Source organism: Schistocerca cancellata, chromosome 6, assembly GCF_023864275.1.
Source record: "Schistocerca cancellata isolate TAMUIC-IGC-003103 chromosome 6, iqSchCanc2.1, whole genome shotgun sequence".
NCBI lineage: Eukaryota > Metazoa > Arthropoda > Insecta > Orthoptera > Acrididae > Schistocerca > Schistocerca cancellata.
Window position 1 is genome coordinate 62,361,586 of NC_064631.1, and position 144,179 is coordinate 62,505,764.

Genomic DNA, 144,179 nt, shown 5'->3' on the forward strand with positions numbered 1-144,179 from the left:
GTAAAGACGCCCTAGTTTTCCTCATCTCGATGTATTAGAACACGAATTTCTGTCGAAAACAGAAATGTTAATACACGAGACTGTTTCGCAGTTGCGAACTCGAACATAAAACAGTTGACTACGTTTGACGATCGCTAGGTTTGAAGCTGCAGGAACACCTCTCATCGGGTGGTTCACAATGGCCGAGCGAACCAGCAGTGTTCCTGCTGCTGTTCCAGACGTGAAGAAGCAGGAGTAATACGTGCACTTGCGTCGGTATGGAAAGGTAAAGAACACGCCCCATGCAGTATTACATGAAGTGCGTAGCTGCAGTAATTACATGTATTAGGAGTTACAGATATACTAAAGTTAGCATCGTTTCGCATACAATAACACTCAGTTCGAGTTGCTTTAGATGTAACGCTGTCTGTGACGTTCAGCGTTGGAAGCAGTGATATTACTTATTACAAGACAAATGCAAAGACGCAGAATTGCGCTTGCTACAGTGGGCCTCTCTGCTTGTGGTGAAAATCGATGTCTTACTTGCATCAGTGTGTCTGGATTGAAAGTGCGTGTGGTAGGTAGTGTGAGTTCATGTTCTTCCCGACCAGCATCCAAATATTTCGTGTTTACTATTGAGTTAACCGCACCAGAGATACAGTAACTCTAAGCACCTCCACAGTTAACACTAATAATTTATTGTGACTCGGCTGTATCGTATTAAAGTCCCGCCACGTTACGGGAATCAAAGCCTTTTTTTCTTGTCATTCTTGTCAGCAGATGATGGGTTTGAGTCTATTATCGTGACGCGAATAATGATTCTTGTTTATAAGCGCAGTGGCATTCAACTTAAGTGTCTTCTTTTCTCAGAATAAATCTCAACACAACACTTTTTTTCACATTGACTTGATATTGGCAACAGCGACAGTTTTGCGACAAAGTTTCCACAGATTTTTGTAGAAGGTGCAATCAATCTGATTTTATATCTGTCAGTATGAATTATTAGCCTGCAGCTTCTATATTCAGTGAGATAGTGAACAACAACTTCTTAGTAGCACATTGTAATTGTTTGTATATTAAATTGTTTTACGGAATGGTAAGCCAAGTAGCGAAAATTTTTGTTGTTGTTCTGGTGTTCCGTATAAAGCTGCTTTGATGCAGCTCTCCATGCTACTCTATCCTGTGCAACTGTCTTTATCTCTGAGTAACTACTGGAACCTGCATTTCTCTGACTCTGCTTAGTGTATTCATCTCTACGATTATTACCCGTCTTGCTTCCCTCCGGTGTTAAATTGGTCTTCTCCCCAATTCTATCCAGTACCTTCTCATTATTTACGTGATCCACCCATCTAATCTTCAGCATTCTTCTGTAGCACCACATTTCAAAACCTCATATTCTCTTCCTGTCTAAACGGTTTATCGTCTATGTTTCACTTCCATACATGGCTACACTCCATGCAAATACTTTCAGAACAGACGTCCTGACACTTAAATTTACACCCGTTGTTAACAAATTTCTCTTCTTCAGGAACAATTTCCTTGCCATTTCCAGTCTACATTTTATATCCTCTCTATCTCGACCATCGTCAGAAATTTGACTGCCCGAATAGAAAAACTTATCTACTACTTTCAGTGTCTCATTTTCTAATGTAATCCCGTCAGCATCACCTGATTTAATTCGACTACATTCCATTATCTTCGTTTTGCTTTTGTTGATGTTTATATTATATCCTCTTTTTAATACACTGTCTATTCCATTTTTGTTCATTCAAAAGAATATTCCTTTTCAGATTGCATAGGCTAGAAACTCACAAACTTTGTGATGCGCCACACAAAATGGTGTCAGTAGACAATCTCGATTAGAAACGTTGACTTCGTTTGAATTTTGAAATACTTTTATAATCAAAACGCAAGAAAATTCAACGAAGATAAGAAGAAATGTCGATTATTGTTAATGGCAGCGTATGACACGTAATTTGATATTATTTGTGTGCTCGCCATTTAATTTGCAACATAGTGAAAGACAGCACGACGACTGAGGTTCCCCCTTGTTGATCGGCCTCCTCACGTGCAGCTCACTTTCAATAAAACACTCCTCTGTCTTTAAATGCGTTGTATTGAGATGTTGCAAAATGACGCGGTTATAAAGGCAGAAGAATTTAATTCATATGTGATTGCGTGCTTCGGTTTTTTGTAATTCTGGTTCGTACAATAATTCGAGTAAAGAGAAGCCGCATACTAGACGTTTGGCTTTGCAAACCGTTTTTGAATACTCGAGCGCAATTAACACATTGCATAGTTTTGTCGTCCTGTTGCATTTTTTTATACCTTGGACACTAATACATAATTTTCAGCTCTGCTGGGAGAGAAATAAAATATGTAGCGTCACTCCAGAAAATCCTTTTCCGTGATATTATTTAGTAAACTTAAAGGAGGTAGGGACATAACTAGATATATGACTAATAATCATTCGATTTAATTGCTTTATACATAATTTACGGAATAATCTTAAAAGTTTTTCTTAGCACATCGGTGCAAGCACGCTCTATCTTGTTCGTATTAATGATGGAACTTGATGAAATACATTTTATAATAATTACTGAACTGAACGTTGACAAAAATTTTGATGTGAGTTTTACAATACGTTGACTACTAATGAGAAAATACCGTCGCTTTTGATGTAGCATAATACTCCACACTCATTGCATTCTGCGTCTCTGTTCCAGGTCGTAAGTACTTCTGCCGAATGTAGCTCCATTCCACCGACATGCCCTGTACGGAAACTATCGTCATGATTTACGAAATATAGCTGAAGAAATTCCTTAGTACAACCACGCAAGCTAGTGTTCTTTCTTTTTCCACATTCACAACATCACATATCGTTTTGTCCTAATATCACTAAATTGGAGTGATTGCAGTGTTGCATATCGATCAAATGTTTTGCCGAGCGTCTTACAAATATTTACTGCTATTAATAAAATTCCGTGTCTTGCAGTTTAGCGTAATGCCCATTACTCATTGCATTCCATATTTCTGTTACAGGTGATGAGTGCTGATGCAGAGTGCAGGGCTGTTCCACCTCTACGACCTGTACGGGAGCAAGACGTGGAGGTCTTGTTCAAATACCGTGAGTACCTTTTTGTGTGCTGAGGGTACAAGTAGTAAGGATTCAAGTAGTGTAACGGTTTTGATGAAGTGGCTTTGTTACAGAGGTTGCGTTTGATATCAGCAACTTGTTTCCATATCCCATCAGCGTCTGCTATAATAAACACGAAATGAATGTAGCATTACAACGTCTCTGTTACTGTGTTGTAGTTTGCTTCATACGTAACATGATCTGGGGATTCTGTAATATTTGCTAAGGATGATCGGTTCTGCTAGTCTTACAGCAAAAAGCACTCTGCCGATCATTTGTATTAGGAGTGATGCCGGGAAAGGTCAAGTTTAAGGTTATGAATTTTTTACTGGTTATCGTCTCTTCATTAGCCTGATAGCTAAGTAGCAAGGACAGATTCCATGAATTGCGTCTGCCAGTGAGTGAACTCTCTCCCAATGGAACTTTAACTAAATCCATGTGGCAGTAACAGAGTTACAGAAAACGCTGAGGAAAGCTTCATAGCTCTCCGGTTTAGAACCACCGTAGTGTGAGTCATATTTCCACTAAATACTGTACTGGTAATGGGCATAACACAGCCCTCTGTGGTGGTCATCACTGGTGTTTCGTACTTCTTAAACACTAGATTAGTTCATAATTATTTATCACATCAAATAAATTTCTGTTTACAGAGGGTGCTAACTTCATTATTATTTGTCCGCTAACAGTGTCGACAACGTTGGGTTGCAGTAAGTACTATAAGATGTATTCAGCTTTTCTGACATGCAAGAGCAGTAATGATAAGTATTATAGCTGGCTATGTACATACTGCAATTATGACACATTATTAGTCTGTGGCAGTGGATGTCAGTGAGTTCTGCAGATAGATGTTGTTTAGAGTGATGGTGTACTTTTATTTTACAGGCCACTGCTACCGACACGATGTGCAGTCCGAGCCGTCCCCGAGACCCGCGCTCACGTACGTAGTATCACACGTGGCAGCAGGTAAGGTGCAAGAGAGGCAAGGCACAGGCGAAACAGCCCGACAGCAGCCGCCGCAGCAGCACCGCGATGTGGTTGAGGCAGAGGGAGGCGAAGAGGAGGAGGAGGTGAGGGAGGCCGAGACCAGCCGCGGCCTGCTGCGGCGGCTGCTGGCCTGCTGCCTCTGCATTAGGCTGCCACGAGGCCGCAAGTCCAGGAGGACCAGCAGGTGAGTCCGGCCTGACGTGCCGTGTGTTCAGAATTTTTCAGCGTGGATCTTATCATGTAGCGCAGCTGAATTCGTGAATAATCTGTAATTACTGTCTCACACAGTGACTTCTAGGATTGGAGGGAGTGGCATGTTTGGGCTTATCCAAATTTATTGTCTGAAGCTGTGTGCTGGGATTTTAGTATTAGTTCTCACGCTTTAGAATTCTGATTGTATGGAAATTGCTCAATCAAGTTCAAAGAATGCCCGTGAAGAATGTCCAATTCCAAATTGTAGCAGTAACTCAAGGATCAACGAGTTGGGTTATTTATGTCAGATATCATATATGTGTTTTAAACAAATTAATCGTAACTATATAACAGTTTTACATGGCTGCTACATGCGTAATTCCTTGTATGAATAATTTGTGTAAAACGATTTTAAATTTATGAATAAATAAAACTAGAAATATTTAATTTATTTCAGAGTTCATCCTGAAGAGGCGCTGACACCTGACACTCTTGCTAAAGAAGTGAGCACTGCCAACAAAATCCCGGTATGTATTGAAAGAAACATGTACAGAACTTACAAAATCTTTGTAAAGACATGTAAGATGCTACTACTTGTCCATTAGCCATTTCATTAGTTCGATTAATCGTGAGTGAGTAATGATAGAGAATACTTGGCATCATTTCTGACCTGAAGGAAAATTGTAATATATGGTTAATTGTACTCATCACAACAGAAGACTAGCGAAGCTTAATTTAAATAAGACTAGCAGTAAACAGTAACTCAGTCTGTCTATGCAGTGTCATCTATGAGTCACGATGTAACCTTGGCTCTACCTGTAAAAGAAACGATATTCTGTGATTAAGGAAATGGTACAAAGAGAAAATTTGAAATTACCATCTTTTTATACTTTTCATTCTCTAGCACAGAGAGTAGTGTGGATAGTTTGAGGTAGGTCCTACAGTCCAGATCTTGTCAGTCAAATGGCAGCTGACTTAGTAGTGAATCAGATGGTTCGCCATCTGGAACTGTTTAGGGAGGGTTTTAACACGGTAATTTGCTTTGAAATTAAGGTCAGTTTTTCGACATACTTGCTTGGAACTGGAGAATAGGAATACTTTTTAATTTATTTCTAGCACATATGACATTGTCTTAGAAAAAAATTGTGGTAGTTTGGATAGTTAGTTTTGTAACTAATTAACTTCTGATCATCTTACTTTGAGCTGTGTACTTGTAACACTCGTCATGAAGGTCACCGACTCTGTCCTGCTACACAGGCACAGGAATATGCCCTTGATATTTTTAGCTGGGACATGTCCCTCGCCAATGAAAATTAAAATGGCTACAATTCCCTGCTTCTGTCCACTGTCTTCAGAGATTTGTTTTGGTTGTTAGCTGTTGCAATTACCTCTACGTTATTCCAAAACACGAAGCCCGCTGGGTATCACATAGGTCAAATCCTACCTGCATTAGCTGTTGGCTGGTAACATTCAAATTGGTGAGTTCTCATATGTCAACCAGAAATGCTCTATTTTTAGAACAGAATGACGTAAGTTCAGATGTTGCTATTTCCTGCACATAATGACGGACTGGGATGTTACACACCATGATACAATCTGAAAAATTCCTATCTTTATTCCTCTATGTTGTACGTTCATACACTCACAACAGTCATCAAATGATAATGAGTGAAGCGTAATCAACATAAAATTTCGCAAGTGTCAGGCCTTTCTCGTTTTACCTGACGCGTTGATACACACATTGTAGATGAATATACGTTTAGATTAGTTACCGATGGAAGAAGATGGGTTAAAATAAACATTCAACATTTCAGATATTAGCAATCAGAAGCATAGATGCTGAAGTGTTGTATAACAAACAAAGTACATAACATTATCACCAAGCAGTGAACAAATTGTACTTATCGGCAATGTCTTAATTGGAGAATAATATACAGTCTACAGGATGATTCCATAATGATGCTACAAATTCTCGGGATTAATAGAAAAGGGTAAATGTATCACCGTGAGGTAGGGGGCCATGTCCAGTAAACGAGCGAGTCGAAAGTTATAAGCGAAAATTATTCTCGTGTCCCTGACAGTCGCCTTTCTGCAGCATGCTCTTCGTTGTCTGTACTTGGGAAGAAAGTAGAATCGATAAATAAAAAAAAAAGTTCATTAAGTTTGGACTCTAAAGTGCATACCTGAATAGCTATGAGCAGTTGTTAACTTTTACTACTGTGAAACGCATATCCTATATTAAACAACTACTCATAGCTCATTTGGTATGTATTTTAGAGCCCTTGTTTACTGGATATTTTTGTTGTTTTTGTTCAAACTACCTAATCCCAAAATATGAAAAGCAAAGAATTTCCAGTAGAAGTGAACCACTGTCAGAGGTATCAGAACGAATTTCGCTTGCAAATTTAGACTCTTTCATTTCTGGCCGAGAGTCGCATGCGTCGGATTTATATATTTATCCGTTTCCATCACTCTTGAAACATCATCACGGACAAACACCTTGAAAGCTCGCATTCTCTACGCTTTCGTCATTCACACCACCATTTACAACAATGATCTAACACTCAGCATAGAGAGAAATTTCTATTTAAACGGATCTAGCGTTTCGTTAACCCTATACTGACTACAGTGTCTTCATCTGTTGCAGGACGGAAGTGTAGACGAGATGAATAACAGAAGATCGGAAAATCGGTTTTCTTTTGGAATACAAATACTGACAACTGTTTGTTTTTATAGGTATATGTTTCATTGACGGGGAAAGTAATCCTGAATTAATCTAACTGTGTTTTCCCGTTGCAGATAACATACTCGAAGGAGAAGCAAGAGCTGGTGGCTGCGTGGGTGCTGAAGCATTTCGGAAGCCCCCAGGACCGCTGCAGGTGGGTGGAAGGGCTGCACGAAGATGCCGTCAGCCCAGAAACAGCAGAGGTAACGTATTGTGAAAGCTTCAGCTACGCAAGCAGTGGTGAGTAGAACAATAATACAATGTGGTGTTATATCAAAGACTTAATCATTGCGTCACATTCAAATTTTCAACTGAAACTGTTTTATTTGAAGGAGAAAACTAGTCTCCGTAATGGTAGTAAAAACCTTTCAGTTAAACGGTTTAATTATCTGTTGCGAGCCTCATCCTGAATTCCGCTGAGTAACATTTGTGTTGGGCGTAATTTATAATGCATAGCATACAATAACGTAAGCAAATACATATTAGTATACTTCCTCTTATAAACTGTAGCGGTTTATAGATAATGAGTTTAGTAGTGTGAGTTCCATCTTTTAAAAGAGGAAACAGGAAAAAATCTTGAGATGTAATTATCGTAGTCGAGTTACCAGTCCTATAACGCAAGATCGAGAAAGGACGTGAAATAGTGAATACATTGTGATATAAAACAAAACAAAAATCCATGTAACCACTACTTCCTCGTAAATGTCAAACACTTTGCACCAACAGAGGACGAACATCTTAAGTATCTAGATTCCTTGAATCTGTGTCAGATCTGTTGTAAAAATACCGAGGCCGATCTTTTCAACACAGAGCTGTTGACGTTTTAAATGTCACATTAAGTGAAATACTAAAGAAAATTAAAGTAGTTTATTGGCGTTGTTTACATCATAAGGAGAACAGCGATAGACATTGAATTAATATTTTTGCACCATTGACCTAAAAGAAATCATAGCGAACTGTAGCAGCAGACATTGAGTAAGAATACAGAATTGAAACAGTGTACTTGCACTAAATGCGTGCAGTGTAATGTGGACTGCACACCAGAAGAGCTACGGATCTGATCGTAGAGTTTCCACGTGTGGCGAGCTTGTTCGCAAGGCAGGGAGCTGGAACAGACACGAATGCATGTCATATTCTGGACTTACAGATGTTGGTTTGATTCACTGCCCAACCTCAGTGTGGTTTTTAGGCGGTTCTCCACGCTCGTTTAGACGAATGCTGTGCTGGTACCCAGTCTCTCCCTCAACGTATACACAAACAACTGGAATACTAAAACATAAAGTACAGTGAAACTTCCAGGCAGATTAACACTGTGTACCAGACCGAGACTCGAACTCGGGACTTTTGTCTTTTGCGGGCAGGTGCTCTATCATCTCAGCCACCCAAGCATGACTCACGACCTGCCCTGACAGCTTCAATTTCATATCAGCGCGCAGTCCGCTGCAAAGTGAAAATCTCATTTTGGAAACATCCCCGAAGCTGTGGCTAAGCCATGTCCCCACAATATCCTTTCTTCCAAGAGTGATAGTTCTGCAAGGTTCGCAGTGAAGTTTGGAGGATAGGAGACGAGGTACTGGCAGAATTGAAGCTGTGAGGACGGGTCGTGAGTCGTGCTTGCATAGCTCTCATTGTAGAGCACTTTCCCGTGAAAGGCAAAGATCCCGAGTTCGAGTCTCGGTCTGGCACACAGTTTTAATTTGCCAGAAAGTTTCATATCAGCGCACACTCCGCTGCTGAGTGAAGATCTCATTCTATAAACAACAGTGTTTAGAGGATTCACAGACAGGTGGTGAACACAGGTTTCCTCCATTAGGCTTATGGCTGAGGTGGCCAGCTAGAAAGTAAAGATTAAAAGAAAAAAAAAACTGCCAGGTCGTGAGGTCTGTGGACGTCGACCACGCTATAAATGTTCGGAGACAGAGATTATATGTAGCAACCGACGTGAGGATTGGTATAATTTATCTAGTATACCTGGAAAATTAGGCATTACGCACGCTGGTTTAGGACTTAGACCTCTTAACATTTGTTTTTTACTATAAGCGTTTTTTACGGTAACCGTTGAAATCGTATCGTATGTGATTTAATTGTTCAGTAAGAGGAAATGTTTCAGTAAGAAAACAAAGTTGACAAACATACAAATTTTAAAATCGTGATGGCGTAAAGTACATGAACATACAGGTCTTATATTACAGAATGTGCAGTGAGAGTATCAATTATATATAATAGATAGCTACATATTTATCCAAAATTTACGCAAAATGTGTAACTTGCAGTATTTCATAGTATTTCCGAGGGTGCTCAGAGGTATAGAAATGCTCTGAATTTTTTCCGCCATATTTTCCCCAAAAGTTACATAAAGCAGCACTTGCGTATTTGCAAAGACTGAACTAACGCACTAATTAATTACTTCCCAAATCTAAATTACTGTCACATTTCTGGGTAGGAAAGCAGCGGCAAGAATAAACAGATGACTATGCATTTTACAAGGCTCAGCTAGTCTGAGAGTAGAGCGCATGCAGTTTTATCCAGTTTACAATGTAAAATATGCTTCTATATTTCGAGAGTACTGAACCACTGAGGAACTACTCTTCCTCGTATCCACAACTCTCACATCCTGTCAGCACAACATGAAATGCGTGCATCTTTACAAGACACACATAGGCGCTAGAACTTATATGGCACTTGTCGACAAGGGTAAGCAATGTCACCACCATGCCAAATCTCTTCTGATATCGAAGACAGTCAAACATTATAGTGAAGTCATAAAACTAATTATTTTCCACATCTGGGATGCTTCCATGTTTCATTATGTTTATCCACATATAGAATGTCTGCAAAAAACACGCCAGCAGTGGAAAAACTGCAGCGTTGACAACGTGTATCACAAAGTCTAATTTAATTGTCACACTGTTATTACCCACACTTATTTGTCATACGGGTTGGCAAATCATTATTGTGAATCATAAGTATACTATTTCCACGCCAAAAATACATGTCGTTATGAAAAGTAACAGACAGTTCACGTTCTAAGTTAGGCCTACAACATCGAAACTATTCTAACCAAGATAAGTACTATCTGAGTACAAAAAACAATTACGCATTTTTGAATGTATAATTGAGCCAACTCATTGAGGAGTAGCGCCAATTTAGGAAGGGTGAAGATAATAAATAGATCATATTGAAGATTGCGATTATTATAAAAGATTATACCGAGTAGAGGCAATGTCTCAAACACATTTACAGACAGCATTTCCTCTAATCAACACAAACATGTAATGAAAACACCACACATCCACACAACACACACAAACACTGATGTAAGAAGGAAGGTATAAGGTGCTTTACTGTGATATATTACCTAAAATGGAGAACAACTGCTTTGTTTATGCACACGTGTCATAGGTAGGTGACAGAGATGTCAGAAGTATAACTCCAGATCCCTACGACAATTAGCTCAAGATCAAAGTGCATTATTTCTCAAAATATGAAAGATTTCTACAATTACATCTACATCCATACCTCGCAAGCCACCTGACGGTGTGTGGCGGATGGTACCTTGAGTATCTGTATCTGTTCTCCCTTCTATTCCAGTCTCGTATTTTTCGTGGAAAGAAAGATTGTCGGTATGCCTCCGTGTGGGCTCTAATATCTCTGATTTTATCCTCATGGTCTCTTCGCGAGATATACGTAGGAGAGAGCAATATACTGCTTGACTCCTCGGTGAAGGTATGTTCTTGAAACTTCAACAAAAGCCAGTACCGAGCTACTGAGCGTCTCTCTTGCAGAGTCTTCCCTTGGAGTTTATCTGTCATCGCCGTAACGCTTTCGCGATTGCTAAATGATCCTGAAACGAAGCGCGCTGCTCTCCGTTGGATCCTCTCAAACTCTTCTATCAACCCTATCTGGTACGGATCCGGCACCGGTGAGCAGAATTCAAGTAGTGCACTGCCACCCACTTCCTTTGTTTTCGGACTGCATTTCCTTAGGATCCTTCCAATGAATCTCAGTCTGGCATCTGATTTACCGATGATTAATTTTATATCGTCATTCCATTTTAAATCACTCCTAATACCTACTCCCAGATAATTTATGGAATTAACTGCTTCCAGTTGCTGACCTGCTATATTGTAGCTAAATTATGAAGATCTTTCTTTCTATGTATTCGCAGCACCTCACACTTGTCTTCATTGAGATTCTATTGCCATTCCCTGCAGCATGCGTCAATTCGTTGCAGAGCTTTCTGCATTTCAGTACAATTTTTTATTGTTACAACCTCTCGATATACTACAGCATCATCCGCAGAAAGCCTCAGTGAACTTCCGATGTTATCCAAAAGGTCATTTATTGATATTGTGAATAGCAACAGTCCTACGACACACCACTGCGGCACACCTGAAATAACTCTTACTTCGGAAGAGTTCTCTCTATTGAGAATGACTTGCTGCGTTCTGGTGTCTAGGAACTCTTCAATCCAATCACACAATTGGCCTGATAGTCCATATGCTCTTACTTTGTTCATTAAATGACTGTGGGGAACAGTGTCAAACGCCTAGTGGAAGTCAAGAAGCACAGCATCTACCTGGAAACCCGTGTCTGTGGCGCTCAGAGCCTCGTGCACGAATAGCACGAGCTGGGTTTCACACGATCGTATTTTTCGAAACCCATGCTGATTCCTACAGACTAGATTTCTAGTCTCCAGAAAAGGCATTATACTCGAACATAAGACGTGTTCCAAAATTCTACAACTGATCGATGTTAGAGATATAGGTCTATAGGTCTGCTCATCTCTTTGACCTACCTTCTTGAAAACGGGGACGACCTTGCCCTTTTCCAATCTTTTGTAACGTTACGCTCTTCTATAGTCCTACAGTGCACCGCTGCAAGAAGGGGGGCAAGTTCCTTCGCGTACTCTGTGTAAAATCGAACTGGTATCCCATCAGGTCCAGCGGCCTTTCCTCTTTTGAGAGATTTTAATTGTTTTTCTATCCCTCTGTCATCTATTTAGATATCTATCATTTTGTCATATCTGCGACAATCTAGAGAAGGAAGTACAGTGCAGTCTTCCTCTGCGAAACAGCTTTGGAAAAAGACATTTAGTGTTTCGGCCTTTAGTCTGACATTCTCTGTTTCAGTACCATTTTGTCCACAGAGTGTCTGGACATTTTGTTTTGACCCACCTACCGCTTTGACATAAGACCAAAATTTCTTAGGATTTTCTGCCAAGTCAGTACATAGAACTTTACTTTCGAATTCATTGAACGCCTCTCGCATAGCCTTCCTCACACTACATTTCCCTTCGCGTAATTTTTGTTTGACTGCAAGGCTTTGGCTATGTTTATGTTTGCTGTGAAGTTCCCTTTGCTTCCGTAGCAGTTTTCTAACTCTGTTGTTGTACCACGGTGGCTCTTTTCCATGTCTTACGATCTTGCTCGGCACATACTGATGTAATGCATATTGTACGATGGTTTTGAACTTTGTCCACTGATTCTCAACACTATCTGTACTTGAGATAAAACTTTTGTGTTGAGCTGTCAAGTAGTCTGAAATCTGCTTTTTGTCACTTTTGATAAACAGAAAAGTCTTCCTACCTTTTTTAATATTTCTATTTACGGCTGAAATCATCGATGCAGTAACCGCTTTATGATCGCTGATTCCCTGTTCTGAGTTATCTGTTTCCAATAGTTCGGGTCTGTTTTTCACCAGAAGGTCTAATATGTTATCGCCACGAGTCGGTTCTCTGTTTAACTGTTCGAGGTAGTTTTCAGATAATGCACTTAAAAGTATTTCACTGGATTCTTTGTCCCTGCCACGCGTTATAAACGTTTCAGTCTCCCAGTCTAGATCCGGCAAATTAAAATCTCCACCCGGAACTATAGCACGGTCGGGAAATCTACTCGAAATATTTTCCAAGTTTTCCTTCAGGTGTCCTGCCACAACAGCTTCTGAGCCAGAGGGCCCATAGAGACATCCAGTTACCATGTTTGAGCCTGCTTTAACCGTGACCTTCATGCTAATGATTTCACATTTCGTATCTCCGTCAATTTCCTTCGATACTATTGCAATTTTATCGCTATAAACACGCCTCCCTCTTTACTGTCCAGCTGATCTCTGCGGTAAACATTCCAATCTGAGTTCAGAATTTCATTACTGTTTACATCTGGTTTCAGCCGACTTTGCGTCCCTAGTACTATGTGGGCATTGTGACCGTTTATTAATGAGAGTAGTTCTGAGACCTTTCTACAGACGCTCCTGCAGTTTACTATTACCACATAATATTGTCATTCACTGTTGCTTTTTGCGTACTGCTATCTTGTCGCGTCTCAGGAGGCGTCTTTCGGGCCTAGGGAAGGAATTCTCTAACTTAAAACACCCATATGTGTACTCCACACGTACTCCGCTACACTTGTAGCCGCTTCATGCGTGTTGGGCACGCCTGACCTATTCAGAGGGACCCTAAATTTCTCCACCCGATAGCGGAGGTCGAGAAATTTGCACCCCAGATCTCAGCAGAATCGTTTGAGCCTCTGGTTTAAGCCTTCCACTCAGCTCCAAATCAGAGGACCGCGATCGGTTCTGGGAACGATACTACAAATAGTTAGCTTAGATTCCACCCCACGAGCGAGATATTCCGCCTTCACCAACTCCGCCAACCGCCTGTATGAACTGAGGATGACCTGTGAACCCAGACGGCAGGAGTCATTGGAGCCGACATGAGCAACCGCGCCCGGTACACGTGAAGATGTCTCGACAGCAGGGACCGTGGGTGAAGCATGTAACACCTGGGGTGTACCATGCGACGCACCAGACTCCCCACTACCGCTACATTCCGAGGCAGCAGCCTAAAGACGGCTGGCCGTGGCCATCAGCACTTTTAGCTGTTCGCGAACAGTGGCCAGCTCCTCCTGCGTCCGTACACAGCAGTCACACACCCTATCCATCCGAAGAAATCAACAATTTACTGTAGAGAGTTAATCAACTTTTAACAAGACTGCTAATTCACTAAAGGCGGCTGATAGCTGACTATACTGTGGTTACTAGACACTACTTGTTGGAAACAATGAAATTACGCACTAACGGTCTCTGGATCTATGGAACACTATTACTAGTACTCGAAAATTAAAGCTTCCTAAAAGCAGAAAAACACGGAAAAATAGGTGACACGTAAGAAAAACACAGTTAATACTTAAATTTACGTAGCTTGCTACACAGCAGATGTGAAGCAGACGGCAGTTACGACGACACTAAGATTACTGGCACTTCAGCTGACTAAAGTGACTTCGTACACTTTGCAAGAACACTGGATTCAAATTAAATACTTCCACATCTAGAGAGCCTTAGTCCCTCTTACAAACATTTTATGGAGCCATATTTCCGATTTCAAAAGTTTGTTTCATAACTAGCCCCGACTATATCCAGTCATGTGCAATAACTGCCATCGATTTATGTTTCCTAAGACACGTTATCTTCGCCTCTCCTAAAATAGTGCTGAAAAATAGCCTGTTACACCAAGAGTACGCCGAGAATACCTAATTTCTTTCACTGCCTGCCTAGAACTGCATCGTGATATTATAGTTTACATTTTTACACCTAATTTATAAAGTTTACTATGCTATTTTTCTTATAGCACTTCTTATTAGGCATGGAAAGAGTCTACTCCAGAGTTCACTGTCATTTCTTAGGTACCAGTATGATGAATATGTGTGGTAAATAGAGTAATATTTGACTGAAGCATTATTATACTCAACATAAAGACTGTAATTTTTGCATAGCTAGAATGTCTTTTCCAGATGTGTTAAATGTGAAAACAGTGTTGTGATACTTGACAAGTTTGTGGAAATTAATTGGTCTGAGGGGGTTTTCTGTACTGTTAGAATGACTGTGATGTCGACTAGATTTGACATACTAAGAACATTGTTTACTCTCTTCAGCAATAGAAATACTCACAAGGGAACATTCTAAGATGAAACTTCGTGGATACATAAAGTGCAAATAATGGTATTGTTGTTGTCTCGTTTTGAGCCATTTTCACTTTTAAAGGGTATAAACAAACCCAAAAGGTAAAGAGTCATTTTAGGATTAGAGGGAATATCTTCAAAACCACAAAATATAAAAGAAATGTGTTCATATAATTGTTGAAATGTAATTAACATTCTTCAATCCAGTATAATCAATTTTTGTTATAATTTGAAGTTTTGTAAATTACCTTACCACAAGAATACCTTGTTAATACAGCAAAATGAAGGCTTTCGTTACAACATAAAGTACAGAAACTCTCACACCACATCCATCCACACGTAATGAAGCTCGTACCTGAAATGCCATTTTTGAAAATAAGTTGTAAATAATGTACTGTCGAAATATTTGCACGACACCTACTTGAAAAACCAAAACGTCCATTATCATTCTGTTAATTTCTTTTTATTAGCTATGTTTTATGTTTCAAATTCTAATTTTACATTTTAAGTTCAGTTAATTTTTTTTTGTTTTTAGACGACAATTTCACAAACATTTATTTTGTTACTTGAAAATGAAATGTTATGTTAAAAAACCATTACAATAATGACAATATGTAAAGAAATGTATAAAACATAACGTATCGTTACGCGAGAAATGTAACATGAATGAAATTTCTTCACCTGATTCACTGAGCAAGCAGCGAATATTATACAAAATTAAGCAGGAGTGTAAAATTGTGGAAGTCGATCTAGTAGGTATAATGATTTGTACCACGCATATTTCAGTACATTGGCGATCCTTGGTGAATGAAACAGATTATGTGGTAGTGACTGAGCAAGATAATATTGCTTCTCAAGTGGAGATGTACATCATAGTCATTCAGCAGTATTAGATACAGTATGAAAATGTTCTCACAAAGTTGTTCAAACTTCGAAAGCCATCTAAGTCCATCAGCTTTACCCGGCGCATCAAGGTACTGGGATCTCCACATGAGCAAGTTCCATATACTCGAGTGCAGAACTCAAAATTGTTCTTTCATACTTATCACCCCAGGAATCTAACTGTAATACAATATTGTCCCATCCTGCGGAAGAAACCTCTGTCAAATGTGTCGATTTGGTCGGACGGTAGTTTCATCAGATTTCGATGCAGTCACAAGAACATTTAGTGCTTTAAAAGGAGATCCTCAAATTCCCAGTCCAAAGTTCCCTTTAAAACCATGAAAAGGAGGTAAGCCTATAAAGCCTATACTCTGAATCGTGTGATTGCAGTTCTCTTTGTGGCGCGCCTCTGTAGCGTCTCACGAAGAGCATCGCACAAAGAGTCATACAGCGTGTATGCTAACTTATTGATAGTTTCAATAGCGATTGATGAAGCGAAGAAAGGAGTAGAAGCTTGTTCCGTTGGTGATGACATGGGCTTACCAGTCCTGTTGACTGTCCACACACTGTCAGAGAACAAGCTGAAAATCGTGGTACAAAAGAAAGGCAATCAGCATGAAAAAGTATAGACTATTTCTGACGTTCTGCGAGGCATTGGGAATATGAAAGGTGTACTCTTAGCAATATACGTCTTCACAGGATGTAACACTGTATCAACTACCTACAACAAGTGGAAATTGCAAGCCAACATTGCTCTTTGTACGAAACCTCCAGTCTTCAACGATACCAAAGCTGACCCCAGTGCAGTGACTGACGCTGGAAAGAATTTCCTTCTTGCGATATTTGGAGCCAAGAACACCAAAGGTCTAGATTGTTTTGGCTACCAATGTTACTTGCAGGCTACTGCATGCAGCCTATACACTAATTGCTCAAGTTGGCTGCAGCTCCCCACACCAGCAGCTTCCAGACAGCATTCACTTAGAGCCTACCACGAGGTGCAGCAGTGGCGGAACGAGAAGAAGAATCCACACGAGTGGGGATGGAAGAAGACTGGCGAACACCTCAGACCAATTACAACGGTACGTCCTGCAGCTCCCTGGGAATTACTATCCCTCGTAGTGTGCGCTTGCAAACAAGTATGCTCCAGTAACTGAGAGTGCAGAAAGAGGGGTCTAAACTGCATGTGTGGTAATTGTTCAGCCCTAGGATGTGTTCTCAGGGACACTAATATCATACATCAAGATCTAGATGAGGACTCAATACTGATGAAAATTTTTGTGGTGTCACCGCCAGACACCACACTTGCTTGGTGGTAGCCTTTAAATCGGCCGCGGTCCGTTAGTATACGTCGGACCCGCGTGTCGCCACTGTCAGTGATTGCAGACCGAGCGCCGCCACACGGCAGGTCTAGAGAGACTTCCTAGCACTCGCCCCAGTTGTACAGCCGACTTTGCTAGCGATGGTTCACTGACAAATTACGCTCTCATTTGCCGAGACGATAGTTCGCATAGCCTTCAGCTACGTCATTTGCTACGACCTAGCAAGGCGCCATTATCATTTGATATTTATCTTGGGAAGCATGTACCGTCAGACCGATGTTCACCAATTATGGATTAAACTTAAGTATTCCAGAAACTACGTACCTTTCTTTTCTACTATAAAATCCGCGTCCTGTTCCAGACCTCACGCCAGCCTGCGTGAGCTTAAACGCGTGCCTTTCGGCTTCCTCATAGCGGCTTGGCTGTCTTGCCAAGTCACAACAATTTTTACATTCATTTAAGGTCGCATTTAACATTCTACGTTTTTGTTCAGTATTACTGCTGAAAGCAGTTTATGAACTTCAAAAATTTATATAAAATCTGATGCAATATACAGCCAAAATGTCTTATGTTTTGGAGAAAAGTCTCCAAAAGCTGCCGTTTTAAAAATAATAGGAATCAAAATATTATAATTATGTATCATAATTATTATACAGGTAATATTTTTATAATTCAAAATCATTTATGTTGCAAAGGTATTCATTCTTAATGCGACAATGTCCAGAGAAAGTTCAGAATGGGTTTCTCCGTACCACAGGTTTATATGGCCTAGGCCTGTGGAAGCCTCTTTTCCCTTAAAAAGTAGCGCCCCTTGAGAAGGTGGTGAGGTTGTCGTTCCTTCAAGGGCTTATCACTAACATACCACCGGCCACTAAAATCGCAGTTTACTTTTGCTTTTACAAACACAATCATGTATAAAAGAGTATTTTCCTTAGTGATATTGTCGTATTTATTGTGTCATATTTATTCAAAAATTCCAAAAAAATACGAAAAATTTCTATTTTTACACCCTCTGGAACGGTTCATAGGAAGATTATTCACTGAGCCATTTTTGTTCGCAATTTAATGTAGATTATTTTTGTAAATGTTACTTTACGCGCTAAACTGTATAGTTCTCGAAATATTTAATCAAAACTGATAAATCTACTAATTTAACAACATCTGCACCTCCCTTCACCCCAAACCCGACGCTTAAAATGGTGTAACGTTTTACCAAACAATATGTAGACTGTACAGAACAATTTGGACCTGGAGGGAAGCTTTTACTTTGGATGTTGAGGTTTGGGTCTAATAGCACAGTACTATTTCCGCGTACAGCCCTGGGTGTCTGTTAGGCCTACTACGAACTTCTTCATGCAGTAAATACTTTGTAAGTTGCGATATTGTGAGTGGCGACGGGTACCTTGTATATCTCTACTTGCCATTTCCTTCCCATTCAACTTGCAGTTTGTGCGAGAGATAAAAGGGACTCTCTCGTATGCGTGTGTACAAGCCCTCCTTCATCTTGTCTTTATAAGTCTTACGGGAAATGTTCGTTGGTGGCAGTAGAATGGTCTGCAGTCGGTTAGAAAATACTTTTCCCTAAATTTTCTCAGTCGTTCTATTTGAGTTCAAGAAGCACTTCAGTGAATCGAACCTTCCAGTAATAAATCTATCAGCTCGCCTCGAAAATGCTTCGATGTCTTCCTCTAATCCGACCTGTTGCGAATTCCAAACACTTGAGCAATACTGAAGAATGGGTGGCACTAGTGTTCTGTACGCGGTCCCATTTACAAATGAACCACTCTTTCCTAAAATCCTCCCAACAAACCTATTTCGATCGTTAGCCTTCCCTGTTATTGTCCTTCCGTTCTCGTTCCATTTCAGATCTGCAGTGTAGTTCTAGATACTTAATCGACGCGACTATGTCAGGCAGTACACTACTAATGCCGTATTCGAACATTACGGGAAGGTTTTCGTAGTCATCTGGATTTCCTTACATTTTTCTGTATTTAGAGCAAGCTGCCTTTCATGGCACCAACTGGAAATTTTGTCTGTCGTCTTGTACCTTCATACAGTCACTAAACGACGACAGCTTACCGTACACCACAGCATCATCAGCAAACAACCGGAGAATGTTGCCCACACTGTCCGCCAAATCATTTATGTATATAGATAACAAAAGCGGTCCTGTCGCGCTTCCCTCGAGCACTCCAAACGGTGCCCTTGTCTGTGATGAGCACTCGCCGTCGAGGACAACATACTGAGTTCTGTTATTTAAGAAGCCGTCGAGCCATTCTCGCATTCTCTGTATCTTCGAACGTTCTTTAACAGTTTACAGTGGGGCACTGTGTCAAATTGTTTCCGGAAATCTAGGAAAATTGAATCTGTCTGTCACCCCTCATCCATTGCTTGCAGTATATCATGTGAGAAAAGGGCAATATCAGCTTCTCATTTGCTATGCTTTCTAAATTCAAGCACATTTGTGAACAGACGCTCCGTTTCAAGTAATTTTATTATATTCGACTGAGAATACGTTCAAGAATCCTGTAGCAAACGGATGTTAAGGATACTTATTTGTAATTTTATGGGTCCGTTCTTTCACCCTTCTTGTATAAAGGAGTGACCTCCGTTTGTTTCCAGTCGCTTAGGACTTTGCGCTGGGTGAGAAATTCGAGATGAATGCATGTTAAGCAAGGGGCAAATGCCGTAGGAACTCTCTGTAAAATCTAACTGGGACTCCTTTCAGACCTTGTAATTTCTTTGTTTTCAACCCTTTGGAATGCTTCTGTACATCAGTGAAGCCTATTACTCGGTCCTCCATACGGAAACTTCTGCGACGGTCTGACGACGATATGTTTGTACCATCCTCCTGGGTGAATTATTTTTTAAAAGCTACGTTTAAAACTTAGGCTTTCCTTTCGTTGACTTACGTGGCAACGTTGCCACTCTAGACTCGTTACCAAGTGAATGGGTAGAAGTCTTAGCCCCGTCTAGAGATTTTACGTGGGACTAGAATTTCCTCGGGTTCTCGGGAAGATCTTTCGCTAGGTGATGGTGGTAGTTGTATGTTTCGCGCATCGGTCTTCTTATAGATGCACGATTTTACTATCTGTCACCATTTGCGCGTTCTGTTTTGAAGCGATAGTGCAACAGCCTCTGTTTTATCAACAATTTTAGAATGAAACCGTTCCGCGTTTCTTCTGCCCTTAATCCAGTCGGCAGGTACTTGCCATGGCGCGATTTACAATCAGTTTAACATTTGCCCATAATTTCTCTACGTCTTGATAAACGTCACAGCCTATTAAATACAGCCACGAGACACTCTGTTGCGAAAGTTGTTAACATTTGACAGCTACAGCGACACTAGTGCTCCAAGCGGTGAGAAAGCAGACAAGTCACGTGCGTCTTGAGGATAGTGTTGCTATTTGATTATTTTCTACTCGATTAACGAAACGGTTGTTATAATTGTGCGTTCCTTGCGTTAGTAAATTACCTAAAGATATGAATTATCGTGAAACTCATGTGAAACCAGACGAATTACGTTAATTCAATAACATAATCCGGCTGGTTTGGCCGAGCGGTTCGAGGCGCTTCAGTCTGGAACCACGCGACCGATACGGTTGCAGGTTCGACTCCTGCCTCGGGAATGGCTGTGTGTGATGTCCTTAGGTTAGTTAGGTTTAAGTAGTTCTAAGTTCTAGGGGACTGATGACCTCTGATGTTAAGTCCCATAGTGCTCAGAGCCATTTAACCCAATAACATAAGCTACAACTTATTCGTGAAGATATAATTTCAAGTACGTACATATTTGCAGCTTACTCCGCTAAAAGCAAGGGAATGTAAACGTGTATTTCCAGCGTGTGAAGCCCATATATCTCATGTTGTCTGTTGTTATTATCATAAATACTTTCCTTGACACTTATCAATTTTATGGAGTCAAACGATGCGCCTATTCTTAAACTTTACTCGTCTCTCTAACGCACGATTAATTTTGTAAATCTAGTTCCTTCTGCTTCAAAATCGAACGTGTTGATGTTCCTCGCCGTTTATGGTTCAGATTTAGCAACATGTGTAGAACTGGTTCCTTCTGTATTGGGAAACAGTTCTATAGCTTTTGATGATTTATTATCACGTCTGAGGCGTTTTATCTCAAGCTACAGCTGTGGTGACGTATTTCGTACATTAAGTAATGTAGGTGAAATCATGTTCCAAATTCATTGATTTGGCCTGAAGTGTAGCGGACAAAATTCGACTTTGTAGGATAGACATATAATGTCTTTATGTAAAGGGTCAGATCTTCCGGTATTTGCTAACAGTTTTTTGTTATTAAAGGAAAACATTATTCGGTAAATATCTGTAATGTACTACAGAATCGTAAATAAACAGTTCTGTGATGTACCGTTTCGTACCTTCCAGGGTCCTTAGGAAAATAAAGAATGACAAATGTGGTGTGATTTTGTAGCTGTGGATTTTTATGTTAGTTAACGTTGCCAATTCGATTACCGGCGGGGTCAGGGATTTTCTCTGCCTCGTGGTGACTGGGTGTTGTGTGATCTCCTTAGGTTAGTTAAGTTTAAGTAGTTCTAAGTTCTAGGGGACTGATGACCATAGTGCTCAGAGACATTTGAACCATTTGAAGGTAACCTGGGGGTAATTACCGCTGAGGGAGAAAATGAAATTTTCTGAGGAATGAAAATAAAAAGGGTCAAGAATTTAAATTATTTTAAAAATATTATTTCTATTATTACTACTGAATTGTTCATGACTCTTTGCCGTACCTGTTGTATTGTGTGCGAGTCGACTGAGGTTTTGCAGTGGTTTCGTTTTGCAAGCTGCCTGCCACGCACGTGAACTCAACACGCAAGCGACGAAACAAGCGATTCTGAGCTCAGGCAGAATCCAACACAATAATACAGATGTTAAATTGATAATTATTAATGCTGCTAATTGCCAATACAGGCCAAGTTTCGTTATTCCCAAAATAAAATTTTATTCAGTTCGTATAATTAAAATGTATCCAGCTTACTTTCGAAATTAAAAGAAACGAAGGTATAATGGCACCTCTATTATATCGGAAATAGCGTCATATTGAGACTGCAGTTCAGTGAGCTTGAGTCCTCTGATGGTATTTTTCGTTAAATGGGTCGCTTCATAAAAGCTAGACTGAGGAAAAGTCACTTAAAAATAATTTATTTATTTTCTCTCAATCATTTTTCTGGAGCACTAGCGTAATAAAATGCAAATCACTTCCCAAAGGCTGCTCAACTCACAACAGCGACATGTACTGAATAGCTTCGAGTTTTGATCCCAGTATGACAGAGATCTAACGATAAAAGTCAGTCACAAAGTCACGTAAAAGACTCACAAAGCATCAGCTACGCAGTGCAGAGACGACGCAAACGCGAGTCTCACTCAGAAACAGTGAAAGGAGCGTGACGCTGCAGCAGTGCGCCGCAGAGAGACTTTCGAACGAGACTCGAACCGCCGCTAATGTGTGCTCGCCCCAAAATGCACTACTGACTACCTGCTCTGACATAGTTCTCCAAATTACCGCAAGAGGAGAGAAATATCACAGGGTTGCCACTGTGGCAACTGAAAATCTCCCTCTTTGTTGCTGCATGTAGCGAAAGCTTGCAGAATTTTTTTCCCCAGTACTTGTGTTTTCTGTCAACAAACTGAAAGCAGCCAGTGTCCTGGCCCTCACCTTACGATTTGCGGCATGATGTCTGGGCGTGTAAATGCAGTTCGCTTCCTATTCCGTTCACAGAAATGTGTTCAGTCGTCCCCTTCCGCTTTTGGGACAACCTGTAAGCTTTTATTGAAACTCTCTGACGATGTCCTGTGATTTGCACTGCTTTAAAAGAATCTTTTGAAGTACTCTGCTTTAAGAGGTACTCACAGTGGCTCACTCACACGACCGCTGTCCATGGGAACTCCTGGTGGTAAAGCTCTCGGATTTCTGTCATTAAGAAGTCTTCCCAACGCGTAAAACTCGCAGGTGGCACATCTCGCCACATTCAGCAGCTGGGAGAAACAGGAGCTAAAATGCTATAATTCACTGACCCTGCTCTTCCATTTGTCACTTCGTGACATGTGACAAACTAGTACTGCGACACTATTTAAAAAGATTGTAGTACTAATTACATAGTTTTTTAACGTACTAGCATTGCCCCTGGGCTCAATATGGTGAAGGCTACATCTCCTGAAAGATCAATGTCATTGTCCTCAGCTAGTCCATCCACTGCGCACATACTTTGTGTTTTATACCCTTCATCTATGAGAGTAAAATTGAGACATATGCTTAAAATATGCTTAAATATCTCATGAAAAACCTCCGAGTTGTAGGTAGTTTCGCAATAAACTATAAAAGGCTTCATTATTCACTTGGCAGCAGCTAAACGAATTAACTCAAAACGCAACAGTAACTACGGATATGGCCATTATATTGCTCCAAGGCCTACCCTCTACTGTTATTATTATTATTATTATTATTATTATTATTATTATTACTAAACACCCTCAGCCTGAATTCTGCTAATCGCTTTCATTTCTGAAGTAAAAGAGTGCAGCAATAAAGTGATTTACAAACTATGTATAGTTGATTTTAAATGGGGGTGCAGTATGTGGGTAGAGCCAGGTGCTGCTAGCGAGAGGACTGGTGCAGAGAAACCATGTCTTGTAACAAGTGACTACCCTCAATGCGGGTAGTTAGCTTTCTTCTCTGAGAAGGACTTTAGGTAGCAATCGTGGTGCTCTGGCAGCTGCTCCACCATTCTATTAAAAATGTTCTCAATAGTTTGGGATTTAATGGAACACCTACAAAATCTTCATATTATTTTTTATCAATTTAAAAATAAAACTTTTCAAAGAAAATTTTGTTTCATTCTAAAATTTGGTTAGTTGCTAATGCTGATGGGTACTAGCAGATATGTGATTGCTCTCAAGGGATAATGGTCTCGGAAACCATTGCACTAATTAGACGCTCTGTTGTAAAAACTGTGCTGCAGAGCAGTATAAACGTTAGTATCCCACTCAACTGGTGTCGTATTGAGAGTGTTGCTTACTGCCGCTTAGTGCGTTGCTATCGGTGTGGGTCACAAAAAAGAGACGGAGTCTGTTCCGGCAATGCAATTGTGGGCCGTTAGTATGAATATTTGGGTGCCTTGTTGGCCGTTCCTTCTGAGTCTAAATTAATTACACGTTTTCCTGATAGTGCCCTGTACGTAGCCTACACTGAAGTTACGATTACATGGTGATCAAAGAGCGAGATTTAAATGTCAGTGAGTTCCTTTAAAAGGGCCGCTGACAGAAGTAAATAACTAGCTTACCTGCATTGGTTTGGAGCGTTTACCAGTGATTAAATCAATCATACCATGCAACTGTAAATTACTGTGGATTACGTGATATCTTTCAATCAAGTGTCATTTAAGTTAATATCATCCGAATGAGTTAATCATGCTTGGCACCAAGTTTATTTCGACCATGACTGATTCACTACAACCGTTAGGCTGCCGAACGTTGCATCATTTAGACGGACTGCCATTGTCTCTGTAGAGACGCAGTCGATAAGGTCAAGTTTTTTCATAGCTACAAGGTTTGAAACACTCCCATTTCGTATGGACTCTCGAACTAGATGCTCTAAGTATTTGCGGAAAACTTATTCAAAAGTATTTCATAAGACTTCCTGTCTGTGAAACGACAACGAATCCGTAGGTTCTGCCTGGGTTAATGGTTGTTTTCCTAGCATCTCGTGGAATCCCCATGGAACGGCTTCATCAAGCTGCTGCTACTGTCAGGACGGGTGTACCATCAGGTAGTACCTACACCCACTCATCACAGAGAGCCCAGTTGGTCAGTTCTCACGAAAAGTCTCAGAATCATAGTAACTGGACATTAGTGTGTCATAACACTTCAACTGTAATCAAGCAAACAGAGGGAACCGTTTCTACGTCCACAAGGCACTTGAAAATATTGTTGGGTCTCTAAAAAGTGTCAAACAACATTGCAATGGAACACTTTTAGTTGAAATTACTAATTCAACCAAAATATCTAAGTTCCTAAGATGTAAGTGCTTAGGTGACTACCCAATCGAGTCTGAGTTGCATAATATTCTTAATTTTAGTAAGGGCGTGGTTACCTGCTCCTATCAAATGGTGGTGAACCCTGCAGAGTTACGTGAAGAATGGAAAAATATGGGCGTCACGGAAATGCAGAACTATGGCAAATTGGAAAAAATCGGCAACATTCAATCTAACGTTCAGTACTCCGGAATTACCTGAACAAATCCTTGCAGGTTATATCCGTCTTAGGGTTCGCCTGTTTTTTTCTAACCTAATATGATGCTACAAATGTCACGGTTTGTACATACCACTATGGGATGTACTTGGAGGGCTATGTGTGGCAGTTGTGGAGGCTCAGCTCAGGAATCAGGCAATTCTTATATACTTCGAAATGTATAAACTGCTCTGGGGATAACCCAGTCTGGTGCAGTAAGTGTGAGGTTACAACGAGGAAAGGAAAATTCATTGCTACTGCTTTTGCATCAGCCCTTAAGTGTGATGTCTCCACACAAACTCAGACCACAGATTCAATTAGGAACACATGCACTTGACAGTGTACCTGTGGGGGGGAAAGCTCCACTTGAAACTGAAGTCGTTCGGAATCCATTAGCAATGGGCTTACCACCTAAGCCACGTACCACTACCCAACATCAGAAGCCAACTAAACTGTCCCCGCAACTCAGGCAACCATCTCCTCCCATCAGTAAAGAAAAACGCCTTTCAAAAAGTACTTCCAAGTACAAGAAAGCGGTAGTTAAACCTTCAGATCGTCGAGCTCTCTCCCTCTCTGATGGGACTATGCTCTTGAGGATATGGACTTCCAGTGAGAAGAACCAGAGAGCAGGGAACCGGCTAACGTTCTCCCTAACCTCTGCGGTAAATAACCGCCTCTGGGGGAGAAAGGAAAGAACAACCATCACTAAACACTAGCTTCCCAGGGACGTCTTCCATTCTCCATGTAGGAACTGGAATAAGGTTTGTCTGCAGCTAGAAATACTTCTCCAGGACCTGATGAGATTCATGTCTTTGATCAAATCACAACTGAGTGCATTGAAAATTTTAGTTGCAGTTATTGAATGATTTGAGTAGTGGCTTTTGACGTTGAATTAAGTACTGTCTTTTAAATAGTGAAGGGTTGCTGTCTAACAGGATTTGATATTATGGGCTATAGAGAGTGTTTATGCAACCCCCCCGCCACATCTCTTTTGTGGATACGTGCGTAGCGAGCACAGGTCCCCGAGCTTATGTGGCCCTCCTTCCTTTCCGGGCTGCATACCTTTCTTTTCCGCATCATTCCCTCTCCCCCATCTTCGCCCCTCCTCCCCTCACTTCTGGCTCTTTCCTGCCCTTTCTCCCCCTCTGGGAGTATGGTTTGTGACTACGTCCGGAGACGGACGCTCGTAAATGTACCGCATTCTTCGCCTTCTCTGCTTGTATGTCTTCATCCTTCCTTTGTCCTTCTCTTTTCCTTACCTCTTCTCTTTACCCTTTTCTCCGCTGCGGCGTTTGAGACCTCTCCTCTTTCCTTTCTATTTCTTTGTTTCTCCCTCTCTCTTTCTTCCTCCCTGTACGTGTCTGAAGGCCGACCCACGCATTTTTGTGCGTAGCCGGTGACGGGGTAACGCGTAATTCCCCACCGCGGGTAGACAGGTAGGACACGTACGTACCCCCTGGTAACGGCCAGGCGCAGGGAGGGGTGATTATCCGAGCTGATACCTTCCGAAAGTGCCGATTTGTCCCTCCGTCCGTTTGTCGGGAGGTGTGACCTGAGGTGTGAACAATCACCTAAGGCGGGAGTGCCCTCAGAGAGGGCCCCCACAAGGGAGGAGCGCGCCATCGGAGACGCCAGTAATCATGGGGGATTCTTCCGCAATGGTTTCCTCACCTTGCACTATGTCTGCTCTCAAGCATAAGTTCACTGAGTCTCAGCCACAGACAGTTCTTCCATCGTTGCCACAGTTCCTTGTTGTTTCTCAGTCTGACGAAGGTCACGACCTCTCCACGGTCAACCCTTTCATTATTCAGAAAGGTGTCGACGCAATTGCAGGTCCTGTAAAGTCTTGTTCCCGATTACGGAATGGCACCTTGTTGTTAGAAACAGTCAGTGCCCTCCAGGCACAAAAATTGCTGCGTACTTCACTGCTCCACACCTTCCCTGTCTGGGTTGAAGCGCACCGAACTTTAAATTCCTCGCGTGGAGTAGTTTATACACGCTCCCTCGATGGATTGTCTGACGAAGAAATTCAGCACTACCTGTTTGACCTGGGCGTAACGGCTGTTCATAGAGTTATGAAAAGGGTTGACACGAAAATCATTCCAACCTGCACTGTCTTCTTGACATTTGACAAAGTTCAACTCCCATCGAAAATCAAAGCAGGCTATGAGATAATTTCCGTTCGCCCTTACGTCCCAAACCCTATGCGTTGCTATCGGTGTCAGCGGTCCAATCACACCAGCCAGTCCTGTTCCAATCCGGCCTAATGTGTTACGTGTGGCAAGGATGCCCATGAGGGTGCTTGTACACCTCCTTCCCCTCGCTGCATCAGCTGTATGGGTGACCACGCTGCTTCCTCTCGAGATTGCCCCGTTTTTAAGGACGAAAAGCTCATCCAGGAAATCAGAGTGAAGGAAAAGGTGTCGACCTTTGCTGCTCGAAAATTATTCGCCAGTCGACAGCCCACCGTGCCTCAGACAGGAAAATACAGCACTGTCCTTGCTTCTCCTCGGCCAACAAAGGAGGCGGCCACGCAGACTTGTCACCTCACCTTTAGTGCCACGGTCGTCAGATCGGCCAGCGCAAAGATCGCACATTCAACCTCACCACTTTTGCCTGCCCACTCTATGGCTCACCCTTCATTGGGTTCTGCTAAATCTCGAGCCCAAAAGTCAGACACAAAGACTTCGAAAAAAGTGCTTACTCGTGAAGATATTTTACGTACCCCAACTTCACAACCATCGGTTCCTCCTTCTTCTAAACATATTTCCAAGAAGGCTACAAAGAAACCCAGTTCATCTCCTTCTCCGCCAAGGCATGTCCCATCTACAGCACCACCTGGCGGAAATCGCCCTCGGCCGTCTTCTGTGTCACCGAGGCGCACTGCTGGTGGCCGATCAACCGGCCGATCGCTGGTGGCAGGAGCTGCTCCTGATCAACATATGGATCAGGATCTTCTGCCTTCGGCTGAATGCCATTCCATGCTGTCGGTCACAAGCTCTGAGCAGTCGTTGAGGTGACAGCAACCTTGGTCACATTCCTCAATTTCATGTTCACCCTATGTCCACTATCCACTGGAATATCCGCGGCATTCGATCCAATCGGGATGAATTGTCGATCCTCTTACGATCCTACTCGCCGGTCATCTTTTGTCTTCAGGAAACAAAGCTGTGTCCCCATGATCGCTTTGTTCTTCCTCATTTTCAGTCCATCCGATATGATCTCCCCTTTGTTGAAGGCACTCCAGCCCATGGAGGACTCATGATTCTTCTCCATGATACTCTCCATTATCACCCAATCCCCTTAAACACTTCCTTCCAAGCTGTCGCCGTCCGTCTTTCCCTTTCTGGATACACGTTCTCTCTTTGTACTGTATACATTCCATCGTTCATACTAATGGCACGAGCTGATCTCCTTCACCTTCTTGGTCAGCTTCCACCCCTCTATTTGCTGGTTGGGGACTTCAGTGCCCACCACCCGCTTTGGGGATTTACACATCCTTGTCCACGTGGCTCACTATTGCTAAACGTCTTCCACCAAGCGGATCTAGTTTGCCTCAACACTGGGGTCCACTGCCTCCACGACAAATTTATCTCATTAGGACCTTGCGGTCGGTACTGTTCCACTAGCTCGGCGCTTCGAATGGTTCGCCCTTGATGATACACACTCGAGTGACCACTTTCCATGTGTCCTTAGAATGCAGCCTCAACTGCCATATATGCGCCCGCGACGCTGGAAGTTTGCCCATGTCGATTGGACACTTTTTTCGTCTCTAGCGACATTCGATGACCGTCACTTTCCCAGCGTCGACGATGAGGTCACACATATTACCGACGTTATTCTTACAGCTGCGGAACGTTCAATACCACGCACTTCCGCATTGCCCCGGCGCCCCCCAGTTCCTTGGTGGAACGAGGCGTGCCGTGACGCAATACGTGAGCGGCGACGTGCTCTTCGCGTTTTCCGCCACCATCCTACTTTGGCCAACTGTATCCGCTATAAGCAGTTCCGTGCGCGATGCCGTCGTGTCATCCGCGATAGCAAGAGGGCAAGCTGGAAATTCTTTATTAGCTCATTTAACACCTTCACTCCCTCCTCGGTAGTTTGGAGTCGGCTTCGACGGTTCTCAGGCGCGCCTAGTTTCTCCCCAATCTGTGGGCTCACTGTCGCGCATGATACGTTAGTGGACCCCGTCGCAATTTCTAACTCATTGTGTCAGCACTTTGCTGAGATTTCAAGCTCTTCAAATTACCCGACAGCGTTTCTCCCTAAGAAACGTGCAGTTGAAGTACGACATCTTGCTTTCTCCTCTCAAAATCGCGAAAGCTACAATAGTTTTTTCTCCATGCGGGAACTCCAACATCCACTCTCTTCTTCTCGCTCCTCCGCCCCAGGACCGGATGGGTTACGCTAATTGGGCAGGTCCCCATTACATCCAGATGGCAACTACACAGGTAGCTGGGGCTGTGTGGTGTGAACTGCTCCGTTTTTTAGGTTATGGGTCTCAGCGAAACAGAAATGGGCTTCAGTTTCAAAGGGTGCAGGTTGTAGAGCTACGTACCATCGGTATAACTGTTGTTAATTACGTAGCTGTGTTGGGAACGTACCAGAGCTCCAAGCAATGTTAGAGAGCACTGATGCTCAAATCGTTGTAGGCACTGACAGCTGGCTAAAATTTGAGGTAAGTTCATCCCAAATTTTTGCGAGGAACGTAACGGTGTTCAGAAAGGATGGCCTAAACACAGCTGGCGTGGGCGTGGTTATTGCTGTTGGAAGTAGTTTATCTTGTAGGGAAATTCAAGTAAATAGTTCCCGTGAGTTAGTAAGAGTAGAGGTCATCCTTGACAACCTGAATAAAATAATAACTGAATCCTTTTACCGATCTCCCAACTCGGATTATGCAATTGCAGTAAGGTTCAAAGGAAACTTGGGTCTAATTTCAAATATGTACTCGACTCATGCAGTCGTAATTGATGATGACTTCAATTTACCCTCGATATGTTGGGAAAATACATATTTAAATCCTGAGGTCCGGATAAGAAAATCATCAGAAATTGTGCTGAACTCATTCTCTGAAAGTTATTTTGAGAAATTAGTTCATAAGCCCACCCGAATAGTAAACGGTTGTGAAAACACATTTGAGCTCTTAGTAACAAATCAGCTAACAACGAGCATACAAAGGATACATGTACTAGTGAGCTCGGGATTTCCTTGGAGAGACTGAAAATTGTAATTGGCAAATCCTCCAAAAATAAACGAAATACGCATCGATTGTAAAAAGCAGATAAAAGTTCGCTTGACGCCTTCCTCAGACACAATCTCTGCTCCTTCCAGATTAACAATGTAAGTTTAGACCAGATATGGCTTGAATTCAAAGAAACAGCATCGATAGCAGCTGATACATTTATACTAAATAAACAAACGACGGAGCTTATCCCTCCCATGGTACACAAAACAGGTCGGGACACAATTGCAAAAACAACGAAAAAAGCATGCAAACTTTAAACGAGCGCAAAATCCCCAATATAGCCGATCTCTTGCATAAACTCGAAATTTAGCGCGAACTTCAGTGCGAGATGCTTATAATTTCCACAACGAAACCTTGTGTCGAAACCTGGCAGAAAATGCAAAGAGATTCTGGTCGTATGTAAGGTATGCTAGCGGCAAGAAGCAATCAATGCCTTCTCAGGGCAATAGCAATGGATATACTATCAATGACAGTGCTCCTAAGGCAGAGATACTAAAGAAAACCTTTCGAAATTCCCTCGCCAAGGAAAACAATACCGTCGACCACTGTAGACGAGAGGTTCTAGGCGCTTCAGTCCGGAACCGCGCTGCCGCTACGGTTGAAAGTTCGAATCCTGCCTTGGGCATGGATGTGTGTAATGTCCTTCGGTTAATTAGGTTTAAGTAGTTCTAAATATGGGGACTGACGACCTCATGAACCATTTTTTTGGAAACAATACGTACAAATAACTGTCAGCACATACTCTTCCATCTCTGGGCAGGTAGTGAATGAGCAGAATGTCCTTCCTGTCTCAGAACACCCTTCTTGACCGGCACAATCTGTTTGAATTTCGTTTTCACCGGAGATCCACCGTGATGCCAGTGCGTCTACTGCTGCTTGGTTCCCGGGATCAAGTGAGAAATCCACGTCTTATCGGCCGTGATGATCCTTTGGAGGAACTCGTCGCCATCATCGTGATACCCCTGCAGAAATGTTAGTACCGCTTTGGTTCAAATGGCTCCGAGCACTATGGGACTTAACATCTGTGGTCATCAGTACCCTAGAACTTAGAACTACTTAAACCTAACTAACCTAAGGACATCACACACATCCATGCCCGAGGCAGGATTCGAACCTGCGACTGTAGCAGTCCCGCGGTTCCGGACTTAGCGCCTAGAACCGCTAGACCACCGCGGCCGGCTATTACCGCCTTGGAGCAGCGAATTGTCTGGTCGGGTGACAGCTTTTTTGGCAGCCACCTGACACACAGTTTTTCGAACAGCTGGTGCTTAGTGACAATTTGTTCTCCAGTACGCGCTGCTGCACAAGCTCAACCAGGTGATCATTGATGAGGGACGGTCGCCCACTGCACTCTTAATCGTGGACACTTTGACGACCTTCGGAGAAAAGCCTGTAGACCTGACAAAGCATGATGATGGATTTAGACGAGCGCTGTGCTTTGTGCATTGAGGAACCTTATCACTGACCGAACCTCGCAGGCGGCGGGAGAATGAGTAGGAGACGCCATTCCGGCGCACTGCTGCTGCGGTGCTGGCGCCAGGTGGAACCTGTCTGGCCGACATTTGATTGGCACGTCACAGATGTGCTGCGCATGCGCAATTTTCCCGTGTAAAATGTCTACTTTTAAGGCAACATCGGGAAACTCACTTTCTGGATACGCCATGAAGTATGCTTTAGAAGACATCTACCAATATTTTGAAATTCTCTCCCAAATACCCTCATTTGCCATACAGTCCCGAATGACGTCCTTGTGGCCCCTGAGGCTGTCTCCAATGCCTTCGGCCGCTTTTTCGCAGAGGTTTCGAGCTCCGCTCATTACCACCCTGCCTTCCTCCCCCGCAAACAGGCAGAGGAGGCTAGGCCACCTAACCTCCGCTCCTCGAATTGCGAAAGTTATAATGCCCCATTCACCATGCGGGAACTCGAAAACGCACTTGGCCGATCACGGTCCTCCGCTCCAGGGCCTGATTCTATTCATATTCAGATGCTGAAGAACCTTTCTCCTGCGGGTAAAGGTTTTCTTCTTCGTACATACAATCGCATCTGGATTGAGGGACATGTTCCCGCATGCTGGCGCGAGTCTATTGTTGTCCCGATTCCTAAGCCGGGGAAGGACAAGCACTTGCCTTCCAGTTATCGACCTATCTCGCTTACGAGCTGTGTCTGTAAAGTGATGGAGCGAATGGTTAACTCTCGATTGGTTTGGCTGCTCGAGTCTCGACGCCTACTTACCAATGTACAATGTGGATTTCGTAGGCGCCGCTCTGCTGTTGACCATCTGGTTACCTTGTCGACCTTCATTATGAATAACTTCTTGCGGAAGCGCCCGACCGCGGCTGTGTTCTTTGATTTGGAGAAGGTTTACGACACCTGTTGGAGGGCGGGCATTTTCCGCACTATGCATACATGGGGCCTTCGCGGTCGCCTCCCTCTTTTTATTCGTTCCTTTTTAATGGATCGACAGTTCAGGGTACGTGTGGGTTCTGTCCTGTCCGACACCTTTCGCCAGGAGAATGGGGTGCCACAGGGCTCAGTTTTGAGCGTCGCTCTCTTCGCCATCGCGATCAATCCAATAATGGATTGCCTCCCAGCTGATGTATCAGGCTCCCTTTTCGTGGACGATTTTACCATCTATTGCAGCGCGCAGTGTACACGTGTCCTGGAGCGCTGTCTTCAGCGTTCTCTTGACCGTCTTTCCTCCTGGAGTGTCGCCAATGGCTTTCGTTTTTCTGCCGAGAAGACGGTCTGTATTAACTTCTGGCGCTACAAAGAGTTTCTCCCACCGTCCTTACGACTCGGTCCCGGTGCTCTCCCAATCGTGGAGACAACCAAATTTTTAGGCCTTACATTTGACAGGAAACTTAGCTGGTCTCCACATGTGTCATATTTGGCCGCCCGTTGTACCCGTTCTTTAAATGTCCTCCGTGTTCTCAGTGGTATGTCGTGGGGAGCGGATCGAACCGTCCTACTTCGTCTATATCGGTCGATCGTCCGCTCCAAGCTGGATTATGGGAGCTTCGTATACTCCTCTGCACGGCCATCCATCTTACGCCGCCTCAACTCCATACAACATCGGGGTTTACGACTTGCGATCGGAGCATTTTGTACTAGTCCCGTAGAGAGTCTTCATGCTGACGCTGGCGAATTGCCACTCACCTACCGGCGCGATATACTGCTTTGTCGGTATGCCTGTCGGCTACTGTCAATGCCCGACCATCCGTCTTATCGTTCCTTTTTTGACGACTCTCTCGACCGTCAATACGGGTTGTACGTCTCTGCCCTGCTACCCCCTGGAGTTCGCTTTCGTCGCCTCCTTCAACACCTTAATTTTTCACTCCCTGCAACCTTTCGAGTGGGCGAGAGCCACACGCCACCTTGGCTCCAGGCTCAGGTCCGCGTTCACCTTGACCTCAGCTCGCTCCCAAAAGAGGTTACCCCCGGTTCGGTCTACCACTCCCGTTTTTTGGAACTTCGTTCGAAGTTCATCAATATGACTTTCATTTATACAGATGGCTCTAAGACCAATGACGGGGTCGGGTGTTCTTTTATTGTCGGGGCACAAAGTTTCAAATACCGGCTCCATGGCCATTGTTCGGTCTTCACAGCTGAGCTCTTTGCCCTCTACCAGGCTGTTCTTTACATCTGCCGCCACCGACATTCTGCTTATGTCATCTGCTCCGATTCCCTGAGCGCCATCCAGAGCCTCAGTGATCCGTATCCGGTTCACCCTTTCGTGCGCCGGATCCAACGCTCTCTTCGGCAGCTGGTGGACGTCGGTTCTCCGGTTAGCTTAATGTGGGTCCCTGGCCATGTCGGTATCCCTGGGAACGAAGCTGCAGATGCCGCGGCCAAGGCTGCGGTCCTCCAGCCTCGGACAGCTTCTTGTTGTGTCCCTTCGCCAGATTTTAGCAGGGTTATTTGTCGGCGCATTTTATCGCTGTGGCATGCTGATTGGGCTGCCCTTACAGCCAACAAGCTTCGGGCCTTGAAACCTCTTCCCGTGGCTTGGACGTCCTCCTCACGCCCTTCTCGGCGGGAGGAGGTAGTTTTGGCCCGGTTAAGAATTGGACACTGCCGGTTCAGCCATCGCCATCTGCTGACGGCTGCGCCGGCGCCGTTCTGCCCATGTGGGCACTTGCTGACGGTTCGACACATTTTAATGTCCTGTCCATATTTTAACACACTGCGTCTAGATCTTAACCTGCCAAGTACTTTCGATGCCATTTTAGCGGATGACCCACGAGCAGTTGCTCGTGTTCTTCGTTTTATCAATTTGACAAACCTCTCTCAGGACATTTGATGATGCTGTTTTTTAATCGTATGCCTGTCAGTCTGTCTTTTATCGTGTTTTCCCTTTAAGTTGTTGTTTTAAACTTGTGCCTCGCGGTGCATTCTTAACGTCGTCAGGGCGCTAATAACCATTGAAGTTGTGCGCCCTAAAACCACAAAAAATGCCATACATTACTTCGCCTCAAAACTATTGTGGCGACGCATAGCTTTTAATTTTAACCCCACATTTGTTCGTTCTGGTCGTCATTTATCATCTCGGCTCTAAAATTTATCATTCAGCCTTCTACCATTTCAGTTCCTCCTTTACTCATTGTTGGTTTCCTTCAGATTGGAGATCAGTCTGCAACAAGATCATAAGCGTAATTTGCTCTCAGCACATACAAAATTTATTCCATACCAGTTCATTTTATTTTTACATCTTTACATTACCTGTACGTTTTGCTTATAGCTCTTTATATATTCGTTTTACCTTTTGTACCCTGTCGCACTGTTATTTGTCTGTCTCCATATTCAGTGGCAAACCCAACATTTGTGAACACACCTTCTTCTAATAGGGATGCCCTCGTTTATTTCCACCACTGTTTGAACTCTGTATTACATGGATATCCTCTTTGTTCAGTTTTTTATGAGATTAAGAATTCCTGAAGATACAGTAAAACTGTATACATCTTTCTCTCATTAACTCATAAAAAACTCGTATCATCGTACTGAACTCACGTACATCCATACAAAATCATTCTCAAATTGCAGCGTCTCCCAAGGACTGCTAAAACTCACTTTACAGCGTCTCTACGTATCTGCTGAAACCTAACCCTGCAACGTCCCTTTGAGTATGCAAAAACCTTACTCACTGAGCACCCTGGCTTCTTGCTCAGCACATCATTACATCTGGTGTGCCTACAAAAATTAACCTTCAATATGCATTTCTCCATCAGGGCACCCATGGCCAACGATCTGTCTGATGTTCCTCTTTTTCATGTCTCTCTCCTGCATTATCGCCTTGACTCTTACATATACATCTACATCTACCTCCATACTCCACAAGCCACCTGGCGGTGTGTGGCGGAGGGTACCCTGAGTACCTCTATCGGTTCTCCCTTCTATTCCAGTCTCGTATTGTTCGCGGAAAGAAGGATTGTCGGTATGCTTCTGTGTGGGCTCTAATCTCTCTGATTTTATCCTCATGGTCTCTTCGCGAGATATACGTACGAGGGAGCAATATACTGCTTGACTCCACAGTGAAGGTATGTTCTCGAAACTCCAACAAAAGCCCGTACCGAGCTACTGAGCGTCTCTCCTGCTGAGTCTTCCACTGGAGTTTATCTATCATCTCCGTAACGCTTTCGCGATTACTGAATGATCCTGTAACGAAGCGCGCTGCTCTCCGTTGGATCTTCTCTATCTCTTCTATCAACCCTATCTGGTACGGATCCCACACTACTGAGCAGTATTCAAGCAGTGGGCGAACAAGCGTACTGTAACCTACTTCCTTGGTTTTCGAATTGCATTTCCTTAGGATTCTTCCAATGAATCTCAGTCTGACATCTGCTTTACCGACGATCAACTTTATATGATCATTCCATTTTAAATCACTCCTAATGCGTACTCCCAGATAATTTATGGAATTAACTGCTTCCATTTGCTGACCTGCTATTTTGTAGCTAAATGATAAGGGATCTATCTTTCTATGTATTCGCAGCACATTACGCTTGTCTACATTGAGATTCAATTGTCATTCCCTGCACCATGCGTCAATTCGCTGCAGATCATCCTGCATTTCAGTACAATTTCCCATTGTTACAACCTCTCGATACACCACAGCATCATCTGCAAAAAGCCTCAGTGAACTTCCGATGTTATCCACCAGGTCATTTATGTATATTGTGAATAGCAACGGTCCTATGACACTCCCCTGCGGCACACCTGAAATCACTCTTACTTCGGAAGACTTCTCTCCATTGAGAATGACATGCTGCGTTCTGTTATCTAGGAACTCCTCAATCCAATCACACAATTGGTCTGATAGTCCATATGCTCTTACTTTGTTCATTAAACGACTGTGGGGAACTGTATCGAACGCCTTGCGGAAGTCAAGAAACACGGCATCTACCTGTGAACCCTCTGAGTCTCGTGGACGAGTAGCGCGAGCTGGGTTTCACGCGACTGTCTTTTTCGAAAGCCATGCTGATTCCTACAGAGTAGATTTCTAGTCTCCAGAAAAGTCATTATACTCGAACATAATACGTGTTCCAAAATTCTACTACTGATCCACGTTAGAGATATAGGTCTATAGTTCTGCACATCTGTTCGACGTCCCTTCTTGAAAACGGGCATGACCTATGCCCTTTTCCAATCCTTTGGAACGCTACGCTCTTCTAGAGACCTACGGTACACCGCTGCAAGAAGGGGGGCAAGTTCCTTCGCGTACTCTGTGTAAAATCGAACTGGTATCCCATCAGGTCCAGCGGCCTTTCCTCTTTTGAGCGATTTTAATTGTTTCTCCATCCCTCTGTCGTCTATTTCAATATCTACCATTTTGTCATCTGTGCGACAATCTAGAGAAGGAACTACAGTGCAGTCTTCGTCTGTGAAACAGCTTTGGAAAAAGCCATTTGGTATTTCGGCCTTTAGTCTGTCATCCTCTGTTTCAGTACCATTTTGGTCACAGAGTGTCTGGACATTTTGCTTTGATCCACCTACCGCTTTGACATAAGACCAAAATTTCTTAGGATTTTCTGCCAAGTCAGTACATAGAACTTTACTTTCGAATTCATTGAACGCCTCTTGCATAGCCCTCCTCACACTACATTTCGCTTCGCGTAATTTTTGTTTGACTGCAAGGCTTTGGCTATATTTATGTTTGCTGTGAAGTTCCCTTTGCTTCCGGAGCAGCTTTCTAGCTCGGTTGTTGTACCACGGTGGCTCATTTCCATCTCTTACGATCTTGCTTGGCACGTACTCATCTAACGCATATAGACTGGGAGACTTAAACGTTCATAACGGGTGGCAGGGACAAAGAATCCAGTTGAAATTTTTTTAAGTGCTTTATCTGAAAACTACCTTGAGCAGTTAAACAGAGAACCGACTCGTGGCGATAACATATTACAACTTCTGGTGACAAACAGACCCGAACTATTTGAAACAGTTAACGCAGAACAGGGAATCAGCGATCATAAAGCGGTTACGGCATCGATGATTTCAGCCTTAAATAGAAATATTAAAAAAGGTAGGAAGATTTTCTGTTTAGCAAAAGTGACAAAAAGCAGATTACAGAGTACCTGACGGCTCAACACAAAAGTTTTGTCTCAAGTACAGTTAGTGTTGAGGATCAGTGGACAAAGTTGAAAACCATCGTACAATATGACATACTTTTAGATTAGACTGATTTATCGTGTAAACGAAGTTTAACGAATCCTTTTTAACACTCAAGTGGATGACCTTAAACTTTTAGTTATTTACGGTCAATTGCCAATTTTCGCACAATTCAGATATCTTTCCTAAATCGTTTTGCAATTTGTTTTGAACTTCCGTTGATTTTATTAGCCATCATCTGCTAACAACCTAAGACGGCTCCTCAGATTGTCTCACAGATTGTCTCCTGTCTCTGACAGGAAATCACAAATCCAGTCACATAACAGACGATATTCCATAAGAAAGCAATTCGCTACAAGCCGCTTGTGTGGTACAGTGTCAAAAGCCTTCCGGAAATCTAGAAATATGGAATCGATCTGAAATCCCTTCTCAATAGCACTCAACACCTCATGTGAATAAAGAGCTAATTGTGTTTCAAAGGAACGATGTTTTCTAAACCCATGTTGGCTGTGTGTCAATAGACAGTTTTCTTCGAGGTAATTCATAATGTCTGAACACACTATATGTTCCAAAATCCTGCTGCATATCGACGTTAACGATATAGGCCAGTAATGTAGTTTATAACTCCTACCACCTTTCATGAATATTGGTGTGACCTGAACTTTCCAGTCTTTGGGTACGGATCTTTAGTCGAGCGAATGGTTGTATATGATTGTTAAGTATGGAGCTAATGCGTCAGCTTACTCCGAAAGGAATCTAAACGGTATAGAGTCTGGACTAGAAGACTTGCTTTTATCAAGTGATTTAAGTTGCTTCACTACTCCGAGGATATTTACTTCTACGTTACAAACAGGAAACCGATCTTACCACGGCCTAGCACAACTGCTTCGGTCCAAATATCTCTCCAGAAAGTTCAAGATTCGACTGTACAAAACCCTGATCCACCCTGTTGTTCTATGTGGCTGTGAGACATGGAGTAATCGGAAACAGGAATTCCGCTCCTTGTATTTGAGAGAAAAGTGCTTCGGAAGACCTTCGGTCAGGTTCTGCGTGCAGATACAGGGGAATGGAGGATCAGATACAACCAAGAGCTTGAGGAACTATACCAGCAGCCCAAGATAGCAGGAACTGTCAAAGCCAAACGTATGCAGTGGGCCGGCCATGTGGCCTGGATGGAAGATCACAGATGGCCTCGGAAGCTCCTGGATTTCACACCTACAGGAAAGAGACCGCCAGGGAGGCCCAAGAAGCGTTGGGGGGATGGACTCCATGAAGATTTAATCCAAGTGTCAATAGATGTGAACGGATGGTGGATAGCAGCAATGGACAGAATACAATTGATGAGGAAACTTGTAGATGCGTGCAGTCCACTGGGCCTAGTAGTAGTAGTAGTAGGTACTCATGTTGGCAGCTGTTCTCGATTCGAATTCTTTTGTGAAGGCATTTCGGAACGCTGTGTGTAGTAACTCTATGTCGCTATGGCAACCCTGTGTTCACTAATCGCTGTATCGGATTTGATGCTCGTTATTAACTCAGAATTATTTGTTGCTAAGAGGTAAAGTATGTTTTCACAACCGTTTACTATTCGCGTGGGCTCATGAACTAACTGCTCGAAATAATTTTCAGAGGATGCGTTTGGCACAATTTCGGATGATATTTTATGCACATCTTCGGAATTTCGCCACCATATCGAGGATATATTAAAGTCACCACCAACTGTTACCGCATAAGTCGGGTACGTGTTTGAAATCAAACTCAGGTTTTCTTTGAACCTTTTAGCAACTGAATCATCTAAATTGGTAGGTAGGTAAAGGATACTATTATTATTTTATTCCGGTTGCTAATAATGACCTCTGCTCATACTAACTCAAGGATGTATCTGCTTCAGTTTCACGATTAGTTAAACTACTTCTAACAGCAACAAACACGCCACCGCCAAGCGTGTTTAGCCCATCGTTTCTGAACACCGTTAGGTTCTTCGGAAAAATTTCGGCTGAGTTTATATCCGACTTTAGCAAACTTTCAGTGCCTTTAAAGATTTGAGCATCAGTGCTTTCTATCAGCAATTGGAGCTCTGGTATTTTCCCAACACAGCCCCCAACTACCAATTATCCCACCCTCTATGATTGCCCGGACCTTGCAGACTGAGTGGTTTCAAATTATTAAACAAATTAGTAATAATTAATGACAGTCGTAATAAGCCTAAAAACCACAGTTTTGTTTCAAAATTATGTTTTAACTACCAGATAATTTCATAGTCCGCCTCCCCCTCCCTAAAGCCATGGACCTTGACGTTGGTGGGGTGGCTTGCGTGCCTCAACGATACAGATAGCCGTACCGTAGGTGCAACCATAACGGAGGGGTATCTGTTGAGAGGACAGACGAACGTGTGGTTCCTGAAGAGGGGCAGCAGCATTTTCAGTAGTTGCAGGGGCAACCGTCTGGATAATATACTGATCTGGCCTTGTAACACTATCCAAAATTGCCTTGCTGTTCTGGTACTGCGAACAGCTGAAATCAAGGAGAAACTACAGCCGTAATCTTTCCCGAGGGCATGCAGCTTTACTGTATGACTAAATGATGATGGCGTCCTCTTGGGTAAAATATTCTGGAGGTAAAATAGTCCCCCATTCGGATCTCCGGGCGGGGACTACTCAGGAGGACGTCGTTATCAGGAGAAAGAAAACTGGCGTTCTACGGATCGGAGCGTGGAATGTCAGTTCCATTAAATGGGCAGGTAGGTTAGAAAATTTAAAAAGGGAAATGAATAGGTTAAAGTTAGATATAGTGGGAATTAGTGAATCTCGGTGGCAGGAGGAACAAGACTTTTGGTCAGGTGAATACCGGGTTATAAATACAAAATCAAATAGGGGTAATGTAGGAGTAGGTTTAATAATGAATAAACAATAGGAGTACTGGTAAGCTACTACAAACAGCATAGTGAACGCATTATTGTGGTCAAGATAGACACGAAGCCAACGCCTACTACAGTAGTACAAGTTTATATGCCAACTAGCTCTGCAGATGACGAAGAAATTGATGAAATGTATTATGAGATAAAAGAAATTATTCAGGTAGAGAAGGGGGACGAAAATTTAATAGTCATGGGTGATTGGAATCCAAGAGTAGGAAAAGGGAGAGAAGGAAACATAGTAGGTGAATATGGTTTGGAGCTAAGAAATGAAAGAGGAAGCCGCCTGGTAGAATTTTGCGCAGAGCATAACTTAATCATAGCTAACACTTTGTTTAAGAATCATGAAAGAAGATTGTATACATGGAAGAATCCTGGAGATACTAAAAGGTATCAGATAGATTATATAATGGTAAGACAGAGATTTAGGAACCAGGTTTTAAATTGAAAGACATTTCCAGGGGCAGTAGTGGACTCTGAACACAATCTATTGGTTATGAACTGTAGATTAAACCTGAAGAAACTGCAGAAAGGTGGAAATTTAAGGAGATGTTACCTGGATAAACTGAAAGAACCAGAGGTTGTACAGAATTTCAGGGAGAGCATAAGGAAACAATTGACAGGAATGGGGGAAAGAAATACAGTAGAAGAAGAAAGGGTAGCTATGAGGGATGAAATAGTGAAGGCAGCAGAGGACAAATAGGTAAAAAGACGTGTTCGAGTAGAAACCCTTGGGTAACAGAAGAAATATCGAATTTAATTGATGAAAGGAGAAAATATAAATAAAAATGCAGTAAATTAAGCAGGCAAAAAGGAATACAATCGTCTCAAAAATGATATCGTCAGGAAGTGCAAAATGGCTAAGCATGGATAGCTAGAGGACAAATGTAAACATGTAGAGGCTTATCTCATGATAGATACTGCCTACAGGAAAATTAAAGAGACCTTTGGAGAAAGGAGAACCACTTGCATGAATATCAAGACCTTTGATGGAAACCCAGTTCTAAGCAAAGATGGGAAGGCAGAAAGGTGGAAGGAATATATAAAGGGGTCTATGCAAGGGCGATGTACTTGAGGACAATATTATGGAAATGGAAGAGGATGTAAATGAAGATGAAATGGGAGATACGATACTGCGTGAAGAGTCTGACAGAGCACTGAAAGACCTGACTCGAAACAAGGCCCCGGAGTAGACAACATTCCATTCGAATTACTGACAGCCTTGGGAGAGCCAGTCCTGACGAAACTCTACCATCTGGTGAGCAAAATGTATGAGACAGGCAAAATACCCTCAGACTTCAAGAAGAATATAATAATTCCAATCCCAAAGAACGCAGCTGTTGACAGATTTGGAAATTACCGCACTATCAATTTAATAAGAAACGGCTGCAAAATACTAACACGAATTCATTACAGACAAATGGAAAAACTGGTAGAAGCCGACGTTGGGGAAGATCAGTTTGGATTCCGTAGAAAAATTGGAATAATTGAGGCAATACTGACCCTGCGACTTATCTTAGGAAATAGATTAAGGAAAGGCAAAACTACGTTTCTAGCATTTGTAGACTTAGAGAAAGCTTTTGACACTTTTGATTGGAATACTCTCTTTAAAAATTCTGAAGGTGGCAGGGGTAAAATACAGTTAGCGAAATGCTATTTACAATTTGTACAGAAACCAGATGGCAGTTATAAGAGTCGAGGGGTATGAAAGGGAAGCAGTGGTTGTGAAGGGAGTGAGACAGGGTTGTAGCCTATCTCCGATGTTATTCAATCTGTATATTGAGCAAGCAATAATGGAAACAAAAGAAAAGTTCGGAGTAGGTATTAAAATCCATGGAGAAGAAATAAAAACTTTGAGGTTCGCCGATGACATTGTAATTCTGTCAGAGACAGCAAAGGACTTGGAAGAGCAGTTGAACGGAATGGATAGTGTTTTGAAAGGAGGATATAAACGGTTAAATTATCTGTTGCCAGCCTCATCCTGAATTCCGCAGAGTAATTGTTGTGTAGGGCGTAAATTATAATGCATAGCATGAAATAACGTAAGCAAATACATATTAGTATACTTCCTCTTATAAACTGCAGTTGTTCATAGATAATGAGTTTAGTAGTGTGAGTTCCATCTTTTAAAAGAGGAAACAGGAAAAAATCTTGAAATGTAATTGTCGTAGTCGAGTTACTAGTCCTATAACGCAAGATGGAGAAAGGACGTGAAATAGTGAATACATTGTGATATAAAATAAAAAAAAATCCATGTAACCACTACTTCCTCGTAAATGTCAAACACTTTGCACCAACAGAGGACGAACTTCTTAAGTATCTAGATTCCTTGAATCTGTGTCAGATCTGTTATAACAACACCGTGGCCGATCTTTTCAAACATAGAGCTGTTGACGTTTTAAATGTCACATTAACTGAAATACTAAAGTAAATTAAAGTAGTTTATTAGTGGTGTTTGCATCATAAGAAGAACAGCGATAGATACTGATTTAATATTTTGTATCATTGACCTAAAAGAAATCATAGCGAACTGTAGCAGCAGACATTGAGTAAAAATACCGGATTGAAACAGTGTACTAAATCAACGTGAGTGTAATGTGGACTCCACATCAGCAGAGCTACAGATGTCCTCGTAGAGTTTCCACGTGTGGCGAGCTAGTTCGCAAGGCAGGGAGCTGGACCAGACACGAATGCATGCCATACGTTGGACTTACAGATGTTGGTTTGATTCACTGCCCAGCCTCAGTGTGGTTTTTAGGCGGTTCTCCACGCTCGTTTAGGCGAATGCTATGCTGGTCCCCAGCCTCTACCTCAAAGTATACACAAACAACTGGAATACTAAAACATAAAGTACAGTGAAACTTTCTGGCAGATTAACACTGTGTGCCACACTGAGACTCGAACTCGGGACTTTTGTCTTTTGCGGGCAGGTACTCTATCATCTGAGCGACCCAAGCATGACTCACGACCTGTCCTCACAGCTTCAATTTCATATCAGCGCACAGTCCGCTGCAAAGTGAAAATCTCATTTTGGAAACATCCCTGAAGCTGTGGGAAAGCCATGTCCCCGCAATATCCTTTCTTCCAAGTGCTGCTGCAAGGTTCGCAGTGAAGTGTGGAAGGCAGGAGACGAGGTACTGGCAGAATTGAAGCTGTGAGGACGGGTCGTGAGTCGTGCTTGCATAGTTCACATGGTAGAGCACTTGCCCGTGAAAGGCAAAGATCCCGAGTTCGAGTCTCGGTCTGGTTCACATTTTTAATCTGCCAGAAAGTTTCATATCAGCGCACACTTCGCTGCTGAGTAAATATCTCATTCTATAAATAACAGTGTTTACAGGATTCGCAGACAGGTGGTAAACACAGGTTTCCTCCATTAGACTTAAATTATGGCTGAGGTGGCCAGCCAGAAAGTAAAAATTAAAAATAGAACACTACCAGGTCGTGAGAACTGTGGATATTGACCACGCTATAAATGTTCGGAGACAGAGATTATACGTAGCAACTGACTTGAGGATCGGTATAATTTATTTAGTATACCTTGAAAATTAGGCATTACGCACGCTGGTTTAGGACTTAAACCTCTTAATATTTGTTTCTTACTCTAATCGTTTTTTACGGTAACTTTTAAAATCGTATCGTATCTGAATTAATTGTTCAGTAGGAGGAAATGTTTCAGTAAGAAAACGAAGTTGTCGAGCACACTAATTTTAAAATCGTAATGGCGCAAAGTATATAAAAATACGGGCCTTATATTCCAGAATGTGCAATGAGTGTACTAATTATATATAATAGATAGCTACATATTTATCCAAAATTTACGTAAAATGTGTAACGTGCAGTATTTCATAGTACTTCCAAGGGTGCTCAGAGGTATAGAAATGCTCTGAATTTTTTTTGCCATATTTTCCCCAAACGTTACTTAAAGCAGCTCTTGCGTATTTTCAAAGACTTAACTAACGCACAAATTAATTACTTTCCAAATCTAAATTCCTGTCACATTTCGAAAGTTGGGTAGGAAAGCAGCGGCAAGAGTAAACAGATGACACGCCTCAGCTAGTCTGAGAGTAGAACACATGCAGTTTTATCCAGTTTACGATGTAAAATATGCTTCGATATTTCGAGAGTACTGAACCACTGAGGAAGTATTCTTTCTCGTATCCACAACTCTCACATCCTGTCAGCACAACATGAAATCCATGCATCTTTACAAGACACACATAGGCGCTAGAACTTATATTGCACTTGTCTACAAGAGTAAGCAGTGTCACCACCATGCCAAATCTCTTCTGATACCAAAGACAGTCAAACATTGTAGTGAAGTCATAAAACTAATTATTTTCCACATCTGGGATGCTTCCATGTATCATTATATTTTTTCACATATGACTGCAAAAAACATGCCAGCAGTGCAAGAAGTGCAGTGTTGACAACGTGTAACACATTGTCTAAATTAATTATCACACTGTTATTACCCACATGTATTTGTCATAGGGATTGCCAAATCATTATTGTGAATCATAAGTATACTATTTCCATGCCAAAATACATGTCGTTTATGAAAAGTAACAGACAGTTCACGTTCTAAGTTAGGCCTACAACATCGAAATTATCCTAACCAAGATAAGTACTATTTCAGCACAAAAAACAAATACGCATTTTTGAATGTATAATTGAACCAACTCATTGAGTAATAGCGCCAATTTAGGAAGGATGACGATAATAGATCATATTGCAGATTGCGATTATTATAAAAGATTATACCGAGTCGAGGCGATGTCTCAAAGAAACATATTTACAGACAGCATTTCCTATAATCAACACAAACATGTAATGAAAACACCACACATTCACACAACACACACAAACACTGATGTAAGAAGGAAGGAATAAGGTGCTTTAGTGTGATATATTACCTAAAATGGAGAACAACTGCTTTGTTTATGCACACATGTCATAGGTGGGTGACAGAGATATAACATGACAAAGAAAATCACAGATGTGATATTTCAGAACCAAAATCATCTACAAATTTATTTATAGTTTATCGAGTAGTGAAGCACGGACACACACACACATGGAAGCTGTTCATCGTAAAAGTCTAACTCCAGGTCACTATGACAATTAGCTCAAGATGGAATTGCATTATTTCTCAAAATATGGAAAATTTCTACACCTACATCGACATCCATACCTCGCAAGCCACCTGACGGTGTGTGGCGGAGGCTACTTTGAGTAAGTCTATCGGTTCTCCCCTCTATTCCAGTCTCGTACTGTTCGTGGAAAAAAAGATTGTCGGTCTGTCTCTGTGTGGGCTCTCTGATTTTATCCTCATGGTCTCTTCGCGAGATATACGTAGGAGAGACCAATATACTGCTTGACTCCTCGGTGAAGGTATGATCTCGAAACTTCAACAAAAGCCCGTACCGAGCTACTGAGCGTCTCTCTTGCAGAGTCTTCCATTGGAGTGTATCTAACATCTCCGTAACGCTTTCGAGATTACTAAATAATCCTGAAACGAAGCGCGCTGCTCTCTGTTGGATCTTCTCAATCTCTTCTATCAACCCTATCTGGTACGGATCCCACACTGCTGAGCAGTATTCAATCAGTGGGCGAACAAGTGTACTGTAACCTACTTCCTTTGTTTTCGGACTGCATTTCCTTAGGATTCTTCCAATGAATCTCAGTCTGGCGCCTGCTTTACCGACGATTAATTTTTGTGGTCATTCCATTTTAAATCACTCATAATGCGCACTCCCAGAAAAATTATGGAATTAACTGCTTCCAGTTGCTGACCTGCTATATTGTAGCTAAATGATAAAGGATCTTTCTTTCTATGTATCCGCAGCAACTCACACTTTTCTACATTGAGATTCTATTGCCATTCCCTGCACCATGCGTCAATTCGTTGCAGATCCTCCTGCATTTCAGTACAATTTTCCATTGTTACAACCTCTCGATACACCACAGCATCATCTGCAAAAAGCCTCAGTGAACTTCCGATGTCATCCACCAGGTCATTTATGTATATTGTGAATAGCAACGGTCCTATGACACTCCCCTGCGGCACACCTGAAATTACTCTTACTTCGGAAGACTTCTCTCCATTGAGAATGACATACTGCGTTCTGTTATCTAGGAACTCTTCAATCCAGTCACACAATTGCCCTGATAGTCCATATGCTCTTACTTTGTTCATTAAACGAGTGTAGGGAACTGTATCAAACGCCTTGCGGAAGTCAAGAAACACGGCATCTACCTGGGGACCCGTGTCTATGGCCCTCTGAGTCTCGTGGACGAATAACACGAGCTGGGTTTCACACGATCGTCTTTTTCGAAACCCATGCTGATTCCTACAGAGTAGATTTCTAGTCTACAGAAAAGTCATTATACTCGAACATAAGCCGTGTTCCAAAATTCTACAACTGATCGACATTAGAGATATAGGTCTAAAGTTCTGCACATCTGTTCGACGTCCCTCCTTGAAAACGGAGATGACCTTTGCCCTTTTCCAATCTTTGGGAACGTTATGCTCTTCTATAGACTTACAGTACACCGCTGCAAGAAGGAGGGCAAGTTCCTTCACGTACTCTGTGTAAAATCGAACTGTTATCCCATCAGGTCCAGCGTCCTTTCCTCTTTTGAGAGATTTTAATTGTTTTTCTATCCCTCTGTCACCTATTTCGATATCTACCATTTTGTCATCTGTAGGACGATCTAGAGAAGGAACTGCGTTGCAGTCTTCCTCTGTGAAACAGCGTTGGAAAAAGACATTTGGTATTTCGGCCTTTAGTCTGTCACCCTCTGTTTCAGTACCATTTTCGTCACAGAGTGTCTGGACATTTTGTTTTGATCCACCTACCGCTTGGCATGAGACCAAATTTTTTTAGGATTTTCCGCCAAGTTACTACATAGAACTTTACTTTCGAATTTATTGAACGCCTCTCGCATAGCCCTCCTCACACTACATTTCGCTTAGTGTAATTCTTGTTTGTCTGCTTGGCTTTAGCTATGTTTATGTTTGCTGTGAAGTTGCCTTTGCTTCCGCAGCAGTTTTATAGCGCGGTTTTTGTACCACTGTGGCTCTTTTCCATCTCTTACGATCTTTCTTGGCACATACTCATCTAACGCATATTGTACGATGGTTTTGAACTTTGTCCGCTGATCCTCAACACTATCTGTACTTGAGATAAAATTTTTGTGTTGAGCTGTCAGGTACTCTGAAATCTGCTTTTTGCTTCTCAAGTGGAGATGTGCATCATAGTCATTCAGCAGTATTAGATACAGTATGAAAATGTTCTCACAAAGTTGTTCAAACTTCGAAAGCCATCTAAGTCCAACAGCTTTACCCGACGCATCAACGTAATAGGATCTCTACATGAACAAATTCCATATACTCAAGTGCAGAACTCAAAATTGTTCTTTCATTCTTATCACCCCAGGAATCTAACTATAATACAATATTTTCCCACCTTGTGGAAGAAACCACTGTCAAATGTATCGATTTGGTCGGATTGTAGTTTCATCAGATTTCGATGCAGTCACAAGAACATTTAATGCTTTGAAAGGAGATCCTCAAATACCCAGTCCAAAGTCTCCATTAGTTTCCTTTACAGCAATAAAAAGGAGGTAAGCAATTTGCCAGCTGCAAAGCCTATAAAGCCTATACTCTGAATCGTGTGATTGAAGTTCTCTTTGTGGCGCGCCTCTGTAGCTTCTCACGAAGAGCATCGCACAAAGAGTGAAACAGCGTGTACTGTTAGCGAACTCCAGTCTACTGGGGCGTTGCATTTTAGTACTTACTGGTCAAAGCATTATCCACTGAGAACTGTGGCTGGAACAAGCTCTTCACGACACAAGGATTGTGATTTCAGGGCATGTTTCTGATATTAGTAGCTGTTTCTACACGCTATTATTTGTAGAATATAGAAGTGCTGCATCATGTGGTAACATGTCTTGTTACCACCGCCGGTGCCCAGCCCTTTGCGGCGCCTCTTTTGACTTGCCGCTTCCAACAGACACAGTAGGCAGCGAGCGGCCAGGACTCCACCGAGGTTCGCCAGCCAGCAGCTGCAGACCACGTCACGAGTCTGCCGAGAGCTGCGCTCACCGGCGTCTTCCAATCGCCACCTTCCACTATATAAGCCGCTGCCGTCAACTCTTCAACGTTCTCCTCCGCCACTTGCTACTCCTACAGAATTCTACATCGCCGCATGACAGCCGCACCTCACAATATTGTTCAGGCTCTCTCTGTCTCTCTCGGAATGCGCTTTGCGTCCTCGTGTTGCGGCAGCGGCGGATCTTGGTCGAAAGCACTTCGATACCCCAAACTAAGAATAAAAATTCCACTGAAGTCGTTCTGTCACATATAATCAATAACAAACTAACTTAAGTAGTTCATTGTTTGCGTGGTTAGAATAAGAGCTGAAACAAAAGCATCTAAAATCTGAGTAATGAGTACTGGCTTTTGTGAAAAAAGAAGCATTTGCAGACACTGCATTATCGATAAGTAATCTTTACGTTCATGTTCGCTATGAAATCAGATAATTAGGAACACGTACTCTAATACACCTATATATAAACATTGAGAACGGATATGTGCAATTTGTTTCCGATAATGCAGACTACAATATCTGCACTGTGGGTGGCCATGACACATTTCATGTCGTGGGTGCAACTGCTTGCGTCACACCTAAAACCGCTCTCCAGGCAGAGGACAATGTACCTCGAAAGTATGTTACTGGTCATCATGCTGTTGAAAAAGGAGACCTGTTTGATTTGGAAACTTACAGAACCCCAAGTACATCTGGCGATTGTAAAATTATTGCTGTAAAAATGGCTTCGCCGAAAATGAAACCACTGTCATATGAACATGGCCGAACACTTAATTTGTTTTGGTTGAGTGGTACCTGGTTGGAAGGCCCAGAAGAATGTAAATCTAACTGTAGTGGCTGCATGGAAATGCTGTAAGCGTCGAGAGAGTTCCAAACTTCCCAGTAGTCCCTCTTACATTCATCAACTTGGCTCCTTCACATCCGTCAACAATTTAGACGGGTGTTCTTCAAGCTGCCACAAAAGGGACCAGCAATGGACAAAGAATAACAGTGGATACTTTTGATCAGCCTTTGTAAGCTAAAGCTCGTGAAATAGTAGGTACAGCACATGATGACAGCCTTTTGAAGTCACTTTTCATTCGACAAGGAGGTTCTCACTTGTTAATGTCCTTTCTGTCAGCGATTGGATTCATCATGGCAGGAAATGATTTGGAGGAGTTGTACATTCCTGTTTATGCTAAAAATAGTGTTCAACAAATGAGGAACGTGAAAGCTGACACTAAGGTTATTCATGCTCTCTTCCTGGTCGAAGAGGCACTGATTGCTATAGTTTTGAAAATTATTGAAGCTCTCTTTCGTTGGTTAAAGATTAGCTTAATTTTGTCTATTCAACTTTCAAGCATAGTAAAACATCTTCTGAAGAATTTACGAAGGCAGCTACAGTGAACAGTTTTGTAGAAATTTTGGAAAAACAACTTCAACGTTCAGAAGAATAAGAACGAACAAAAAGACGGTGGATTCACTTCACAGAAATGGTCGACCTTGTTCGAACGCTTATTAGAGCTGAGACGAGTGGGGACTTTCTCCTCCACCTTCACTGTGTACATCAAACGCTCCCCATTTTACATGCTTCTGGTCACTTAAACTACGCTAAATCTGCACACGTTTACCTTTTGATTCGCTGGAAATTCTTAACTCAATGAGCCCAGAAAACGATTTGTTCGTTCATTGTGGTTGCCGGCCGTAGTGGCCGTGCGGTTCTAATCGCTACAGTCTGGAAACGAGCGCCAGCTACGGTGGCAGGTTCGAATCCTGCCTCCGACATGGATGTGTGTGATGTCCTTAGGTTAGTCAGGTTTAAGTATTTCTAAGTACTAGGGGACTGATGACCTCAGAAGTTAAGTCCCATAGTGCTCCGAGCCATTTTACCATTTGCTGAGACAAAATGTTCAGTGCTGTCGCAAGTTCTCAGAGGCCCAGGACTGTGGATGGCCAACACATATTGAGAAGGTTATCTGTAGCTTTGAGTATTTTCTGGAAATACAGCAAGTTTTCTAGATTTTCAGAACCATGTTATTTTCCACTTACAGGAAGCCCTCTCACTCCACTCTCAGGTGATGAAATGTTTTTGCCAGGAGTTCACTCTACGGGAAATGTTATCAGTGTTCGTACATGAGGTAGCTGGACGTCCTAGGGCGACAGCAATGAGATGACAGAAGGCCGTTTTGATACTGATACTCGGCTCTCCATCGTCAACCCTCCACGAATTGTGTCTAAGGGGCTGCTGAATCTACTGACCCCGGCAGTCCATGTTATTCCTCACCATTCAGAATGCTGTCAACGTTTTCTCACTTCTACCAGATAAGCAAAATTCAAATTAGAACTAGGGGTAAAAGAATAGTAAGGTTATATCACTCAATATCTGACAATCATTAGAACTGCTGCTTATTGTGTAACTTAAATATTCTAATCAAATGGGAGTTGCATTATGAATCAGCATACGTTATGTGAGTGTTCTGGAAGAAAGGTACCATAACATCACCCTTTCCTTCCGTTTTTAAATTTATGCCATTGCAGTTGTGCCCAAAACTTGTTAAAGCACCAGTGCATCAAAGACATTTTGGTGCTGTGTGACATTGGAATTATGTGCACAGTTGAATCTGTTGACTATATGCACCCATCAATTTTTCTGGTGTACTGAATCCATACTTTGCATTATTGTCCCACATTATACTCATTTATGTATCTTGAAAATTTCCTTTACAGCTAATTCTCACGTACCTTACATGAAATCATATTCTCTATTCATACATACTGATCATTTGTAGCATGCACTCATTCAATTAATTTCTATTTACTCTTCAGACAATTTCATATTTACTCCATTCCGACTCTCAAAAAACTTATAACATCCAATACCATGACAAACTTTAATACTTCACAATAAGATATAAGAAAAATATACACATCACGAGATGAAACTGGGATTACAGAGTGCATAAAACTGCAAACACAAATCTTCATAAAACACATCACATAATTAAGTGGACGTACAAGGTATTTGTACACAGTATCGAGTAGTAAATCACGAAAACTATGGTTCATTCACACTCAAGGTTAAACCATCGTTCTACATGACAAAATCGATTGTTATTGGGTATGGGTCTAAAGATGTAAGATACATTTTTTTTTTCAAGTTTTGCTTGTTAGTGCATTCAGAATTCAGTTCCCCAGGAAACCCAACTGTCCAATTAAAATTACAATACAATTAACAAATCAGTACAAAAATTACCATTCCTGAAAATCGCCGGCCGAAGTGGCCGTGCGGTTAAAGGCGCTGCAGTCTGGAACCGCAAGACCGCTACGGTCGCAGGTTCGAATTCTGCCTCGGGCATGGATGTTTGTGATGTCCTTAGGTTAGTTAGGTTTAACTAGTTCTAAGTTCTAGGGGACTAATGACCTCAGCAGTTGAGTCCCATAGTGCTCAGAGCCATTTGAACCATTCCTGAAAATCATCACACCATAGAAAAATTTATGTCAGTTCGAGGCACAATTAATGCGTCACATGAGAAGCAGAGTATCACTGTCTGTATATAAGAGGACACAGTCAGGTTTATCATTTCCCATTGGAAGTCTATTCATTTTAAAGTAGCAGATGGAACTCAGTTCGACATAAAGCAACCAGTTTGCGATTCATGAGAATCCACAGCATAGTGATTTTCCTGACTCGGTTGCATATACACATATACTAATCAAAACTCTTTTATTTAAAGCGTAGGTGACCGAGATATGGTTAGATAAATTCAAGTCTTTGACCAGAACACACCTGAGTGCATTGAAATTTTTAGTTGCAGGTGTTGAATGATTTGAGTAGTGTCTTTTGACGTTGAATTAAGTAGTGTCTTTTAATAGTGAAGGGTTGCTGTCCAACAGGATTTGATATAATGGGCTACAGACAGTGTTTATGCAAGGGAAGTGGTTAGAAATCTGTTCTTGCACAGTAACAGTTTGAGTTCATTCGTGTGACATTAGATTTGAATTTTCCTTGCAACAAGAAATATAGTCTTCCATGGCAAAGCGGCAAGACTCCCTGTGGCGACAACAGCAGATCAGAGATCTCCCGGTGGCTTCGTGAGGCTGGCAGACAGTGACCCTTTCCTCTCTAGCGTATTGTAGTCAGCTTAATCTTCTGGCTCATGGATCTCTCTTCTGGTAGTGACTCCAAGTCATATACAGTAACTGCAGCTACAAACTAGAGACACGGCCTGTTGACCCGGTTTAGTTGCATGTGTGTCTCATGCTTGCCCAAGGTTCAACGCCCATACATTTAAACGTACCATTTTATATTTGCATTTTTCTTTTTAGAGCTAAAACCCTCGTGTAATTTTGCGGCCTCAAATTAAGTTTACAGTGAAGTTACAGAGGCACAAATACATACAAATACACAATCCTTCCTTATAACATTTTAATAACTACTCTCGACATATTCAGTCATTACTTAACTTTCACATCATGTTATACTGAGATTCAACATATTCACATTATTGCTCTATCCTTTCCTCAAGTTACATAAAGATCTAATTATATTCAAATTATTACATTTGGTGCTTATAAAATACTTGCAGATTTAATCACCTTTATGTGATTTGTTACTGCTAGGTTTGATAATCACGCGAGTGTTACGGAAATGCTTCAGGAACTCGGGTGGGAGTCTCTGGAGGAAAGGAGGCGTTCTTTTCGTGAAACGATACTGAGGAAATTTAGAGAACCAGCATTTGAGGCTGACGGCAGTACAATTTTACTGCTGCCAGCTTATATTTCGCGGAAACACCACAAAGATAAGATAAGAGAGATTAGGGCTCATACAGAGGCACATAGGTAGTCATTTTTCCCTCTTTCTGTTTGGGAGTGGAATAGGGAGAGAAGATGCTAGTTATAGTACGAGGTTCCGTCCGCCACGCACCGTATGGTGGATTGCGGAGTATGTATGTAGATATGTTTTCATCGTGTTAACAATGTCGGATTTTGTACCAGAAAGTGATGAGCACAAATTTTTTGTTTTCATTTGAAAAAAAGTGCTGCAGAGTCGGATCGAATGCTTGTCGAGGCATATGGTAATGATGCTCTATCAGAACCAACATGCAAAAGATGGTTTCAACGGTTCAGAAATAATGATTTCGATGTAAGAAATGAAGAACGTGGAAGACCACGAAATAAGTTCGAAGACGCCGAATTGCAAGCAATGTTGGATGAAGATGATACTTTGAGTCAGAAGCAAATGGCAGCAATGCTAAATGTTGCACAACAAACAATTTCTGACCGTTTGAAAGCTATGGGAAAGATCATGGGTGCCACATGAATTGAATGAAAGACAGAGATGGAAAACCGAAAAACCATTTGTCAAATTTTGCATCAAAGACGTGAAGGAAAATAAGTTTTGCATCGAATTGTTACTAGTGATGAAAAATGGATTTATTTTAAAAATCCTAAACGGGAAAAATCGTGGGTTATTCCGGGAAACCATCAACATCGACTGCACAACCAGATCGATTCGGCAAGAAGACAATGCTCTGTGTTTGGTGGGATCAGAAAGGTGTGTTGTATCATGAGCTTCTAAAACCCTGTGAACTGTGAATACTAATCGCTGCAGACAACAAATGATCAATTTGAACTATGCATTGATCGAATAAAGACGAGAATGGGCCAGAAAACATGGAAAAGTAATTTTTTACACGACAATGAACCTGCACACAAAGCAAAACTGGTTCAGGATACAATCAAAACACTTGGCTGGGAGCTGCTACCCCACCCGCCGTATTCACCAGACTTGGCCCTTCCGACTACCATTTGTTCTCTCTCATCAATGGGACACGCATTGGCTGAGGAACATTTCGATTCCTACGAAGAACATTGGGTGTCTGATTAGTTTGATTCAAAAGACGAACATTTATATTGGCGTGGTGTCCACAAATTGCCAGAAAGGTGATCAAAATCTATTGGGAGCAATGGTCAGTACTTTGAATAATTTTTTTTACTTTTCAATTCAAACATAGTGTTTCATTTTCACAACAAAAAAAAAAAAAAAACGCTCATTCATTACCGGTACACCTTGTACACTTCTATATGAAGATGGTATATGTTCTTTCTGGTATCTGTTCTCTCTGGCATGTCATATAGATAGGGCTTACCGGCCAATGATTCTCTTAAGCACAGATGCACTCACATTGCTCAAACTCTCACGGGAATCGGTAGACTGACTGCCGCGAGTAACGTGTATAGTAAGCAAGGGCACTACAAATGTAGTGTGTGGAGAGTAAGTTGGAAATGTGGGTCTCACGGGGAGCGTGTCAGAGATAAGTCCCTGCAGTCGCACTATCTACTGTGTCCTTGATGCCTCAGTCGGATACAGCGTCTGCCGTGTAAGTAGGAGATCTCGGGTTCGACTGCCGGTCGGGGCACACATTCTCAGCCGTCCCCGTTGACATTTATCAACCCCTGTAAGCAGCTAATGGACTGAATTTCCATGTAATTTCATTTCCACTCCTACTGCTCTCCTGAACCAACTGCGCAAAATAACTTTCTGACGATGTTTTATACTTACCACAGGCAGTGAGTACATATTTTCGCCAACAAATAGTGAGCACATCCAATTCACCAACAAATTCTGTCATATGGACGGGGTGCCTATTTGTGATGAGACTGAAGTTATCTTTGAATTCTACACTAAGTGTATCATACTAGTCGAGAGTTATAAGAGGAACCAGTTATTAATTTATTCCTGCTGTTACGTGTAACCTCCACCCACATTAACTCACAGGCACTATCTACTTCAACTTTGCTACGGGATAAACTACTGCCAAAAGCGTAAAAGGCGTCGCCTCAATCTGAATTTAATCTAAGCTTCCTAAACACGGTCAGGCCCTTTATTAAAATTTCAGTTGAACTTATCTCCGACTTTAGCCAACTTTCGGTAGTCTACATTCTATTTGAACTTCATCGCTTTCTATTTGTTCTTGGAGGTCTTGTTCTTCCCCAACTCAGCTATGACAGTTCTTCCCCAATGTAGCTTTGACAGCTTACAATTGCTGTGTTGATTGTTGCCATGTCAGATGGTTCAAATTGCTCTTGAGAACTATGGGACTTAACATCTGACGTCATCAGTCCTCTGGACTTAGAACTACTTAAACCTAACTAACCTAAGGACCTCACACTCGTCCATACCCGAGGCAGGATTCGAACCTGCGACCCTAGTAGTCGCACAGTTCCGGACTGAAGCGCCTAGAACTGCTCGGTCACAGCGGCCGGCGTTGCTATGTCTACCGTCCTCCTGTGTTCGTCCTAGTCTTTCGAGAACGTCTAACCTAAAGTCACCCAGTCCATTTCAGACACCCCTCGCTATCCATGTAGCTGCCTCCTGCATGTAGTTGAAACATGGCCTACTAAGTGGACCCCGAAACCCCACCACCTTAGGGCGGCACCACAGAGAGATGGCACTCCATCGACGGCCCAACTGCGAACCGGCTCTGAGGCAGTCGACCCTACTGCCTCTGGGGATTTGTGAACGTTCCCACTTTCAAAATTTTCTCACTTCTGCCAGGGACCCAGAATGCAAATTCGAATTAATAGTAAACGAAGAGTATGGTTGCTTTAGTTAGTTACCGACAGTAAATAGAAGCACTCTTTATTGTAGACCTTGGTATCAATTAAATTTTCCGATCAAATGGTTCTTTTATTATGAATCTGCATTAGTTATGTGACTGTTACCGAAAAAGTTGTCCCGTAACAAGTATGGAAACTGCTCCAGCATGAAGTCAAGCGCCGGCACGCCAGGTGGAAACGTTAGAGCAGAGAGGGCTGTGAAGAGGACGTCAGCCAATTGCAAGTGGAACGACCCCTCTCCAGGACGGCAACCCAACGGCAGCGCCCTCGACATGAAGAGGACGTAAGCGCTGAGCCGGCTGGCCGCGGCCCAGTTGAAGACTGGAATTCTATGACTTCCACAGCGGCATCAAGAATAGGCACTTGTATAGCAGAGGCTTGGGAACTGTATTACTTCTCTTGTATTACAATTTGTACACTACTGGCCACTAAAATTGCTACACCAGGAAGATGACGCGCTACAGACGCAAAATTTAACCGACGGGAAGAAGATGCTGTGCTATGCAAATGATTAGCTTTTCAGAGCATTCACACAAGGTTGGCGCCGGTAGCGACACCTACAACGTGCTGACATGAGGAAAGTTTCCAACCGATTTCTCATACGCAAAGAGCAGTTGACCGTCGTTACCTGGTGGAACGTTGTTGTGATGCCTCGTGTAAGGAGGAGAAATGCGTCCCATCACGTTTCCGACTTTGATAAATGTCGGATTGTAGCCTATCGCGATTGCGGTTTATCGTATCGCGACATTGCTGCTCGCGTTGGTTGAGATCCAATGACTGTTAGCAGAATATGGAATCGGTGGGTTCATGAGGGTAGTACGGTACGCCGTGCTGGATCCCAACGGCCTCGTATTACTAGCAATCGAGATGGCAGGCATCTTATCCGCATGGCTGTAACGGATCGTGCAGCCACGTCTCGATCCCTGAGTCAACAGATGAGGACGTTTGCAAGACAACAACCATCTGCACGAACAATTCGACGATGTTTGCAGCAGCATGGACTATCAGCTCGGAGACCGTGGCTGCGGTTACCCTTGACGCTGCATCACACACAGGAGCGCCTGCGATGGTGTACTCAACGACGAACCTGGGTGCACGAATGGCAAAACGTCATCTTTTTGGTTGAATCGAGGTTCTGTTTACAGCATCATGATGGTCGCATCCGTGTTTGGCGACATCGCGGTGAACGCACATTGAAAGCGTATATTCGTCATCGGCATACTGGCGTATCACCTGACGTGGTGGTATTTGGTGCCGTTGTTTACACGTCTCGATCACCTCTTGTTCGCATTGACGGCAGTTTGAACAGTGCACGTTACATTTCAGATGTATTACGACCGGTGGCTGTACCCTTCATTCGATCCCTGCGAAATCCTACATTTCAGCAGGACAGTGCACGACCGCATGTTGGAGGTCCTCTGCGGGCCTTTCTGGGCACAGAAAATGTTTGACTGCTGTCGTGGCCATCACATTCACCAGATCTCTCACCAATTGAAAACGTCTGGTCAATGGTGGCCGAGCAACTGGCTCGTGACAATACGTGTCGAAGCTGTATGGGCAGCTGTACCTGGACACGCCATCCAAGCTCTGTTTGACTGAATGGCCAGGCGTTTCAAGGCCGTTATTACGGCCAGAGGTCGTTGTTCTAAGTACTGATTTCTCAGGATCTTTGCACCCAAATTGCTTGAAAATGTAATCACATGTCAGTTCTAGTATAATACACTCCTGGAAATTGAAATAAGAACACCGTGAATTCATTGTCCCAGGAAGGGGAAACTTTATTGACACATTCCTGGGGTCAGATACATCACATGATCACACTGACAGAACCACAGGCACATAGACACAGGCAACAGAGCACGCACAATGTCGGCACTAGTACAGTGTATATCCACCTTTCGCAGCAATGCAGGCTGCTATTCTCCCATGGAGACGATCGTAGAGATGCTGGATGTAGTCCTGTGGAACGGCTTGCCATGCCATTTCCACCTGGCGCCTCAGTTGGACCAGCGTTCGTGCTGGACGTGCAGACCGCGTGAGACGACGCTTCATCCAGTCCCAAACATGCTCAATGGGGGACAGATCCGAAGATCTTGCTGGCCAGGGTAGTTGACGTACACCTTCTAGAGCACGTTGGGTGGCACGGGATACATGCGGACGTGCATTGTCCTGTTGGAACAGCAAGTTCCCTTGCCGGTCTAGGAATGGTAGAACGATGGGTTCGATGACGGTTTGGATGTACCGTGCACTATTCAGTGTCCCCTCGACGATCACCAGTGGTGTACGGCCAGTGTAGGAGATCGCTCCCCACACCATGATGCCGGGTGTTGGCCCTGTGTGCCTCGGTCGTATGCAGTCCTGATTGTGGCGCTCACCTACACGGCGCCAAACACGCATATGACCATCATTGGCACCAAGGCAGAAGCGACTCTCATCGCTGAAGACGACACGTCTCCATTCGTCCCTCCATTCACGCCTGTCGCGACACCACTGGAGGCGGGCTGCACGATGTTGGGGCGTGAGCGGAAGACGGCCTAACGGTGTGCGGGACCGTAGCCCAGCTTCATGGAGACGGTTGCGAATGGTCCTCGCCGATACCCCAGGAGCAACAGTGTCCCTAATTTGCTGAGAAGTGGCGGTGCGGTCCCCTACGGCACTGCGTAGGATCCTACGGTCTTGGCGTGCATCCGTGCGTCGCTGCGGTCCGGTCCCTGGTCGACGGGCACGTGCACCTTCCGCCGACCACTGGCGACAACATCGATGTACTGTGGAGACCTCACGCCCCACGTGTTGAGCAATTCGGCGGTACGTCCACCCGGCCTCCCGCATGCCCACTATACGCCCTCGCTCAAAGTCCGTCAACTGCACATACGGTTCACGTCCACGCTGTCGCGGCATGCTACCAGTGTTAAAGACTGCGATGGAGCTCCGTATGCCAAGGCAAACTGGCTGACACTGACGGCGGCGGTGCACAAATGCTGCGCAGCTAGCGCCATTCGACGGCCAACACCGCGGTTCCTGGTGTGTCCGCTGTGCCGTGCGTGTGATCATTGCTTGTACAGCCCTCTCGCAGTGTCCGGAGCAAGTATGGTGGGTCTGACACACCGGTGTCAATGTGTTCTTTTTTCCATTTCCAGGAGTGTATATCTGTCCAATGAATACCCATTTATCATCTGCATTTCTTCATGGTGTAGTAATTTTAATGGCCAGTTATGTATATACTGAAGGGATTTATTGTTTCTCCGTCACCCTTAGCTCGCGACACGCCTGTATCTCACAAAGTTAAGTTTTGCAGTCCCTTCCTTTTGTAATAAACTTCATTAATACTATTTGCTTAAATTATTGTCTAGCGATACGAGAAAGCATACTCGACGAGTAGGCAGGATACAACAGAAAGATTCATTCCTGAAACGCCTCTGTACACACTACAATGAGTGTAATCTTGTCCTGTCATTTCCTATGGAAATAATAAACAGGGGGTTGTAGTATATTCCCAAAATCCTCACTTAGGAAATCGAATATTAAAAACGCAGCTTTCAAGGTATTCTTCTTTACAGTAGCAACGCTGTTGAATAGGCTTTCTGTAGCACAGGTTATCGATTGCTGGACGTATTACAGTCTTTTGTAGGTAAAATTGGGCTACGTGTGCTAGGTGATGCTTTGGACGTGGGGATTCTGTTTTTATTAGGTTTTAGTTTCTGGCGTGGTACAGACGATTCCGTTTTTATTAGGTTTCAGTTTCTGACATGGTACAGACGATTTGCTGTTTCCATCCATTCGGAGCTGGGTTATGCGCCCTGTTGGGGTGCACCTGTTTATTTATCGTGCACTACAAAGTTCACGCAATTTTTATAACTTCTTCAGACAAATGCTACCTTGGTGGATTGTATGTTCTAGACTAAAAAAGTTGCATAGAATTATCAACAGTATGCGTGCCGACAGAGTGTATGTGCTGAGCATCTAACAGATGAACTAAATGCATTGAATGATAGCTCCATTGAACTGTCGCTTTTATGTACAAAGGTATACCACAAAGTCGGTACTAATGTGTAGTTTACAACACGAAGCCCTTAAGCCAACCCAGTCTGTATCAATTCACTCACACAGCGTAAGCAGTTTTTAGTAGCCATTGTAAGTTTTCACCCAGACGTCATACCGAAAATACAAGCGAATTTAATGGTTCTAATGCTCACTCTTACACTTTGCAAGTCAACCTTTCGGACTTGGGAAGTTCTCAGTTACAACTGCACAACATGCTATGTTTGTTTTCCTAAATAAAATCACAGTTTGCAGAGACAAAACCCAGAATGTACGTAATTATCATTTCCGCCTGTACTTGAACCTTTTTTGAGACATCACATTCTCCTAAGTACCACGACGACTCAGAATTAATAAATTAGAATAGAGCTCAGTGTAACAGAGCTCTGTCCCCCCCAATGGAATACCGCCCCCCAGCGCTAAACGACGTGTAACCTCTCTCTTCTGATAAGCGAAATACCGGCTTTTGGTTTTGATCCACGCAACTCGGTGATTTCCCGATTTCTGTCAATGCAATTCCCAAATTATCTTTGACAAAATTAACAAATAATATGTCAGGAAAATTATTAAAAGCAAATTAGCCATATTTTTAAATGTCTCAAGTAGTAAATTACGCTTTAAGTTTCCAGAGTACCATATACTTGCTTCTTTACAATTCGTATTTTACCTCCACTCTCACTACCACACTCAGGTTCCCACACTCATATGCATTTCGTTACTTACATATACGTGGGGCGTTTAGTAAATAAAATAACATCTTCTTCTCTCAGTCAACTGAAAAATGCGGAATTTGTTGTGGGACATAGAAGAATATTCGCGCTTCAGCTCCTACATATTCATGAAGTTGCGACAGGTGGTAGCGGTATATGTAGATTTCAAAATGTCGCGAGCCGCGTGGTCTTGGGCGCCTTGTCACGGTTTGCACGTCAGACCACCGCCCCCCTCCCCACCCCCCCCTCCCGTCGGAGGTTGGAGGTTACAATCCTCCCTCGAGCATAGGTGTGTGTGTTGTCCTTAGCGTAATTTAGTTTAATTTAGATTAAGTAGTGTGTAAGCTTAGGGACCGATGACCTCAGCAGTTTGGTCCTGTAGAACTTAGCACAAATTCCCAACTCAAAAGTCACCTGTGACGGAGGTACATTCGAAGCAGAGAGCTGTCAGTCAGCTTTCTTTGGTAGAAAATCAGAGCGTTGCAGATATCCATAGGCGGTTGCAGAATATCTACGAGGAACTAGCAATGATCCAAAAGCACTGAGACCCGTTGGGCGAGGCGTGTGTCGTCATCGCAACAAGGTCGCGCAAACCTGACCGACCTTCGGCGTGCCGGCCGGCCGCACACAGCTCTGCCACCTGAGCTGTTGGAACGTGAGGACACTCTCACTCGGGCTGACCGAAGGATCACACTCAGCACCTCGCTGCGCAACTGTAAGTCTCTGTTGGCAGTCCTGACGCACTCGCCCACCAGTTGGGGTACTCAAAGGTGGGTGGGCATCAGGTTCCTGGCCGACCAACAGATTTATATAATTTTGCATACTATCTGTGCAGAGTTGCTTGCGCCTTACGAGACTTATCGTGATAATCTTTTGTTGAACATCTTCACAGGCGATGAAACAAGAGTTGATCATTTCGATTGGGAAACAAAGCGGCGGCACTCCATCTCTCCTCCGAAGAAAAAGTTCAAAGGCGCACCCTCATCCAATGAAGCCATGGCGATGCTCTTCTGGGACTCTTAAGGGACTATTCTGTTTGATGTTCTCCCTCATGGAACAACGATCAGCTCTGAAGTGTACTGTGCTACCCCTTGAAAAGATAACAATGGAATGCAGCCTCTTCTCCGCCACAAAGGTGCAAACGAACTTCATTTCCCTGACAACGCGAGGTCCCACATGCGCCCGAGAGGAGCTCACAAGCCTTCATTACACTGTTCTTCCTCACCCATCCTACAGACTGGATCTCGCACCTTCCGACTTCCATCTGTTTGGCCCAATGAAAGATGCACTCCTCGAGAAGCAGTCCGTGGATGATGGGGAGGTTACTGAAGCAGCGAGACGCTGGGCTGCAACGCTCGCCAGTAGAGTGGTACCATGCGGGGCATACAGGTCCTACCATTAATGTGATGTAAGGCTGTCGCATACAAAGGTGACTATGCTGAAAAACAGGCTGAATAACAGGGTTCTGCAGCCAAGAGACTGGAGAATATGATGTACTTGAATCTTAAATAAATCCAACCTCCTTTTACAAAAAAATGTGTTGCATTACTTACTGAATGCTCCTCGTACATTGATTCATATGTCACATTCGTCCCACATTTATTCTCTCACCCCCGCACACACAGAATAAATGTAATTGACATTATTTAAAACAAATATTAACACCAGTAAACGATATTTATTATGTAAAATTAGATGTTTCCCAAAAAAAATGTTTTACTGTGGTATTTAATGGTCAGATGTCCCATCAATTGTCCTCACTGACTTCTGTTCAATAAATATTAACTTCTGAGAAGTTGCTTATTAATATAAGTCCTAAATTCTATGTTTTATGTAATTCTGAATAGTTCAGAAAGCAATTACATGAGAATCAGAAATTCATATTGTCATTATCAATCATCATTTAAACGTTTTCCATGAGGTTTTATCTCATTTCGTCTACGAAAATAACCAAATTTAATTTGTAATACTGAATATACACCCATCAGCCAGAACAGTACGACCACCAACGTGCTATCGATATAAATCCGTCCAGACGATATCAGCGTCACCTGGGAGGAGTCATTGCTCGTCACAAACATGCACGGTGCATGGAGTATCATGAGCGTCTTATCAGTATGTAGAACGAGGAAAGTGCGTGATCTGAGTTTGACCGAGGGCGTATTGTGGTGCCCCAGAAGCTGCGGACAACCATTTCGGAAACTACGCGACTTGGTGAGAGCACGTATAATGTATTAATGTAAGGAGAATAGATGCTGAATGATGAATGAATGCAGCTAGCCGCTAACTTTGTGTAATATCTTGTCTGTATAGACGTGTATCTGTTGCCTTTAAGATCCCTTCACTTTCACACATAAATCTATATAGTAAAGTAAGGGTCTCCCGTTTTGTCTTTAGGCTGATCCGTGATAAGACAGGCGAAAAATTAGACTAATGGAGAATTATTAGTATTTCTCTAATTTTCATTCGCTCTCTCTCTCTCTCTCTCTCCTTTATCTATGTACAGTTTTTGATATAATATTTCATTACGTGAAATCAGCCAAATAGAATCTCTGGTGGAGCCCTTCGTCTTAGTATTCAGCGGCTGGCTTGCTGTAAGAGATCTTTACATTTATTTTTATTGTTAAGCGCTGCATTCAGTTGGGAAAATCAATCGTTTGAACAATTCGTTCCTTTTACGAAAGATTTCGAATTCCAGATGTGTACGAAGCCTTTTTGGACGATTTGACAAAGACTCGGTGATGGCAGGCTCTCTTCGACACAGCTGAAACTTCCCCACTAATTACAGGGCCAACGCGATCATCAATGATTCAGACAAAGAACTCATTCGTTCATTCACTCCAGAATAAAAGGGGTCACAAACCTTATTTATGAAGGAAATTGTATATTCAATCCATCTCCATTACATGTCCAGATCTCTGTTGGTTCCAAGTCTTAATTATTTTCCGTTACAGTTTCTTTCTCTTCAAGCAACCCGCTAGTGGCAAAAATGTTAATAGCTCGCTTTAGCGAGAAGAAAAGCAAATCTGTCTCTTTTAGAAACCCGTCAATCTTTCAACAGATACTTCCGAAGCTGTCCTAGTTACCAGTCTAACAACCATGGAGAATACATGCATGTATCTCTGTTATTCCAAAGAATAAACGTACTAAAAATACTTTGACGTCGACGAGCTGTCGGCGCATATATTACTAGAAAGTCAGATCAGATACTTTTCCAAAGTGAATGAATGTGGATGGTTTGATTGACAATGATTAGTTGGTGCGGGGTAGAGGGTAATTTTCCGTGGGGAGATTACAATGCCCCTCGCAGCGAGCGAAGTTTGTGAGCTTAATTTTGATTTACCGAACACCCTTCGCGAGCTATCTATTAGTGTGGATAACCTGGAAGTGATGATTGTCAGTCCTCCGACTGAAAAAAAACTTTGTTTAAGAAGAAAAGAAATATTGAAAACAGAAGACATGAAGAGACAGGTACCGTGGCTGTATTGCTTTTACGTGCATCAAGGTGTTATGTCTGCTGTGCACAACCAAGGAAGATGATCTTTCATGAAACTGTTATCAGGGTCTACCCATTCGGGAACTTTCTTAAGCAGGGAAACCTTGGAAAACCTCTTAAGCCTAGACCCCCAGCCTGCGGTACATAGAAGATAGGAAAGCCTACAGAAGGGAAAAAAATAATTTTGAAATTGATCTCTAAAGGAAAGATAGGGATCGATTTATATAACGATTTGGAGAAGAGTGATTTGTGCCCCTAGCAAAAAAAAAAAAAAAAAAAAAAAAAAAAAAAAAAAAAAAAAAAAAAAAAAAAAAAAAAAAAAAAATTTACAATAAATAACGTGAGTTTTCGTTTTACAATCTTGTTCCCAGGACAATATCTTGCGGTGCTGAAACTCCCCCGGATCTTTCATGTCCCCGACGTCCACGTTTGTAGTCGGTCTTCTACGCGGCCCACTTTGTAGTCGGTATTCTACGCGGCCCACAATGGGAAGAGTAGAAGGGCAGGGATACTCGAATTCACATGCAACATTCATTCCTAAAGAATTAGCAATCACCGAAAGGGAAACTCTTCCTGTAAAAGAACTGGTTAGGTTGCACCGTCCAAGATTCTCCTTTTTGAAAACAAAATCCTTATGGCTTCATGCATCCTTTTTCTTACGATGTACTGCAAGGAATTTAGCCATTGACTAATGCTGTTGCCGGAAACATCATCATATTTACTCTAGTTTGAATTTTTCTTTTGGACTTTGCATCACCACTTGTGCTTATAAGTCCAAAAATTCTGACACATTTTCTGTCAATGATTTATTCTTCGTAATTTAAAGGATTCATGCAACTTACAGTAGATTTTGGATTCAAATCATCGAATATTGGAAAGTGTGGTTCATTTTATACAAAGACATAATCCATCATTTCCTTGAAAAGTCATATAATTTATCTATACTCAAAAAATTTTTATCCTAAATACATATATTTCTCCGCTTGATTGCTGTAATGTAAAAGTTATTAGCATTGAGGAATGCGGATTCACTTCTTTCATTTATTCTCTGATTCGTCCGGCGTTCATACATGCACATATATGGAAATGGATTTTTCAAACAAATTTCCAAAACAAACAAGACCCATTAAATAACTACTAATTCTATGAATATTACTTTCTTTTAACATTCAACAATAAATCTAGAACTCTTAACGTCTAATTATAACACTTTTTTTTAAAGTTCAACATTAATCAGTTTACCCTCGCGTTTGATGCGAGTCTCTTACAAAGCATATCTGTGTCGTCTATATCGATTCTAACTCTCGCGCCGACGTCAACTGTTTTGCGCGGGAAATTATCTTTGCGGCGTTAACCGTCACTCATGATTCACTGCCTAAACGCATCCCTTCACACGTTTTCGCATCTAAGCGTGCACTTGAAATTATATATGAACATTCACTAGGAACTTCTTTTGATTATGCAGCGTCATTTGCGGGAAACATTTCATTCTTCTTGAAGGTCAGTCAGATCCTTTATACATCTTGATGACATTAGCAATGCTAAAGTTCCATGTTTACCCAAACACAGGTGAAGCCTATCTCCACTATCTTCTTTGCAGCACTCGATAGTAACAGTTAGTCACTATTTCTACAATTTGTGCCACTGATTAATTATTTCAGTTTAAAGTTTTCTCACACTACACACACACAGTTTATTGTTATGTTTTTACGAGCGTTCATCTCTGTCACTCGCAACACCATTCCTCCCTATTTTCTAATCTTCATTAAATTTTTTCAAGTCGTTATGGGAAAATAACCCTTTCATTTTGTTAGATCCCGGGTATGCTAACAGATAAGCTCCAGGATTCGGAATTTGTAGAATGATGTATGGGCCAGTATATAATAACTCCCATTTCTTTATACTCTTCTTTATTAAGGATGATTTGTTATGTCTTTTGACTAGCACCTTCTCTCCAACGTGGTACGCCTGTACCCTCTTGATTAATTTGTCATATTGTTGTTTTCTCTGATCAGCCTTTTGCGTCATATTTATGATGGCTTGTCTTATTTTTTCTTCCCAAGGCATCTCAGTTTCCTGAGTCTTGGGCATATGTTCAGTCCAGAAGTTTTCCTCTTTTGCTTCGAACATCAATTCATGAGGTGTATATCCAGTGGAGGAGTGGGGCATGTTGTTGTATATCTGCTCAAATTCTTCCACATAAACTTGAGCCTTTAACCTCCAGGGAACAGGATAGACAGTTCTACAATACGTTTCGTGCGGCTTAACGTAGAGATGGCATATGTATCCCTTAATAACTCCTGGCCTTTCATCAAACACGTTTTCATACGTTAATAATAATTCATTGAGCTGCTTCTTCTGATCTTCTATAATGCAGTCGGATTCACTTAACTTTTCACACACTAATTGACCGAAATCTTCTTTGACTTGGAACTCATTAATTACGTGCTCTTTCGAATTTTGTGCCGTCCTGATTACTTGCACACTGATCCCACTATTATATTTTCTCGTAAGGCTTTCTTTTTTCAACAACTCCAACTCAATTTCTTGTTTATTAACATTCAACCAAATTTTTCCTGTTTTAAAATCTATTCTGCATCCGTATTGACGTAGGCTGTCGACTCCGATAATGCAATCTACCACCAAATTTTTCACAACAAGGAATGTGCTTAATATTGCTACATTTCCGACTTCTACACTAAGTAGTGACTGCACTTTTACATTAGCCGATCTAGCCCCAACGGCGTCTATTATTCTGCAATTTTGAACTGGAAAAATTGGTACTCGTCTTATATTTCTGATCTTGTTGGATAGAGCCTCCGAAATAACATTTATGGTTGCAGCTGTGTCTAAAACCGCCAATATGGGTACGGTCTCCAAAATGACTTGCACTTCGGCTACTGCCACCTGCTCCTTATCCTCATCTTGTGGTTCTAAGTCCTCGGTCAGTTCATCTGCCAGTAATCGTCCATCATTATAAGTTAGCATGGGTACACATATCCTGTTGCCCCTCAACCAATTGTTGACCGCTCCTCCGGGGCACGAGTGGGTCCTAACAAGTTTGTTGGATTTTGATTTGTCTGCTGGTTGACATCATCCGTCACTTCGGTAATTACCGGTTGATTCGCAGATGTCCGTCCCCACTGATGCTGGTTATTTGAATTAATTCCCCCGGTTGATTCCACTTTCTATTATTGTTATTATTCCAGGCTTGGGGTCTGAAATTCCTTTCGTTCCCCCACACGGGATTGTATCTTTTCCCGTTCCTGTTGTTCCTTGGATAGCCCCTCGCAAGACTATTGCCGGGATTACTATTGAGATTTGGAGGGGTTTCTCCGTTATTTAACGATCTCTGTTCATTCCCTTGCCTACCGTTTGGCGGAGGTTCTATCTCCCTATATTGGAATCTGTTATTACGGGCTTTCTGGTTGTTCTCCTCGATAATATCTATATGGTCTAATGACTCCAAGTCTTTATCGTTGCCGTAAATCAATTGATTCCGGATGCTAGTTGGTAGTCTTGCCTTAAGTATGTTTATTATGTTTGGCAAGGGCATAGGTCTGTCCCAGTATCTTGTTTTATTTATATATTTTTCGAAATACTTTCTAAGGCTTCCTTTCGAAAAGGAAAAAGGCTCTGGGTAGAGCACCTCCTGCCTTAGGCGTTCCTGTACCCCTTCTGACCAGAACTTTGCTAAAAACGCCTTCTCAAAATCGTCATATGTCGAGCAAACAGAAGTCATGTCCGAGGCCCAGATCGCCCCCGAATCTTGTATATATGCTGTAACAAAACTGATCTGCCACTCCGACCAATTTCTGGGTAGCACTCCTCTGAAACTTCGAATAAAAACAATTGGATGGACCCCCCTTTTGTCAGGGTTAAAAATATGGAATTGCCGATGCTTTATCATATTTTCTTCGACATGGCAAAGGCTTTCGTAATCTCCGTTAGATAAGAATTCACGCGAACAACTAGCTTGTGACAATTTAATGTATGAGTTACTTACACAAGTCGGTATCGTGTTCGAATGTGCAGTAACTGGCTCTATAGTCGCTGCCAACTTCTGCTGCTGGCCTGTATTCATTTGTTCTGAGCTTTGTTGAGAAGCGCGCATCGACTCTTCTATCGTTTGTTTCCAATGCTCCAAATCAGTCCCTAACTGCTGTCGCACCTCCTCAAGTCTTTTCGCAAACAAATTCTCTTCCTGTTTGCCAGATAAACTCTGGAATGCTGCCTTAACATTTTGCTCAACGTTTTCACACATTAGCCTTTTGTTTTCTAATGTGATTTCGGATAATTTACCCGTTAATACGTTAATTTGGTGGTCTATAACGTCTTGACGCTCTGTCAGATGTTCAACACTTTCCTTTAGGTTAGTCTGCGTACGTGCCAATTCAGGAAGTTGCGCAATTGCACATGACATGGCGTCTTGCTTTTGTACTAATTGCGGAACCATTTCCACCTGTTCTCGTACAGTATCTATCTTAATAGCCACATACTCCTTCATTTCTACACGTACGCGGTGAGTAGATTCCTCACATTGAGCTTTCACCAATTCTATTTGGGCCGTTAATTTTCGTTCCGTCTCTTCGGCCTGATCTTTTAGTTCCTTGGTCTTCGCCTCTATCCGCTGCTCTAATTCGGAAAAACTGTCTTGTAACTGCTGCTTAATCTCAGTTTTCAGATTTTCCTGCCCTTCCGTAACTGAGGCTAATTTCGCGTTCAAATCATTTTGCCCTTCAGTAACTGAGGCTAATTTCGCGTTAATGTCGGTTTTCAAATTTTCCTGCCCTTCAGTAACTGAGGCTAATTTTGTATTCAAATCATTGTGCCCTTCAGTAACTGAGGCTAATTTCGCGTTAATGTCGGTTTTCATATTATTCATGCTCTCGGTTATCATCTGCATCTGTCTCATGATAATTACCAATGGATCTAATCCATGTTGCGTACTTGCTGTTACATGTCCCTCCGTGTCGACAGGGCGTTCTATTGCGCTATCTGTAGCAATCGGTTCTACAACACTTCTTACTACATCATTATTATCAGTGCTAACAGCTGAAGGCTGTTGCGTGCTGCTATGCTCTGCTTGACTCATCCTAAACATTGCCCTAGTTAAAACCATATAAATGTTCTACTGTCAATCTTCTACTGTCACTATATGTAACTCCGTTCACACAAGAGTACTTCTGTGGCTACTTTCTTCCTGTACTTAAACAAATGAATGCAAATGGGGCAGGTCAATCAAACTACATCTAGCATGAACACAATTAATCAATGTTCACATATCCAATAACACTAAACCTAACAAGCTTTATTACTAAAATTATAGATTTTTCCCTTTCTCTGCGCTCAGCGTGCTGTCTGTCTTTTGTTCTTATTTGTAGATCCAATTAATTTGACTGCGAGTATTTCCTCTCTTTTCCAAGCGTCAGTTAAGTTAGCTCGTCGTAGTTCACATGAAACAGAGAACAAAATTATTTTAGCAACGTCCAAAAACGTGTCCTGCCACGGATTGGCCATTATAATGTATTATGGTAAGGAGAATAGATGCTGAATGATGAATGAATGCAGCTAGCCGCTAACTTTGTGTAATATCTTGTCTGTATAGACGTGTATCTGTAGCCTTTAAGATCCCTTCACTTTCACACATAAATCTATACAGTAAAGTAAGGGTCTCCCGTTTTTCCTTTAGGCTGATCCGTGATAAGACAGGCGAAAAATTAGACTAATGGAGGATTATTAGTATTTCTCTAATTTTCATTCGCTCTCTCTCTCTCTCTCTCTCCTTTATCTATGTACAGTTTTTGATATAATATTTCATTACGTGAAATCAGCCAAATAGAATCTCTGGTGGAGCCCTTCGTCTTAGTATTCAGCGGCTGGCTTGCTGTAAGAGATCTTTACATTTATTATTATTGTTAAGCGCTGCATTCAGTTGGGAAAATCAATCGTTTGAACAATTCGTTCCTTTTACAAAAGATTTCGAATTCCAGATGTGTACGAAGCCTTTTTGGACGATTTGACAAAGACTCGGTGATGGCAGGCTCTCTTCGACACAGCTGAAACTTCCCCACTAATTACAGGGCCAACGCGATCATCAATGATTCAGACAAAGAACTCATTCGTTCATTCACTCCAGTATAAAAGGGGTCACAAACCTTATTTATGAAGGAAATTGTATATTCAATCCATCTCCATTACATGTCCAGATCTCTGTTGGTTCCAAGTCTTAATTATTTTCCGTTACAGTTTCTTTCTCTTCAAGCAACCCGCTAGTGGCAAAAATGTTAATAGCTCGCTTTAGCGAGAAGAAAAGCAAATCTGTCTCTTTTAGAAACCCGTCAATCTTTCAACAGATACTTCCGAAGCTGTCCTAGTTACCAGTCTAACAACCATGGAGAATACATGCATGTATCTCTGTTATTCCAAAGAATAAACGTACTAAAAATACTTTGACGTCGACGAGCTGTCGGTGCATATATTACTAGAAAATCAGATCAGATACTTTTCCAAAGTGAATGAATGTGGATGGTTTGATTGACAATGATTAGTTGGTGCGGGGTAGAGGGTAATTTTCCGTGGGGAGATTACACACGCCAAGTCGTCTGGAGTCAGGCGGCCACCCCTGATTGCAGATGTCGAACGTCGTACGCAGGGCAGACTGGTGAAACAGGACAGGCGGCGATCTGTGGCGAAACTAACGTCAGACTGGAATGCTGGGCACAGACCAAGTGTGTCTGAACACGCAGTGCACCGAGCACTCCTAACAGTGGGCCTCCGAGGCCGACTACCCACGCAGGCGCCAATATGAACACCACGACTGAAATGGGCACATGACCATCGGCACTGGACGTTGGTGCAGTGGCAGAGCGTTGCGTGGTCTGATAGATCCTGATACTGTCTTCACCATGCCGATGGTAGGGCACGAATCGGTCGTCTTTCATTGTAACAGCTCCTTTACATCCGTGCTGTTGGATGGACAAAAGCTGACGACCGCTCCATTACGCTCTGGGGAACATTCACAGGGCCATACAAGGGTCCAGTGGAGCTCATGCAGGGCATTATGGCAGTCACGGTGTGGTTTCACCGCCAGACACCACACATGCTAGGTGGTAGCCTTTAAATCGGCCGCGGTGCGTTAGTATACGTCGGACCCGCGTGTCGCCACTATCAATGATTGCAGACCGAGCGCCGCCACACGGCAGGTCTGAAGAGACTCAGTAGCACTCGCCCCAGTTGTACAGCCAACTTTGCTAGCGATGGTTCACTGTCTACATACGCTGTCATTTGCCGAGACGACAGTTTAGCATAGGCTTCTGCTACGTCATTTGCTACGACCTAGCAAGGCGCCATATTCAGTCACTATTCTGAACAGATAATATTGTGAATCATGTACCGTCAAGAGCGACGTTCATCATAAATGGATTAAAGTTAAGTATCAACTAGCTACGTGCGCTTTCTGAATTTGAATTCCTTGTCATGTTACAGACCTCACGTCAGTATAGTTCTTCCCCCCTCACGCCAGCCTGCGTGAGCTAAAAGACGTGCATTTCGGCCTCCTCTAGTAACACGGTGTTGGCTCTTCAGCCAACAAAACACACGGACTATCGTACACTGGTTGAAGACACCTTATACCCCTTCATGACGATCATGTTTCCCCACGACAGTGGTATTTTTCAGCAAGATAATGCGCCTTGTCAGAATGCCATGGTTGTGACTGTGTAGTTCGAAGAACACAGTGGTGAGTTTCAATCGGCATGCTGCCCCCCCTCCCCCCGAACTTGACAGATGTGAACCCAATCAAACACACAGGTTTGAGACAGAACGTGACGTAAGAGCTCATCGCCCTGTGTGCAGATGTGGTGCCAACTCTCTCCAGCGATCTACCAAGGCCCCATTGCTTCAGTGGCATGACGCGTCACCGCTGTTATCCGTGCCAAAGGTGGACATGCCGGCTATGAGGTAGGTGCTCGTAACGTAGGTGTTAGTGTCTACGATGAACCTTAACTGGTATTCAGAATTAAATTCTGTTATTCAGGGAAATAGATGTTGTTCTATGCTCGCAGTACAGTTGAAAGAATTTGCTAAAACTTACTCAACTATATCACAAATATGTCCCAGTAAAGATCGGAAAAGTAATGAAAAAACCTGCACCTCGGCTAACAGCAGAAACAACACAGCTCATGAAACTCAGATGCTGCACATCGGGCATACGAACTGCGCCACACGCGTGAAAATCGTGTTGCTTACAAACAGAAGCGGAACAGAGTCAGTCAGGCTGTGAGAAATGCAAATCTCGGGCATGCCCATACATTAACCGTCAACAGGAACAGACCAGCTGTCCTCTGTGGACATGGTACAAGCAAAGGTAAGGCTACAGTTGATCCCATTGTCCCATATGAAGAACTGAATCGGTACTGCACATTCCCTACAACCACATCTAAATGACAAACGAAACTGAGACTCGTTGATTATTTCATGTTGGTAAACGACTTTAGCCACGAAAAATTCTATCCAAAGAATGGTATTTGCAATACCCTAAAATTCATCATAAGGATCAGATCGGCATCTACTGAGCACGAAAATGCCAACGTGCCCAGGCTACGTATTCTCACACCACGAGAGTTGAGCACCCACTCCTCGCCACCCAATTCACTCTCCCGGTGCAAAAACACGCATTCTGGATAATACAGTAGCAAATCACTTTCATATCTCGATTCACATAACCCGCTGTTCTCATTCTTTTGACAAATGCCACGTCAGAAATTAATTTGTTCGAAAATGTAAACTTTTATGTTCGAAAAAGGCAAAAGGAATCACATTAACATCATCTTTCCTCCTTGCCATAATCGGCAGTCGTCGATAGGAAGCCTTTCTTTTTGGTCATGGGGAGACCATACTCTCGTACCGTTAATAGTAAGCTTATAATCAATGGGAACAAGTTAATTTCATGGTCTTTCTTAAACAAACGCACTATAATGGCATCCAGTGTGAAAATTATTTGCTCAAAATAACTTCTTCCCATTTCATTACGTAAAAAATAAACAGAAGTGTTGCACTTTCGGAATCCGAAGGCGCTGCCACGGCTGTTCAATGGGTTGTAAAACTACGTGAGCATCTCCATATAACAGGTACGAAGAATTCCTACACGGCGGCTCACTATGTCAATTCAAGGGCGGACTGGCTTAATTGTCGCAAACCTCGGCTGGAAAACGTGGCCAGTTACGCCATACGCCCTAATACCACCATATACGGAGTCACAGGCTAAACTGAGACGTTTCTCGGAGTTTCGTACGAGTGGGGGTTCTTGCACCCATGTATCTGATGAGCACTCAACGTCGAGGGCAACATACCGGGTCCTATAAATTAAGAAGTCTTGTAGTCGCTCACATATCTGTGAACCTATTTCACATGCTTCTACCTTCTTTAACCGCCTGGCAAATGCTTACCGGAAATCTAGGAATGTGAAATGAGCCTGCTGCCCTTCATCCAAAGTTCGCAGTATATTATGTGAGAAAAGGGCAAACAAAATTTCGGACGAGTGATTCTGTCTAAAAACATGCTGATTCGCGGACATAAGATTCTCGGTCTCAAGAGAATATATTACATTTGAATTGAGAAGATTTTGAAAGATACCGCAGCAAACCGATGTTGCGAATGTTGCTGTGTAATTTTGCGGACCCGTTCTTTTGCCCTTCTTACAAACAGGAGTCGCCTGTGCTTTTTTCCAGTTGCTTGGGGCTTTGCGCTGAGGGACAGATTCGCGATCATTGCAAGCTAAGCAAAGGAAAAGTGCCGTAGAGTATTCTTTGAAAAATCCAACTGCAATTTCATCCAGACCTGGTGACTCACTTGCTTTCAACCTTTCCAGTTGTTTCTCTACTCCACGGATGGTTACTACTACGTCGTTTATACGGGTGTCTGTTCGATGGTCAAACTGGTATGTTTGTACGATTCTCCTGCATGAAAGGTTTCTTAAACGTGAAATTTAAAACTTCGGCTCCCGTTTGGTGTCTCCAACTGCCTCACCAGGCTGGTCAAAAAGTGACTGGACGGAAGATTTCTTCGGGTTCTCTGCCAGATCTTTTGCTAAGGTATAACGGTGGTAGTAGTTGTATGTTTTGCGTTTAGGTCTTTTCACAGACGTACGTCTCTCTAGCAATCTTTGCATTCCGTTATTTGTACGTTCTCTTTTGACCCGAGAGTGCAACAGAATTTGCTTCCTCAGCGGTTTCCGAATCTCGTTATTAAAACATTGTAAGGCACTTCTGTCCTTAATGAAGATCACGGCTAAACAGTCTGTTTAAACTTTCCCATAATTTCACTGCCCCCATCTCACTAGAACTGGATGATGTCGATTCCCTGTCTAAGTGAGATGATAACACCTGCTTATCTGCTCCTCCTACCAAAACACTCTCTAGCGTTCTTGACTGATTTATTGACTTTTGTAACCAGAGTCGCTGTAATGACACAAAAACAACCGTCTGCATACTGGCGGTAGTAATTAGGTCCGGCCTATTTGTAGCTGCGAGGTCTGAGTTGTTTCCATTGCATGTGGGCTCTCGAACTAGTTGCTCAAGACAGTTTTCAGAAAACGCGTTCACAATTCTTCTATTGATCTCGGCAGCTAGCGGATAAAACCTTTGCGCAAAATCAGTGGAAGGGCAAACAACTACAAGAACAACGATCTCACATCTAGACCACGTGCACAATGCCTGAATTTCATATTGCCTTGAAGGTGCCGTTTCCTTGCGGGAACTGGATCCTTGGTAGGTCTCTGGAAGGCTTAACGTCAGTGGGAAATATCGTGTGAAAGAGTAATACTTTTTGCTGACATCTTTTATATATCATACATACCCGATGACATGGCAGAAACTGCTACTACAATCGGTAAAAATATTATTTAATTATTCCCAAACTGATTTTATTTTCAATTGTTGACTGGTTTCGACTGCAGTTGTTTATGTTAGGTATACCTGAACTGTGTAAAACACTGTCTCACACGGAAATCCTGATCTGAATGTGGATATGTAATCGAAATCGCTCCCCATATACAAGTAAAAGCGACATGGATTCTTTCAAGATAGACTTTATAACTATTAGTCCTTTATGTTCTATTCTAGACGACAGAACCTGTCATAGCATTGTGGGAACAAGGTATGCACGTGGTTTGCATGATCTGTGAGTCTACATCTACAAAATTACTGTGCAATTCACAGTTAAGTGACTGGCAGAGGTTTCATCGAACCACCTTCAAGCAATTTCTCTACCCCATCTTTCGATGCATTGTCGACGTGGGACAGCGACTGGTCAAATATTTACCGAGGAAATTTGCACGTTTCGAGCAGTTATTTTATTTGACAACTAGTCCCGGCATCTCAATAACGCCACATTCAGGCCCCATACGCACTTCATGTATTGTCAATTCTTCGAAGGAAACACCGGAATAAAGAACTGAGTGTGTCCAGATACCGATAGTATGCTATTATTGATGCATCTGATTGTCTGTACATGAAGTGCATATGGGTCCTGAAGATGGTATTACTGAGATGCCGAAACTTGTTGTCTACATAAAAAACTTCTCAAAACGTGCGGATGTGTGGCGATTTTCCTTCATAAAAATTTCTCTGCTGTTTCACTATCGAACAGCACACGGGAAAAGTGAACACCTAAATCTCTCTGTGCGAGCTCTGATTTCCTTTATTTTATTATGATGGTCATTCCTCCCATGAAGGTGGTCGCCAAAAAAGTATGTTTGATGGTTGAGCAGAAAGGTGGTGATTGAAACCTCTTGAGAAGGACTTGTCGCAACGGAAACCGCCTATTTTTTAATGATTGCCTCTCCAATTCTCATATCACGTCCGTGGCACAGTCCCCCCTATTACGCAATAATACAAAACGAGCCCATCTATTCTAAACTTTTTTGGTGTCCTATGTCGATACTATCTGATGCGGATCCCACACCACGTAGCAGTCCCCCAAAAGAGGTCGCATCAATGTAGTGGGGGGCAGCCTCTTTGGTAGACCTGTTGCATATTCTCAGTGTTCTGCCTATAAATTGTAGTCATTGTTTTGCTTTACCCACAACATTATCTATGTGATCCTTACAAATTTAAGTTATTCGTTACTGTAATAACTAAGTATTTAGTTGAGTTTATGGCCTTTAGATTTCTGTGATTTATCGTGTAACCGAAATTTAGCCGATTTCATATAGTAGTCACGTGGATGAATTCATACGTTTCATGACTTAGATTCATTTGCACCGTAAAGATAACTTGTCTCAATCATTTTTCGGTTCGTTTGATCACCTGATGACATTACATGAAAGTAAATGACAGCATAATGTGCAGACTAAGAGGACCACTCAGAAGTTCTCCTAATCAGCAACAGCAGAGGGTTATAACACTTCATTGGGAAACGCCAGAAATCGCTTCTGTTTTACGCGATGAGTTTACGTCATTTAGTACGGACTGTGACTGTTCTGACAGGAAATCACGAATCGAGTTGCACAACTCAGACGACAGTCCATACGTGTGCAATTTGTTTGGAACTCGTCTGTGAGGTACAGTGTCAAAGCTTTCTGGAAATCTAAAAATATGGAATCAATTTGACAACCCATGTCTACAGCAGTCATTATTCATGAGAATAAAGGGTTAGTCGTGTTTCACAGTAACAATATTTTCTGAATTCGTGTTGGCTGTTTGTCAGTAAACCGCTTTCTTCGAAATAGCTCGTAAAGTTCGAAAACAGTATATATCCTAAAATCCTACTACAAATGACTGTTACCAATATGTTCAAAAATGTTCAAATGTGTGTGAATTCCTAAGTGCCCAAACTGCTGAGGTCATCGGTCCCTATACTTACACACTACTTAAACTAACTTCTACTAAGAACAACACACACACCCATGCCCGAGGGAAGACTCGAGCCTCGGCGGAATGGGCGGCGCAATCCGTGACATGGCGCCCCAAGCCATGCGGTCACTCCGCGCGGCGGATCAGTTAGTAGGACGCATTGTGACACTTCAAGGGATCGTCAGTTTAGTATAGGAGGGACGTGCGGAGAGTAAAAATGCGGAGGGGGACCAAGAGATGAATACAGTACGCGGGTTCAAATGGATGTAGCAGTAGTTGCTCAGAGATGAAGAGGCTTGCACAGGACAGAGTGGCACAGAGAGCTGCATCAAACCAGTCTTCAGACCGAAGGCCTCACCAAAACGCAACACAACGTGTTCCATAGCCGCAGTTTCTGAAAGAAACAGTTGAAAATGGTCCCGCAAACATTTACAATGCTTCGAATGTTACCCAATAAATAATGTTGTCAATTTTGATTAGCATTATAGAATGATATTTTTGGGCTTCTTTATATATTACTTGTAATCATTAATACGTTTCTTGTGTTAAAAATTCATAAATTTCTAATTCTGCAGCGACAATCAAAATGTGTGATCACAAGCTGTTGTACAGCAGTGCTTATCTGTGTATGCCTCTTCTGTGTCCTTTAGGGAGGTCGTATACGCATCCTGACAATTCAAGTGTCAGCCTCTCTTCTGTTCACTTCTGCTAGTAGCCAACTCTGTAAAAAAGAACTGTTTGGGTGTTCGGTCTGTAGCTCTCGATAGCCACACATGGTGCTACTGTATTGTGATCATTTGACCAATCGTTAAAACTGCGATTGAGGATTTCCATCTTGTTCCAGGGCCCGAGGAGGGAGGCAGCATGGAGTCAATTTCTGCATGACGCTGAAAGTACATCCCAAACAGTGTTATCAACATAGCGAATACTAGTGACCCAGTGAATTTATCTTCAAAAAAAAAAGATTCGTGCATTCTCGGCTCTGTAGTTAACTGTAAATTTCCCTTAACCTCATAAAATCTGGTTGGCAACAGAACGGGCTTAATGTATTGGCATAATCTGTCTCCACCACACTGGTCGGGAAAGATGAAGCTCATAGATCGACTAGCAGGCGCTGGACCAAGAACGCCTACCACCTGAGCGGCCAGACACACACCCACACGCAACAGGCCGCCAACGCTCTATCGACAGCAGTTATTTAGGCCGCCGTCGCTGACTGGAGGGCCTCATTTAGTCACTCATTCAATCAGCCACCCGATTTGCCATCTGACAGCTTACTCGCAGAGCGGGTTTAGTTCGTCACAGGCTACGACAGTACAATGCTACCAGAGTAGTGACTATAGTGGGATTGTTACTGATGAGCTTGTGCCAGAGACATGAAGTCTATTCATGTTAAGTAGATATTCCAGTTCACATAAATAAAGAACAGTATTAATCCAAGTGTGCATTCGTGTTTGCATAATGAGGATACTGTCCACCCATAACTGTTCGGCTCCTCCCGCCAGAGGTTCGAGACCTCCCTCGGGCATGGGTGTATGTGTTGTTCTTAGCGTAAGTTAGTTTAAGTAGTGTGTAAGACTAAGGAACGATGACCTCAGCAGTCTGATCCCTTAAGAATTCACACACATTTGAACAGTTTGGCCACCCATAATATCCTCTCCTTCCCTTCTTTGTGGTACAACACTCTGCAATGGCGAATGAGGATAATACTCTGGCGATCGGTGTTTTAGCCTGCAGGGGTGATCGTATTCAAGTGTTACTATTTGGGAATTTGTTGTTGTGTTCTTGCATGTATTCCAAGAGGGGAACCGCAGAACTAATCAAATTTTTCTTTTCATAGGCTTCTGTTGCTTTTCGATGCCCCGGCGCCTCTGCCGCAGACAGCCAATGTGATGGATCTAACACAAGTTTCTCAGTTTCAGAACCAACAAACTGCTACCGTACTGACGACGCTACAATAATTGCTTGCTGCACGATCTGCGTCGGCCGCACAACCACAACCGATCAACCAATCAGACCTCACAAGTGCCACAGACCAGTATACCACCGTTACGGCAATTTAAGGACACAGAGGAGGAACTGATTGAATACCTGACTCAGTTCCAAGAACACTGTCAAGTCCATAGTGTTCAAGAGACTGTAAAGTTATGTCACTTCTTTTCGATTGCAGGGTCTCCAATGTTAGGGCTAATACAAAAACCGTTCCCAACCGCGCATCCCAACGAACTCGTGTATGACTAAAAATGGTTCAAATGGCTATAAGCATTATGCGACTTAACATCTCACGTCATCAGCCCCTAGACTTAGAACTACTTAAACCTAACAAACCTAAGGACACATCCATGCCCGTGGCAGGATTCGAACCTGCGACCGTAGCAGCAGCGCGGTTCCAGACTGAAGGGCCTAGAAGCGCTCGGCCACAGCGGCCGGCCGTGTAAGACTAACTTATCGCTGCATTAACTCAGTACTATGATCAGAAAGTTCAAGTAGCTGCAACTGGATATCAGTCTTTCCGCTTGCAGAAAAAGCCGAAACACACGCACCGCCAGTGGTACACGGAATTTAAGGGCATGTCTAGGAAGTGTAAATTTAAGTGCAGCTTTGGCTACTTTTAAAGTCATTTAATGATACGTGATGCAATAAAATTTTGTCCCAGATAGTAGAATACGGGAACAGATCTTAAAGTATTCTGATCCATCATTTCCCCAATATTGTAAACCTTAGACCAATATGATTCGGATGCTATAGCGGCCGGTAAGTTTGACCAGGCCCCGATTTGTCGAGTCGAGTCTCCCCTTGTCGCGACAGCCCAGAGCAGGCACAACAACGAGCACATAGACAGCCTGGCGGACAGCCACGTAGACACGTAAACAGGCTTATGAAGTCTTGCCCTTGCTGTTGTTTCCGCCATAAGAGATAGGATTGCCCATCACGTAATGCAACGTGTTACAAGTGTGGAAAAAAGGCCATCTTCAAACAGCTTGTTTGCAACTGCACAAAAAGGCCAATTTTGTCCGCTCCTAGAGAAAACAGGCTCGTGCACAGGCAGTGAATGCCGTGTGTTCGAAACCTACAACAATTACATTTTTGTCAAAACCTAAGGTTGTGCTTCCTTCTCGCCTTACAACGATGTTCTCAAAATATATGTCTCGTTACAAATTGGTGACCGTCGTGTGAACTTTCAGTTTGACCCAGGTGCCTCAGTGTATTTGCTAAATCGTGCCACATACCAACAGTTACGCTCACCACGCCTTTATAAAGCTAGCAAGCTCCTCACTGCTTACAACTTACCGAAAGTTGCAGTGCTTGGACATTGCAGTTTGTCTGCCACTACAAATCTCACACGAGGAGAGTGAATTTTACGGTGTTGAAATCAAGAGACAGCGAGAACATTTTCGGATTAGATGCCTTTAATTTGTTTCGACTTAGTATCCAAGACAATGTACTTTCAGTGCCTGCTTTTGAACCAAAAGACAGTGTAGCTAGCTTGCTTAAGGAATTTCCTGAACTATTTTCAGAAGGAATGGGAAAAGTAAATAACTTTGCAGTGAAGGTTGTATTGAGAAACAATGCACAGCCTAAATTTTTCCCACCCAGCCCCATTCGAATTGCTTTAAAAGACAAAGGATCCAGTGAATTGAAAGAATTGCAACAAAATGGCGTAATTGCTCCAATTCCAGCTAGTCAATGGCCAAGTCCTCTCGTTTTGTTGCCCACGCCTTCTGGTCGCATTCGCATTTAAGTCTACAGTCAACCCACAGACAACAGTTACCCATTTCTCGCCTTGAGGAACTAATGAATAGGCTTGGTGCAGGACGTTATTTTTCTAAGACAGGGTTTTGTGATGCCTATTTACAAAATCCATTAGATGAAGAATCACAGAGTGTTTGTTGTAAATACACACTTAGGACTGTTCAGGTATTTGCATTTGTCCTTCAGCAATGCTTCCGCACCCGCCATTTTTCAACGTTACTTGGAACAGCTGACTACAAATGTGTCATTTTGTTCAAACTACTTGACGATATTGTCGTGTCACGTCGTACTCTAGAGGAACACATTGCCAATTTGCGTACCCTCTCGATTTTCTTCAGAAGCTGGACTCAAGTGTGACTTTTTTCAAACCGAACTACAATACTGAGGTCATGTGATAAACAGTCAGGGTGTGCACCCCCTCCAATCTGATTTGCTTGCAATCCGTGGCCTGCCCCTGAAACTCGCAATGTGTCAGACTTCCAGTCAGTACTAGACAAGATGACATACTACATTCCGGTCGTACTGAATGCTGCTCAGATCGCGGCTCCATTGCACCGCATGCGTCGCGAAAATGCACCTTTTGTGTCGCCTAAAGACTGTCAGGACACGTTTCAGAAAGTCAAAAATGCCAAACAGATGTTTGGTGCATTCTGACTCTGCAAAGTCGGCAGTTTTCCAAGTAGACGCTTAGTGTTACGGAATCGCGCTGTGCTTTGGAAGAGGATTGGTGCACAAGACAGAAATATTGCTTTTGCTTTAAACTTGTTACCTCAAGCTCAGTGCAATGATTCTCAAATAGGGGCCCTCACTATTGCGTACGGTGTGACCAAATTCCACCGCAAGTTCTTGTTAGCGACAGGTCAGAAGCCTTTACAGTCCTTGTTTCACCCGTCAAAACCGGTTCCTACACGCACTGCTCAAAAATTCCAACGTTGGGCTTTATTGTTTTTAAGCATCGGTATGAAATTGCGTACAGACACACGGCAAAGCATGGCAGTGTAGAACCCCCCATATCGCCTTCCAATTGGCCCAGATTCTGGTTTTCATGCATCTGCCACATCTTGTTGCCAAATCTATGTGCACGACTCTGAAATGCTGGAATGTTTTTCCTTGCACTACAGAAAAATAGCACATGCCACGGAAGCAGACCCAGCCATGAAGCTTTTGTTGCATTGCGTTCGCTCGTCTTGGCGTCGTTGATTGTACAGTGTCCGGAACTCAGTTGTTCGCTGATATTTTGTACGTCGGCATAACCTTTCAGTACAACAAGGCATGATCTTAGTGCAATCTAATAGTGGACAATCACGTGTTCTCATTCGCAAAGTGTTGCAAAAGGATGTGTTGCGAATGGTACACCAAGGACATTGGTGAATTGTCGCACTAAACAGTCATCGCGCTGTCATTGAACTTGGCAGGGCATGGACGGCCACATAGAAAGGATGATGCCACAGCGTCAGGCATGCCCAGAAAGCCAATCCACCTGACGACAGACATTCGCAGCTTTACCTACAACTCAATCCCCATGGCATGAATGCACATACGCTTTGCAGGATCATTTCGGAACACTCATTGTCTGAGAGTGGTAAATTCACGTAGAAAGTTCCCATTTGTTGTGCCTGTGGCTCCTACCGCATCACGTAGCACCATTCAAGCGTAGTCCTCCATATTTTGCATAGAAGGTTTCCCAGAAGCACATGTGTTGGACAACGGATCACAGTTCACTTCACTTTGAACGGTGTTCTGAACGAAACGACATTCGTCATCTAACAAGTGCTCCATTTCACCCCCAGTCCAATGGAGAAGCAGCCTCATGCTGGCATTTAAACAAGAGAAGGGCAAGCTTAGCACCACCCACACTCGGGAACAGGCGCTGCAACTCTTTCTCGCCTCCTATCGCTCCACCCACGAGACGGATCATCACTGTCAGAACTTCTGCATGTACTTGCTACACCCACTGCAGCTACTGGCACCGCCAATTGTTCGCACGTATCGCTTTGCACCACGCGATCTTGTTATTTTCAGGGATTATGGCAACCGTGGTCGCTGGGAAAGTGGCGTGATACAGGAAAGCATTACATCTTTTATGTACTTCATTGCAGGTCCCGATGGTTTGCAGCGGCGCCAACAGAACCAAAACTGGTGCGTGTCATTTGCCCCACGGTTACGCTGCTTTTCGTCCACCAGATCCGCGGCCTCACCGGACCTCACGGCCTTCGCAGCCGCCTGCATGAGCCGCCAGGGCGCCCCAGGAGGGGCAGATGGACGATGCCTCATCGCTCCCGCCGTCCCCTCTCGCCGACTCAGTGAACGTGGACCAATCGCCGCTGGTGCTGTCCCCGTCATCGCACCAGGACGCCCCCTTAAGGCCTGGACTGGCGCCCTGGCAGCAGCTTTACAGAGGATGTTTCTGTTGCCTCATAAGCCAGAAAACGGGGTGCAGTCGGGGGTACGCCGTGCTACACGGCCGTGGCTCCCAGCCCATCTATGTCCAGCGTCCTGTCTTCCTCGCCGACCCTCCCACTGTTGTCCGTATTTTCTCTACAGGACAACGGTGCAGCATTTTGGGGAAAGGAATGTGCTGGCGTAAGATGAAGTGCGAAGATCGATTAGTAGGTGCTGAATCAAGTGCGTCTACCACACGAGAGGCCAGAGACACACACCCACAAGCAACATGCCGCAAACGCCCTCTACGCCCTCTCGGCAGCATGTATTTAGGCCGCTGCTGCTGACCGGAGGATCGCCCTCACTCAGTCATTCAGTTTGGCGTCTTCAGTTTACTCTGAGAGCGGGTTTAGTTTGCCATAGGCTATGACAATACATAGTGACCAGATTAGTGACTCCAGTGGGACTTTTACTGAAGAACTTGTGCAACAAACATAGACTCTATTCCAATTAAGTAAATGTTCTAATTCATGTAAGTAAATAATCGTGTTAATCCATCTGTGCCCTTGTGTTGTAGAAAGACACCCATTACAATATCCCCTCCCTTGCTTCCTTACGATACAAGACTCTATACATAACACAACCCAGAGTCGTGAAATATGTCAACGTTGCCTGTTGCCGATGCAATAGCGTGGTCAGGGATATACCTTTTGCAGACTTTATGACTTCGACTGCTGTGACATATGCAACGTATGGTAAACCGTTTCCTTAAATGTCCAAAGACCGCTCATCTATCTGTAAACGTGAGTTATATTCCTGATTTATTATTGTAGAAGACATATTTTAAAGTCTGAGGCACTGATCCACATGAGACTTCCTTCTTTCAGTTTCATATGTTGTGCGAGATAAATTGTAGTCGAATTATGTGTTTCTTCTGTGCTGCTCTTTTTGAATCATACAGTATACTTACGCCACAATGAGTGTCTAAATGGGTCAAGAAGTGGAATATTAGTTTGGTTTTCATACTTCATTTCCATTAATATTTCGAATTAATTGTGGTAGATGATATCTTGGAAACTGGCGTTCTGAACGGGGAGCGAAAGGACGGCAGGTAGTCGTGGTGGAGAAATAGATCTGGCGAGTGTGCTCAGTCAGGGATGGGGCACCGCCTGGATTCGCTTAGGCCGCGAAGCTTGGAGTGTAGCAGACAAAATTCCTTGAGTGTAAAAATGTTTACCCTGACGCAAAAAGTTAATTAAGAGCCAGACGAGCCTTTCAGATGCATGCTCTAACTATTATACACTATGGAAATGATAACGTGAAGAAATTATGGCCCTACCTATGAATTCTGAATTTGTGAATTACAAAGGATGAAATGCAGCAAGTCAGCTAGACTTGAATTCGTTGTACTTACCAACATCTCAGTTTAGTTAGTAAGGCATTAGTCATTTAGTAGTACCTGTGCTGCACGGTTAGGTGCATACTAAAACAAGCTATTGACAATAGTTCACTTCTGGTTTCGGTTTGTACATGAAGGCAATTTAAATTGGCCATAATGTAGTTTGTAACAAATGGCAATGAGCCGAGCAGCGATTTCACTGCACCGAATGCGGATACAGCATTTTATGACCCTTAAATCGAGTTCACATTGGTTTGAGGCGGCTTGCAGAGCCCTGCGCCCTGTCCCTTTCTAACAGGCAGACGGTAGCTGCAAGGTGTGGAGAGAGTAGTTTGCGGCCGACGGTCGGTTTATAGGGCCTGTGAGAGGGGGCGCCTTTGGACCGGCAAAAAAGGAAGTTGTGCATGCAGCTGATCAAAACTCAAGAATCTCTTTACTAAGATCAGAGTCAAAATTACGTTATAAATCTAAATCTGTCACTCTGCCATTCATCAGGTGTGGTTCCCTGTCCATTCATTTCATTCAGTTTCAAGATTTGCGTTAGGAGGTCGACCCATATGACATAAATAAAAATTATCTATAGTAATTCAAATTATATAGACAATAAATGTCATCTGCAAAATATCCAGATATTAATCAAGTTCTGGAAATACTGAAACATGTTACAGATGTCATGAACACACATTTATAAACATGGAGCACTTTTATTCACAGTGTGGCATAGAACAACTTGAGTGACATTGAAAAAACATAAAATATCAAACATCGAACACTATCTTTAAATTTAGTCATGTTTGGAAATGCGTGAGCAGTTGGTTTGAACCTAAATCACATTTTGCACACAACAGCATAATGTTTCAACTTACTAAATACTTTGTATTATCACGTAATAGGGGAGAAAGTGTGGCAGATACGATACGCGAGTTGGGATGGAAGTCATTAAAGCAAAGACGTCTTTCGTCGCGGCGAGATCTGTTTACGAAATTTCAGTCACCAACTTTCTCTTCAGAAAGCGAAAACATTTTGTTGAGCCCAACCTACATAGGTAGGAATGATCATCAAAATAAAATAAGAGAAATCAGAGCTCGAACAGAAAGATTTAGGTGTTCGTTTTTCCCGCGCGCTGTTCGGGAGTGGAATGGTAGGGAGGTAGTATGATTGTGGTTCGATGAACCCTCTGCCAAGCACTTAAATGTAAATTGCGGAGTAGTCTTGTAGATGTAGATTTAGGTACACACTGGCTAATGGGTAAAAATCACCAACATGAGAAAAAGTCCGTTGCATTATGACAATGAAGACTCTTTCTGTTATGAATTCTCAAAGTTAAAGTATGTTTTGGTACAGCGTCAGCATTACTACTTCTTAGTAGGGATGGAAAAAATCGACCGATTAAAACCAATATCGGTATTTTAGTTCTGGGGAACAGGTGTTTTTCGGTATTTCTTTGGTCTGACTTATAGCATGGTATTTTTTTCATTTTTTAGTAATATCCGGTAAAAAACGGCATTTCAGTTTGCCATACCAGCAGTGTTAAAATTGTTAGTTTTTACTATAATGATAGAGTAATGTTTATTCATAAAATTGCGACTGCTTTGAAATGTTTTATTATTATAGAAATTCGCAAAAGCAAAGCAGTATTTTAATAACGACGCCTATAGTTAGAAACTAAGAACAAAGAGATGACATAAAAATAGGTGCAGCATTGCAGAGAAAATAACGCACCCATTGCCATGTGGCAAGGCCTATTAGATGGCCCGTGTGTACATGCGGTATGATACCACCTGTGGAAAGGAAATGCTTCACGAAGTGCCGTAGCAATGATGTACATGCCCTTAATTTTGAGATTGCTACAGGTTGAAAAATTGACACCATCCAAAACTGACGATGCTTTCTTACTTTCGCTTTTCTTGTCAATGTGCCTGTCCGCTTCGCCTTCCCAATCTTTGCCGGTGACAACGCGACCAATATATGTGGCAGCCTCAACCGCGATATCGATCATGATTGGATAGTCCTTCACCTCGATTAGAAATTATCGACTGAAGATCGATTATTTCAGAAGCCTGTTATTTTGAGGTTTTAATACTCAGGTTAAACTGGACGCAAAAAGAACTGGTGTAACTGAAAACCATTTGTTTCAGGGAGGAGCGACATCCCTTGTCCTGAGGGTTCCCATAGAGCACAGGAATGTCTCTGACTCACTGGCGAAGGTGGTCTGCCTGCTCCAGCTGGGTGACCCTGACGATAGCCGCCACCAGCTGGCTGGGCGCCTGCCCCTCGTCTCCTCTACAGCATCAGCGTCCTCACCTCCCCACCTTGTGTCATTCTGAACAGTCCTCAAGACCAGACTCAGTACACTGATCCACTACAGTATCAAATATAAGCTAATGCATGTCTCCAAGAAAATGTCTTCGCAAATATGGAGTGACTGTGTTATTGTTGTTGTTGTGGTCTTCAGTCTCAGACTGGTTTGACGCAGCTCCCCACGCTACTCTATCCTGTGCAAGCTGCTTCATCCCCCAGTACGTACTGCAGCCTACATCCTTCTGAATCTGCTTAGTGTATTCATCTCTTGGTCTCCCTCTACGATTTTTACTCTCCACGCTTCCTTCCAATACTAAATTGGTGATCCCTTGATGCCTCAGAACATGTCCTACCAACCGTCCGTTCTTCTAGTCAAGTTGTGCCACAAACTCCTCCCGAATTCTCTTCAATCCCTCCTCATCAGTTACGTGATCAGCATTCTTCTTTAGCACCACATTTCGAAAGCTTCTATTCTCTTCTTGTCCAAACTATTTATCGTCCATGTTTCAGTTCCATACATGGCTACACTCTATAGAAATACTCTCAGAAACGACTTCCTGACACTTAAATCTGTACTCTATGCTAACAAATTTCTCTTCTTCAGACACTCTTTCCTTGCCATTGCCACCCTACATTTTATATCCTTTCTACTTCGACCAGCATCAGTTATTTTGCTCCCCAAGTAGCAAAACACCTTTACTACTTTAAGTGTCTAATTCCCTAATCTAATTCCCTCAGCATCATCCGACTTAATTCGACTACATTCCATTACCCTCGTTTTGCTTTTGTTGATGTTCATCTTATGTCCCCCTTTCAAAACACTCTCCATTCCGTTCAAGGAGTGACTGTAACAGCAGTAAATGAAAACAATGACCATGCCTTTACATACAAGAGTAATGGTAAGCAATACAAAATCTAGGGAATTCCTTACAAAGTCAGAAATTACATAATTTTCACAAATATCTTTCTTATTAGTGACTTTATAATTGAATGTCAGCACTGCTGATGGCATCATGCTGGTTTATCATTGTTGAACCTTGGGTTTAATGGATTGTTAATTAGTATTAGTCCACATTCTACTCATGCCATCCCTTAACTGTTAATTTGCAAGCATATTAATTCTCGTTGTTCATGTAGATCAAGCAAACAGAGAATGATCAGTTACACAAATTGAATTTCTGGTATGCAAACTGAGGTTTCATTTTCTTGGATGGTATCCTCCTATGTATCTAACCATCACTTTTCATATTTCTTTGCCACAATATCTTCTGCAGTATGGCCTCATGCGCTGTAGGGTTTACATGAAGACAAAATTCGCACAACACATAAAAAAATATCCTAACATAAATTATACACCAATTTGTTCTACACATTTAAAAATACTCCCTGTGAAGCCAAGCTGAGATGCTCATAAAGTTACCTTGTACTCCTTATGAAATACGTACCTGTATATGTATAATTTATACTTTTCCTGTCCTTCCTAATTGAAAATGAAACCCAGCATTCTCTATAATCTGTGTCTATCATAACTCTACTTTTTTTAATCATTCTTTATTCACCATGCTTCCTCTCTGACATGTATGCTCTTTAAAATGCAACAAAAACAACTTTAGTAACCAGTACTTGCTACATCTCAACACATGTCATTGCTCAAGGTGGGGTCATTGCGGTTGGAGAACATCTGAGTGTACCACAGCACTCCAGTCATGTATGTATTTCGTGTTGCTTTTATTAGTGTAAACTTGTTTATAGTGGGACAGTAACCTTTCCCAAATCTCCTCTTGCCTTCCCAGGTTCACCTGCTTTTTGTATCTTTCATTTCGTCTGTTCTAAGAAAAGCTTGTGTGATTGATGCGATAGCAGTAAGTGGGCACGTCGGATGCACTCTGGGTAAAAATTATGAACATACTTTTGTGAAGCCAGGGAAAATTAACAAGAGGGATCTGTAGCTAATTCAGTCAAGAAAGGCCTCCAAATATAAATGGATAAATAAGCTTAAAAATTTTCACTCAAAATCCTATGCTCAACAAGTTTATTTTACCAGACATGAATATGTAGTCAAGCATATCATTTGGAATTCTATGACTAAAAGTGGCACACAGCTTCATTGTTGTTTCCTCTGTAGCTAACACTTTCATTTCCCTGACATATTTGTGACATAGGTAGGACAATTTGTTAAGATATTGTACATATGTACAACAACACCACCATTCAATTGTGTGATTCACTTATAGAAGTGGCAAAAAACAAATTAACTGACAGAAATATCTGGTTACTGGGATGTAACAGTTATTGTAATACCTACTCCTCTGATACTAGCAGTTATTTTAATAATTGCCAATGGTGCATCACGCCATTTGTTTACTGAGTATCATATAGTGCTTTCACCTCATCTGAGATCTGGCCACAAATGGGAGGGGCAGACCATCTAGACGGTGTTCTACAGCTCATGGAAATAACTCTGCGACTATGCACCATCTGTTTAAAGAAGTGTGTACTACGTTTCTGTGTGCTCTCACCACTGTTGGCAGAAATGGGCTGGCGTTAGGATGGCGGCTGACGGGAGCTGCTGTAATGGCATTTGACACGTATAGTCATTCCCATCAGCTACTGTGCTGTGTGTCAGCTTAGTTTGGACTCGTGGTACAAACAGAGTAACTTCAAGGAATTCGTTCCACTATCGATACATCCATCAGACGTTGATGTCTTTCCCTGGATAATATTATATTTGCTAACAGTTCTTGTTCTCTATAAGTTAATGGGCTACCACTACAGGTAAGCAAGAGGTTGGTAACTATGTTCCAGATAATAGTTAAAGGTCATAGAGGTTGGTGATATTTCCAGAGAGCATGGTTATTGTAGTGAACAACTATTTTCGTACTGCTGTACGGAAATGATGTTCGGCCAGATATCATAATGTTACTTAAAATCCGTCTTGATTGCAATCAAGACGGATTTGTTGACTGTTCAGAAACTCTATTTTCTGAGTCGGGCGTGGGGGGGGGGGGGGGAGGGGTCAATGAAACGATCCAATTAATAGTTTAGTCCGATTGTCAAGTACAACGTCTACCCATACTATTTCTTGATTGCAATCAAGACGGATTTTAAGTAACATTATAAAATCACTGAATGCTGTTATCCCATAAGACATTATGTCTGTTTTTGCAAAGGCCAGATATCACACAGCTGTGCAGTAATCTCCTGTCGATAGCACTCATTACTTCATGAGTATAAAGAGCTAATTGTGTTTCACAATAATGATTTTTTCTGGATCAGTGATGACTATGTGTCAATAAACCGTTTTCTTCGAGGTAATTCATAATGGTCGAACACAGTATATCTTCCAAAACCATACTGCAAATCGACGTTAATGATATGGTCCTGTAATTCAGCGGATAACTCATATTTCCCTTTTTGGGTATTGGTGTGACTTGAGCAATTTTCCAGTCATTAGGTGCCGATCTTTCTGTGAGCGAGTGGTTGTATATAATTGCTAAATATGGAGCTATTTTATCAGCATACTCTGAGAGGAACCTGACTGGTATACAGTCTGGACCGGAGGCCTTGCCTTTATTAAGTGATTTAAGCGGCTTTGCTACGCCGAGGATATCTACATCTGTGTTTCTCACCTTGGTAGTTGTTCCTAGTTGGCAGTCAGGAATATTTACTTTCTCTTCTTTGGTGAAGGAGTTTCGGGAAACCGTGTTTAATAACTGTGCGTTGGTGGCACTGTCGTCAGTGACTTCACCGTTGTTATTGCGCAGTGAAGGTATTGATTGCGTCTTGCCTCTGGTGTGCTTTATGTATTACCAGAAGCTCTTTGGGCCTTTGCCAGATTCCGAGACAGAGTTTCTTTGTGCCTAATATTATAAGCATCTCCCATTGAAGTACACACTGTATTTCGAACTTCTGCAAATTTTTTTCCAATCTTGGGGATTTCGCGTTCTTTTAAATTTGGCATGCTCTTTTCGTTTCAATAGCGATCTCACCCATTTTGTGTACCAGTGGGGATCAGAACCATCACTTGTTAATTTATGTGGTATATATCTCTCATTTGCTGTCGATACTATCTCTTTGATACCATTCCACAGCTTTTCTACCCTTACATGATCAGAATGGGAGGGGAGACTGTCTCTTACAAAGGTGTTAAGAGAAATTTTATCAGCTTTTTTAAATAGATGTACTTTGCTTTTCTCTTTTATGGTTGAAGATGTTATCGTATTTAGCCTAGCAGTAACTGCCTTGTGGTCGCTAAACCCTGTATTGGTTACAATTCTAACTGTCTGTCCATGATTATTTGTTGCTAAGACGTCAAGTATGCTTTCACAAGCATTTACGCTTCGAGTGGGCTCATGTATTAATTGTTCAAAATAATTTTCTGAGAAAGCATTGAGTACTATTTCAGATGACGTTTTATGCCTACCGCCGTCTTTAAATGTATATTTCCTCTAGCATGTCGAGGGTAAATTGATGTCAGTACCATCTAGAATTGTATGATTGGGGTACCTGTTTGAAATGAGACTCAAGTCTTCTTTGAACTGTTCAGAAACTCTATTTTCTCAGTCGGGCGTGGGGGGGGTCAATAAAACGATCCAATTAATAGTTTAGTCAGATAGTCAAGTACAATGTCTACCCGTACTATTTCTCAGGAACTATCTACTTCATTTTCGATACAAGGCGAACTACCTCTGACAGCAATAATTACTCCTCTACCAACTGCATTTAATCTATCCTTTCTGAACACTGTTAGGTCCTTTGAAACAAATTCGTCTGAACGTATTTCCGGCCTTAGCCAGCATTCGGTTCCTATAACTATTTGAGCTTCAGTGCTTTCTATTAGGGCTTGGAGCCCTGGTTCTTTCCCAACACAGCTATGACAATTTACAACTACAATACACCAATCGTTTCTACAACTACCTTATTGTGTTTTACCTGCTCCCTCTTAGATGGACGCCCTTTCTGTGGTTTCATGGGACCCTCTAACCTAAAAAACCACCCAGTCCCATCCACACAGCACCTGCTTCCCGTGTAGCCGCTTCCAGTGTGTAGTGGACTCCTGACCTATTAAGCAGAACCTGGAAACCCACTCCGATCTCGCAGGTCATGGTGTCTGCAGCCCATATGCCCACAGAACCGCCTCAGCCTCTGATTCAGACCCTCCAATCGGCTCTACACCAAAGGCCCACAGTCGTTTCTATCGACGATGCAGTAGATTGTGAGCTCCGTCTTAATCTCAGAAGCAAGGCTGGCAGTGTTTACCATTTCAGCTAGCTGCCCAAAACCAAAGAGAATCTCCTCCAATCCAAAGCGACACACGTCATAGGTACCGACATAAGCACCCTTTCCACATCCGGAATTCTCCCCCACAATGCACAAGGAGTGCACACTGGCTTCCTTCCCCTCCTTGCCAGCCATTATGTGTTTAACTTTGGAGCTTCCAACTACCAGCAAACCCACCCTTTGTGAATGCCCAGATCTTGCAGGCTGAGAAGCTTCCTCTGGAACAGGGTCGACGACTGCATCTGGCTCAGAGGCTTTGTCAGCCACAGATATCACCCGAAACGTGTCTGTCAAACCAACTGAGGAGACCCCATGATCGGCCCATCGGAAAGTCTTTCTCTGCCTGCCACACTTTGAAATTATCTCCCACTTGACCACGGGTGAGGGGTCAACCTCAGTGCAGGCAGTACTTGGGGAAGCCACAGCAGTGGAACGATCAGGGCACACGTGGGACATGCTCGATGTCTCTCCAATCCCCGCATCTGGCCCCCACAGTGATGACCCTTGGCAGCTGTCTGACGGAAGCCAACAACGCCTGGAGCTGTGAGCGATGGGTCACCAGCTCAGCTCACATCCTTTCCACTACTGAAGTTGGTCCCGTTCGAAGCTCGTAAAAATATGTAACAATCGAACGGTGTATTCGGCTTATTACCAGCGGGAACTCGAGGTGATCTCTCACTGACGGTCTAACCGATACTGAGCTGTTCTAACCAAAACAAACAAAAGCCTGTACGATATGGGGGTCTATACAAGGGTCGATAACAACTGTGGTACTGTACACTACACTGTTATTTGAATAACAGGTTGTGGCTAGTAATTACTCGAAGGCTTTCATTACCTGTACCAATGTGTATGAAAGAAGGTTTTGTGATAACATTAAAATGGGTCTAATTTATCATCTTTACAATGTTCACTTTCATATTTGTGACTACAAATATAGCCTGCTGTGCGAAATGGCCTTTTGAACATGTCAAACTGCTAAACTGCTTTATATGATGTTAAACTAAAACTCATATGACAGACATACTAGTGGATTCCCCACATGTTGTCAATGACACATACTTTCACTTCAGTTACACCGCTACAAAGAGTTATGAGGCATTCTTAGTATCCCTTGGCAGTGGACCAAATAGATCGACTACAGCGACCTTGTTTAGCTTTGAAGGCATGATAGGAAACATTGGACCACAATGAGATACTGGTAGCAGCTTTACCCTTCTAACAAGATTGACAGAAGCTCTGGGTTACAGATTCCCTTCCCTATTTTAACAAAGAAGCATGTAATACAAAGATGGTAATAAATCAACCATATACTAATCGCCAATATCCTTAATCATAAAGAAAATGTTACTTTTAACAATGTAGTATTGCCAAATCACAGTAATGAAACGATCCATCCACTTCAATTTCACTTCCTTCCAGGAAGGATCCTTGTCCCATGCCTTACCAATACTAGCAAGTGGCCATGAAAAAAAATTTCAAAAAGAAATTTCTACAAATAAAAGAAAACTAATCTATTCTCATTATGATTGGTATAACTTTCATAATTCAAACCTAGAGACTAACCCCAGACAACATTGGCAATAACATTTTCTTTTTACAAGAATTTTAGGAACAGTGAAATCAAATCAGTTGTAGGACACACCTGCTTTAACCCATCAAAAATTATAATGCTCTGTTGTGTATGGATACTTGGCCGCTTCATCGACCAGACAACAACGAAACTGACAAATTCTCTTGTGACACAATCTTCCCGTTCAATAATTGAATAGTGACATTGACATATTGCGAGCATTCAGCTCCCAAAGCAGTAGTTTCAAAAAAATGGTTCAAATGGCTCTGAGCACTATGGGACTTAACATCTATGGTCATCAGTCCCCTAGAACTTACAACTACTTAAACCTAAGTAACCTAAAGACAGCACACAACACCCAGTCATCACGAGGCAGAGAAAATCCCTGGTCCTGCACGGAATCGAACCCGGGAACCTGGGCGCGGGAAGCGAGAACGCTACCGCACGACCACGAGCTGCGGAGAGCAATAGTTTGATGACACATAAAATCATCAACTTCAAATTCTTCAAACAGGTCTGCAGTAAGACCAGTTGTACAATTGTTCAACAAGAGAGAAAAATCCTTACTCAAATCAAGTTATGTTAGGAGAGGAGCCTCAACAAGAACCTGTTTCACAGCACTGAATTCAGTTTGCACCTAGACACCCGAACTCCAAGGAGCATTTTTACCCGTATGTGCGCTAACACATGGAGTAGCTAAAGTATTCAAGTTCATAAAGCGTTTACAACAATTTGGCCAAACAATAACTGACAGATCAAACCTGCACAATTTTTCAGTTGTTATGATGCGTTCCCAACCAGTCAGTTTTAGGAAGATCCCTGTCGCCACACTAAACAATAACCACTTCAAAGAGAAAATTTAGACCATAAAAGCTTGGCTGGAGTAATTACAGTGAATCAGTTACTTCTAAACGTAGATGTGTCACGCGAGCGCTGTGCACCGAATATCACACACTGTACTGTGCTATGACGCTGCACACATGAGACAAAGTCGACTATCAAACTTAAAGATGCATTGTCAGTGGGCAGAGAAAAAATTAAATGCAGTAGATCAATTAGCCAGTCCCAGGTATTTTTCAGCTTCTAAGATATAACAAAGATACGTTGTTACACTCTTTCTTAAATCTTTCTAACCTCTAATGGACGTAGCTGAACTACAATAAATCCGAACTGCAATTTGTCAGATTGATGACGAGAGGCATTACGTAAAGATGACGTATATTTTGGACATGGCAGATGCAACCCCATCTGCCAATAGCATATCTCATGTCAGTGGACGATAGAACTTTGATTCTTTTCTTTGGGACAACTAACAACTGATTATTGTAAGAACTAACATTAGGTTCAATGACAAGCTGCTGTAATATCTTTTCTATTTCTGCCTCTATCCTGTGTGTATAAACCTATGGTGAAGGGTAGGATTTTTCAATGAACTTGATATGCTCCTCTCATACAAACTGATAAGGAAACATGTAATCACATCTGGGTACTCTGAAAATATTTATGAATGTCGCTGTAATAAATTAAATAAATCCCTTTTGCCGCTTTCTCTGCCTGATCAACACAACGAACTTACTACTGCATTTCTAAAAAGGTATAAACATGTCTTTGGTAATAAAACTAAAAAAATTACATGATCACAACTGTCACTTTAAACTGGCTACCGATCAAATGAAAATACTCATTTACTGAGAAACTTAGCTTTATTAATACCGATGCATTTTCATAGCGCGCATTATCAAGGATGGGGCGCGGGGCGTACATAATGCCCATCCTAAAACATAATGAAAAAAATATAAAATTCGTTATTTATTTTTGTCCTATATCAACAACATAGTTTACGAAGACATAATGATTGTAAGTAGAGACCGCAACCTGATAATGTCTCAGCATACTCTTACCAACAGCAACACACCTAGAGTAATGAGTAATACCAACGGGACGTCGGAGTACTTTACGTCCAAGAAAAAAAATATTTATAGAAACGCAAATTTTAATTTTACTGACGACTTGCTAGTTAAAGAGATTTTGATGTGTAAGTGAAGTCCTGAACCTGGAAATACTGAGTACAGCACTCATCAGGGAAGTAACTTCTACACTTAACGCTTAAATTTTTGTGTTAACTTTAAGTGAAGAATTAAAATATGGGATCTGGGAGAATAATTCGTTAAAAACCGTTAATATTCTTTCAAAATTTTTAAATATTGTGTAAATGACTAAATAACAATATTTCTAAATGGTGAGCATAAAGTGCCCCCGCCCCTATCTAACCTTGGTATTGCGAGAGTTAAGACAACGATTTGAGTTCTTTTCGCTAAATGCACATTCGACTAATACCAGCTTTATTGCTGAACCATTATTGGTTAATATAACTTTACCGCAATAGAATTTTATCAGTCAGCCGCTGTGGCCGAGCGGTCGCAGTTTCGAATCCTGCCTCGGGCATGGATGTGTGTGATTTCCTTAGGTTAGTTAGGTTTAAGTAGTTCTAAGTCTAGGGCACTGATGACCTCAGGTGTTAAATCCCATAGTGCTTAGAGATATTTGAACCATTTTGAAACAGCTAAATTTTGACACACGCTGAAAGAAGGCCGCAGCTCAGACGTACCGGTGAGCTGACAGTTGTTTTAATGACGTCACGTTCGCACCAAAGAGTCAACACAGTTCTGCCCCGTGCCACCGTGGACGCGCCACAAGATGGGGAGGGTGACACACCCCCTCTTACCCAAATTTCACCCCGTCTATTGATGAGTCTGCGATAGACGTCAGAACCGGGACACCCAGAGCTGCAATCACGCGGTTTGCTGACGGGTGGCCGGGAAAATATTTCAGACGTCCCTACGCTGAGAATCGACACAAAATGGTCTCAGGGTGTGTCCTAAAGGCGTCGATGAAACCAACCCTTCGTTTTGTGCCCTACCAGGGTGATTTGATGTGATAGTGTGCAACATTACTATCCTCTCACTGCCATTATTGACGGATCATTTTGGAAACTGCTTCGGAAAAGAAATACACTGTTAGATGGCTATTATGTCTCGGTGAGTCTGTCAGACCATAGGCAAAGGAGACAGCTACCCTTTTGGTCCAGATGGACTGGCCACTAAGGTAAATGCGTTTCGGAACACCACTGGCCGTGTGATTATAGAGTATGTACTCGTAACACTCGTAGAGTGTTTGTTCCTAACAATCACTCAAAGCTTTTTTATTTAGTAGAGGACGAGCGTAATACCTTAGCTATTGTTTTAGCCCCAGATAATTGTTTCGCAGTGGTCCATCACACTCAACAGCACACACAGCGCGGAATACCACGAAACAGGGATGAGTACGAGCTCAAGACACAGTGACAGAATATTCCTGCAGTGGACTATATATATCATGATTCAGGATGTAGGATATTTATGCTTTTACTAAACTCTCTCCCAAGAGTACAGTTTAAAGAATACAACTGTGTAGTCCTATGAGCCAGTAGCTGCTGTTTATTCACAGAAAAAATCGATAAGTAGTTTATTTATCATCTCTCTGAACGTAATGATTATTACAAATTTAGTAGTATAAATTTAACCACTCAACAGCCGTCTATCTTTTGTGAACCATTCCAACACGCACTTCACTTCAAGTTTGCTGCTCTTTCCACTCGGAAGGAAAAAAAAAATAGAGAATTACTATTTCTCAGTTAATACCAGAATGTAATCACTCGAGGATACTTCAACAGCCACTTTTAATAGTTACAAATTATTGTAGATACTTGGGATTTATGCTGATAGCGCTGCAGTGTCCTCAGGCGGTGAAACAAAAAGTACATTTGTTTTTTATGCTCATAAAAGGGCAATAGGATCTCCCTATCCAGTGGGTGTCGTATATTACAGAAAAATAAATATATTTTCATCCACCAATGTGTTAACGTAACTTTCCGCTTAATTATTCACGTAGTTTATTTCGATAGATAATCAGAGTTTTCGTGGACACACCACACTAGTGTTTGCTACAGCTCGAATTTTAGTAATAATTAAATGGAACGACTGCTTTTGCTGCCTTATGAGTCATAAGTAGAAATAATTATCTTGAAGTTGTACGCTATCCCTCCTCTCACAAGAATATCTTAAATTTTTTTCTGTGTTTAACTTCAATTTATTTCTTTGAATGAAACATATACGCCATCTTAGAGCAGAGATGTTCCTTGTATCCAACACAGTGTTAACAACACCAGCGACAACCTCAGTGATTACTGCTACGGGCTTTCTCCTCACACATCTAAGATAACTAAAAATGTATCTTTCCTGTTGTTCCTTTCTTTAAAAAATATTAATATTACTTTCTTTTGGTTATTACTTCAGATTATTTATTATATCTAAGGCATCTGCTTTCATTATTGATAGTTAGTGTTTCTGTCGTCGTGGCTCTACGATAAAATAATCTTCTAGAACTCTATTCCGAACGACAGTACCAAATAGCTATCACGTTGCTGACGTTCATGAATATCATTAGTCGCGGGTGAAGGTTATTAGACAGATTTCGAAAAAAATTTAAAAATCTCAGTTTCGTGTTGTTATAGAAAGAATATTAGCTATATTTTGCAATAACTCTTTCTTCCATAGCTACATACCAACATTTCACAATAATACTACATTGCCATATTGTGACGTTCCAGTCTTTAATGGGGTCATTTTAGGGTTAAAGTGTGAGTAGGTAGGGATCCAAAATTCTGGTTTAGAACACGGGTTTGTTTTATTTTCAATAAATAGCCATTGCTTTACTAATCTAAAGCGAGGAAACTGCGTGTTGCGTGACGAAGGATTGTGACGAGTGTTCTCTTACTTCTCCATACAGAATCCCATTTAAAAAAATAAAACACCTCTTAGTCGAGGTATCATCAATCACTGTTCTTTCGTCTTCTAAAACTGAACAGGGCTGACCCCCCCCCCCCCCAAGAAAAAAAACCTTCAATTAAATCTGTGCAGCATTTCGATGGCTTCCACATAAGAAACTTCCAAGAATTCCATCCATAAAACAGCCGTGGATCACCTTTTGTGTCCCCACCAGACCAGTCATCTAATCCGCCTACAATCTTGAGTTTAGCAACGAATTGGTAATCAACCAGTTTCCCTCAACAGTAAACCAGTGAACGGATAAACGGACAACCTGCCCTCATACAGTTGTTTAAGCTTGGGAACCAAGGACTTTTACGTTGAAATTGGCCACTACGTTATCTCTCCAGCATACACTGCGTTTCGCGAAACGCTAACATCGGTCAAGAACCGCAGTTTTTACCAATATTATCATCCGAAATATTTCATGAACAACCACATACGTAGAACCTTCACCAATGTCGTTCTTAACCTCGAAGTGTTAATTCACAGCACCAGAGGCTAGTTACCAAACGCTTTTGTAAGTCTGTCTCTGGCGCTACAATTATTTTCTTTGATACCGTTTTAATGACTTTTCTTTAATTTACATACCTCAAACAGCTGTAGCTATACATGCGCCGAGCATAGACTTTCTGCCTTTCCTTGAGCTCTAATTTCCGCCTCGGGATCTCGAATTTGAAGGCTGCCCTTATTACGATCTAAACCGAAGTAGATCCATTTACTCGACTAAAGAACATACAATTTGCATTTGCTCGGCAGTGTGGTTGAGCGGCGATTCGTAGCAACTACGGCTCCCGACATCAAGAAATTCCCTGCCGCCCGAGCAAAAACTGCCCTGCCAAAACTGTAGTAGGGCCCGTCCAAACACCCAGTCCACTAGTTGCAATCATTTTACAACTTATCGAACAACACGTTGTACTCTACCACAACCACTAGTTTACATCTACCACAAACTTCACTCTTTCTTAATACTTCTGACAATGCAGAGGCTGTCTGCCTTCTGACTGAATTTTTTTTTAATTTTTCTTCTTTCCTTTCTTTAGTTTTCGTTCATTCCCACTTCTTCATATACATCTACAGGTTAGATGTTCTCATCATATCGTAATAATCTTACCGCTGTTATAGTTCTGTTCTTCGCTACTTCATTTAGCAATATAAATTCAGTTCTGATGATAACCTTTCTACTCCATCCACATTCATACGTACATTCTTACCACAACGCAAGGTACAAATCCTTCTCTACACCGTCTGTCCCACAAAATTATGTTTTCCACTACTTTTAGCAACATTAGCCACAAAGTACTTCTTAATATGGTGAACATTACGTTTCCCTACTTCCTTATCATTATTAACTTCTTTCAGCACTACTGCCGTAGCGTCAGGAATACTTTTAACAATAATTGGTAGAAACGCTTTTTCATATTATTATTTAATTTCTTGCTTTTATAATGTCCTCTTCACAGCACTAAATCTCCTATCCTGTAAGGGTTTACTTTCCCTTCTCTTCCAGATCTTCTTTGTCTGTTTTCAGCACTCTTCTTTAAATTACACACTTAATTACTTTATATCTAAAGCTAGGTGTTACAGGTGGATACTTAATCCTGTCAAAAAGACGATACATGTGTATCTTGCCTCCTGTTATCTCTCTGGGCGCCACTACAACATGTAGTGTCGCAGAATAGTAAAGAGTTGGAAACGTGGAATATTGTCAAAGTTTCGTTGCCTATGCCGAGAGCCAGAGGCAGTAGGTTAGCCAAGAAGTAAGAGGATTGCACATATATCGGAATGTGTCGTAACACAGGGGCAATGGCTTGGGTACACACAACAGTCGAGAGAGAATTGCTTAGCACGTCGGTTTGTGTAAGACGGAAACTTTCGTAGAGTGCAAGACAGAGGTATAGCGTCAGCTGTATTGCATTTCACAACTTCGTGTAAGTCTGCCGTAACAACACGTAACTCTGTTGCAAGAACACCTAAGGGGCGAATCGGGGAAGGTCGTTGATATCACCAAGCCATATAGTACTCGGCAGGAATAAAGGTATTATGAATTAATAATGTTTCTTTGGCGTTTCTGACGCTTCTACAGCCATTTCCTAGCATCCTGACAACTGGAGAGGTCACCGCTCGGCCATCCAGTCCACCGTAGGCGATCGGGACCACCGGGGCGCCTACAAATAGTAGCAGAAGGTTTATCGTTCAGTACCCTCTCAAATTCTCGAATAAATTTAGGCCAAGTAAAACGCCTCTTCACACAACAAGTATATCCAGGCCTCCCAATTAAGCGGATATTGCTCGCTCAAGGATTCGATTTGGGTGACGTTTGGCTATTAACAACTCTTTTACTTTCTTCTGTTTCAAGAACTCTTGAAATTCGTAAGACACAAATTACACTGCATTGTCTGACAAGAGTCGCTATGGTGTCCCTACGACAGGGAAATACGACTCTCCAGGATATGCATAATCGTATTACTGGTCGCCAACTTCACTTGACACAATTTCACAAATTTGGACTAAACCTCCAATACATGCACATCAAAAATCTCTCCAACAACCTCTCTTGACAATAGTCCTAGAGTATCAACTGCTGAAATATCTCACACAAACCCTTGGGTACTACTGCAACAGGCTGCTCCATGTTCTAAATACTACTAATACATCATCAACATATACAAATACTTAACTTAATAAGTAATCTCCTAAGGAAATATCTAATAATTAAATGAACTCTGATACACACAATTCAATCCAAATGGTAGAACTTTAAACTGATAATTTCGCCTGTTAAACAGAAAAGACGCGTAATTCCGCAATCCACAGCGAGTATAACCTGGCAATGGTCGGCCATGAAACCAACCAGACTTAAATATGTACTTTACAGACACCCAATTAAGTCCCCCTGTACAGTTTCCTCTTAACATCAGTTCAAATAATGTAACTGATGTAATATTTCCAAGAGGGGTTCGACATGAGGCCCTCTCTACTCTGTCAGTCATTCTCTAACACCATCTGGTAGTCGAGTAACAAGTTCTTCGACGAGATGAAACTCGTGTACTTCAATTGAATGGTAGTTCATAAAATTTGCGGTAGTCTCTCCAGCTCTCGTTGCATTTCTGTGGGCTAAACTACTCTAGTCTTAGTTTGCGTTGGATACTCTGTGACGAATACTTTGCTTTAAAAGCTTTAATAAATTGATGAACAGTTGAAAATACATTTAAATTTAACATCACACTTCTATTATTACCACGTGACTCTCGAAGAACACCTGCAAACGCTTTAAGAAAAATTAAGTGATGCACACAACCAACAGGTTCGAATGTAGGAAAATGGTTACTACTGTCACTCATTACCAGTTTTAGTTCCACTACGCGAACATACTCACTACACTTAGACTTACATTTACTAAAGGCGTGTGAAAATCCTAATGATCCTTCACAGATTTCCTTCGGTCCACTATCAGCACACTACCTGTACGACTACATGGACTGGAACACACACAACTCCGATTACCACCACCATGTTTTCGCTTACTGCTGATTTTATTCTTGTTAAAACTGCCCTCAGATACTAAAAGGTTAGCATTTTTCACTTTCTTTACTACCTATCTGTATGCCTTATATATTCAGTCTTATACACTAGTATTTAACTTATTAATCTCAGAATTAACTTTAACATGGTTGCTGCTAATCTGGTCAGTCACATCCTGAAGCGATGGTTAATAGACGTTTCCTGTTCCTCTTTTGCTTCATTTAATTTTTCCTCAAGATATCCTATTTTGGTTCTAACATCTGTAAACTCAAGATTATCGTATTATTTAAAACTGCTTAAGACCTGTTTTGCTCTAACTAACACATTCCTTGAAACATTGATGACCTTGTGACAAATTTTCAATTCTCTGTTTTGTCTCCCCACGGAACTGTTTAGTATCTTCCTCTATCTTCTTACGCAATTGTTTAATCTCCTCTAGAATTTCTGCTAAGAGGAGTGGATACTGCTCTGTCATTTTAAAAAAGACTTTAGTATTTTCTTTAAATATCCGAACTTTACTTCATGAGCGTTAAATTCTTGTAACCACACATAAACAGCTCACAGTCCGCTTGGGATACCACTCGGTACAAAATAACTCCCTACAGTACTAAACTCTATTCGCAATTGAAAAGGAATAGCTGTCTGACAACAATCCCAAAAACATTCCTCTAATCAGATAAACAAATAACTCTTGTTTTATTACTTAACGTTTTTGTTCTCCATTCTCCGGAACCTTTCGAGGAGCCTACAAATAGGTCGCCGTTAGTAAGCGCAGTGAAGACAGCAGAGGCACAGCATGAAGTACAATCAGGCTGCATCCTCGTCACGCCGTATCTGCACTCGACTATGTCTCATTTGTCAGAAAGTGATTTGAAGTACTATAACTATGTCTCATTTATCCTAAAGTTCAAAAATGGTTCAAATGGCTCTGAGCACTATGGGACTCAACTGCTGAGGTCATTAGTCCCCTAGAACTTAGAACTAGTTAAACCTAACTAACCTAAGGACATCACAAACATCCATGCCCGAGGCAGGATTCGAACCTGCGACCGTAGCGATCTTGCGGTTCCAGACTGCAGCGCCTTTAACAGCACGGCCACTTCGGCCTGCTATCCTAAAGTGATTTGAAGTACTATAACTAATCAAATCAATATTCTTTTCTTTTATTTAATTATATCGAACGTTCCACTGTGAATAGATCCACTCCCTCCATCATGTATGTTCTGTATCATTTTCAGAAAAATTGTTTTTTCTGTCACCTAACACACTCAGAACGTACCAACTTTACTATGTACAATGAACAGTACATCGGGGACCACATTGTCGACAGACAGACATCTGTATCATTCCTTACTGCTATGGTATGCCCTCATAACAAACAACTATACTATTCTCGCACTAAAAGTACTGAACGATTAGTTTGTACGCTGTTTCTTGAAAGAAACAGCTTTTTGGGTGGCTGCTAAGTTTCGCTGCATTTGCAATACCGTAGACAAAAGGGACAACCACACTCCTGTCCAGATGGACTGCCACTAAGGTAAATGCTTCCCGAACAGCAAAGGCCATATGACTAGCGAGTATTTGCTTCCAACAGTCACTCAAAACCTGTTTATTTGGTAGAGCACAAATGGGTTACCTCCAGCTATTCTTTTAGCCCCAGGTGAACTGTTTCTCAGTAGCCTGTCACACTCAGCAAGATACACAGCTCAGAATATCAAGAAACAGGGATTAGCCCTAGCTGAAGACAAAGCAGAAGATTATTCGCGCAATGGACTGTCTGTATATATCACGATTCAGGATATAGGTTATTTATGCTTTTATTAAACCCTGTCCCAGGTGTACATTTTAAGCAGAATACCGTAACGTAGTTACATAAGACAGTAGCTACTCTCATTTCACAGTAAAAAAAAAAAAAAAAATTGAAGGCTATTTCACTTATTATCTCTCTGAACTTTAAGATTATTACCCATTTAATGCAACTTTTAGCGATTCGTTAGCAGTCTTTCTTTTAAGGGTCAGAAATCACCAATACACACGTCACTTCACGTGTACTGTTGGTTCCACTCGGAAGTAAAAAAAAATAAAGCATGTCAGTAACCAAAGTCTAATCACTCGGGAATAAAACAACAACCACTGTAATAGTGAAAAATTATTTGAGATACTTGAATTTTATGCTTACAGCGGTGCGGTGTTCTCAGCTGCCGAAACGAAAAGTAAGTATGAATCAGCAATTGCAAAAACAACATTCGTCCAAAAATGCAAATTTTTCAAAAGAAGAAGAAACTGTATACTAGCTATATGATGAAATGTAGAATGCGTGCATTCATTTAAAAATCAGCTGTATTTTAACAATAAAATAATGAACTGAAATGTACAACGTTGCATGTACCATTTCTTTAAAAATTTATTAGCTTATGTGGTTTCGGAGGTTGAACATTTTATACTAACATTTTAATACCATAGTTTGTTTATGTTACAAAATATTAGTTTATTATATCAACTTAACATACAATATTACTTCTAGGATAGTTTTACGCCAATTGTTTATTTTTTAAAAAGAACATTGACAAAAATCTATGCAAAGCTTGTTGTAAAAGACAGATTTTTCTATGAATCATGTCCAGGAATGTCCAAAGAGGCGACTGAGCCAGTTCCAGATAAAAGGCTTCGCGCCCTTCGGGAACATACCGCATTAGTTGTTCTATGTCTTTCAGCTTTTTGACATTGATTGTAACCGTGTTGTTATGTGCCATTTATGAGGGCAACTTTGGTTGTGCCTATAACGAGAGTCGCAAAGAAATTTTTTGACACCATCAAACACCCATCATAACACCCAATTTCCCCTATACACTGTGATGGAAGCTCATAAATGAGGGCCCTGTGAATTAAACTGTACTGTTCTGGTCCATACAGTTTACGTAACTGTCATCAGACAAACAGTATTGCTCATAAAATTTGGGCCACGATTTGTTGTAAACCAAAATCACTTCTGCGTTAACAAGCTATACATGAATATTTTGATTTTTGGACCAAGTGAACATCTTTCCGACATAACCCTACAAGGATTATATTCTGTCTTGTTTTCCCATCACCCGTTTTACGCAAGCAGGTTTACGATGACATGCCAAAACTACATGACCACGCACAGCAGGACGCTGGAACACACATTTGAATCTTCCGGAATTTCAAAGCATTAGGTTAATCACTGAGTTGTTCTTGTATTATGCTGGTGACACGACGGAGAACACGTGCTATTAAAAAAGAAATTTATTAATCACTGTCCTGATGTAATCAACCAAAAACGATCATATTTCGTTAAGTCCTTTGTCAGCTGTATCTTCATGGTACAGATATAGCTTGGACCTGTTGATTTTTAGGTGTTTAACACAAAATGCATTAACATTAAGTCGACACAAATTTAATGCTTCCTGCACTGCGAGCTCAGGAATCTGCAGATACTGCATGTAACAGAAACATAATGACATCATATGCTCATTTTCTGCATCCATCTTTGAATTGAATTTTCCTACTACTTCCTTTATGTACCGTTAATTGCTAATAGCTGCAGGGTCTGCTATATCGTTGAACGATTTCCTCTTAATTTTCGCTGTAAGTCACGTCACTTAAAAGAGCACCAAATTCTGTTAGTGGCTGCTCAGAGCATAATTAAAACACTCAGTGAAACCCCTGAAATATATTCCATATGATGTGCAAATGTAACTTTGTGAGCGTTTCACAAATAGTTTTTACAAACAACTCAGCATCTAAGTAACACACTTCTTCGCTAGAGTAATGCGTGATATTCATAGGGGATGGCTTAATATGCTTCTCAATTATCTGCAGGTCTGGGGTCCAGAATTGCTTGAAGTAGCACACCCTCTCTGTCATAGGGTTCAACATTGTTTTTTACACAATAACAAAACTCGTCGCACACGTTCATTTTGAACGCCAAAAAGGCTGCAAAATTCCGGTTTGCACACTTTGACAGTTCCGGCCTCTGCGATATCGATAATTTTTTTCCGGAGTCTTTTGTGCTCCATGCCATCTTTCTCGATCAGACGTGGAAGGTATTTATTATGTGTGCTATTACATTAAAAATTAGAAATTTACGGAATATTTCAATCTAGTCGTGATCAAATAACCAAATTTCAATACAGTTTCAACATTTGAAACATATCAGTACACGAATATCAAATCTATGTGACAGAAGTTGACATCACCATACAATCTAGAACTCATGTTGTTTCTACCAATTTTGGTAATGATAATATGAGTCCAGTTGCAGACGTAACTTATTTGTCTGTCTTTGAGGAAAATAAAAATTCTGTCTTTAATGGTTTTATAGAAAGAAGCTTCCAGATATTTTATAACAATTCTTCCTCCTCCTGTTAAATCGTAAGTTTCTTCAATGCTGTGTCTTACTGAGACTTTTCATTCTTTAACTGGTTTATTTTATGGGTAAGATAAGTGTAGGTAGTGATCTGTACTCTAATTTTAGAATAAGAAATTTATTTCGTTCCAACAAGTAACAACGGGTTTATTCAACAGAAACAAACACTACTGCAGGGTGCTTACCAAAGATTTGTCACGAGGGTCCTCCAATCATTTCTCTACACAGAACCGGTCCTTAGGAAACATTTCTATCAAGAGCGCAAGTTTTTCACTGTCGCAAATAGATTTAGGAAGGAAGACAACACGTTGAAGCATAACTGTGCTCATAGAGAGACTTCAACTTCAAAATCCGGCCAGAACATCGAACGTGTCTGGGCTCTTGTGAGATTCTTTCTCCACGACAAAACCGTCAAGCAAGAGTTTTACAAAGATGTCCTTTAAAAGCCACGAAAAGGGTGAATCGAGTGAGGCCGGACATTACAGGCAGGTGGATACTGCATTGTGACAACACTCCACTTCAAGTGGTCACATCTATCACGAATTTTTTGACCTCAAACGGAATTCTGTTGATCCATAGCCCCACTATTCACCTGATGTGAGTCTCTGACACTTTTTTTTCTATAAACTGAAAAGTATCTGAAAACGACATCATTTTAGATCACTGAAGAACATTCAAAAGAGTGTGACAGACATGTTAAAGGGTCTACCAAATGAAATCCTTCAACTCTGATACCAGTACTGCAAACGACTCCACCGGATTGCACCTCCTGAAGGAAACTACTTTGGAATGGACAATATTCTTGTTTGAAAAAATTAAAACTATGATAGAAAAAAAGATCACTCTCGTTACTTTTCTTACACATCTTGTACATGTCATAGCTACACATACGTGGGGCAAAGTGCTTTTACAAGTCTTGTATTCTCATAAACTGTACTTGTTCTATATGTGTTCTTTGTATGCTATTTTTGTATTTTGGGACAATGCATTAAATGAAGTGTAAAAGGAATTAATGCTTTATATTTTTCCTGTTCTTGGTTTGATACCATAGCGTTGCATCGGTGTCAACGCTAAAATTTATTCTGAACTTCTTTAGTCCCAGTACTTTCCGTAAACGAAAGTGAAATTTTTTTCTGGTGCAGTAGGTTAGCTTTTGTCATGAGGAAGCAAGACAACTCAGTCGCAAAAACAACGCTCCACACCAACCCAGGAGGAACAAGACTACGAGGAAGAGATGGACTGAAAACGTCAGGGGAGACATGCACGTTGTTGACTTAAGACCAGAAGATGTCAACGACAGGGAGAAATGGAGGAGATGTAGCAAAACAGCAGACCCCGCATGTCGGGATCAATGCTTGGAAAGAAAGAGAGAGTAGGTCAGCTTGTATTAATTTTCCTGTGTCATGTTCTCCCTTATATCTATGAAATTTTAAATGTGGAATAGACTGCAATGCCGAATCGTCACTAGCGTTTAATTGATTCGACTCTGAACTGGTTTACATGGATCTCAAGTGTGATGGTACACTTCGAAGCTATTATTGTGATAACCATTTTACCATGCACTTTGGCCCGTCTGGTTTCATTCCCTCAGTTCCGTTTCAGACTATATAAACTCCTTACATCCGAGTGCTCACACACTTCCAACAATGTAAAGCATCCCCCAGCCCTCCTTTCTGTTGGTGTTATAGTATCCACCTCTCTAACGCAGGCTTAAATAACAGAATTTTTGAACTGTATTTCTTGTTTTTCCAATTCCATAACCTGGCTTGTTGCACAATACAAAATATTTTTGAGACTATAATTTACTTTTTCTGTACAATCACTGTTCTCACGCTTATGTGTACTTCGTCAATAGCGATAATAATAACGATTTAATATCTTACTTCCCATTCACACCACTATTCTACATCTTCAACTACATGGATACTCTGCCCATCACATTTAAGTGAGTGGCAAAGGTTTCATCGAACCACCTTCACAATTCTCTATTATTCCAATCTCGTATAGCGCGCGGAAAGAAAGAACACCTACATCTTTCCGTACGAGCTCTCATTTCCCTTATTTTATCGTGGCGTTCGTTTCTCACTATGTAGGTCGGTGTCAACAAAATAGTTTCGCATTCGAAAGAGAAAGTTGGTGATTGGAATTCCGTGAGAAGTTTCCGCTGCAACGGAAAACGCCTTTTCTTTTAATGATGTCAACGCCAAATCCTGTATCATTTCTGTGACACTCTCTCCCATATTTCGCCATAATACTAAACGTGCTGCCCTTCTTTGAACTTGACCAATTTAAGTTGGTCGTAATTGAAATAACGACGTATTTAGTTGAATTTTCGGCTTTTAGTTTAGATTGAATTACCGTGTAACCGAAGTTCAACGAATTCCTTTTAACACTCATGTGGATGACCTCACATGTTTCGTTAGTTAGGGTCAATCAATTCTTGCACCATTCATCTATCTTTTCAAAAAACGTTTTGCAATTTGTTTTGAACTTCCGATGATTTTATTGGCCGATAAACGACAGCGTCATCTCCTCAGATTGTCTCCAAAATCGTTTATATAGATAAGGAACAGCAAAGGGTCTATAACACTACATTGGGGATCGCCAGGAATCACTTCTGTTTTACTCGGTGACTTTCTGTCAGTTACTACGAACTGTGACCTCTCTGGCAGGAAATCACAAATCCAGACACATAACAGACGATATTCCATAAGCACGCAATTTCGATACAAGCTGCTTGTGTGGAACAGTGTCAAAAGCCTTCTGGAAATCACGAAATACGGAATCGATCTGAAATACCTTCTCAATAGCACTCAACACTTCAATTGAATAAAGAGTTAGTTGTGCTTCACAGGAACGATGTTTTCTAAAACCATGCTGACTGTGTGTCAATAAACAGTTTTCTTCGAGGAAATTCATAATGTTTAAACACACTATATGTTCCAAAATCCTGTTTCATATCGACGTTAACCATATAGGCCTGTAATTTAGTGGATTACTCCAGCTACCTTTCTTGAATACTGGTGTGACCTGAACTTTCCAGTCTTTGGATACGGATCCTCCGTCGAGCGAATGGTTGTATATGATTGTTAGGTATGGAGCTAATTTAACAGCATACTCCGAAAGAAATCAAATTGGTATACTGTCTGGACCAAAAGACTTGCTTTTATTAAGTGATTGAAGTTGCTTCACTACTCCGAGAATATTTACTTCTACGTTACTCATGTTGGCAGCTGTTCTCGATTCCAATTGTGGAATATTTAGTTCGTCTTCTTTTGTGAAGGCATTTCGGAAGACTGTGTGTAGTAACTCTGCATTGGCAGCTATGTCTTCAATAGTATCTCCATTGCCATCGAGCAAAGAAGGCATTGATTGTTTCTTGCCGCTAACATACTTCACATACGACCAGAATCTCTTTGTATTTTCTGCCAGGTTTCGAGACAAAGACTTTGTGGAAACTGTTATAAGCATCTCGCATTGAAATTCGTGCTAAATTTCGAGCTTCTGTAAGATATCGCCAATCTTGGGGATTTTGCGTCTGCTTTAATTTGGCATGTTTGTTTCGTTTTTTGTGCAACAGTGTTCTAACCCGTTTTGTGTACCAAGAGGATCAGCCCCGTCGTTTGTTAATTTAATTGGTATAAATCTCTCAATTGCCACCGATACTATTTCTTTGAATTCAAGCCACATATCTTGTCTACACTTATATTATTAATTTGGAATGAGTGGAGAATGTCTCTGAGGAAAGCGTCAAGTGAATTATTATCTGCTTTTTTGAATAGGTATATTTTTCGCTTATTTTTGGAGAATTAGGGGATTACAATACTCATTCTCGCTGCGGCAACCCTGTGTTCACTAATCCCTGTGTCGCTCTTGGTGCTCGTTATTAACTCAGAATTATTTGTTGCTAAGAGGTCAAGTGTGTTTTCACAACCGTTTACTATATAGTGGACACCTGACCTATTTAGCTGAACCCGAAACTCATTCAACCTTTGGCGCAAGTCGAGGATCTGCTGCCTACACGGTAGCAGAACCGTCTGAGCCTCTGATTTAGACCCTCCACTCGGCTCTGTACCACATTCCGCGATCGGTCCTGACGACTATTCTGCAAATGGTCAGCGCCGCTTTCATCTTGCAAGCAAGACTGGCAGCCTTTACCACTTCTGTTTGCCGCTCGAAACCAGAGAGAATCTCTCCTGATGCAAAGTGACACACATCATTGGTACCGACGTGAGCAACAACCTGCAATTGGCTGCACCCTGTGCTCTTCATGGCATCCAGGAGCACCATTTGCACACCTGGAATGACTCCACCCGGTATGCACACGGAGTGCACATTGGTTTTCTTTCCCATATTGTCAGCCAATTCCTACGGGGCCCCATAACGCGCATAACGTTGGCGTTCCCAGCTACCAATTATCCCACCCTCTACGATTGCCCGGATCTTGCAAGCTGAGTGGTTTAAAATTATTAAACAAGTTAGCAATAATTAATGACAGTCGTAATAAGCATAAAAACCACAGTTTTGATTCGAAATTATGTTTTAACTACCATATAATTTCATAGTCCATAAGAAGCTGATGCCTTTCGACCGCAGACGTAACGATAACCATGACTCGCTGTTGAAAGCTGCTGCCCGCTGCCGTTTCTTACTTCATATGGGGGCGTTATGAAGCGCTGTGCCTCATGGTCATTCTTATTTTATTTTTATTTTTTGTCATAGAATTGCTCTTACAGAGCATAGCGATTCAGTTTAATTGAGCAACTGGCGAAGATAACCACACAAAACACTTGGCGATCCCTTCAATGTAAATGATGACGTTCCTAGAGAATTCATAAAATAAGTTATCCTGAACGGCTTCAGCGTATAGTCACTCCAGTTTAGTTTCTTTACCCAGATTTGCATAATCACGATAGATCTAACAATAAATATGTGAAAGACGTGAACTGGTAGAATGTAAGACATATCTTGGTAGTGTATGAAAACCGCTAATCATGTGGACAAATTCACAGGTTGCGCATTCAGCAACAGAAAGTGACTGACTGGCCGACAATGTTATCACAGCTATAGCCGACCCGTAATTTAAGTGAGTCGTATCAACAAGGAGCGGCGCTGTACAATTACCAACACTTTACTGCCTTGTAATCTGGTACGAAAGTTGCGCGAAAGTTACTACTTAAACAAGACAATTTACCGTAACTCGACACATGCAGTACTCTAAAACCTTTCACGCGTATGGTGCGACATTAAACACCAATCATAAAGGATAACCGTTTCATTCGTATTTCCACTTCTTCTGCTGCAGGGCGACAGCACAATTTGTTATGAAAACTTTGCACTTGGTGTTTTGCCTGGAAACAGAAGTTATTTGTCGCTGTATAGTTCAAAAACCTGTGATTACTGTAGCAATACAACCACGAACCAACTCTGTTGTGCATTACAACCATTCAGATTAATATTTACGAATTGGAAGTTCTAACGGGAATGGCTGTACTTAAAACTATCTTCACCTCTAGGTCTATGTTTGTAGAATGATAAGTACAAATTTTAGAGTACGGTAAGTTTCCCGTGAGAAAGGAAAAATTGAATTATTGTTGCTTTTTACTCAAAACTTGAATTACATATAAAATTTATTTACAACCTGTTTCTGGTCACATACTGTTTTGAGTGAAAATCATTTCAAAAACTGAGTTTCATGGCTTTACCTCAAACTATTCCTAAGCCGTGACATCTGTTTCTAGGTGATGATGTAGACATATAGCATTCTCAAAGGGAAAACATCAAATAAGTGAGATGAATTACGTGGTTACCACAAAAAAAAAGTTTTCGAATGAACAGCTTCAATTATCCAGAAACTATCTTCATTAAACGTAGAGATCGAATAGTCAGCCGTTTATATATAAATAAATAAATAAATATATATATATATATATATATATATATATATATATATATATATATATATATATATACGATTCTATTAAATATTACATTCTGTTTAACGAGTCGGCAAGAAGACAACTAATAATTTCTCGGAGAGTGGTAACAATTTTAGATCGACACTACATACGGCAAAGTTAAATTCAGTTTTCGGACACATATTATAGTTAGATGTGAATGAAGAACGAAGCTCACGTTTTGCTAACGAGTGTGGTTAGTTATTCCCATAAACAACTGAGACAAACAGTGTAATAGAACCCTTAATACTTCCTGCGTGGCAGTATGCGGGTTTCGCATGTCACGTGCGAGAATCTCGACTCCGGTTTAACACTCTGAATTGATTACAGGCGCTATTCTTGGGCATGCAGTCCGTTTGACGGCTCGACTTTAATCCTCCAAAAACAGTAACATCGATATTGCAGAAGAGACGGCACACGCAACAATGAATGACAGTTGACGATCGCTAAGATCATATCCGCGGAAACGCACCCTTTCATTTGCTTCAAGATGTCGGAGCGCGTCGGAAGTGTTCCTGTCGCTGTGCCCGAGGCGAAGCGGAAGCCGTACTACGTGCCGTGGCACCAGTACGGAAAGGTAAGTGATATGTTGCACAGGGTTTCAGGTAAGATCCGTAGCAGTGGAAAGTGCACAGATTAGAAGCTACAGAATTCGGATGCAGTGTGCACCGCTCCGCTTTCATAAAACGACTTTAATACGGACTCAGTGACTTTGGAAGTTACATCCAACGGTATTACTGAGTATGAGAGACAAAGATACTGAAACATAGTGTAGTCGTTATTTCTTTGCTTGAAATGCGGGTAGATTTTCGTAGTTTTGTGTGCTATGCAGTTCGTAAATAGACGAAATGTAAAAAACGTTATGTATGACTATCAAAATTCCCTTATCGTTAATACACATTTCGAAAAGCAAGAATTTAATCACTGTAGCTTCCATTTTGTATCTATTTTGCGTTTCATTAATAATTTGTTGAACTCACGCGAACTTATAGCGTGTGCAACTCATCCGTTGTACGTTGCTGTTGGTAATTCGTTGATGTACGTCGTAGCCAGTCTGATGATAGTAGACGGTAGCAATTGAAAATCTGTCTCTTCGGTTTTTTTTCAGCTATATCTCCATTTACGAAACTGTGGCTAAAAATTGCTCCGAGTGTATGAAAATATCCATCAACTTCGTTTATGAAACACAGGAAGTTACGAAGAAGCAGTGTTGTTCTTCATCCACATCCGATTAATTATTCGCCGTGTTCACTTCCCACCATTTTTCACGGGAACTCTTCCAATAAAAAGGCCGTAGACAGGGTAAGTCACATTTACTTTTTCTTGTGCATCTCACACGTCAAACTACCGTTGCATATGTGGTTGACTTACAATCTTTGTTCATGGTTATATCAGCAGACACTGGTTGTAATATCATTTGCATAACATCAGTAATATTACAATTTTCGCAGCAAATATGAGTTAGGAGTATATGAAACACTAAAAGTATTTCTTAACTTCAGTTTTATAGATAGTCAAGAACATGGTACATCCAAAAATGGGCTATACCATCAAGCCTAAACGTAATGGGTTGGATATCCATGGGCACAAACTTAACATTAACTTTGTAACCATAGTCAGGAATGCGATCTCACCATCCCCTCTACCCAATAACAAACAAAAATGCGTTACGCTAATAGATACACATCACATCATCATCTTCCTTTCAAGAATTAGGCTATTGGCAGTTACAAACTTAACAAACAGCATCATTTCAATCTTTTTCGAAGTCCTCCAATAACTCTTTTTTCATTCGAATTGTAATTCACGATTTTCTGTGGAATCTGGCATTCTCATGAGGTTTTGTGTCGATTTTTCACGACTCATTTGATTTTCATGTTGAAAATATTTAATTCTGTTCCTTGATTTCCAATCACGTCTCTGTTCTTTTTTTGTGGTCTCCAAAGTTTCATTTACATTGTGTAACAAAGTAATCACCATCATCCAGCATCATTCATTTCCTTTAGGCCTTTGTCCCACTTCAGCCTTGTTACAATATATTTGGCGATGTTGATGTCAGGGGGTGGCCGGATGCCCTTCCTGTCACAGCCCTTATCTCCTGGGATGGAATTAGTGTACCTCAGCTGTCTGTGTCTAGTGTAAGCCTAAGCAATGAAATAGTGCTAATTTTTCAAACGCCTGCGAGTAGTGTAACTGAGGTTCGAACGTGCTCAGCTATAACTCTATAAAGTCAGGTGACAGAACATATTCACCTTCTAGAAATAACAGAAAATAGTGTTCAACCTATTTTGTTTTGGGATTTTCGTTTTTCCTGTCAGTATTTGATCTACATGAACTCGGCGTTGCCTGCTTTGCGTGAATTAAGCTTACCTTACTTAATAGTTATACCGTCTATGATGTAGACTGTGAAAATCAGTTAAAGTTCTTTATAAAACAGTTGTTTTGTTTACAAGGAACCAACTATCACAAAAGATGCATTTTATTCTGTGTTTATAACAGTTGTATATTACTTGTGATGCTTATGGGAAATTATATTTTGTTTTATATACGTGAAAATTAATGAGTAATTATATGCAATACCACGTATGTAGATATAATAGGCAGGATGGTATATGATCAGTTGAAATTCATTTCCAACTTAACCCTGTCTTCTTTTACCTCAGACAGAGCGAATATTTTCTTCTAAACTTCGCAAGGTCAGTAACTGACGTGTGTACGTCTACTCTTGCTTTCTGTTCTTGCCTGGAAGTTTCCCCATCATTCTTATCTCGCTTACATCTATGCAGTTGTGTTGCAGATTGTGCTAGGAAATTGTCTTCCCCACTGTAACTTCAATGTCATTCGCGAATTTTACGTAATTAATAAAAACTTGAAATTTTTTCTGTGAGTTTGAGTGTCTAATGTTACTTTTAGTTGTCCGTTTTCATGACAAATATTTTGCATAATACAGAGCATAATGTCGTGGGTTAAGCGTAACCACTGTATCATGATAGAAAACACCGTCTGAGTCGCTAAATTTATATTTTTATTTCGCGGTTTCGATCATAAATATATCTAGTGCTAAAACACTAATCACTGCAGCAGACACCTTTGCCCCATACCCCTAAACTTGTATGTCGACCTTCAAGACATGTTGATGTTGCTAAGGAAAGCACAAAAATTTAACAAAGTAGTAACATGGAAGGACTAGAAAATGTGCAGGAACAGAAATACCGCAGGTGTTCATGAGTTACCTCTGAAACTAGCTTTGGGGGTAGCAAGCGAATACGGTTTCATGAAGACAGATCCACAAATTACCAATTGAGTTTAAAGTGACGTCAACGTGTTTATCGCATTACCGGTCAACGTGTTTATCGCATTACCGGCTATTAATTTCGTATCACATAGTACTAATTTTAGTATCTTTCATCGCGTGTGTAATAATGACCGTTAAGATGTGAGTCAGCCTATGGAGCGAGCACTTGTACTCAACAATATGAACTAAGGTAACTTACAAAATTACAAGGCAACCTTCGTACAGGTGATGCGGTCTAAGGTGACAGTGTGAATATATTTTACTTTCTTGTCAGCAGCAATTTGAATTACCTATGTTCAAGGTAAAGCAGTGAAGACATGAGACCCAAAATACGGAGCGAATCCGAATTCCTGAAATTCTCGTGGGCAGTTTATGAGTATTTCAGTATAAGGGTTTCGTGGTCACCAGCCCTCCTTTACAGAATAATATTATAATGATGATTTATTCAACTTTTTACCACATTTACCGATATATCTTTGAAGTATCTTCACAATAGTAAATACCCTGTGATACACAATCAACAAGAGATCCGAATCCAAACAGTGTAACGCAAAAACTCTCAGACAATGCTAGAGTACTGTCTTGTGTCTCCTGTGGCTGCGGGAACAGTCAGCATAGAACTGTTGTGGCAGTCTGCCACCGCACTCAGTCAGCCCAGACACGAGAGGAAAGTCGGCCTGTTCTTCGCCAGTAAACTTATTAGCACTGCTGTGTATCAGTGTGACACTGTCGCAAATCTAAACCGAGGCACAAAATTACTGAACCGTACTGAATACAAAATTGAGGGCGAAGAGTCTAGCGGGCTTATTATTATCGACAGAAAGTACGATGAATAAATGGTACAAAATTGTTTCCAAACAAGACACGCAACACGTACAGGGGGCACTTGCAATGTTGCGCATATAATTTCCGTGCAGTACAGATACAAACAGGAATGGGAATAGGAAACAAAACGAAATGCAATTAGTAGGTGAAAAGCTAGCAGAGCTCGTAGATCATTGATACCAAAATGATGAAAAAATGTCCCTGTCAGACCTCCGATATTTTATCGGTACAGTTCTACTTCACCTAGCCTGAAGAATCCTGACTTTAGGTAACAGTCGAGTATGAAGTATATCAGAGTAATACAACTCGTGTAACTGCTATCCAATAGTTGTGAAAAGAGCCGTCATGAAACCAGGATGCTTGCGTTATAATAAAGACGCGCTACTTTTCCTCATCTCGATGTATTACAACACGAATTTCTGTTGAAAACAGAAATTTTATTACACGAGATTGATTCGCAGTTGCGAACTCGAACATAAAACAGTTGATTACGTTTGACGATCGCTAGGTCTGTAGCTGCAGGAACACCTCTCATCGGTTGGTTCACAATGGCTGAGCGAGCCAGCAGTGTTCCAGCTGCTGTTCCAGACGTGAAGAAGCAGGAGTAATACGTGCACTTGCGTCGGTATGGAAACGTAAAGAACACGCCCCATGCAGTATTACATGAAGTGCGTAGCTGCAGTAATTACATGTATTAGGAGTTACACATATACTAAAGTTAGCTTCGTTTCGCACACAATGAAACTCAGTTCGAGTTGCTATAGATGTAACGCTGTTTGTGACGTTCAGTGTTGGAAGCAGTGATATTACTTATTACAAGACCAATGCAAAGATGCAGAATTGCGCTTGCTACAGTAGGCCTTTCTGCTTGTGGTGAAAATCGATGTATTACTTGCATCAGTGTGTCTGGATTGAAAGTGTGTGTGGTAGGTGGTGCGAGTTCAAGTTCTTCCTGACTGGCATCCAAAAATTTCGTATTTACTATTCGAGTTAAGCGAACCAAAGATACATTAACTCTAAGCACCTCCATAGTTAACACTAATAATTTGTTGTGACTGGGCTGTATCGTATTAAAGTCCCGCCACGTTACCGCAATCAATGTCTGTTTTTTTTTTTTTTTTTTTTTTTTGTCAGCTGATGATGGGTTTGAGTCTATTATTATCGTGACGCGAATAATGATTCTTGTTTATGAGCGCAGTGCCATTCAACTTAAGTGTCTTATTTTCTCAGAATAAATCTCAACACAACACTTTTTTTCACATTGACTTGATATTGGAAACAGCGACAGTTTTGCGACAAATTTTCCACAGATTTTTATAGAAGGTGCAATGAATCTGATTTTATATCTGTCATTTTCTAATCTAATCGCGTCAGCATCACCTGATTTAATTCGACTATATTCAATTATCTTCGTTTTTGCTTTTGTTCATGTTTATATTATATCCTCCTTTCAACACACTGTCCATTCCATTTTTGTTCATTCAAAAGAATATTCCTTTTCAGGTTTCATAGGCTATTTTTTGAATACTCGACCGCAATTAGCACGTGACTCTTTGCATAGTTTTGTGGTCCTGTTGCATTTTTTTTACACCTTGGACACTAAAACATAATCAGCAGCTCTGCTGGCAGAGTCACTTCAGAAAATCCCTTTCCGTGATATTATTTAGTAAACTTGAAGGAGGTAGGGACATAACTAGATATATGACTAATAATCATTCGTTTGAATTGCTTTATACATAATTTACGGAATAATCTTATAAGTTTTTCTTAGCACATCGGCGCAAGCACGCTCTATCTTGTTCTTATTATTGATGGAACGTGATGAAATACATTTTATAATAATTACTGAACTGAACGTTGACACAAATTTTGATGTGAGTTTTGCAATACGTTGACTACTATTGAGAAAATACCGTCGCTTTGATATAGCATAATACTCCACACTCATTGCATTCTGCGTCTCTGTTCCAGGTCGTAAGTACTGCTGCCGAATGTAGTTCCATTCCACCGACATGCCCTGTACGGAAACTATCGTCATGATTTACGAAATATAGCTGAAGAAATTCCTGAGTACAACCACGCAAGCTAGTGTTCTTTCTTTTTCCACATTAACAACATCACATATCGTTTTGTCCTAATATCACTTAATTGGAGTGATTGCAGTGTTGCATATCGATCAAGTGTTTTTGCCGAGCGTCTTACAAACATTTACTGCTATTAATAAAATTCCGTGTCTTGCAGTTTAGCGTAATGCCCATTGCTCATTGCATTCCATATTTCTGTTACAGGTGATGAGTGCTGATGCAGAGTGCAGGGCTGTTCCACCTCTACGACCTGTACGGGAGCAAGACGTGGAGGTCTTGTTCAAATACCGTGAGTACCTTTTTATGTGCTGAGGATTCAAGTAGTAAGGATTCAAGTAGTGTAATCGTTTTGATGAAGTGGCTTTGTTACAGAGGTTGCGTTTGATATCAGCAACTTGTTTCCACATCCCATCTGCGTCTGCTATAATAAACACGAAATGAATGTAGCGTTGCAACGTCTCTGTTACTGTGTTGTTGTTTGCTTCATACGTAACATGATCTGGGGATTCTGTAATATTTGCTAAGGATGATCGGTTCTGCTAGTCTTACAGCAAAAAGCACTGTGCCGATCATTTGTATTAGGAGTGATGCCAGGAAAGGTCACGTTTAAGGGTATGAATTTTTTACTGGTTATGGTCTCTTCATTAGCCTGATAGCTAAGTAGCAAGGACAGATTCCATGAATTGCGTCTGTCAGTGACTGAAATCTCTCCCGATGGAACTTTCAACTAAATCCATGTGGTAGTAACAGAGTTACAGCAAACGCTGAGGAAAGCTTCATAGCTCTCCGTAGTCTGAATCATATTTCCACTAAATACTGCACTGGAAATGGGCATACACAGCCCTCTGTGATGGTCATCACTGGTGTTTCGTACTTCTTAACACTAGATTAGTTCATAATTATTTATCACATCAAATAAATTTCTGTTTACAGAGGGTGCTAACTTCATTATTATTTGTCCGCTAACAGTGTCGACAACGTTGGGTTGCAGTAAGTACTATAAGATGTATTCAGCTTTTCTGACATGCAAGAGCAGTAATGATAAGTATTATAGCTGTCTATGTACATACTGCAATTATGCCACATTATTAGTCTGTAGCAGTGGATGACTGTGAGCTTTTGCAGATAGATGTTGTTTAGAGTGATGGTGTACTTTTATTTTACAGGCCACTGCTACCGACACGATGTGCAGTCTGAGCCGTCCCCGAGACCCGCGCTCACGTACGTAGTATCACACGTGGCAGCAGGTAAGGTGCAAGAGAGGCAAGGCACAGGCGAAACAGCCCGACAGCAGCCGCCGCAGCAGCACCGCGATGTGGTTGAGGCAGAGGGAGGCGAAGAGGAGGAGGAGGTGAGGGAGGCCAAGACCAGCCGCGGCCTGCTGCGGCGGCTGCTGGCCTGCTGCCTCTGCGTTAGGCTGCCACGAGGCCGCAGGTCCAGGAGGACCAGCAGGTGAGTCCGGCCTGACGTGCCGTGTGTTCAGAATTTTTCAGCGTGGAACTTACCATGTAGCGCAGCTGAATTCGTGAATAATCTGTAATTACTGTCTCACACAGTGACCTCTAGCGTTGGAGGGAGTGGGGGGAGGAGCTTTTCGGCTTATCCAAATTTGTGTTCTGAAGCTATGTGCTGGGACTTGAGTATTCATTGTCATTCTTCAGAATTCTGATTGTAGGGAAATAGCTCAATCAGGTTCAAAGAATGGCTATGAAGAATGTGCAAAATCCATATTGAACCAGTAACTCAAGTATCAAAGTGTTTCGGTTATTTATGTGAGATAATCATAAATGTGTTTTAATCAAATTAAAGTAATCATAAGTATATATCAGTTTTCCATGGCTGCTACATGTGTAATTCCTTGTATGAATAATTTGCGTAAAAACGATTTTAAATTTATGAATAAATAAAACTAAGAATATTTAATTTGTTTCAGAGTTCATCCTGAAGAAGTGCCGACACCTGGCAGTCAGGCTAGGGAAGTGAGCCCTAGCAATAACATCCCGGTATGTATTGAAAGAAACATGTGCAGAACTTACAAAATCTTTGTAAAGACATGTAAGATGCTACTACTTGTCCACTAGCCATTTCATTATTTTGATTAGTAGTTAACTGAGTAATGATGGAGAGAACTTGGCATCTGATGGAAAATTGTAATATACGATTAATTGTACTCATCACAACAGAAACCCAGGGAAGCTTAAATTAAATAAGACTAGCTGTAAAGAGTAACTCAGTCTGCCTACGTAGTGTAATCTATGAGTCACGATGTAACCTTGACTCTACCTCTAAAAGAAATGATATTCTGCGATTAAGGAAGTGGTACAACGTGAAAATTTGAAATTATATTCTCTTTATATTTTTCATTCTCTAGCACAGAGAGTAATGTGGATACTTTGAGGTAGGATCCACAGCCCAGATTTCTTCAGTCAAATGTCAGCTGACTTGGTAGTGAATCAGATGGTTCCCCATCTGGAAATGTTTAGGAAGGGTTTGCAGACTGCAGGTCAGTTTTTCGAAATACTTGCTTGGAACTGGGGAATAGGAATAATTTGTAATTTATTTCTAGCAAATATGACATTTTCTTAGAAAAAGTTTGATAGCTTGGATACTTAGTTTTGTAACTAATTAACCTCTGAGCTTACTATGTGCTGTCTATTTGTAACACTCGTCAGGAAAGTCACCGACTCTGTCCTGTTACACGGGCTTAGGAATATGCCTTTGATATTTTTAGCTGGGACATGTCCCTCGCCAATGAAAATTAAAATGGCTACAATTTCCTGCTCATGTCCACTGTCTTCAGAGATTTGTCTTGCTTTTAAGCTGTTGCAATTACCTCTACGTTATTCCAAGTCACGAAGCCCGCTGGCCACATTAAACCCTCTGGGTATCGTATCACATAGGTCAAATTGTACCTGCATTAGCTGTTGGCTGATAACATTCAAATTGGTGTGTTCTCATATGTCAACCAGAAATGCTGCATTTTTAGAACAGATTGACTTGAGTTAGATGTTGCTATTTCCTGCACATAACGACAGACTGGAATGTTACACACCAGGATACAATTTGAAAAATTCCTGTCTGTATTCCTCTATATAGTACGTTGATACACACACAACAGTCGTCAAAGGATAATGAGAGATGCGTAATCAACGTAAAATCTCGCAAGTGTCATGCCTTTCTCGTTTTACGTGACGCGTTGATACACACATTGTAGATGAGCATACGTTGATAAAAGAGTGTGTGAGTACTGCCCATTTCGATTAGTTACAGATGCAAGAAGATGGGTTAAAATAAACACACAGTAAATGCCTGAAGATGGCCTTGTTAGCCGAAAACCGGTTAGCAATAAAAATAATATTGTAGAACAAAAGCAAACTGGTGCTTTTCATTTATTAAACACACTTTGTTTGTCATTCAACATTTCATATAATAACAATCAGAACCATAGATGCTGCAGTGTTGAACAACAAACAAAGTACATAACATTTTCACCAAGCAGTGTAGAAATTGTACTTATCGGTAAAGTCTTACTTGGAGAATAACATACAGTCTACAGGATGATTTCATAATGATGCTACAAACTCTCGGGATTGGCAGAAAAGGGTAAATGTATCAGCGTGAGGTAGGGGGCCATGTCCAGTAAACGAGCGAGTCGAAAGTTATAAGCGAAAATTATTCTGGTGGCTCTGACAGTCGCCTTTCTGCAGCAGGCTCTTCGTTGTCCGTACTTGCGAAGAAAGTAGAACCGATAAATAAAAAAATGGTTCATTAAATAGGGACTCTAAAGTTCAAACCTGAAGAGCTATGAGCAGTTGTTAACTTTTGCTACTGTGGAATACATGTCTTTTACTGAACAACAACTAATAGCTCATTACGTATGTATTTTAGAGCCCTTGTTTGCTGGATACTTTTGTTGTTTTGGTTCAAACTACCTACTCCCAAAATATGAAAAGCAAAGAATTTCCAGTAGAAGTGATCCACTGTCTGAGGTATCAGAACGATTTTCGCTTGCAAATTTAGACTCTATCGTTTCTGGCCGAGAGTCCCATGCGTCGGATTGACGTATTTATCCGTTTCCATCACTCCTGAAACTGTGTAACATCATTACGGACAAACCCCTTGTAGCTCGCATTCTCTGTGCTTTCGTCATTCACACCACCATTTACAACAATGATCTAACACTCAGCATAGAGAGAAATTTCTATTTAAACCAATCAAGCGTTTCGTTAACCCTATACTGACTGCAGTGTCTTCATCTGTTCCAGGACGGAAGTGTAGACGAGATAAATAACAGAAGAACGGGAAAGGTCTTTGTTGGGATAGGTATACGTTTTATTAACGGGGAAAGTAATTCTGAATTAATCTGACTGTCTTTTTCTGTTGCAGGAAACGTACACGAAGGAGAAGCAAGAGCTGGTGTCGGCATGGGTGCTGAGGCATTTTGGGAGCGCCCGGGACCGCTGCAGGTGGGTGGAAGGGCTGCACGAAGATGCCGTCAGCGCAGAAGCTGCTGAGGTAACGTATTGTGAACCTTTCAGCTACGCAAGCAGTGGTGAGTAGAACAATAATATAAACAGAAATTCGTATACACTAGGCACAGTCCACTGTAAATATAATGTGGTGATACATCAAAGACTTAATCGTTGCGTCACATTCAGATTTTCAACTGAAACTGTTTTATTTGAAGGAGAAAACTTTAGTCTCCGTAATGGTAGTAAAAACCTTTCAGTTAAACGGTTTAATTATCTGTTCCCAGCCTCATCCTGAATTCCGCAGAGTAACTGTTGTGTTGGACGTAATTTATAATGCATAGCATGAAATAACGTAAGAAAATACATATTAGTATACTTCCTCTTATAAACTGCAGTTGTTCATAGATAATGAGATTAGTAGTGTGAGTTCCATCTTTTAAAAGAGGAAACAGGAAAAAATCTTGAAATGTAATTATCGTAGTCGAGTTAGCAGTCCTATAACACAAGATAGAGAAAGGACGTGAAATAGTGAATACATTTTGATATAAAATAAAAAAAAAATCCATGTAACCACCACTTCCTCGCAAATATCAAACACTTTGCACCAACAGAGGACGAAGATCTTAAGTATCTAGATTCCTTGAATCTGTGTCAGATCTGTTACAAAAATACCGAGGCCGATCTTTTCAACACAGAGCTGTTGACGTTTTAAATGTCACATTAACTGAAATACTAAAGTAAATTAAAGTAGTTTAACGGCGGTGTTTGCATCATAAGAAGAACAGCGATAGACACTGATTTAATATTTTTGTATCATTGACCTAAAAGAAATCATAGCGAACTGTAGCAGCAGACATTGAGTAAGAATACCGGAATGAAACAGTGCACTTGCACTAAATCAACGTGAGTGTAATTTGGACTCCACACCAGAAGAGCTACAGATCTGCTCGTACAGTTTCCACGTGTGGCGAGCTAGTTCGCAAGGCAGGGAGCTGGACCAGACACGAATGCATGCCATACGCTGGACTTACTTGGTTTGATTCACTACCCAGCCTCAGTGAGGTTTTTAGGCGGTTCTTGACGGCTCGTTTAGGCGAATGCTGTGCTGGTCCCCAGTCTCTGCCTAAACGTATACACAAGCAACTGGAATACTAAAACATAAAGTACAGTGAAACTTCCTGGCTGATTAACACTGTGTGCCAGACCGAGACTCGAACTCGGGACTTTTGTCTTTTGCGGGCAGGTGCTGTATCATCTGAGCCACCCAAGCATGACTCACGACCTGTCCTCATAGCTTCAATTTCATATCAGCGCACAGTCCGCTGCAAAGTGAAAATCTCATTTTGGAAGCATTCCCGAAGCTGTGGCTAAGCCATGTCCCCGCAATATCCTTTCTTCCAAGTGTGCTAGGTCTGCAAGGTTCGTCGTGAAGTTTGGAAGGTAGGAGACGAGGTACTGGCAGAACTGAAGCTGTGAGGACGGGTCGTGAGTCATGCTTGGATAGCTCACATGGTAGAGCACTTGCCCGTGAAAGGCAAAGTTCCCGAGTTCGAGTCTCGGTCTGGCACACAGTTTTAATTTGCCAGAAAGTTTCATATCAGCGCACACTCCGCTGCTGAGTGAAGATCTCATTCTATAAAGAACAGTGTTTAGAGGATTCACAGACAGGTGGTGAACACAGGTTTCCTCCATTAGGCTTATGGCTGAGGTGGCCAGCCAGAAAGTAAAAATTAAAAAAAAAAAACTGTGAGATCTGTGAGATCTGTGGACGTCGACCAAGCTATAAATGTTCGAGGACAGAGATTATACGTAGCAACTGACGTGAGGATCGGTATAATTTATCTAGTATACCTGGAAAATTAGGCATTACGTACTCTGGTTTAGGAATTAAACCTCTTAACATTTGTTTCTTACTCTAAGCATTTTTTACGGTAACCGTTGAAATCGTATCGTCTATGTTTTAATTGTTCAGTAGGAGGAAATGTTTCAGTAAGAAAACAAAGTTGTCAAACATACAAATTATAAAATCGTGATGGCGCAAAGTATATGAAAATACAGGTCTTATATTACAGAATGTGCAGTGAGAGTATTAATTATATGTAATAGATAGCTACATATTTATCCAAAATTTACGTAAAATGTGTAACTTGCAGTATTTCATAGTATTTCCAATGGTGCTCAGAGGTATAGAAATGCTCTTAATTTTTTTTTGCCATATTTTCCCCAAAAGTTACATAAAGCAGCACTTGCGTATTTGCAAAGACTGAACTAACGCACTAATTAATTACTTCCCAAATCTAAATTCCTGTCACATTTCGAAAGTTGGGTAGGAAAGCAGCGGCAAGAATAAACAGATGACTATGCATTTTACAAGCCTCAGCTAGTCTGAGAGTAGAGCGCATGCAGTTTTATCCAGTTTACAATGTAAAATATGCTTCTATATTTCGAGAGTACTGAACCACTGAGGAACTACTCTTCCTCGTATCCACAACTCTCACATCCTATCAGCACAACATGAAATGCATGCATCTTTACAAGACACACATAGGCGCTAGAACTTATATTGCACTTGTCGACAAGAGTAAGCAATGTCACCACCATGCCAAATCTCTTCTGATATTAAAGCCAGTCAAACATTATAGTGAACTCCTAAAACTAATTATTTTCCACATCTAGGATGCTTCCATGTTTCATTTTTTTTTCACATATAGAATGTCTGCAAAAAACACGCCAGTAGTGCAAAACGTACAGTGTTGACAACGTGTATCACAATGTCTAAATTAATTATCACACTGTTATTACCCACACGTATTTGTGATACGGGTTGCCAAATCTCTATTGTGGATCATAAGTATACTATTTCCATGCCAAAATACATGTCGTTTATGAAAAGTAACAGACAGTTCACGTTCTAAGTTAGGCCTACAACATCGAAACTATTCTAACCAAGATAAGTACTATTTGAGCACAAAAAACAAATACGCATTTTTGAATGTATAATTGAGCCAACTCATTGGGGAAGAGCGCCAATTTAGGAAGGATGACGATAATAGACCATATTGCAGATTGCGATTATTATAAAAGATTATACCGAGTCGAGGCGATGTCTCATAGAAACACACTTACACACAGCATTTCCTATAATCAACACAAACATATAATGAAAACACCACACATTCACACAGCACACACAAACAATGATGTAAGAACAAAGGAATAAGGTGCTTTACTGTGATATATTACCTAAAATGGAGAACAACTGCTTTGTTTATGCACACATGTCATAGGTGGGTGACAAGAGATATAACATGACAAATAAAATCACAGATTTGATATTTCAGAACCAAAATCATCTATAAAATAATTTATAATTTATCGAGTAGTAAAGCACTCACACACACACACACACACACACACACACACACATGGAAACTGTTCATCATAAAAGTATAGCTCCAGATCACTATGACAATTAGCTCAAGATGGAATTGCATTATTTCTCAAAATATGAAAGATTTCTAAACCCACATCTACATCCATACCTCGCAAGCCACCTGACGGTGTGTGGCGGATGGTACCTTGAGTATCTCTGTCGGTTCTTCCTTCTATTCCAGTCTCGTACAGTTCCTGGAAAGAAAGATTGTTGGTACGTCTCTGTGTGGTCTCTAATCTCTCTGATTTTATTCTCATGGTCTCTTCGCGAGTACACATAGGAGAGAGCAATATACTGCTTGACTCTTGAAACTTCAACAAAAGCCCGTACCGAGCTACTGAGCGTCTCTCCTGCAGAGTCTTCCACTGGAGTTTATTTATCATCTCCGTAACGCTATCGCGATTACTAAATGATCCTGAAACGAAGCGCGCTGCTCTCTGTTGGATCTTCTCAATTTCTTCTATCAACTCTATATGGTACGGATCCCACACCGGCGAGAAGCATTCAAGCAGCGTTCAAACAAGTGTACTGTAACCTACTTCCTTTGTTTTAGGACTGCATTTCCCTAGGATTCTTCCAATGAATCACAGTCTGGCATCTGCTTTACCGACTATTAATTTTATATGGTCATTCCATTTTAAATCACTCCTAATGCCTACTCCCAGATAATTTATGGAATTAACTGCTTCCAGTTGCTGACCTGTTATATTGTAGCTAAATGATAAAGGATCTTTCTTTATTTGTATTCGCATCACCGCACACTTGTCAACATTGAGATTCTATTGCCATTCCCTGCACCATGCGTCAATTCGTTGCAGATCCTCCTGCATTTCAGTACAATTTTCCATTGTTACAACCTCTCGATGTACTACAGCATCATCCGCAAAAAGCCTCAGTGAACTTATACACAAGGTCATTTATTTATATTGTGAATATCAACGGTCCTACGACACTCCCCAGCGGCACACCTGAAAATAACCCTTATTTCGGAAGGCTACTCTCCATTGAGAATGACATGCTGCGTTCTGTTATCTAGGACCCATTCAATCCAATCACACAATTGGTCTGATAGTCCATATGCTCTTACTCTGTTCATTAAGCGACTTTGGGGAACTGTATCAAACGCCTTGCGGAAGTCAAGAAACACGGCATCTAACTGGGGACCCGTGTCTATGGCCCTCTGAGTCTCGTGGACGAATAGCGCGAGCTGGGTTTCACACGATCGTCTTTTTCGAACCCATGCTGATTCCTACAGAGTAGATTTCTAGTCTCCAGAAAAGTCGTTATACTCGAACATAAGACGTGTTCCAAAATTCTACAACTGATCGACGTTAGAGATACAGGTGTAAAGTTCTGCACATCTGTTCGACGTCCGTCCTTGAAAGCGGGGATGACCTGTGCCCTTTTCCAATCTTTTGGAACGTTACGCTCTTCTATAGTCTTACAGTACACCGCTGCAAGAAGGGGGGCAAGTTCCTTCACATACTCTGTGTAAAATCGAACTGTTATCCCATCAGGTCCAGCGGCCTTTCCTCTTTTGAGAGATTTTAATTTTTTTTCTATCCCTTTGTCGTCTATTTCGATATCTGCCATTTTGTCATCTGTGCGACAATCTAGAGAAGGAACTACGGTGCAGTCTTCCTCTGTGAACACCTTTGGAAAAAGACATTTAGTATTTCGGCCTTTAGTCTGTCATCCTCTGTTTCAGTACCATTTTGGTCACAGAGTGTCTGGACATTTTGTTTTGATCCACCTACCGCTTGGCATGAGACCAAAATTTCTTAGAATTTTCCGCCAAGTCAGTACATAGGACTCTATTTTCGAATGTATTGAACGCCTCTCGCATAGCCCTCGTCACATTACATTTCGCTTCGTGTAATTTTTGTTTGTCTGCTTCGCTTTGGCTATATTTATGTTTCCTGTGAAGTTCTCTTTGCTTTCGCAGCAGTTTTCTAACTCTGTTGTTGTACCATGGTGGCTCTTTTCCATCTCTTACCATCTTGCTTGGCACATACTCATCTAACGCACATTGTATGGTGGTTTTGAACTTTGTCCACTGATTCTCAACACTGTCTTTACTTGAGATAAAACTTTTGTGTTGAGCTGTCAAGTACTCTGAAGTCTGCTTTTTGTCACTTTTGCTAAACAGAAAAGTCTTCCTACCTTTTCTAATATTTCGATTTACGGCTGAAATCATCGATGCAGTAACCGCTTTATGATCGCTGATTCCCTGTTCTGCGTTAACTGTTTCAAATAGTTCGGGTCTGTTTGTCACCAGACGGTCTAAGATGTTATCGCCACGAGTCGGTTCTCTGTTTAACTGCTCAAGGTAGTTTTCAGATAATGCTCTTAAAAGAATTTCACTGGATTCTTTGTCCCTGCCACGAGATATAGACGTTTGAGTCTCCCAGTCTAGAGCTGGCAAATTAAAATGTCCACCCAGAACTATAACATGGTCGGGAAATCTAGTCGAAATATTTTCCAAATTTTCCTTCAGGCGCTCTGCCGCAACAACTGCTGAGCCAGGGGGCCTATAGAGACATCCAGTTACCATGTTTGAGCCTGCTTTAACCGTGACCTTCATCCAAATTGTTTCACATTTCGGATCTCCATCAATTTCCTTCGATACTATTGCACTTTTTATCGCTATAAACACGCCTCCCCTTCACTGTCCAGCCTGTCTCTGCGGTATACATTCCAATCTGAGTTTAGAATTTCATTACTGTTTACATCTGGTTTCAGCCAACTTTCTGTCCCTAGTACTATGTGGGCATTGTGACCGTTTATTAATGAGAGCAGTTCTGGGACGTTTCTATAGACACTCCTGCAGTTTACTATTACCACATTAATATTGCCATTCCCTGTTGCTTTTTACCTACTGCTACCTTGTCGCGTCTCAGGAGGCGTCTTGTCGGGCCTAGGGAGGGAATTCTCTAACTTAAAAACCCACATGTGCACTCCACACGTACTCCGCTACCCTTGTAGCCGCTTCGTGCGTGTAGTGCACGCCTGACCTATTCAGGGGGACCCTACATTTCTCCACCCGTTAGCGGAGGTCGAGAAATTTGCACCCCAGATCTCTGCAGAATCGTGTGAGCGTCTAGTTTAAGCCTTCCACTCAGCTCCAAGCCAGAGGACCGCGATCGGTTCTGGGAACGACACTACAAATTGTTAGGAGCGAGGCTTTCCGCCTTCACCAACTCCGCCAACCGCCTGTATGAACTGAGGATGACCTCTGAACCCAGACGGCAGGAGTCATTGGTGCCAACATGAGCAATCGCGCCCGGTACACGCGAAGATGTCTCGACAGCAGGGACCGTGGGTGAAGCATGTAACACCTGGGGTGTACCAGACTCCCCACTGCCGCTACACTCCGAGGCAGCAGCCTAAAGACGGCTGGCCGCGGCCATCAGCACGTTTAGCTGTTCGCGAACAGTGGCCAGCTCCTCCTGCGTTCGTACATATCAGTCACACATCTTATCCATCCGAAGAAATCAACAATTTACTGTAGAGAGTTAATCAAATTTTAACTAGACTCCTAATTCACTAAAGACGGCTGATAGCTGACTGAACTGTCGTGACTAGACACTTCTTGTTGGAATCAATGATAATACGCACTAACTCTCTCTGGATCTATGGAACACTATTACTAGTACTCGAAAATTAATGCTTCGTAAAAGCAGAAACACACGGAAAAAGAAGTGACACGTAAGAAAAACACAGTTAATACTTATATTTACGTAGCTTGCTGCACAGCAGATGTGGAGCAGACGGCAGTTACGACGACACTAAGACTACTGGCACTACAGCTGACTAAAGTGACTTCCTACACTTTCCAAGAACACTGGATTCAAATTAAATACTTCCACATCTGGGGAGCCTTAGTCCCTCTTACAAACATTTTATGGAGCCATAATTCCGATTTCAAAAGTTTGTTTCATAACTAGCCCCGACTATATCCAGTCATGTGCAATAACTGCCATCGATTTATGTTTCCTAAGACACGTTATCTTTGCCTCTCCTTAAATGGTGCTGAAAAATAGTCTGTTACACCAAGAGTACGCCGAGAATGCCTAATTTCTTTCACTGCATGCCTAGAACTGTATCGTGATATTATAGTTTACATCTTTTACACCTAATTTATAAGGTTTACTATGCTATTTTTCTTATAGCACTTGTTGTTAGGCATGGAAAGAGTCTACTCCAGAGTTCACTGTCATTTCTTAGGTACCAGTATGATGAATATGTGTGGTAAATAACAGAGTAATATTTGACTTAAGCATTATTATACTCAACATAAAGACTGTAATTTTTGCATAACTAGAATGTCTTTTCCAGATGTATTAAATGTGAAAACAGTGTTTTGATACTTGACAAGTTTGTGGAAATTAATTGGTCTGAGGGGGTTTTCTGTACTGTTAGAATGACTTTGATATCAGACGAGATTTAACATAGTAAGAACATTGTTTACTCTCTTCAACGGCAGAAATACTCACAAGGCAACATTCTAAGATTTTTGATGAAACTTGGTGGATACATAAGAGTGCAAATAATGGTATAGTTATTGTCTCGTTTTGAGCCATTTTCACTTTTAAGGGGTATAAACCAACCCAAAAGTTAAAGAGTCATTTTAGGATTAGAGGGAATATCTTCAAAATCACAAAATATAAAAGAAATGTGTTCATATAATTGTTGAAATGTAATTAACATTCTTCAAGCCAGTATAATCAATTTTTGTTAAAATTTGAAGTTTTGTAAATTACCTTACCACAACAATACCTTGTTAATACTGCAAAATGAAGACTTTCGTTACAACATAAAGTACAGAAGCTCTCACACCACATCCATCCACACGTAATGAAGCTCGTCCCTGAAATCCCATTTTTGAAAATAAGTTGTAAATAATGCACTATCGAAATATTTTCGACACCTACTTGAAAAACGAAAACGTCCATTATCATTCTGTTTATTTCTTTTTATTAGCTATGTTTTGTGTTTCAAATTCTAATTTTATATTTTAAGTTCAGTTATTTCTTTGTTTTTAGTCGACAATTTCACAAACATTTATTTTGTTACTTGAAAATAAAATGTTATGTTAAAAAACCATTACAATAATGACAATCTGTAAAGAAATGTATAAAACATACCGTATTGTTACGCGAGAAACCTAACATGAATGAAATTTCTTCACCTGATACACTCAACAAGCAGCGAATATTATACAAAATTATGCAGGAGTGTCAAATTGTGGTAGTCGATCTTGTAGGTATAAAGATTTGTACCACGCATATTTCAGTGCATTGGCGATCCTTGGTGAATGAAACTGATTATGTGGTAGTGATTGAGCTTGATAATATTGCTTCTCAAGTGGAGATGTACATCATAGTCATTCAGCAGTATTAGATACATATGAAAATGTTCTCACAAAGTTGTTCAAAATTCAAAACCCATCTGAATCCAACAGCTTTACCCGACGCATCAAGGTACAGGGATCTCCATATGAACAAGTTCCATATGCTCACGTGCAGAACTCAAAATTGTTCTTTCATTCTTATCACCCCAGGAATCTAACTATAATACAATATTTTCCCACCCTGCGGAAGAAACCACTGTCAAATGTATCGATTTGGTTGGAAGGTAGTTTCATCAGATTTCGATGCAGTCACAAGAACATTTAATGCTTTAAAAGGAGATCCTCAAATACCCAGTCCGAAGTCTCCATTAGTTTGCTTTACAGCAATAAAAAGGAGGTAAGCAATTTGCCACCTGCAAAGCCTATAATGCCTATACTCTGAATCGTGTGATTGAAGTTCTGTTTGTGATGCGCCTCTGTAGCGTCTCGCGAAGAGCATCACACAAAGAGTGAAACAGCGTGTGTACTGTTAGCGAACTCCAGTCTACTGGGGCGTTGCATTTGAGTACTTACTGGTCAAAGCATTATCCACTGAGAACAGTGGCTGGAACAAGCTCTTCACGACACAAGGATTGTGATTTCAGGGCATGTTTCTGATATTAGTAGCTGTTTCTAAAGGTTACTATTTGTAGAACACAGAAGTGCTGCATCATGTAGTAACATGCCTTGTTACCACCGCCGGTGTCCAGCCCCTTAGCGGCGCCGCCTGCTACTTGCCGCTGCACTTGACTGTGATTTGAATTCAGTCCCTAATTTATTGACGTCGGCGCGGACTACATGGCATTATCACGTGAACGGTAAATACCAGACGCCGGAACGCCAGCACAACACGCATCTCGCAGCAACGCCGTTGTGCCAGACCTGCCACAAGGATGATAAGGACATCCACCGACTGGTTTGCTCTGCGCCTATCACCCTCATCCAACACAACGCGCCTCACGATTTCAGTGACGTCTTTACTTTACCCTGACGACATTTCTTATCCGAGAATGAAGAGAAATGCAGTACACTGACTAATGGGCACTGCCGTGTAGTACATACTAAGTATTTCCTTTCTACGAAATTATTATAATTAAATACAATGAATATTTCAAATAAGTTTATAAATATGACATAAATGTGTAGCTACTACCATCCATTCTAATTCTGACTGAAAACGTGTGGGGAAATCAGAAATACGAATGCAGAGAACATACTTGGAAAAAAAAAATTCATATCAGAGGCAGGAAATTTAACTTTCGGTATCAGTTCTGTAATTATGGAACCGGTCTTTCTACACATTCGAAGAAAAGCAATTTCATGTATTTTGATACCCCAAACTAAGAATAAAAATTTCACTGATGTCATTCTGTCACATATAATCAATAACAAACTAACTTTAGTAGTTCATCGTTTGTGTGGTTAGAATAAGAGCTGAAACAAAAGCATCTAAAATCTGAGTAATGAGCACTGGCTTTTGTGAGAAAAAAAGCATTTGCAGACACTGCATTATCGATAAGTAATCTTTATGTTCATGTCCGCTATAAAATCACATAATTAGGTACAGTTACTCTAATACACCTACATATAAACATTGAGAACGGAAACGTGCAGTTTGTTTTCGATAATGGAGACTACAATGTCCGCACTATGGGGAACCATGACACGTTTCATGTCGTGGATGGAACTGCTTGCATAACACCTAAAACCGCTGTTTAGGTAGAGGACATTGTACCTCGAAAGTATGTTACTGCTCATACTCTTTAAAAACGAGGCCTATTTGATTGCAAACTTACAGAGCCCCAAGTACATCTGGTGATTGTAAAATAATTGCTACAAAAAAGGCTTGCCTGAAAATAAAATCGCTGTGATATGAACATGGCAGAAAACTTATTTTGTTTTGATTGAATGGTACCTGGTTGGAAGGCCCAGAAGAATGTAAACCTGATTGTAGTGGCTGCATGGAAATGCTATATGCGACGAGAGAGTTCCAAAGGCTCCTTCAAATCCGTCAACAATTTATACGGCTGTTCTTCAACCTGCTACAAAAGGGACCAGCAATGGACAAAGAATAACAATGGTGACTTTTGATCAGCCTTTGTACGCTAAAGCTCGTGAAATAGTAGGTACAGCACATGATGACAGCCTTTTGAAGTCACTTTTCATTCGACTAGGAGTTTCTCACTTGTTAATGTCTTTTCTGTCTTTGGATTCATCATGGTAGGAAATGATTTGGAGAAGTCGTACAGTCCTGTCTATACCAAAAACAATGTTCAACAAATGATGAACGTGAAAGCTGACACGAAGTTTATTCGTTGCTCTCTTCCTAGTCGAAGAGGCACTAATTGCTATATTTTTGAAAACTACTGAAGCTCTCTTTCGTGTGGTTAAAGATTAGCTTAATTTTGTCTACTCAACTTGCAAGCATAGTAATATATCTTCTGAAGAATTTATGAAGGCAGCTACAGTGAGCAGTTTTGTAGAAATTTTGGAAAACCAACTTCAAAGTTCAGAAAAATCAGAACGAACACAAAGACTGTGGATTCACTTCATGGAAATGGTTGAACTTGTTCGAACGTATATTAGAGCTGACAGGAGTGGGGACTTTCTCCTTCACCTTCACTGTGTACATCAAATGCTCCCCATTTTCCATGCGTTTGGTCAGTTAAACTACGCTAAATCTGCACAAGTTTACCTACAAGATTCGCTGGAACTTCTCAACTCAATGAGCCCAGAAACGATTTGTTCGTTAATTGTGGTTATTTGACCATTCGACGTTCTTTGCTGGAATGATCGATGATTCATTTCAGTCTGGAACCAATACAGTCCCCATTGAAGATTTCCTTCCCTTCCTCATTCGTCGAACAAGGATGAAGGATAAGCACATAATTCAACTTCAAATATTTCTTCAAGCCTCTCATCAGTCTGTACTGTGCACACCCTCCGACGTAAGAGCTTTGGTCTGGAGTCTGGGGTGACATTACCGTTGAACAGGTTTCGATGACATCCTTGAGTAGCATTGGTGTATTGACTAGAGGCAGAGGAATAACAGTGGCAACTATTGCAACTTGAATCAACTCCATGCCAGTTTGTTCTCAGGCGTGTGAGGCAATGGAAGAATACGCAGGTGTGTGCAGCGTCTCTTCAGAGCAGCACGTGGAGATACGAGAGGCAAGGCAGAAGAGAATGTGCAAGGACTTGCAAACTTTTGTTTCTTGGTTTGGCGAACACAATCTGTTTTCTAAAACTCCCACACTCTCTTCTTTGTCAGCAGGGGTTGAAGCAGATGAAAACGTAAACTGTGATGAAGCGTTTGAAATTGGAATACTAGCCTTGAAACAGATTGAGGACAAAACATTCAATGAGATACACTTGAAAAGAAAGTTAGCTGTTGAGTCTAGCCTCTATAACCACGACCATGACAATTAACAACAACACTGCATGTGTTAATCCTAACACTCTCTTACGTCGGAGGGTGTGCACAGTACAGACTGATGAGTGGCTTGAAGAAATATTTGAAGTTGAATTATGTGCTCATCCTTCATCCTTGTTCGACGAATGAGGAAGGGAAGGAAATCTTCAATGGGGACTGTATTGGTTCCAGACTGAAATGAATCATCGATCATCCCAGATTCAGAGAAAGTGTTCTACATCATTGATGGAGTCACCTCCTTTATCCTGTCGTTTGGCAAGGCCCAGCTATCTTTTGATAGATTTGAGAGCTGTACACAGAAACTCGTTATAGGCAAACAACCGTTGTTTTTGATGGATACAAGCAAGGAAACACAAAAGATGAAGAACACGTACCCAGATCACGTTCTACCACTAACACTGAAGTGAAAGTAGAAGACTCAGTCCATGTAAATATCAATTAAAGCGAATTTCTAGCTAACGCTAAGAACAAAATCGGCCTTATTTCTCTCCTTGCAGTGCACATGCAAAGAGGTGGCTCACAATTCATCAAGCATCGGGTGATGCTAACTTATTAAGTTTCAATAGCGATTGATGAAGCGAAGAAAGGAGTTGAAGCTTGATAAGTTGGTGATGACATGGGCTTACTAGTCTTGTTGACTGTCCACACACTATCAGAGAACAAACTGAAAATCGTGGTACCAAAGGAAGGCAATCAGCAGGAAAAAGTATAGACTATTTCTAACGTTCAGCGAGGCATTGGGAATATGAAAGGTGTACTCTTAGCAATATACGTCTCCACAGCATGTAACACTGTATCAACTATCTACAACAAGTGGAAAGTGCAAGCCAACAACGCTCTTTGTACGAAACTTCTAGTTTTCAACGACACCAAAGCTGACCCCAGTGCAGTGACTGATGCTGGAATGAATTTCCTTCTTTGCGATGTTCAGAGCCAAGAACACTGAAGATCTAGATTGTTTTCACTACCAGTGTTACTTGCAGGATGTTGCAAAGCAGTCAATACATTCATTGTTCAAGTTGACTGCATTCCCCCCGCCCCACCTCCCCCTCCTTTCATAAGCTTACTGGCAGCAGGGGCTCAATGAGAAGAAGAAAGCGATAGAGTGCGGGTGAAAGAAGATTGGCAAACACCTCAGATCAATTACAACAGTACGTCCTGCAGCTCCCCAGGAATTACTTTCCCTCATAGTGCCATGACCTACAGGAATCCCAGGGAAACAGTCTGGAAGACATATAGGAGGGACCTTGACTTAGGCTTATCGAAAATTAAAATCTCGATAAGGAATCCAGTAGAGTTTGAGGAAGTAGCAGAGGCTGTTACCTCTGCCATAGTGACCTCATATCAGGACAACTGCACAATCACTAAGAAGCGCACAAATAGGAGTGTGCCTTGGTGAAATAATAACTTGGAAATTCAAAGAAAACAGATACAAACACTGTTTAACATTGCGAGACGTAAAGGACAATGAGTAATATATCGTGAGGCCCTTGTCAACTACAACCTTGAAATCAGACAAGCAAAGAAGACATCCTGGAAGGCATTCTGTGAAGATGTGGAAAGCACAGCTGCCCAAGCTAGACTTCACAGAATCCTCGCTAGAGTACTAATCAACCCAGGAGGTACGATGAGGAAGGAGGATGGGGAATATACAAAGACAGAACATTATACTTACTGAAACTGCTCCTCAAAGCTCACTTTCCTCAATATGCTCTGCCGGACAACACAGACCAGAATGTAATCCCAGAGAGACAATGGTTCTCAGGCACTCAAAGAGAGGACTGGGAATCGGCCAAGGAGTGTATGGACTTTAATAAAATCCAATTTCCAACCGTTCAAGTCACCTGGCCCAGATGGAATTTTTCTGGCTCTCCTGAAACAGGTTATTCAGGGTTAGCTTAGCAGTAGGAATCATTCCCAATGTTAGGAGGGCAGTGAAGGTCGTCTCCACATTTTTATTCAATATTGCTACTGAACTCAGTTTATGCAGTTCGAAAATTTTAATAAAATATAGTTGCAATATACAGCCAAATATGCCTATTTTCTAAAGAAAATCCTCCAAAATCTGCAGATTTAATGCTAATATGATTAAAAATGATATAATAATATATCATAATTATTATACAGATAATATTTTTATAATTTAAAATTAAACATTAAAAATGATGTAAAGATATTCATACTTGATACGGCATTGTCCAGAGAAATTTCAGAGTGGGTTTCTCCGTACCACAGGTTTATATGGCCTAGGCCTGTGGAAGCCTCTTTTCCCTTAAAAAGTAGCGCCCCTTGAGGAGGTGGTGAGGTTGTCGTTCCTTCAAGGGCTTATCACTAACATACCACCGGCCACTAAAATCGCAATTTGCTTTTATAAAACACTGTCCTGTATAGAAAAATTAGTTTCCTTAGTGATAATGACATATTTATCCCACAAAATCTAAAAGATACGCAAAAATTTCCACTTTTACACCCCCCCCCCCAATAACTCTAAAACTGTTCACTTTAGCAAGATTATGCATGGGACCATTTTTGTTCGCATTTTGATGTAGATTATTTATGTATATGGTACTTCTTTACCAACTTCACTCCTCCCACCAAACCTGACGCTTAAAATGGTGTAACTTTTTTCCAAACAATACGTGGACTGATTGGAACAATTTGGAGCTGGAGGGAGACTTTTACCTTGGATGTCGAGGTTCGGCTCTAGTTGCACCGTACTGTTCTCGCGTACAGCCCTGGGTCTCTGTTAGGCCTACTACGAACACCTGCATGCAGTAAATACTTTACACGTAACGATATCGTGAGTGGCGGACGGTACCTTGTATACCTCTACTTGCCATTTCCTTTCCCATTCAACTCGAAAATAGTGCGAAGGATAAAAGGCACTCTCTCATATGCGTGTGTACAAGCCCTCCTTCATCTTGTCTTTATAGACTTTACGGGAAATGTACGTTGGCGGCAGTAGAATCGGTCTGCAGTCAGTTAGAAAATCCGTTTCCCTAAATTTTCTCAGTCGCGTTCCCATTTGAGTTCAAGAAGCACTTCAGTTAATCGAACTTACCAGTAGTAAATCTGGCGGCTCGCCTCGAAAATGCTTCGATGTATTCCTCTAATCCGACCTGTTGCAAATTCCAAACACTTGAGCAGTATCGAAGAATGGGTAGTACTAGTGCTCTGTACGTGGTCCCCTTTACAAATGAACCACACTTTCCAAAAATCCTCCCAACAAACCTATTTCGATCCCTAGCATTCCCTGTTATTGTCCTTCCGTTCTCGTTCCATTTCAGGTTTCCAATGTTACTTCTAGATATTTAATCGACGCAACTATGTGAGGCAGTCCACTACTAATGCTGTAGTCGAACATTACGGGATTGTTTTCCTAGTCGTCTGGTTTTCCTTACATTTTTCTATAATTAGAGCAAGCTGCCATTTATGGTACCAACTAGAAATTTTGTCTAAGTCGTCTTGTATCTTCATACAGTCACTAAACGACGACAGCTTACCGTACACCACAAAATCATCAGCAAACAACCGGACAATGCTGCCCACCCTGTCCGCCAAATCATTTATGTATATAGATAACAACAGCGGTCCTGTCACGCTTCCCTCGAGCACTCCAAACGGTGCCCTTGTCTGTGATGAGCACTCGCCGTCGAGGACAACGTACAGAGTTCTGTTATCTAAGAAGTCTTCGCGCCATTCTCGCATTCTCCGTGTCTTCGCACCTTCGTTGACGGTTTACTTTGGGACACTGCGTCAAACAGTCTCCAGAAATCTAGGAATATGGAATCTGTCTGTCGCCCCTCATCCATGGTTTGCAGTATATCACGTGAGAAAAGGGCAAAGTGTGCTTTGCACTTGCGATGCTTTCTAAATTCGAGCAGATTTGTGAACAGAAGACGCTCCGTTTCAAGTAAATTTATCATATTCGACTCAGAATACGTTCAGCAATTCTGCAGAAAACCGATATTAAGGATTTTGGTCTGTAATTTTATTGGTCCGTTCTCTTACCCTTCATGTATAAAGGAGTGACCTCCGTTTCTTTCCAATTGCTTTAAACTTTGTACTGGGCGAGAAATTCGAGTGCAAGTTACGTAACGGGCAAATGCCGTAGAATGGAATTCCATCCAGACCTTGTGACTTCTGTTTTCAACCCTTTCGGTTGCTTCTGTACTCCAGTGAAGGCTATTACCCTGTCCTCTATACGGGAACATGTGCAGCGGACAGACGACGATATGTTTGTACGATCCTCCTACGTGAATGATTTCTTAAAAGCTAGATTTAAAACTTCGGCTTTCCCTTTGTTGACTTATGTTGCCAAACTAGGCTGGTCACTAAGTTCCTGGATAGAAGTCATAGCCCAGTTGCAAGATGTTACATAGGACCAGAATTTTCTCGGATTCTCAGCAAGATCTTTCGCTAATATATGATGGTGGTAGCTGTATGTCTCGCGCATCGGTGTTCTTACAGATGCACCATTTCAATGCCTGTCGTCATTTGCGAGTTCTGTTTCGTACCGAAAGCGCAACAGTCTTTATCAGCAATTTCAGAATTAAATTGCTGCAGATTTCAGTGCTGAGCCATCTGTAAGTGTCAGCATGCGAACCATTCAACGAAACATCATCGATATGGGCTTTAGGAGCCGAAAGCCCACTCGTGTACCCTTGATGAATGCACGACACAAGCTTTACCCCTCGTCTGGGCCCATCAACACTGACATTGGACTGTCGATGACTGGAAACAGGTTGCCTGGTCGGACGAGTCTCGTTTCAAATTGTATCGACCAGATGGAGATGTACGGGTATGGAGACAGCCTCATGAATCCATGCACCCTGCATGTCAGCAGGGGACTGTTCAAGCTGGTGGAGGCTCTGTAATGGTGTGGGGCGTGTGCTTTTGGAGTGATAGCTCTAGATATTACTGACAAGTGACACACACGTAAGCATCCTGTCTGATCACCTGAGTCCATTCATGTCCATTGTGCATTCCGACTGACTTGAGGAATTCCGGAAGGACAATGTGACATTCCATACGTTCAGAATTGCTACAGAGTGGCTCCAGGGCCACTCTTCTGAGTTTAAACACTCCTGCTGCCCACCAAACTCCCCAAACATGACCGTTATTGAGCACATCTGGGATGCCTTGCATCGTGCCGCAACAACAACAGCAACAAAAACTAATTACATAAGTCACCGGTGATTACGTTGTTTTTCAACTACTAGCATTGGCCCTTAACACAACATGGTGAAGGCTACAGCTTCTGAAACGAATTTATGAACGTCATTGTCCTCACCTAGTCCATCCACTAGACTGCTACACACATATTTTGTGCTTTATACTATGTATTTACGACAGTAAAATTGAGATATATACATAAAATATGCTTACATAGCTCATGAAAAATCTTCCCTGAGTCGTCGATAGTTGGCTCTGAGCACTATGGAACTTAACTGCTGACGACATCAGTCCCCTAGAACTTAGAACTACTTAAACCTAACTAACCTAAGGACATCACATACATCCATGCCCGAGGGAGGATTCGAACCTGCGACCTTAGCGGTCGCGTGGTTCCAGACTGTAGCGTCTAGAACCGCTAGGTCACTCCGGCCGGCTGTCGTCGGTAGTTCTGCAATAAATTATAAACGGCTTCATTATTCACTTGGCAGCAGCTAAACGAACTAATTGACTACAGAGCAATAACTGTGTGATGGCCATTATATTGCTGTAAGCCCTACACTGTTATTATTATTATTATTATTATTATTATTATTATTGTTATTATTACTAAGCATTGTCAGCCTGAAGTCTTCTAATCGCTTCCATTTCGGAAGTAAAGAGTCCGGTAATGAAGTGATTTACCAACTATGTATAGTACACACGCATAGTTGATTTTAAATGGCGGTGCAGTATGTGGATGCTGCTAGAGAGAGGACTGGTGCAGAGAAAACATGTCCTGTAACAATTAACTGCCCTCAATGCGAACAGTGAGCTTTCTTTTCTGAGGACTTAAAGTAACACTCGTGATACTCTGACAGCTGCTTCAAGATTCTATAAAAATGTTCTATCAATTATCTCATTGACTCACTATTTTGTGGTTTATTAGAAAACCTACAAAATCTTATTACTGTTTATCCATTATCATTTTAAAAGTAAAACTGTTCAACGAAACTTCTATTTCATCCTAAATACATATGTTTTTTGGATGGGGTCCGCCTTTAGCAAATCACAATGACGTTTTTTATCCCAAACATGTTTCACTGCAGTTGCAGCATCATCAGTGGGCTTTTATTTTATGGCTTTTTACCACATGGTGTGGTTTTCCTGATGTGTTATGTTTTTACAGTGCTGCGGTTGGTAAACTGGAACAGTGACAGTGACAGCTCAATATATAGAACGTTACAGTGAAGAAGATACGGAAAAAAAACATAACAAACTGTGAAAGAAATCGGTCGCTGTAAAAATATAACACTTCATCAAAACCACACCATGTAGTAAAAGCCATAAAATAAAAGCTCACTGATGATGCTGCAACAGCAATGAAACATGTTTGGTATAAAAAACAAAACTGTGGTTTGCTAAAGGTGAATACCATCCAAACACAAATGTATTGTTAAAGCGAACGCAGATAAAAGAGATTCAATCCCAAGATGATTATTTCGTCCAAAAATGTAGTTAGTTGCTAATGCTGATGGGTGCTAGCAGATATGTGATTGCTCTCAGGGGGTACTGGTGTCAAAAAGGTTGGGAACCACTGCACTAAATAGACGCCCTATTGTAAAAACTGTGCTGCAGATAAGTATAAACGTTAGTATTCGTACTGGTGTAAGACCGTATTCAGAGTATCGCTCGCTGGCCGCTTGGGGCGCTGCTATCGATATGGGTCACGAAAACGAGACGGAGTATGACTGCTATGTTAGACGGTGGCCTTGGGGTTTCCTCGCGATGCGTCGATCCACCCTCGCGCCATCTCTCCCTTGGTGTGCCTGAAGTGCCAGGCCGTTTCGTTCAACAGGGACGTGGCTCGGAGCCGGCGAGGAGTTTAAGAATTAGAAATGAGAAATTAGAGAACATTGTTGGATTGAATTTTGTACATCAACGTAAAAAAAATAAATAAAAATCGATCGATTCATGTTATTGAATTTGAATAAATTGTAAAATTTTTATTTCTTTCTTTTAAAATTAGTTTTTAGATTATTGAATTTTAAATACATAATTTATTTTTTTGTTAAATGAAAATTTAGTTTAGCGGGTACAGATAAATTGTTGTTTGGGGGATACAACGAAATTAAAATCTTTGTTTATATCCCGGAATTTTTAATCAATGTGCTCTTTGAGGCAGATCTCTCATTCATATACTACTGGAGGAACAAATGCGATGAAACTTAAGGAGGCTGTGTGACGTTATTTCTATGATTACAAAACAGCATAAGATTTATAAAGAACTTGGCAATACGACTTGCACCATGTATGATTTGATGCAACGGAGTTGGCGCCACAGCTGGGCCCACTTATTTTCCATCACATACACTCCTGGAAATGGAAAAAAGAACACATTGACACCGGTGTGTCAGACCCACCATACTTGCTCCGGACACTGCGAGAGGGCTGTACAAGCAATGATCACACGCACGGCACAGCGGACACACCAGGAACCGCGGTGTTGGCCGTCGAATGGCGCTAGCTGCGCAGCATTTGTGCACCGCCGCCGTCAGTGTCAGCCAGTTTGCCGTGGCATACGGAGCTCCATCGCAGTCTTTAACACTGGTAGCATGCCGCGACAGCGTGGACGTGAACCGTATGTGCAGTTGACGGACTTTGAGCGA